Source organism: Zea mays, chromosome 1 (genome assembly GCF_902167145.1).
Source record: "Zea mays cultivar B73 chromosome 1, Zm-B73-REFERENCE-NAM-5.0, whole genome shotgun sequence".
NCBI classification, from domain to species: Eukaryota; Viridiplantae; Streptophyta; class Magnoliopsida; order Poales; family Poaceae; genus Zea; species Zea mays.
Window position 1 is genome coordinate 291,835,469 of NC_050096.1, and position 109,929 is coordinate 291,945,397.

The 109,929-nt window shown below is 44.1% G+C and overlaps 8 protein-coding genes, 1 long non-coding RNA gene, 3 other non-coding genes and 1 pseudogene across 16 annotated transcripts; 2 read left to right on the top strand and 11 right to left on the bottom strand.

Annotated features, from left to right (window-relative positions):
- Positions 1-12,430: 12,430 nt before the first annotated feature.
- Positions 12,431-13,757, bottom strand: LOC103644131 (uncharacterized). Its single transcript, XR_561492.2, has 2 exons — positions 13,554-13,757; positions 12,431-12,657 (listed from the first exon to the last, which is right to left on the bottom strand). It is a non-coding gene; the product is annotated as an uncharacterized lncRNA (long non-coding RNA).
- A 4,125-nt stretch (positions 13,758-17,882) lies between these two features.
- On the bottom strand, positions 17,883-20,458 carry LOC100281970 (AP-1 complex subunit sigma-2). The gene is made up of 8 exons (NM_001154887.2): positions 20,330-20,458; positions 20,165-20,206; positions 19,922-20,008; positions 19,094-19,185; positions 18,875-18,983; positions 18,754-18,789; positions 18,537-18,623; positions 17,883-18,151 (listed from the first exon to the last, which is right to left on the bottom strand). The coding sequence occupies exons 2-8, from the start codon at positions 20,165-20,167 to the stop codon at positions 18,080-18,082; spliced, it is 486 nt and encodes a 161-aa protein (NP_001148359.2). The 5' UTR covers positions 20,168-20,206; positions 20,330-20,458; the 3' UTR covers positions 17,883-18,079.
- Positions 20,459-25,130: 4,672 nt separating this feature from the next.
- LOC100283467 (deoxyribodipyrimidine photolyase) lies at positions 25,131-28,161 on the top strand. 2 transcript variants are annotated; one of them, NM_001375356.1, is made up of 9 exons: positions 25,135-25,267; positions 25,394-25,493; positions 25,577-25,757; positions 26,047-26,119; positions 26,219-26,398; positions 26,806-26,903; positions 27,345-27,442; positions 27,531-27,704; positions 27,824-28,156. In NM_001375356.1, exons 1-9 carry the CDS (start codon positions 25,219-25,221, stop codon positions 28,002-28,004), a joined length of 1,134 nt encoding a protein of 377 aa, NP_001362285.1. In that variant the 5' UTR covers positions 25,135-25,218; the 3' UTR covers positions 28,005-28,156. The 2 variants fall into 2 exon arrangements, with proteins under 2 accessions (XP_008677434.1, NP_001362285.1); XM_008679212.4 differs by lacking the exon at positions 25,394-25,493 and having other exon boundaries at positions 25,131-25,267; positions 27,824-28,161.
- A 4,623-nt stretch (positions 28,162-32,784) lies between these two features.
- On the bottom strand, positions 32,785-33,658 carry LOC103644132 (protein phosphatase 1 regulatory subunit INH3). Its single transcript, XM_020546988.3, has one exon. The coding sequence runs from the start codon at positions 33,424-33,426 to the stop codon at positions 33,040-33,042; it is 387 nt and encodes a 128-aa protein (XP_020402577.1). The 5' UTR covers positions 33,427-33,658; the 3' UTR covers positions 32,785-33,039.
- Positions 33,659-49,805: 16,147 nt separating this feature from the next.
- On the bottom strand, positions 49,806-51,836 carry LOC100384455 (patatin-like protein 3). The gene is made up of 2 exons (XR_004855657.1): positions 50,678-51,836; positions 49,806-50,551 (listed from the first exon to the last, which is right to left on the bottom strand). It is a non-coding gene; the product is annotated as a patatin-like protein 3 (transcript).
- Positions 51,837-65,201: 13,365 nt separating this feature from the next.
- LOC100277009 (uncharacterized) lies at positions 65,202-69,013 on the bottom strand. Its single transcript, NM_001150683.1, is given in 9 exon segments — positions 65,202-65,663; positions 66,625-66,700; positions 66,782-66,848; positions 67,064-67,158; positions 67,240-67,322; positions 67,413-67,458; positions 68,223-68,312; positions 68,433-68,480; positions 68,610-69,013. Coding segments are annotated over 9 exon segments (714 nt in total). The 5' UTR covers positions 68,721-69,013; the 3' UTR covers positions 65,202-65,565.
- A 3,913-nt stretch (positions 69,014-72,926) lies between these two features.
- LOC103644133 (cyclin-B1-1-like) lies at positions 72,927-74,897 on the top strand (annotated as a pseudogene).
- A 6,182-nt stretch (positions 74,898-81,079) lies between these two features.
- LOC100284964 (uncharacterized) lies at positions 81,080-85,786 on the bottom strand. 3 transcript variants are annotated; one of them, XM_008681176.4, is made up of 15 exons: positions 85,339-85,786; positions 84,472-84,566; positions 84,288-84,400; positions 84,142-84,194; positions 83,989-84,061; positions 83,515-83,616; positions 83,320-83,421; positions 83,158-83,229; positions 83,016-83,078; positions 82,907-82,948; positions 82,531-82,590; positions 82,314-82,424; positions 81,963-82,133; positions 81,723-81,813; positions 81,080-81,603 (listed from the first exon to the last, which is right to left on the bottom strand). In XM_008681176.4, the coding sequence occupies exons 3-15, from the start codon at positions 84,378-84,380 to the stop codon at positions 81,329-81,331; spliced, it is 1,308 nt and encodes a 435-aa protein (XP_008679398.1). In that variant the 5' UTR covers positions 84,381-84,400; positions 84,472-84,566; positions 85,339-85,786; the 3' UTR covers positions 81,080-81,328. The 3 variants fall into 3 exon arrangements, with proteins under 3 accessions (XP_008679398.1, XP_020408632.1, NP_001159131.1); XM_020553043.3 differs by having other exon boundaries at positions 84,472-84,605; positions 85,339-85,745; NM_001165659.1 differs by having other exon boundaries at positions 81,127-81,603; positions 84,472-84,594; positions 85,339-85,731.
- A 2,459-nt stretch (positions 85,787-88,245) lies between these two features.
- On the bottom strand, positions 88,246-92,669 carry LOC100191491 (WPP domain-associated protein). 2 transcript variants are annotated; one of them, XM_008668916.3, is made up of 5 exons: positions 92,095-92,669; positions 89,294-91,281; positions 89,061-89,187; positions 88,857-88,958; positions 88,246-88,736 (listed from the first exon to the last, which is right to left on the bottom strand). In XM_008668916.3, the coding sequence occupies exons 1-5, from the start codon at positions 92,110-92,112 to the stop codon at positions 88,659-88,661; spliced, it is 2,313 nt and encodes a 770-aa protein (XP_008667138.1). In that variant the 5' UTR covers positions 92,113-92,669; the 3' UTR covers positions 88,246-88,658. The 2 variants fall into 2 exon arrangements, with proteins under 2 accessions (XP_008667138.1, NP_001130395.1); NM_001136923.1 differs by lacking the exon at positions 92,095-92,669 and having other exon boundaries at positions 88,251-88,736; positions 89,294-90,919.
- Positions 92,670-93,393: 724 nt separating this feature from the next.
- Positions 93,394-96,876, bottom strand: LOC542713 (ferredoxin NADP reductase 1). Its single transcript, NM_001308480.1, has 6 exons — positions 96,612-96,876; positions 96,453-96,512; positions 95,671-96,009; positions 95,051-95,270; positions 94,141-94,381; positions 93,394-93,956 (listed from the first exon to the last, which is right to left on the bottom strand). The coding sequence occupies exons 1-6, from the start codon at positions 96,636-96,638 to the stop codon at positions 93,698-93,700; spliced, it is 1,146 nt and encodes a 381-aa protein (NP_001295409.1). The 5' UTR covers positions 96,639-96,876; the 3' UTR covers positions 93,394-93,697.
- A 3,526-nt stretch (positions 96,877-100,402) lies between these two features.
- LOC100275982 (uncharacterized) lies at positions 100,403-103,424 on the bottom strand. The gene is made up of 4 exons (NM_001149886.2): positions 103,090-103,424; positions 101,344-101,516; positions 101,031-101,176; positions 100,403-100,699 (listed from the first exon to the last, which is right to left on the bottom strand). The coding sequence occupies exons 1-4, from the start codon at positions 103,282-103,284 to the stop codon at positions 100,593-100,595; spliced, it is 621 nt and encodes a 206-aa protein (NP_001143358.2). The 5' UTR covers positions 103,285-103,424; the 3' UTR covers positions 100,403-100,592.
- A 733-nt stretch (positions 103,425-104,157) lies between these two features.
- Positions 104,158-104,246, bottom strand: LOC111590763 (small nucleolar RNA U31b). Its single transcript, XR_004855800.1, has one exon. It is a non-coding gene; the product is annotated as a small nucleolar RNA U31b (small nucleolar RNA).
- Positions 104,247-104,354: 108 nt separating this feature from the next.
- On the bottom strand, positions 104,355-104,441 carry LOC111590764 (small nucleolar RNA U31b). The gene has a single exon (XR_004855801.1). It is a non-coding gene; the product is annotated as a small nucleolar RNA U31b (small nucleolar RNA).
- Positions 104,442-109,929: the final 5,488 nt, after the last annotated feature.

Genomic DNA, 109,929 nt, shown 5'->3' on the forward strand with positions numbered 1-109,929 from the left:
GTCGATGATCCAACTTGAGCCCCCGGATGCATAAACCTACAAAACAAATTTAGGCCTTGTTCTTAGGTACCCAAACGGTCTTGGGTCCTTTTACATTAGAAACAAGCACCTTGGGTACCCAAACACAAGTCTTGGAGCCCTTGTGTTTGCTCCCAACATATTTGGCAACTACTTTGCCTGATTTGTTAGTAAGCACATATGAAGCATCAAAAGTCTTAAATGAAATGTTATGATCATTTGATGCAATAGGAGATTTCTTCTTAGGCATTTTAACATGGGTAGAACGCCTAGAGCTAGAAGCCTCATTCTTATAAATAAAAGCATGGTGAGAATGAGTCTTCTTTGCATGAATTCTCCTAATCTTATCCTCAGGATAACCAGCAGGATATAAAATATAGCCCTCGTTATCCTGAGGCATGGGAGCCTTGCCCTTAACAAAATTGGACAATCTTTTAGGAGGGGCATTAAGATTGACATTGTCTCCCTATTGGAAGCCAATGCCATCCTTAATGTCAGGGCGTCTCCCACTATAAAGCATACTACGAGCAAATTTAAATTTTTCATTCTCTAGTTCATGCTCGGCAATTTTAGCATCTAGTTTAGCTATATGATCATTTTGTTGTTTAATCATAGCAAGGTGATCATGAATAGCATCTACATTAACATCTCTACATCTAGTGCAAATAGAAACATGATCAACCTTAGATGTAGAGGGTTTGCAATCATTTAATTCAACAATCTTAGCATGTAAAATAGCATTCTCATCTCTAAGATTGGAAATCGAAACATTGCAAACATCTAATTCCTTAGCCTTAGCAATTAATTTATCATTCTCAAACTTAAGGCTAGCAAGAGATTCATTCAACATGTCAATCTTAGCAATTAAACTAGCATTATCATTTCTAAGATTAACAATTGAATCATTACAAACATTTGATTTCTCAACCTTAGCAATTAATTTGGCATTTTCATTTCTAAGGCTAGAAATAGTGTCATGGCAAGTGCTAAGCTTACTAGTTAATTTTTCATTTTTCTCTATCTCCTGAGCATAAGCATTTTTAGTCTTAACATGATTTTTGTTTTCCTTAATAAGGAAGTCCTCTTGGCTATCCAAGAGTTCATCCTTCTCATGAATAGCACTAATCAATTCATTCAATTTCTCTTTTTGTTGCATGTTAAGATTGGCAAAAAGGGTAAGCAAGTTATCCTCATCATCACTAGAATTATCCTCATCACTAGAAGTTGCATACTTAGTGGAGGATCTTGATTTTACCTTCTTCTTCTTGTCGTCCTTTGCCATAAGGCACTTGTGGCCGACGTTGGGGAAGAGAAGACCTTTGTTGATGGCGATGTTGGCGGCGTCCTCGTCGGAGGAGGAGTCGGTGGAGCTCTCGTCGGAGTCCCATTCCTGGCAAACATGGGCATCGCCGCCCTTCTTCTTGTAGTACTTCTTCTTCTCCTTCTTCTTCCCCCTCTTGTTGTCGCCCCTATCACTGTCACTAGAAATAGGACATTTTTCTATGAAGTGACCGGGCTTACCACACTTGTAGCAAACCTTCTTGGAACGGGGCTTGTAATCTTTCCCCTTCCTTTGCTTGAGGATTTAGTGAAAGCTCTTGATGATGAGCGCCATTTCCTCGTTGTCGAGCTTGGAGGCGTCAATGGGGACCCTACTTGGTGTAGAGTCTTCTTTCTTCTCCTCCGTTGCCTTGAATGCAACGGGTTGTGCCTCGGGTACGGAGGAGGCGCCTTGCTCGATGATCTTCTTGGAGCCTTTGATCATTAATTCAAACCTCACAAATTTTCCTATCACTTCCTCGGGAGACATTAGTTTGTATCTAGGATCACCACGAATTAATTGTACTTGAGTAGGATTAAGAAAAACTAGTGATCTTAGAATAACCTTGACCATTTCATGGTCATCCCATTTGGTGCTCCCGAGGTTGCGCACTTGATTTACCAAGGTCTTTAGCCGGTTGTACATGGCTTGCGGGTCTTCTCCTTGGTTGAGCATAAAATGACCGAGCTCCCCCTCGATCGTTTCCCTCTTGGTGATCTTGGTCACCTCGTCTCCTTCGTGCGCGGTTTTGAGCACATCCCAAATCTCTTTGGCGCTCTTCAACCCTTGTACCTTGTTATACTCTTCTCAACTTAGAGAGGCGAGGAGTATAGTGGTAGCTTGGGAGTTGAAGTGCCAGATTTGGGCAACTTCGTCCGAGTCATAGTCTTCATCCCCCGGCGATGGTACCTGTACTCCAATCTCAACAACATCTCAAATGCTAGTGTGGAGTGAGGTTAGATGATGCCTCATTTTGTCACTCCACATATTATAATCTTCACCATCAAACATGGGTGGTTTGCCTAATGGGACGGAAAGTAAAAGAGTATGTTTGGAAATGCGAGGATAGCGTAGGGGAATCTTACTAAACTTCTTGCGCTCATGGCGCTTAGAAGTTACGGACGGCGCGTCGGAGCCGGAAGTGGATGGCGACGAAGAATCGGTCTCGTAGTAGACCACCTTCTTCATCTTCTTTTTCTTTTCGCCACTCCGATGCGACTTGTGAGGAGGTGATTCCTCCTTCTTGTTGCGGGACTCTCTTGATGGAGCTTTCCCATGGCTTGTGGCGGGCTTCTCGCCGGTCACCATCTCCTTCTTGGCGTGTTCTCCCGACATCACTTCGAGCGGTTAGGCTCTAATGAAGCACTGGCTCTGATACCAATTGAAAGTCGCCTAGAGGGGGGTGAATAGGCGGAATCTGAAATTTACAAACTTTAAGCACAACTACAAACCGGAGTTAGCGTTAGAAATATAAACGAGTCCGAAAGAGAGGGTGAAAACAAATCACAAGCAAATAAGGTGGATGACACAGTGATTTGTTTTACCGAGGTTCGGTTCTTGCAAACCTACTCCCCGTTGAGGTGGTCACAAAGACTGGGTCTCTTTCAACCCTTTCCCTCTCTCAAACGGTCACCTAGACTGAGTGAGCTTCTCTTCTCAATCAATCGGGACACTAAGTCCCCACAAGGACCACCACACAATTGGTGTCTCTTGCCTTGATTACAATTGAGTTGGGAACAAGAAAGAAAGAAGAAGAAAAGCGATCCAAGCGCAAGAACTCAAATGAACACAAATGTTACTCTCTCTAGTCACTATTTGATTGGAATGAACTTTGGACTTGGGAGAGGATTTGATCTCTTGTTTGTGTCTTGGAATGAAGTCTAGAGCTCTTGTATTGAATGCAATGGCTGAAAACTTGGATACCTTAAAGTGTTGGTGGTTGGGGGTATTTATAGCCCCAACCACCAAAGTGGTCGTTGGGGAAGGCTGCTGTCGTATGGCGCACCGGACAGTCCGGTGCGCCAGCGACGTCACCCAACCGTTAGGGTTCGACCGTTGGAGCTCTGACATGTGGGGCCACCGAACAGTCCGGTGGTGCACCGGACAGGTCCTGTTCACTGTCCGGTGCGCCTTCTAGCACCTGCTCTGACTTCTGCGCGTGCAGGCGCGCTCTGTTCACTTTCACTGTTCCTTTGCAGACGACCGTTGGCGCGAAGTAGTCGTTGCTCCGCTGGCACACCGGACAGTCTGGTGTTACACCGGACAGTCCGGTGAATTATAGCGGAGCGGCTTCCCCAAATTCCTGAAGCTGAGCAGTTCGAGTTGATCCACCCTGGTGCACCGGACATAGTCCGGTGGTGCAGACCAGGGCAGCCTTCGGTTGTCTTTTGCTCTTTTTATTTGGACCCTTTCTTTGACTTTGTATTGGTTTGTGTTGAACCTTTGGCACCTGTAGAACTCATAATTTAGAGCAAACTAGTTAGTCCAATTATTTGTGTTGGGCAATTCAACCACTAAATTTCATATAGGAAACGGTTTGACCCTATTTCCCTTTCACTAAGCCTACTGAACAGAAATGCGAACATGTGAACGGCGTTTGTACCTCGATTAACAGGTTGAAGTCCCCTGCCCGCGACGCGTGGCAGAAGCAGAGATACGATGAGAAATTCCGGCGAGGCTAGCGATGGATTCCGAGTGGTCCCGCCACGACCACCTTCCTTCAGGCCAGATGAAGCCTAGGGACACCCCACCGAGGACTGGGTCGACGGCTTGCAGAGGATCTCTCGCGGCGGCTCACGGCGCTCGGTTTCTCTCAGTTTCTCTGCGCGGCTCAACTGGTGAAACGAGGAGAGGAGGAGGACACCGCGTAGCATAAGTATCCAGGGCTCGGTCGAGAGGTGAAGCGGGTTACACGGCTGCACGTTGGGCGACGGTGAATTTGCCGCGCGTGGCCCCGAGGAAGTCACGCGGATGGTTGAGGTGGCGGCTGGGCGAGGTCTCTTTGCGTTGGGCGCACTGGCTGACCAGGTGGGTCCACCACGTCGGCCACCAAGCGAACGACCTGCGCGGCGCTGAGATTGGTCGATGTGTCCCACCGCGCAGACCCACAAGTGATTCCCCCCACGCTAACTGTGTGGTGGGCCTCGCCTGGTAGTGCCAGTGGCCGCACATGGCGCGGTGTGGCGGGGTGGGCCGCACAGGAAGACAACGCGACATGGGCCGAGATCTAAGAATAAGGCCCATGCGCAGACTGGTAAGTCTTTTTCCTTTTTTGTTTTTATTTTCTGTTTTCTTTTATGATTAATTCTTTTGAATCTAAATTTTGAATTCAACTTAAGTGCAAGTTTAAATTCACATTAACTATGCAATTTGGTCATACCATCTTGTGGTGAAGTTATTTAATTATAATATTATTTTATATTGAACAATATTTCTTTCTCTCCTCTATTTTTATGGTTTTGTTAAACTCCATGGGTCCATTACTATATTGTTAATGACACATTTATTTTATTATCCACAAATGCACAATCAAGTAAAACTCAGCATGATGTATAATTTTGTGGCATGTCTTTTATTAATTATTTGTTTTTAAATGTGGTGTTCACATGCTCTATTAAATAGAGACAAAATATTCAAGGAAATATTCTTTCATCATATGGTTTACCAATTTGGGTATTACAAATCCTACCCCTCTTAACAAGAATCTCGTCCCCGAGATTTAGGAAGGACTAGAGAAAAGATGTGGAAATTCTATGCGAAGCTCTTCTTCTCTCTTCTAAGTATTGTAAAGGCTAGACTCGCCATCAAATGTGCAGCGTCTAGCTTCCTTTGTCTATCAAGCATCGCCGATCTTGCAGACACCAATGTCGTTGCTGGTCTTTAAGGCTAGCAATTGCTCGGAAGGACGTAGTCCTCAATGTTGTCGTATTGCATTGTATCTATAGTTCAACCAGAACATTTTGTTACCTAGAATGTCAGATTCTTCCGATGCCTCCCATTCCCAAAAGGAGTGGTGCGTCTAGCTTTGTGTTATTTCTGTTTTTAGTCTGTTGCGCTCTCTGACACACTACTATCATAGCCTAGAACTCTTAGACTATCAAGGAGTATAGAGACAGAAGCAGCAAGATGAGTATATATGCATGTAAGGGAAGGAGAGGGAGCAAACTTTTTATACATCGCATAGAAAAAATACAAAGAAAAAAAACAGAAATTATTAAGGCTAGCAGCAGGTGAGGACGAAGTGAATGCTATGCAATATATAAATGACATGGTTACGAGTATGACGAGTCAAAATTTTCCCCAAATTCCATTAGGGCTTGTTCGTTTCTACCCCAATCCGTATGGATTGAGGGGGATTGAGGGGGTTTCAATCCCTAGTAATTCAAAATCCCTTCCAATCCGTATCAATCCCCTTCAATCCATATGGATTGAAAATAACCGAACAAGCCCTTAGTGTGTATCTGCATAGTTTCCATAGGCTAGGATTTGTTGTGCGTTTGTGCAAGTTTGTCCTCCAATAATTATTTATCTCTTTGCTATGTTCTTTCAATTGCGGATGAAGATGTCTACAAACCTATACACACGCAGCACCTCAAAAAACAATTGAGCCGACAGATCTCATGATTGACTAGTTATTCACCGTGTATAGCCTGCTATACAGCACTAAAACAATAGTTGTACCATTAGATATAACGAATCAAGGAAATGTGATCATCCGTATCGAGTTAAGAAATTTTGAATGTGTTGGTTCTCCCAAGTCACGCACTGCTATCTTGAACTGAATTTCATTTCATGCATCTTACTTGCTTGTGAGTTATTTACATTCCTAAATTTTGTTTTTCTTATCACCCTAAGTTGCAAACCTTGACATAGTACCCAGAGAGTAGAAATATGAGCTTTCTTGTTGTAGTAATTAAATTTGCCTAGTGTTCTAAATTTTAGTTGAACACATCTATTCAAGCCCCATGTGGATATCTTTTGATTCTATCGTCTTTAATAGTAAATCAGTTTTATGTCACTAATGTGTGCAACTTTTTTTTTTTTTTGTCTGGCCATAGTCCAGTTTGGTTGCTCATTTGCTAAGGTGCATCTCCTAGTAGCTGTAACTCAATCCGTCAAGAGTGTGTTTGAATATTTATTGAGCCATTATATTACCCTTATCTTCCTCTCTACAAAATAAGGTTAAAATGCTCAACGATCGAGTAGCCACAGCAGCGAAGCTCTAAAGTTTCATTAATTATCTTAGCAATGAAGGCAACTTTGTAAGCTTCGATTTGTTGATCGCCACAGATATAAGCCGGCCGGTACCATCTGATCTGTGTTTGATGTCGGATGTTATGGCATGCCAACGTCGTCGGTTGTAAGGATGAGATAATAATGGAGCTCCAAGCAGCGATCAGAGGCCACGAACAGGATAGACCCCAAAGCTCCTAGTGCGGGCCCGAATGCTATGTATCCTGCAAAACATACTTACAGCACAAATCCATGATCTGTGTTCGTTTTTGTGCATCACAATTTAGTTTTTTTTTATTAGAATTGTATGGTAGTCGCTGGCTAGCAGCAATGCAGAAACTTCCCCAGTTCTACTTCTTACACGGCGCGTGGCGTGGCGTGGCGTGACGTTGCGTCCCCTCCGCTTCACTCTGATCGTCTGTCGCGGCCATGGCGGGAGCCAACCAGTCTCGCTGATGCAACCTTCCGACGTTTCTCGACACAATCTTGGCCGCCGCTCTGCTTCTGTTTTTCCCTCAATTCTCGCCGACGGCGACTACGATGGAGTACAAGAGGAGTAACAGATCGTTGTTGCTCGGGGAGCCGAGACAGTGTAGGCCATGGGCAAGGAGTCAAGGACGAGGTGACCCAACCGCGCTTGCACTAACGTCAGCGGATCCGCATCCGGGGACGAGGGGCGCAAGTTCACCTCGATCGACATCGTGGGATGGGCTCGTCAAACTGGAGCTGAAACGGCGTGCCGTAGACGACGCCTATTCGATCTGCTCCTTCGCCATTTTCCGCGTCCGGCGAGGGCCGTGCAGACAGGAGAGATTTTTTTTTTTTTGACAAAATCACTCACGCCCCGTTTGATAGTTAGAATTGAATTCCATTCTAATAATAGTAATTTTGGTATATATCAATTAAGCTAATTTGAATTTATACAAAATATATTTATATACTATTATTAGCAAAATATCGGAAATATTTATGTGCTACGTTTTTACTATAAAGAGTAAGACGAAGAGTGACATGTAAGTTACAAAGTAGAAACAAATTCTACTAATGTATAAAATTATTTCTCATCCTCCACCCCATGAATTTGAGATAGTCATATATCTGAACTTTGGAAAATTGTGGAATGTCAAATTCCAAACTAAATAAGTTGCTTTATTGAGTGAATTCCAATTCCTACAAAATGAATGGGTCTAAATGGCCCGTCAAAAGAAATCATTTGTTTCCCCCACGTTAAAAATCATTTATCTCAAAGAAAAAGTAAGCGACATTGTTGCATTAGACGATCTGATCATGGTATAGAAAAAAGTAAACGACGTTGCAGGAGAAGTATCGATCTCATCATTATCTAAAAAAAAGTATCGAGCTCATGCAGTAAATGAACACTGCATTAGAAGATATGATTATTTGGTATATGATCTGATTATTTGGCAGCATATGACGCATAGCCTTTTGAGTTAAAAGAAGATATCCTTGAAGATCCCTGCAAGTTTCTGTAATTCTATCCAATCTAAAAGTTCCAAAGGATTCAGATTCAACGGATCCAATAAAAGATCAAATAGAGGAGACTAGGAAAAAATCTAAATGGATAACATCAAGAACACAGTGTGTGCATGCCATGTGTCTATACGTTGCTACATGTCGTGCTGTCATCGTAAGTGAGCATAAACAACAACTAGCTAGTAATTAATCTACGGCCAAACCTTAACATACTGCAATGATAATATGTTTTATTTCACCCTTTTAAGATATAGCTAGTAATTATGATATCATAGATCAAACCAAAGGAGTTTGAGATCATAATATGAAAATAAAATTTGTTGTGAAAACAGGATTTCCACATTTGACGGTAGATCAAACATCCTCTCAAGATATTAATCATAGAGAAAGACAAATTGAGTGTAGAATGGTTGGTTTGGTACTTAGGTTCCTTATGGTATGGTGCATTTTCTTGATTCTTTCAAGGACTTTAGTGGCACCATTGTTTTATTCAGTGCTAGATGACAGGCATGTCAACAATAAAGTTTCTATGATGACTATTAATCTTAGTATCTTATGGATTTTTTGAGGTGTTTATAAAAGATATATCGTGTAAATGCCTCTTCATCTTCCATTCAGAAGTAAAATAGATGACATGGTGGGTGCCTATGTACATAATGTCATTTATACTATACTATACAATGTATTGTAGCATTAACTTATGCGTAAAATATACTAACGGTCCCTAAACTTATAGAGGTATGTAATCTCGGTCTCTAAACTCCCAAAGTTCACATCTAGGTCCCTAAACTTGTGAAATTGTATCGTCCTGGTCCTTAAATTCTCAATATACACATTTTGGTCCCTATACTTCTATGGTTGTGTCATTTGGGTCCGTAAACTTGTTTTTGGTGTCATCACAGATCCAAATGGTTTGAGATCCGTTTGGACCTTTAATGACATCAAAAACAAGTTTGGAGACTCATATGACACAACCATACAACTATAAGGACTTAAATGTGCACGTTGAAAGTGTAGAGATCAGAATGATACAACTTTACAATTTTATGGACCTGGATGTGCATTTCGAGAGTTTAGGGACCGGGATGGCACAACGCTACAAGTTTAGGGACTGATAGTATATTTTACTCTTAATAGCGTATCATCCTCGCCTGCAGCCATTCTAGCCTTAATAATAAGTGTTTCTTACCTCTATACTTTTTCTATATAATGGAAAATGGTTTGCTTCCTCCTCCTTATATTACTTCCACATATTGGAAGCTTCGATAGTCTATGTGTTCTAGCTTGTGATGTGTGAGGGAGGGAGGGAGAGAGCGATGCAAGAGAAAAAAAAGAAAAACAAAAATAACACTGTTTTTGGGAACGGGAGGAATCAGGAGGCTTCATTGAAGAACATTGACACTGAGTGCGTAGACAGGGCCGAGTGAAAGGGTCTCTCTAGTAGGACCGACATGTCCAAACTCGAGATGAATGTGACAAATTCAGGGCCTAGTAGCTATAACGTATGGAGAAAGTAAAGAAGATGCTCGTAGACTATTGTTCTGTTGTGGTTTAGACCAATCTTGTCCAAGGATCATGGCTGTCGTGGTTGTCTGCCTTGGTTTCAACCAGCAGGACTGTCGGGTGCACAAGCATAATTCTCATTAAATTTGAAGTAGGCTCACCTCCCATTTTTGTTTCTTGCCAATAAAATCATCTGGATTTTGTTTTAATTTGGCTCATTATCATTTTAATTTATGTTGATAGTTTGATGCACACCCAGCAAAATATAATGTTCATATACTCTTGTCAACAGACTTATTGTCGTTGGATCTTCATATATGCCATTTAATTATTGTCTTATTATTATATTTACACTAAATTCTATGGTCTCAACATAAATAGGGATACATGTACGCAATTTATTTTTGTTGTTATTTATGCTTGTTCTATATCTCCACACACCACCAGCACCACCACATGTGTGGGGGTTATTTTATTATATTTATGTTTGTCCTGTATCTTCAGCTTACCTCTACTTTATTTTGGGCTTGATTTGGTAATTCTTAATGCAGCGGGTGGAACCAGATTAAGGACATCAAGATGGCATTATTAATATGGGCTTGTGTATGCTAACGACAAATCAGAGATCCCACTTTGAACTTCCCTTACACCATTGACTCAAAGCACCACAACTCCACAATGATATCAGCTTTCAATCCTTGGCGTCGCCCTCCCTCCTAAGGCTGCAAATGGTGTGCGCGGCTATATGTAGCTGCTGCGCAAGGACAGATTGGTAGCAACCTAGCAGATGCCCGGTGTCTTCACCATTTTCATCTAACATGAGCATCCCCCTGTGATCTCTTCTTGATCCTTTTTTCCCATCTCTTACCCTCACAAGTCTGCACTACCGTACGTTCGCTGAATATATAAAATCAGGAGGAGCAAGAAGAGACCATAGGTACAGAGTTGTCATCAATCCAGCTGATCGAGCCACTAACAAGTAGTGTAAAGGAGTAAAATGTTCTCAGAACTAGGATCCTGTGGCATGGATTCATGGTGCATCACTCACGTTGATAGCTAGTGCAGAGAAACTGCTTCCATGTTAAATACGGGTAGAGGGATTCACCAGGAGTGAGGGATGCAATAGTAGCAAGTAAATTAAGCAAGGACAAAATGGGACTCCCCTGCTTTACTTGAAAAAAAATATGAGGACTACTAGTTAATGCGAGAATGCGTTGAGTTCCACGTCCATGACACTAGCGTTCCATTGACATCTCATAAAGTAGCTTCTCTGTTAAGTCGATCCGCTGTCCAATGAAGATACCAGCACAACACTTCTAGTGCTTTATTCTTCCATTATTGCTGGAGCATTTGGAACGAGAGGTTTTGAAATTGACACCCAACTCATAAGCCTTTCAATGACACCATGTGTGACAGACCTCCTAAGTTATCGGGCCCACATGCACCAACATTTCTCATATTGGTCTCAGATGTCTATACATGTGCACGGTGGTAACTTAACAAGGCTATCGAGTTCATCAGCTCGAACTCATCATTCCCAAGGATCTCCTATAAACGTGTATATTACAGTAATCAATATTTGATAAACTTACGCCGGAGATAGAGCGGAAGACTTTTACGAAACATAATTTTCATTCCCAAAACTCTAGTTTTACGATATAGAAAGTGTTGTATTTATTACAAGTCCTGATAATACTCAAAGTGCATAACTTAATACAACACTTAGAAAGGTAAAGCTTTTCCTAAAGAGTGCTTACATATAAGCATTAAAATCTCCAAGGCCTCCACAAAAAACAACTAGTAAAGCTAAGATATTCAGAATTTTTCCTGCAACAACATAGGGAATAAAACCCTGAGTAGACAATTACTTAGTAAAACTTACCCAACTAAAGAAAAGACTCTCAATGATATGCTATATTTTGGGAAGCAAGATAAAGCTCATCAATTTTCAAGGACTTTTTTTGTAGAAAAGCTTACTAATAATTGATCCTTAAGCCAAGTTTTACTTCACAAGTAGGTCATTACCTGAATCTAGATTCCACTAATCTAGATCATTCACTTGGCCTATACTAGATTACTTTTATCAGATCTTAGTTATAATTGTTACTACGATGATGGTCATCGGGATGAGTCAACCATTCCCACGGATCATGCACTACATGAACTGGTTCGCGCTACCGGGAGTACATTACCCTACCAGCAAGGGTGGACCTAGGATAAAATGAGAGTATGGGCATACTTGCAAAGATAGGCACCAAAATACTAGAGCAGGGGCATCTAAACGACGCTGAGCATGGGACTTAATGGTGAAAATTTAGACTCTACTACTTGCAAAGGAGAAATGAGTGGGGGCATAGGCCCTCACTCGGACCTATGTAGGTCCGCCCCTGCTACCATCCAGCCTCTTGCTAGGATGATACCTGCTACTCCCACCATCTCCCACGCCCAGTGCGCGATTATCTTGGTTATCTTTTTATGTAAGGAATAGCCGTGTTCAGGCTTACCGAAGCATGTGGGTAGTTGCACAGTCTCAACCACAACAGGCCAGTCAACGGTACGGTCCTTAACCGACTCAAACGGAGACACTATACAGAGACTCCTTACTCGTGTAAGTCAACCGCCTGGCCTCAAGTTTAATTATACTATTTCTCAAAACTTGGTACCTGATAGAGGTACCATGCCTGAATGATGAATTCATCATCGCAAATTGATGCCTTCATCATCCCAAGCTCATTTTCTTTATAAAAACATGATTCAGAGAGCAAAATTCATTTTTCCTTAATCTATAAGGAGGGCTAAGCATCACTAGTTTTGATAAAACGGGTAACAAGGTATGGTGACGTATGGTAACCAATTTTTCAAGGAATGATAATGCATCAACGGTTGATCACATAACTCCTATCACCTAATGCATCATATAAGGTGATAAAAATTTTAAAACAATGAGGGGCAAATGCACCGGGGCTTGCCTTATTACAGGAGGAGATTCCAGATCTTCTATCACGATAACCAGTTAGATGGAACCAACTACTGGATCAACAGCACTGGAGAGCAGGCTCCTTCTTCAAAGACCATTTCTTCTTGGTGTTCTACATGAAATCATGTGAAAAATGAATGCTTATACTTATGCAATTTGCAAAGAAAATACTATAAAGCAATACAAGACTACACCTCTCTAAAGGTGTACACAAGAACTAACAAAACCACAAGAGAGCTAAACACTCTAATACCACAACCAAGATCCCAACCCCACTAAGGAACCTTGCCTCAAAAACCAAGCACTCCATTTATGACTTAATTAAGGATTTATCTTTCTTATAATGAACCATACAAGGCTTCCTAAGCAATTTGCTTCCAATCAGCCTCAAAACTTTAACCAAGGACTGATATTCTAGTAACAAGTCTCTCCAAAAAAATTCATAATTTTTGGTGCGCAACTTTTATTACTAAAATTCAAATAAGCCTTCTACGAGCACTCTTAAATCACTTTAAAATGGTTAACTGCCCTAAAAATTCTAAAACTATTTTTACCAGAGAGCTTATGATTTTAGACATCTAATAAAATTTGTCCCACTATTTTAGAATTTTTCTACAATTTTAGCTTAATTTATAAGCTATCGCACGGCGGCCCAGTACCAGGCAGATCTAGCCCACGACCGAGAGCCCTCGCCCGTACTGGCGCTTTTGCGCAGAGGACCTCCGCGTCCTGAACAATCCAACACCGGATCGATCCACTGTTGGCTCCTCACGCTCACATATGACATAACGACTAAGCCCTACATCTTCCCTTCTTTCACAAACTCCGGTCCACGACACGGCCGCACGGGAACACCGGCGAGCCGGCGCCGGATCGGCCAAGGCGGTGCAACGCAGACAACGGTGATGGCACCAAAGTGACCCCCGAACTACAGCAAGCAGCGTGACCACGTTCTGAGCAACCAACAACGGTAGAAATAGAACGGACAACTCGAAGAGCTTCACTGACCTAAAGAGAGTAGGGAACAAGCATCACACGAGCAAGCAACTCCTTGAGACGCCCTGGCCACGGTGAGGGTGAAAACTAGCCGACGCGGTCACCAAACAAGGGAGATGGCACGCACAGCACAAGGGCAGAGCAAAGTTGGTGGCTGGGAGAGGGTTAACATCGACTTGAAGACCAACTTACCCACGTGGCTTACAAGCACTCACACCTCGCTGGCACACAAGCACAGGACACAAATATCACTTTGTCCAATTCTGAATTTAACTGAATCAGCCATTTCTGTCCCAACTGCACACCTCCCTGTTGAAGCTCTTGTATCTCACAATTTCCCTCAACAACAGACCCACCTTCCTTAACCAAAGTTACTCTCTAAATATATATCTATCACTTTGGTATAGAACCCCTAGGCTGAAACCACACAGAACAATTGTTATGGTGCACCAAAGTAGAGTAAAAATACTAAAACAGCCAGTTTCAGCTTAACTGAAACAGCCCCACACTCAACCTGACATGGAGTTTTGCAACACACTTTTCTCCCAATTATATACAGTAGCAATACCAACTCTTCACATAAAACTTGTTCACCATACTGTGGTCTTACACTTTTCTATATAATTCCTATCCCAAAACCTTATGCGTTGACCACAGGAGAGCTCCAAACTGAGCAACCTGCTGCAATTCAGTTTTCAGACCTGAATAAAAATTCAGTCACTAATCAACCTGACAGTTGATTTTGGAACCAACTTTACTCCACTTTTTATACAGAACCAAGCCAACATACTTAAGAAGAGTTGTTCACCATCATATAGTCTTAAATTCCTCTATAGAGACCACAGCTCAAAACTTCATGGATTAGCCACAATTAAGCTCCAAAACTGCACTCATAACACTGAAACTCAGTTTCAGTTACTGTTCCTGGTCTGAAACTTTAGAAATCAGTCAGCTCCATTTTGGGACCTCTTTTTATCCTAGTTTCATATAGTTTCAGGGATATTACACTTACTAAAAGTTGTTCTACTATAGTTATTCTACAAGTTTTCTATAGCAACCTTTTTCAAAATGTCCGTGGATTAAAAGTTACAGGAGTCCAAAAACAGGTAAACAAAACTGTTTTTAGCTGAATCCAAACTGTCCCAAATATGAACTTTTGCAAATTACTCCAAACTTTTCTACACAACATGTAAATCTCAACACATGAAAGTTGTTCAATTTTCCAAGCTATATAACTTTGGTATTTTGACTTTTGACAAACTCTTTTTAGAACTTGAATTTCACTTTTGGGGCTAGTTTATGGCTTCAAGTGTGGTCCTTTTCTTAAATGATCTCACCAATTTGATTCATCACTTAAAAGCAAAGTTGCTCCTCACTCTAAGACCCAACTTTGGTATTTAGGTCTCATGGCCAAAAAAATCTTTAGCTTAGGAGTGGCTTGCTTCTACTTGATTTCACACTAAACTCTCAAACTTCTCTTGCTCACAACAACACAACACACCACATTTAGTTTGAATTTTGACCTAGTGAATGCATTCTAGGTATATCAAGCAAGTTAATACAAATGCATATGATGACATGCCAAGATTTTAGTTGTCGTAACACCAGAGGTGTTACACCCTGGACCACACGTCAATTACTGCAAGTTACTATGAATCATTGACGTGTGGGCCAAGATGTCAAATCTTAATAGACTTACAAATTGGTGGCAATAGTAGCAGATGTTGCCTCAAGTCTGTGCCTTTTTCATCTTCCTTCTTTGTACAACATGAACATCTCATTCCCTCGTCCCTCCCCACGTTGACACACTCAAGAAGGAGAAAAGAGTAGGCTTAAGGGCTTTACTGAAACAAACCCACTACAACGCTTGTTTAGACACAATGAGAGACATCAGGCATACAAGATGATCGTGTGGTAAGAACAAAGATGGACATAGATCTTGACGTGCGCGCTGGTTAGTCTTTGAGTGTGGAGTCTAATGTCGAAACCAAGATTTTGATAGGTTACAAGGTTTTGTAGGGTTCAAATGTTAATAAAAGCTATAAATGTCCCTGTATCTGCGTTTCACATATCCGATACGTAGCGTCAGGTGGTTCTTTTCAGCCTTCAAGTTGATCAAAAAGAAGCCCATAAGCACGACAGACAGTACCCAATCAAGACCATCTTAGAATTACCCGATGAAAAGATAATCCATATCATGGCTTCGAAGACTAAGTTCGTTCATCCATTGTTGTGCAACCACGTCGCTGATCCTGCAAAATGCAAATGCTAGTTTAGAGTTTAGACCCATATGCACATCGATGAAAGAACCTGAAGACTAGTGCTACACTATTGTGTCCCCATTTCTTTTCTATGAAACACCAATTTTTTGCATATTGATGCGACCCCCTCTGGAGGGTCTCTTTGGTGACCGTAGAGGTGAGAGGAGGAGGAGGCTAGAACCAGGAACAGATCTGAGAGGGTAAGAACTGTGGCTAGGTAGGCGGACGTCGTCACCGCGGCTGGTAGCTTGCCGAGCCACGATGACCGAGATAGTCCCGCCCAACTGCAGGGAGACTTTATTCCTCGATGATCTTAATACAACTACGGGTCTGCCTTTATAGTATGAGGCGACCTCTTTAAAAGGAACTAAATAACTGAATCTGGAAGTGAACTAATGCATATCCTTTATTCTGGAAACAAACTAATGCATATCTCCCTGCAATAAAAGCTTGCCTACTAACCCAATTGCTAGCCACTTTTTTGATCACTTTCCTTGCTTGCTTCTGCTGCTCCTTTTGCTGGATCCTGGCGCCTGCGCCTCTGGTACTAGCAGCCTACAAATGCATCAGTAACACATATCGGTTTTTCTCATACAATCTTTCCTCTTTTTTGCACTTCAGCCACATTGCCGTATGCTACATGATGTAAGTTCACACCACCCAGAGTAATGAATTCAATCACTGCATAGATAGGTTACCTATCTCATGAAAGTTATCCTGATGCCTTCCATTACAAAATTCTTTTGCAATTCCCTTGAGCAAATACATCACTTTGTTTTCATGTTAGATGAGTAGACAGTCAAAAAAATGTAAGATGAGTAGCTTTGGTCAGGCACATGTGTGATATATATTAGAACCCAAATAGGAGCAAGACGAGATGCATGCATATATACACAGAGAAAGCTGAGTTCGTTTTAAATGATATTTTTTTTGAAAGATTTGGTTGCCCGACTTTGATTTATCATAATGAGAGTTCACCAAACAACTTTTATATGTGCTTGTTCCTTTGCTTCCATAAACACCAAAGGATCATAATTGCCAGGCTATGACTATGACCCACCTTGCATCGCCCACCGATTGCTTGGACAGACCAGGATTCCAGTTCAGCTTCCTCCTTCCATTTAGACGCATGTAGCTTCTGACAACCACTCCAAAGTGCGACAAAACCACAAACCTTGTGACAGTAGGAATGCGGTGTTGCTCTGTCTAACATTTGTTTCACACAAAGCACAACAGTGATTATTTTCCAGGCAACGTATCATGTGCTTACAATGGCTAGATATTCATGTGAGCACTTCAAATCCAGTGCCTCCTTTCATGATCCAACGATGCTCCCGGCTCCACATCCTACGAACTCAGCCCCAGCCACAGATCGGTTGCAGAGCACCTGGCGATGGACAAGGGAAGGTGTCGATCTTTTTTTTCTCTCGAAAGCGCAGGAAACTGCGCCTTTAATTATATTAAGAAGAGAAATATAATACATAGTACACTAGCTCTCCTTACGGAGGCCAGAAACAAGCATAAAGAAACAAATTCATTAGGAATTCAGGCTACCGACAAAGGGAAGGTGTCAATCTTCGTCGACCATGAGCAGGACGTCGATGGCAGCAGCCATGGCCTCAGTCTAATCGTCCCTAGTATGGTGGAAGGTGGCTTTGCACTGGTCACGCAGGAGGGGATCGCCAACGCATGTGCAATGTGACGATCTGATACACAGCCAAGCCGCTCCTGCTAAACATGTTGATCCTCTCCGCCTCATTCGTTTCCATGGCGCTTATTGTGCAAGACTACATAGGGTGATGTTGATTCAAGCCGATGGTAAACTACAGGACAGAATGGGATCCTGTATGTAGACCAGACTGATAGAGCAAACGACAATAGAAAGAATCAGTCCAGTTGTTAATTGTACATGACAGGAATCAACAATGTTTTTCATTGCCAGAGAAGATAATAACAAAAATGACAAGGGAAGAAAAAGAACAGAGTGATTCAACCCCAGATTTGCAAATAAGTAGGACTGTAGGAGGGCATCACAACACTGACAACTTGCAGCGATTTTCAGAGATTGGAGAACACAACAGACAATCAACGAGGTCATGATTTTACTTGCAACGGGAACACATGCAATGTAGTTTACACATCACGCTCATTCTAAATAACCTGGAGTCTTGAAATCCATAAACATGAGCAGAGCAAATGGACTCACAGTCCAGTGCATTACAGTTGCTTTTACAACAATAACAAGATAGAGGGAAGGGGGGGCAGGCATGAAGAACTTCATTTTGTAGCCTGAGCAATGATGTTACTTATGGAGCTGGCTTCCTCTTTAGCAGCCTCGACCAATGAATCCTGCACAATTCATATTTCAGAAAGAATTTTGTTCGGATAAAAAAAAGATCATGCACTTCACGGTTAATTCATAAAGTACAACATTCTATCCAGAGTACATATAGGGAATGACGCAGGTTTTCTGCCTTAAATCCAAGCACAGGTTTTACTTCAATAGGTAACAGGAAATGGGAAGTTAGTAGGCACAGCAAAGGTGTTTGAATACTACTTAAGAATACTCTACTGTATCACAGGGTAATAAAAGAACTAAACCACAGCAACACACAACAAGCAAACAAAATCTCATGCTACACGTTGTACAGTCCTGATTAATTGTGAAAATTATTGAATTTCAATAAAATGTAATAATACAGGTTAGCCAAATGTGAGGATTGCATTTGCATACCTGTGCAGCAATAAGTCTTGCAACATTCTTCTTGCTAGATTCTTGAAGTTCACCAGCGATGAGAATCTCATCCAGTATGTAGTAGGCCTGCATAAATGGAAAACTGGGACCCATGAACATGGCTACACACCCATAAGCATGATCAGAAGCTAGCACAAAGTTTCCAATGACTAAGTCCAATCCCACATGTCCAAAGAGTTGGTTAGCATGAGTTTACCTTATGAAAATTGAATATCAAATCCAACTCACATACCTAAAGAATTTGTAGAGAAAACAGTCAAAACGATGACATGAAAGCATGAATCTTTAATTATGAAATTGAATACTAAAACACTCACACTGCCAAAATAGCGGTCCAGTATCTCGACGAAATGATGGATGATCTCAAGGACTTCAAGCTCATTGTCCTCGGCATCAATGCACATGCAGAAATACAGGCTAGCATACCTAACCACCATATGTTGTTATAAAGACGCATCGATAGTTAGCAAGAAGATATTGTAAAAGCAGCAGAAAATACAAACCGAACAGTAGAACTCAACAGCACTGAGCCATACCTCCGGTATACGACCTTGTAACCTCTCCACTCAACAAAATTGCAGAGTTTGGGCCCTCGTGTAAGAATGAGTCCACTGAGTTCGCGAATGACCTTTTTGAACATGAGTAGCAAACTTAATAAACAAGCATGCGGCAATACGCCTCACAAAGAAAGGTTATTTAATAGATACCGCTAGAAAACTTGTTTTTTGGGAATTATATGAAGCTATTAAAGTTTGAAAGAAACAAAACATCCATGGGTACTTTTAACCAGGTACCCCAGTAAAAAGCATAATATTTGATGGAAGACAGGAACTCCCTTCCAACAGTCTATTGTACTAAAGTAAGTTCTGTACGAATTCATCAAATTGATGAGAAAATACATGGGGCCGCACTCACTTGTTACCCAGCAAGGCAGCAACACATTAGAGGAATAAACAAGGAAGGGGGCAACGAGTAGGAGAAATGGGAATTTGTTCAGATGAATGTATACCAAATACAACAAGAGGGAAAACAACAAGAATTAACACATATTCAAGTTTACATAACAAAAAAAAACATTCATCACAATCTATACAGAAACATGTATGCTGGATCAAGATATAGCTTTGGAAGTTGGCAACCGTGTACGTCAAACTTGTTACAAAACGGCAACTATTCATTCACTTCTAATGTTCATCGATTTGTTGGGAACAAAAGTCATGACTGCAAAGTCCTGACACAAACTAGCATGCATAGCCTTAACTACTGCAGAAATTAGCACCCACTGCCACTCTGCCACTGATGAATAAAGCAACCCCGGAACTGAATTACACGAGTTATCACACAGAGCAGTGTAGGGTACTGACCTTGGTCCTCTCTTTCTGGGTGTAAGGAGAATACCACTTGGTGAGCCTCACCTTGCCCTGGCGGCTGATCAGGAGCACGAAATTAATCTACAAAATCGCGCAGAAAAGGCTTCAGATTTCAATCAAGATGCAGCGAAGTGCTAGATCGTGACCGCCATCCACAGGAACCCGCACGAACAGCCGCGCCTGGCGCAAACACAAGGGCTCAGACCATAAGATCACGGGGGAGAAGGGGGAACTTACCATGGTGAATGGATAGGCCCTCTCGCAGCACAAACCTGGATCCTGCGTGGGCGTAACACATGCGTGCGTGATAATTGGGTCAGATCCAGATGCAAATAGCTTACCTTAGGGTTTGCGGTGGTCGGTTCCGCTTCCGCACAGCGGGAATGAAAGGCAAGTGCGTACCTGGTGGGCGGGTGCTCGTTGCCGGCGAATGGCACCACGTGGAGGTCGCCGCCGGCCGCTGGGAATGAAGTCACGCGAGACGGAGGCAAACGGTTGGGGAGGTGAGTCCTGGAGATCTAGCTCGATCGGTCGACTCCACCAGGGACGAGAGTGGCTTTTCATCTTTGCTTAAAAATATTCGAAAATTTAAAACTATACGTTGGAACTGAAAAATTGCAAAAATAGGAACCTACGGTTTGACCAATGAGTTTCTAAGATCTAGTCGTAAAAGTTAAATATGTGAGTACCGATGCGTCGCAACGGCAACATATAATAGCATGATAACTTATATATAAAATGTGTGTTATAATGTTATGATAAAATGTTTCATAATTTATTTGTGATTTTGGTCATACATAAATTTTGTTATTTTAATCTAGTTGTTTCATCACTAAATTGCAACTATCAGTATCATACAGGCTTCGATATATGCCATAATTTGCATGGTCTCATCATTGTAGAGTATGTCACACGGTTTGGTTCAGGTGGACGATGAGCTGGACGGCGTGATGACGCCGTCGTCGGATGCAGTGTCCAGAACAATCCAAGAGTCGCTGACGTTGGCGACGACCATGAGATCCCCTGCTTGACGATGGACAGCACGGTGCAGCCACTCTCGGACCGTATGGAAACTATTGGTAACATGCAAGACTGCTTGATACATTAACGGCAAGGGATAGAACTTTACAACTATGAAAATGTAAACAACTTAACAAAAAAATAATTGTTGGAGCAAAAACTCTAATTAATTACTATCAGGCTAACACGTGATAAAATAATTATATTCAGGCACTAAGAAAAACATTTACATCTTTCGGGGTGAAGCCATGAACCACTTCACGCACAAAAACTATGGTCTGTCACTTTTAGAAGCACGGTACCTTTCAGTGTGAAGCAATGAACTGATTTACTTATAAACAATGATTTGTCTTTTTTTTTTACAAATACGTTGTGGGCACACCAGATTAATACTACAAATAGTGGATATACATATTTTTCTAAGTAGGAGATAAGAGATATTGAAGACCGATTAGTAGCTGTTTAATTACAAAAAAAAAGATAGATTAGTAGGCACGCTTGGACTATTGTTCACATTTCTCTCAGGAGTATTCATCAACTACAGATGATAAACTCAGGTCTTACTGTCTTAGTTGGATATCACATTAGCATATCGCATTAGAAAAAGATAGTATCACCTTATCAGGAGATGGAAGCAAGCGCGTGTCATGGACGGGATGACTGTCTATATGCTTGGGCCTTCGTCTTGCACATTTCAATTGAAGTGTGAGAAAGAACTATAAATTTGTAGCGGTAGCCTCTATCCTACTCCTACTAGACAGTACAACTGATTTATAAACCGTGTACTGAGGTTCACTTTGACCATATAAGGTCTATATAAAACTAGCTACTTCTAGCCTTCATGATGCCACGATTATGCCCATTCCTCCACACTTGCTCACCACATTTCTTTATTTCTAACTACCCAAACATTTCGGTTGTTCGCTCTTTGAATGTGGCACGCGTGCGACATCTACAATTCATCTAGGAAAGTGGGGCATCGGGAGAGTGGATACAAGATGTACCATGGTGATCGGTTAGCTGCACCGTCCCGTCCCGCATCACCACGTGCGTTGATTTTATCTGAGTTTGTGTTTGGTTGCATGCACGTGTGAAGCGCGGGTTGTATGGACAGACGCAAAAAAAAAGTTATGTTGGTTGCATCCACACGTACGCCTAAAACGATCGTACGCGGTCGGTCAGGCTCACGTGAGATTGTACACGTGGGTGCGGTCATCCAATCTGGCGGTTAGAGATCTCTTTTGTTGCTACATTTTATCAAGAACACGGCTGCTCAAGACTAGGAACGTATATGGAGCATGTTGGTGGCTATGACCTTCGAGTAAGGCCCCAATTGCCCTAAAGAAAGTAATAGCTTAGAATTTGATTCAATTCATTTTTTTTGTTTGGATGTTAATGGAATTCTTTTCCATGAATCAAATTCAATATCTTGTTTCGATAATTATATATGGAATTTACATATTTAGAGGGAAGTAACCACATCATCATCAAGATTAGAGAGAACTGCTACCAATACGCAACCAACCAATCCATGTCTCTAGTTTATCATCAACTTCCAGATTAATTTCGGTATATAGCAGCCAAAATTGTGATCAGTTCGATGTCAGTCCTAGCTTCTTTCTAGGCCTACCACCTGATTTCAGCTAGCTAGCTTGCCAGCGCACCTACTCCATCCCGAAGAGATAGCTTCTTCCTAGGCCTACCACCTGATTTCAGATAGCTGCCGCTGCTGGTGCCCATCGTGAAGTCCACGTTCACGCCACCGGAGCCGTAAGCCTCGTAAGCAGAAGCAGGGAACTGCCGCTCCTGCTGCTGCTGGTAGTGCAGGGCGGGCAGAGACCAGTAGTCCTTCTCGGACGGTGGCATAGTGGCCTGCGAAGCGGCAGCAGCCCCAGCGAGCATCATCGCGGCAGCGCTCCCCGGCTGCAGCGAGTCCAACGGGAACTTGGCGGCGCGCCCGGTGGCTCCGCCCACAACGGGGAGGTCGCTGCTGAGGATGCTCTCCACGTCGTAGCGGCTCATGTCGAAGTTGGTGACGGCGTTGAGCTCGCGGAACTTGATCGCAGCGATGTCGTACACCTCCGCTGCCTCTTCTGAAGGGGTGCAGAACCAGTCAGGACAGACGGACGAGGCGTCAGGTGGAGGAGAGGAATCATTTTCCGTCTTCAGGAGGTAGGAATCTCTCGTGAGCTTCAGATTCAGGTTAGGAAAGTGAGTGGAATGTTGATTTCCAATTTCAGATGCAGCCAAACAGGTTTGTCCTAGAATCAAATTCTAATTCAGACCAATTCAGACCAAACAAACAGGCCCTAATGTGAATACAAATGCATACATACTCCGGCATAGCTAAAAGCTACATCGTAGAGCGATGGGAATGGATGTATCATCGCCTGGAGACCGACAAACCGTGAAAATTGACATGCCCGTCTTGGTTCCGTGTCACATCAAAGGTCGAAAGAAACGGCCTACGATCTGAACTCAATAGGGGTATAGATTGACCACGTGTAAAATTAAAAAAAAAAGAAAGAAATAATCATCGTGTGTTTATATGTATATGTGCATGATCAAAAAGCCTAAAAAACTAAAAATCAAAATATGCAATCGACCTCATCGTTTGAACAACCTTATCCAGCTAGAATGTGCATGCCCATCTCTTCTCTTGTTCTTGATTCTATTCCTAAAGCTCCTTCGCCTCTATAACTTGCCGATTTGTTTATCTCTAACTACCAAGCAAGCACTTAAGCCATGTTTTGATTTTACAGCCATGAAAGAGTAGCATCAGGAGAGAGGACGAATGAGCTGGCTACATCTCATCAAGGTCTCGGCTGCTCAGATTCATGGGGTTTGGTGGAAGCGCTACTATTGAAACAATTTTTCACGGTGTTGTTAATTTTCTTCACAACGGTTTATATAAAGAACACTTATCACTAGTGGCCTGAGCTAAAAAAGCGTCAGTACATTTACACTTGCAAATATATGCTGTCTGAGCAAAGAACCGCCCGTCTATTCACACTGGCGATTTTACTATGAAAACCGTTATTGCTAATAGTATATTTACACAGTAGTTTGGTAACAACGGCCTAGTTTGGATATTCTTAGATTAAAATGGTTTGGAGGGATTAGAGATTGTTTAAATCCTCAATATATCAAAAACTCTCACAGTACATCTCGATCCACTCCAATCTCTCTCATTCCTAGAGTATCTAAACTAAGGTATTTTTTTTTTCAAATTTTAACCACTCGTCTTATTCAAAATATTTATTAAAAATATAAAATTTTAAGTTAAAAAAAACTACCTTTAATGATAAACAAATCATAAAACGAATAAATGATAATTTGTTATTTTTTGAATACGACGAGTGGTTAATTTTTTTAAAAAAAATCAACAATATCATATATTTATGAACGTAGGGAATACTTCACTGTCGAAGCACTGTTATATTTAGGGCCCCTTTGGTAGGGCTTATTTTTTCAGCTTCGGCTCTGACTCATGCAAAAGTTGTGCCAAACACCTCTTTTTCAAATGGCTTCACCAGTGAAGTGCTTTTCCAAAATGAACTAGAGGGCATGAGCCAAAAAAAAGTGGCTCACCCGGCTTCAGCTCACGTCATTTTTGCACAATAGTCCTCCCACCAGTCCAAATTAATTTTTTTTGGTCCTGCCCTCAATCCCTAGCCACGTACAGGAGAGATTTTTCAGAAAAACTATACAAGGGTCTTTCTAAAAAACAACCTATAAGCCGTTTTGCCAAATGATTTTTCAGAATGACTTTGGCTCATCTAAAGAAGTGGCTTCACCTCGTGAGCCAGAGCAAAAGCCGTTTTTGGAGAAGCGAGAGCCCTGCCAAAGGAGCCCTTATTCTACACTGGTCCACATAATGAACTTTCCGTATCATACATTAAAGATCTACATCGTTCCCCTCACCCACGACCAAGATATTCACTGTTACCTTCACGTCACCGACCACCTATCATTGTTGTCGTGCTTATAAATTTGGTATGCAAAGCCTCTCCATGACGACTCGTGTTTGTTTAACAAGAGATAACTACTTTCGTGTATGATATAAATTTGAAAGGTCCGCGCGGCACCACGTCGAGACAAAAGAAGCGCAATCCGCAGTCCATCCAGTCTTGGCCGCGCGCCTGGGGGATAAAAAGGGAACATCCCGATAAAAAGCCGCCAGCCTCCCGGCCTCGGCTGCACCGCTCTGTATACTCTCCGGTGAATCGCTCCCAGTCCCAAGTCCGGATCGCACCGCGAAGCGTTCAGCCATGAGCTCCGCTGCAGCCGCCGCCAATGTCGCCGTCATCGGAGGCGGAAGTAAGCATCCTCAACTCTCAACCTCATCTCTCTTCCCCTTACCGCACCTCTGATAACTGAACGATCCGATCCACCCCGTTCGGGCTGCCGCCTGCAGTCTCACTTTACTCTTCCCGACGATCGCAGTATCCGGCTCCGTGTGCGCGTCGCTCCTCGCCGCGCGGGGCGTGGCCGTGACGCTCTTCGACTCCGGCCGCGGCGCCGGCGGCCGCATGGCGCAGCGGAGGTGCTCGGCCGATTCACCCGCTGCCCCCTGCGCGCGCGTCGCTCCGGCTCTGACTGCTCGGTGCTTGGCTTGGCTGAGCGCAGGGAGGTGATGGAGGATGGCTCGGAGCTGCGGTTCGACCACGGTGCGCCCTACTTCACCGTCACCAACGGCGAGGTTGCCCGGGTCGTTGGTGGGTGGGAGGCGCGGGGGATCGTCGCCGAGTGGAAGGCAACGTTCGCGTGCTTCGATCTGGCCACCGGAAAATTTACGGACTTCGAGAAGGTTCGAGCTTTGAATCCCAGTCCCAGCCCTTGCCGTAGGGTTATCCATTTCTTTAAAAAAAAGCCTGAAATGATGTGGCGGTTGGTACATTTACCATGAAGGCCCCACATAGATAATCAGTTGCTCAGATAATCTAACATTGGTGTGTTAGAGTACTTTCAAGAAGCATGATTTACATAGTTTAGCTGGAGCCAATGTTGAAATTATACCGCAAGGTTTAATTTGACGTTTTTGTAATACTCCGTATAATACAATTTGTTTCCTTGGGATGTGTTCATACCTCTTACAGGAGGGAACAGCTAAAAAGTATGTGGGAGTGCCAGCCATGAACTCGATATGCAAATCACTCTGTCTAGAGGATGGTTAGACTTCCAACTTTCTGAGCGCCATAATGTTCCAGAGACCGAGATGCCTGTACAGATGCTTAATGTACATGCATACTCTGCTTCTGCTTCTGGTAGGTGTGGTGGCCAAATTTGGTGTCACTGTGGGCAAGATGGATTGGCTTCAAGATCGGAGTTCGTGGTCACTAGCTAGCCTGGATGGGAAAGATCTAGGCTATTTTGATTATGTTGTGGCGACAGATAAGAACATAGCGTCACCAGCATTTTCTGGGTTGACTGGAAGACCGCCACCTCTTGGTTTGTTCTTTAGTTTCCTTAATACCATTCAAAACAACGGTTCATGTCCCCGGTTCAGATTTATGTATATGTTTTTGTAAATTGTGGAAATTCGAACAGTCATAGTAGCAGGACACCTTGAGAGCCAATGGCCAATGCCTGCTTTTCTCCTGTTCATTTCTTAGCTTCGTTTCTGCTTGGTCTGTATTTGTTAGTAAGGGCAAAACAACGGTTAGCATAGAGACAAGAAGCATGTTTGAATTGAACGTAAGACCACTTAAAATGGCGATGCTAACTACTTGCACTCGTGACTCGTGTGTTAGTTACTTATCACTATTGGTACTAATTACTGAGCATCAGCATCTTGCATACAAGTGCAGCGCATGAGATTTACTTGCTTTGACCAATGCTTGGTAATGTTTCCTCAGATTTGTCGTCATTTCCACGCCTGCCTACAGCACTTCAAGATATCCCAGTTCGTCCATGTTTTGCTCTTATGGTAGCATTCTCGGAGCCATTGGCTACGGTATGTGCAATCTTCAATAATATCCGTTCACACAGTTCCTCGCTTTCCCAATTGCTTTAGACTAAAGACTTCGTTGCTGTAGTCAGTTCATACTTATTTACTACGCACATGGGCCCACCATTTTTCATTGTGCGTAGAACTAGAACCTCAGCGCACACCAAAATGCATGCACATGGAGTAATGGACCATAAGCTAGAACCTCAGAGACTCTGTAGTCACCAAACCAAAGTGCTACTACAATGCAGCATTGTAGGAAATATTTGTTTCCCAGAATCCTCAAGTTAGCAAGCTGTATATTAGCTACCATTATGATAATTATGAGCATGAGGCTGCTCCTTAGCCTAATGATATTATAAGCAACTTTCATTTACCGGTTTCTGAATTTATTCGTCTGCCTCCTGCAAAAATGTCTATTTGTCTTCCTAATGGCGTTATAACCAGGTACCTGTTCATGGTTTCTCTTTCAACAATTCCAATTCTCTGAGCTGGGCCTTCTGTAACAGCAGTAAGCCAGGGCGTGCTTGCGTACCTCCAAACAGGTGCATGCCTTTTGTTCTTTTGTGTGTACACATTAGTAATGTTATCCGCTGTCACAATCTCACCTGATGTATTTTCGTTTGTGTTCAGACAATCTTGGGTGCTGCATTCGACAACTGAGTACGCTTCCAAGGTAATAAATAATATTGGTCCACGCAAACCTTCGGCGGAGGCGCTTGCTAAGGTGGCAGAGGAATTGTTCAGAGAATTCCAGGCGACTGGATTAAGCATTCCACGACCAATTTTTTTGAAAGCTCACAGATGGTCAGTCAGTCTTTCCAACCATATCTTGTAGGGTTGTCGTCTTTAATTGTATTGAAAAAACTAACTAGCATCCTCCCCTCCCTTGCTGTTGGTATTTGATAAAATATGTAAAATTGCAGGGGTGCTGCCTTCCCAGCCATTGCAATTAGTGGAGATGATAAGTGCGTTTGGGACAAGAGCACGAACTTGGCAATTTGTGGAGATTTCTGTACAAGCCCAAGTGTCGAAGGAGCAGTCCTTAGTGCTACGAGAGGAGTTTCCGAAATCCTTGAATGTTTAAGGTGCCCGTCAAGTATCTAACGTTATTGTTACCATCCCCAGGGCCCCTCTCTGTGATTGGTTGTATTTATGCCTGCATTCTCTTACACAAATAAACAATTCAAGCCTTATTTGGAGGCACATATTGTTCGTTTATGCTAAATAAGAAATAAAGTAACAGCAGAAGTTGCAACCTTTTTTTTTTGTTAAAGACGGGATCATTTGCCATTATTGGAGGGGTGGTTGGCTTTTGCTTTGCCACTGATGAGATCTTCTTCTCCAAAAAGCTACCCTTAAGTGATAATCTATGCGTATGGCACAGCTTAGGGTATGCATTTGGCATTGACGTGCACGATGGGCGTCGTATCATGCAGAATCTAGGTCAAAAGAGGACACAAATTCAGCAATATAGCAGCCAATTACAATTGTTCAAGAGTTCCTTTAGTCCTTATTCGGTTAATCCTGTTACCCATGAATTGGATAAGTTTGGAAAAAAATTAAGAAGTTTAACTTGCTTAGGATTTAAAACCATCCAATCCCACTCAATCCACATGGATTGAGAACTAACCGAACAAGTCCTTAAGCGATTCAAGTGAGAAGAGCATAGCTCTTCACAAGTGTGCAGAAGTTGCTAGGAAGATAGATTTTGCATGAAACATATTTACAAATGATCGTCACAGTAACTCAATTTGCTGAGCATATATTGCACATAGCAACTACCAGTCAGAGGCCGTCAAATTGGGAACAAAAAAAATGCAGAAAATAGCTGGTCGGCCTATAACCTTGTTAATTAAAATTGACTAGGCAAAATCAGCTTCAGCTCGTGACTGTAGCTTTGTAGTTTAATTTAACTGGGTAATCCCAGGGCACAACACAGACTGATGTAGTTACATGCGGAGATGCAAGTCTGTCCCAATTCTCTCTTTGTTCAGTTGCCCTCTTGTACTTCCTCAGAGACAGAGAGCAATGCTTATTCGGTACATAGGGCTTCCAAGAATTTTATCAAATATGTATAAGCATTTTTGTACCCGTATATAAAGTGGGCAAGGCCAACTGCTGGGAGCATTGGCACTACACGACAGTGAAGGAACTACTTCAGATGAAGTGCTGAAACTAATAAAGCTAAGCATACGAACAATTGTTTCATTAGATGAAAATGGTAGTTCACAAATCAGGATGGTGCCATTGTATAGTGCAGATAACTTTCATACAGGAACTACAGCAAACACAAAGGACTAGGGCAATTAACCTTTATAAGGTCGACATGCAGAGAGGGAGAGGAGCAAGAGGGCAACCTCATTATTTTCATCGTCTGATCACTGTGTAAAAATTCTGAATCTGTGGACTAAACTTGAATTCTAGTTTAGAATTCAAAGTTCCCAATCTGTTACATAACTATGGTAGTATGACTGTACAAACAGTATGAGAGGGAAACTACAGGCTCCTGAGCAGGTAGGTGGGAAAACAGGTGAATCTGAAGCCAATGAGTCATCATTGCTAAACCTAGGCTCATACCGCGTGATTGGTAGACTGCATGACCATAGAAGTTGCGCCCGCGGATACGTAAAGTTGTATTTGTTTGGTTCGCTTCTTTATACATCCAAGCTCCACACATGCAAGAAAACGGGCGCAGCCAGGCCCGCGAGGAACGCTCCAAGCGAGCGTACGCCGGCATGCAGGCTCATGGTATGCAACGACACAGTTCACGAGAAACCGTTTTAAGTAGTTTTTTTGTTATATCTTGCAATTTAAAAATATGATCACCCAACCGATTTTATATTTATGTTTTTGAGATTTTTAGGAACAAAACTAGACCACTCATGCTACATAATATTTGAAGGTTTTTTATATACTCTTCTCTAATAAGACATGTTTCAGTGCAACCAACCAAACAAAGTCTGTATCTGTTCTGCATGAGTCGATACAAATAACCAAACAAAAGCATCTGTATAAATTTATCCTGGTTCCACTAATACTAGCTAGACTCATACCGTCCTGGCTCCGCTTATACGATATCCAAACACACGGATAGTGAACAACTGAGCCTGAAAGGCAAGCCTGTTCGCTTGGCTTTAATCTGTACCGACTTCTACTGTTTTTACAGTGTTTTGTCTCTATAGATTACAGCTGCAGCAGTCCGAACGGCTTTAATCCGAAGCGCGGCTACTTTTCACAGCTACAACATACACCGTTCTCCCATGGGTATGACACCAGCCATGGCATAGAAATCACACCATATGACTCTAATGATGTTCGAGGCAGAAGGATGGCATAGGTTGTGACTAGAGCTAGATATTGAGCCAGCTCGGCTCGGCTCAGTCAAGCTAGCTCGTTAAGGTAACGAGCTGGTTCGACTCGACTCGTTAAGGAACCGAGCTAGAGAATCAGCTCGGCTCAACTCGTTTGCGAGCTCGAGCTGGTTCATTTAGCTCGCGAGCTAGAACAAAAGCTAATATACAAATATATATACAACAATATAATTAATTATTAGTTAATTATACACTAATTTGACACTAGAAAAGAGTAATTATGCTCACAATATCACAGACCACATCAATTTAACATCAAACTAACACAGTTCATCACTTGTTAGTTCATCAAGTAGAAGTGCAGACTTTGAGTTTTGCTGACAAATGGTAGCTCATTCAAGCTAACAAGCTGGCTCGTTAACAAACCGAGCTGAGATGCTAGCTCAGCTCGTCACAAAATTGAAACGAACCGAGTCGAGCTGACCACGGGTATTTTGTCCAGCCCTAGTTGTAACTGTGAGTAGTAGTTGCCCATGGATGAACAAAATTGCCCTCCATTTTGCATGATTTGTGCAACCATTTCTCTGCCAAGTGCATAGAGGATGGTTATAAGGCATTGAATCAACAAAGTTTTGTAGGCAAAATTGTCTTAGTATGTTAATATTAAAGCGAAAATAGACGACTCTATAGCATAAATGGAAACGGTACTTTTAACAACTTGCCCACTCCAAGGTTTTAAAGTCGTCTGACTAATCGCGATTAGTCACGATTAGTCGGACTTATCGCTAGAGGGAGCTCGATTGGGGTCTCCGACTCGACTAGAGCGACTAGGAAGCGATTAGTCGTCCTAGCCGCTGACTAATCGCGATTAGTCGTCCGACTAGGTATAGTGGTCGACTAGTTTTGCCTGTTTTTGGGCCACTGATCCGGTCTCTGTTACATGGGCCAGTCCACCATCTGTACAACACAAACACTGTTTTGCCCTACTTGTAACAATATGGTACACTCATTACGCAGTGCACAGTCGCGCGTGCACCCTTCTCCAGCGCCACCGCACCTTCTCCATCGCTGCTGCCCTCCTCTCCAGTCACCCTGCTGTGCTCCAGCGGCCCTCTGCTCGAGCGTCAGTTGCGCCCCCTCCATCACGCAACAATTGTAGTCTATAGAGCCCCCCCCTTCCAACATTGTTTTGCAGAATATAAATAGCATATAGTATATATATGTATGCAACACTATCTTTACTCTTCAAAACTTCCTCTACGATCTTATCAGACCCATTAGTTTCTGCCTTCCGCAACTATCCTCCCGACCCACTAGGCCACTAAGGCAATGTCCCTAGGACATCTCTTGATCTTACATACCCAGTCAAGAAATCTTGGGTCCCACTGAATCAGTGTACTGCTGTCCTGCTACAGCTAGTTATTGTTGTATTGCAGTCCTACTATAACTTCATATATTGATATATATACATATGGTCTTGTTATAGGTGGACGACTAGGAGTCGACTAGACTCGACTAATTGAGCAAATCGATGACTAATCGCGATTAGTCACCTTATCGGTGCTCAGGCGACTAGAGTCGACTTTAAAACCTTGGTCCACTCCCGAACTGCGGTACTTACTCCTATCAGCCCTCTAGAATCATAGACCATCCACAAACCAACACGAGTCTTTTGTGCGCACTATGAGAGGACTTCACAGTCGGTCATCCATCACAAGATTGTTCTAGGTCAAACACACTACACGCTTAACCCAGAGGTTCTTTCAAGATAAGCTTTCGGAATAGAAGATACACCATGTTGGTATAAGTATTTTATTAATCCTATTAAGCCTTGGTCCAGGATATCACAGTACTGCTGCTAACCAACTAAAAGTGACTGGAGTACTAGACCAAAAAAAGTACTAGAAATAGAATAGCAAGCATATCATAGCCATCTAATGTTCTATAATTAATTAGTTCCAATATCAAATACCCACTCCGTTCCAAATTATAAGTTTTTGGCTTTTCTAAATATATTGTTTTTCTACGTATCTAGACATAGTGTAACCTAAAAAAAGTATGTATCTAAAAAACTAAAACGTCTTATAATTTAGAATTGAGGGAGCCGATAGTAACCTGTGCACATTGTTGTGCCTTATTGATCAATAATTAGAACCTAAATAATCCACATCACAGGTGTTTCAGTCTGTGTGGTGAACGAACCCTTCTGCCGGTATGGCAAAGGGACCAAGCTGGGCATGGAAGGCAGTGGCAGAACCAGGCTTTTGCCTAGGGGTATGCTGGACCAATGTTCTTACATGCAATTCAGAAAAATCCATTGAACAACTCGGTAAACAATCGTAGAAATTGCGCTCCCCACCTCCAGTAAACAGGTACTAAGTAATATAATGCCTAAAATTCAGCAATTAAGTCTGAAAACTGCATAAATTACAAAACGACATAACACGGGTATTAAACATGCATAAAAAGAAGCTTACACGATAAGAAGTTAGCATCAGAAACTACGGAAATATTGAATCTCCGATCTACAGCAAAAAAATTGTCTGCACAATGACTGGCAGCAATAACAACCAGGCTTCAAAGTTCAAATCGTATTAAGCAAAACATAGGTGTCAACATTGAATTCAGCAAAACGATTGCCATGTTTGGTCGCCAAGCACCAATACAACAATTGTACCCATAAAAAACATGCGTCTCCCAACCATAGAGCACGAATTTGGTGTTTTCACTCAACTAATTACATGATGCCAGATTAATTAAACATATAAGCATCTATTGTGGTCCGATACCTAAGGAGGATAGAGAAGAACGAGTAACACGCACGGAGATCAGTGGTGGCCATGGTCGTGGGAAGAAGACGAGCATCCGCTGGTCCCCTCGCCGGCGTCACCATGAGGGCGAGGGCACCGGTGGCCGCCGCCGCCGCCGGGGGCCTCGTCGTCGCTGCAGTCCTCGTCGAAGGGGACCTCCTTGTGGAATATGCAGCACTTCTTAGAGCTCTTGCGGCCGAGGCCCTCGTTGTCCACCGTCCCCTCCTTCCACGACACCTTCTTCTTGGCCCGGCGCTTGAGGCGCAGCACCACCGACTCAGGAGCCGGGGCCGGGGCCGGCGCCGACGCGGGCGGGGCGGAGGAGGACGACGACGAGGGGGACGGGTCGATCGTCACCGTCACGGATCCGGTCGAAGAAGACTGCGGCGGCGCGCGCGTTGCCATTGGGGGGGTGGGAAAATATGGGGTTCTCCTCCTCTGTAGCAGCCTAGCAGGGCAGGGGCGGCGCGGCGTCGCGCTCGGGAACAGCGGCAAGGCAAGGCGACCTCGGCAAGGCAAATCGCTGGGAGGAGATTGGGGAACGGCCGAAATGCGTACGGAGCGGAACGCGGTGCGGGAATCGGAGAGGAGCGATACGGACCTACGGTGGCCTGAGAGTGGATTCGTCGTTCTACTTCCCGCAAAAGCCCAAAAAGCATGCCGCGGCCTGCTTTTGTTGCTTGTGTGGGCTTTGTTTTGTCGCAGTAAAAAGTGAGGAGGCGTGTCGGCTTTTCAAAAGCCCAGATGGGAAGCCCAAACAAACTGGGCCTTAAGGAGTTCCCGGGCCATCTAGTATATATTTTTTATATTATCATGTAACCGCGCGTGTCTGTCAACACAACAAGCTAGGCGGAGTGTAGTAGGACAACGGAAGAGCCAGAAGTAAACAGTTCCGGACGTGATCGCGCGAGATCTTTATAGCGTTTTTTTTCAGAGCGACGCAGAAAAGCAGAACAGGATTCCTGGACAAGCACTGCAGGTCTAACTGCTTGTCTCTACAAGTCTACATCACCCCCCTAGCTAAAAAATAAGAGAAAAAAAAACGCAGGTAAAGCTGCAGAGCAGAGGTTAGTACAATAGTACTAGTAGGAGGGGAGGGAAATTAAAACTAGTGCTATAGAAGCCTATAGTACTGACTACTGTAGTGAACATGTGATGAAAGATCCTAGCTAGATCCCTAAACAATTATTAATCCCTGACAATCCACGGTAAAACAAAACGATGGCAGCCAAAGGCCAGAGGCGGCCAAACGGGCAACTGCTCGAGCAACAGAGCTCTCACACTGATCACCTTTTGCGATTGCGAAGAAGCAAACGAACAGAGAGCCTTTGGTTTGCTGACCACAACGACCACTGCATATATGCTGCATGCTTTGCTTTGCTCTGGTCTGGTCTGGTCTGCTTTACAAAGGTGGGTGATCGACTAGACTAGCTGCTAGAGATACTACTGGTGCATGCTACAGGAAGGTGAGATCGATCGAGCTCCCGGCCCGGCCGCCGGCGGGTGCGTGCGTGCGTGCAGAGATTCTCGGCTACATCTACATGCATGCATGATTCGATTCCTGGTTGCTGCGGACAGCCGTACAGCGTAATCGTATAGCATGCGCGCAGCATAATTAACTCTGCGTAATAAAGGTGAGACTAGAGTGATGGTGCGGTAAATTTTTTTTTTCTATTCTTCCGTGGGCAGTGGCGCGCACAGGCGCTGCTGCTGGAGACTGCATGCTACGACCCCTCGCATGCAATGCACATGCACCGGCATATATATACTATATAGCTAGCTCATTAGTAATAAGCAGTAGTAGCTTTTAAGTTGTAAAACCTAGCTAGCTAGCTACCTCATGAAGCCATGCATGATGCTGTGCCTATTTACCTACAAGTAGCATGGTTTGCCTCGGTGCGCGGTTTAACATGATGAGATTCGGTGTTGCTGCATGCTTGACCAATGACCACCACCATTGTTCATACCTACCCACAACCGGAATTTGGCTCTTCGCCAAGTGTCAAATGATTTTACGGGTGTTTTTTTCAGCACTCGACAAAGACCTGGGTAAAAAAACACTCGGCAAAGAAACTCTTTGCCGAATGTTTTATTTTTTACACTTGGCAAAGAGTTTCTTTGCCGAGTGTTTTTTTTTCAACACTCGGCAAAGACCTGGGTAAAAAACACTCGGCAAAAAAACTCTTTGCCGAATGTTTTATTTTTTACACTTGGCAAAGAGTTTCTTTTTTTACACTTGGCAAAGAGTTTCTTTGCCGAGTGTTTTATTTTGGATACTAGGCAAAGAGCTTTTCTGCCGAGTGTTTTTGTCAACACTAGACAAAGATAATTTAAAAATCACATTTTAAAACAGTAAATTAATTCAAATAAAAAAGTTTTCAACTACAAATTTGAATTAATCTACAAGAGAGGTGTACAAGATTTTATGAATAATATTAGAACCATCACGTGAGATAAACGAATGATCAAACAACCAAAATAAACTTTGTAGATCTTGAAAAGTTATAGCTTTTTATAGTTGACAACTTTTTCATAGAAATAAAGTTGTAGGTCTGAAAATGTAATAAAACTTTGTAATTGACAATTTTTTTATTTGAAATCATCTTATCATAGAAAATTTCGTATAAAGTTTTCAAAATTTTGTAAACGATTTGGGATGTAGAAACCATCAAAATAGAACTTTTAGATCTTGAGAAGTTATGCAACTTTATAATTGGTCACATTTTCAAATGAATTCATTTAGTGTCTCAAATAATCAAATTACTCTCGGTTTGTTATAGTACATGAGGAATGAAAACGTAATATAGACACCATTGATGTAGCAATGTAGTGGTAGAGGATGGTATGCGCGAGAGAGAGGTTGCGAGTTCGAATCTCACCATTGATAAAACATGTAAATTTGATTGATCCAAAATAATGGTGAAAATGATAGGGCTATACCATTGATAAAACATGTAAATTTGATTGATTCAAAATAATGGTGAAAATGATAGGGCTATGAGTATGGTAATAGATAATGATTCACGAGTTGTTACCATAATTTAAAAAATATTTTACTAGGTACCGTACGTCCAAAATAAGGACGAGAGATGCATGTGTAGATATAGATGAGTCCAATTTCTGTGCAAATACACAATAGATTATGTGCTGGGTTAATGAATCTAACCCTAACATAAAAAAGATGCATTAGTTAACATGTACTGTACTGGACTAACAATATAATAGTAGAGAGGGTGTAGCATGCATGCATGCATGCTCGAAAGCACTAACCACTGTAACTTGCACTAGACGACGGTTCACGGTTGGTCTTTAGCGACCGCAGCGACTATCTTTATGGGCAAACCGTCACTGCCGGGAAAAAAATATGCTGCTAGTAGTGATGGCATCTAATGAAATTGTATATACGCGGGGGGGGAAACAGTCGCAATGCAACAAAGCACCGACGACGACAGGCCAGCCGGGTGAAGCCACACCACAGAGCAGATGCCCAGATGAGCATCTGCGTTGACGCCTCCACGTATTGGCGTCGTCGCCAGCGCAACTTGCTTCCGTTGGATGAGATCGATCGAGGAGATGCAGAAAACCAGCATCGTCGCCGCCGCCGCCTAGGATTCCTATGCTGAATCCGCCCTGCTGCATGCTGCTGCCTGCTCCATGGGCCATGCATGGCCCCTCCATGCATCTCCATATGCCACCCCCACACGTACGTAGTACACGCGCTGATGTCCGTGTCTGGTGCTCACATGATCATATATGGACTTTTTTTTTTCCTTCACGCTTAAATTAGTAGCGCATGCATGCCACAGGTCTTGCTAGCTACTTCTCTTCACCCTGTACCGTACGTTAGTTAATAACAAAACAAACGCACGGCACGATGTGAGCACACGCATCACCAAATGCCACTGCTGCTATCTGTTCCTCTCGTCGATCGGTCGTCGCCCAAAATATAGCAGGCAGGCTATAGGTATTTAGGGGTGTTTGTTTGAGATTATAATCTATCTAGATTATATAATCTAACAATTTTTGAACTAAGGATTAGTTCAAAAATTGTTGGATTATATAATCTAGGTGGATTATAATCCCAAACAAACCCCCCCTTAGTGGCAGTGTGGTAGTGATAAAACTAGGCTGCAGCTGAGCTAAAAATTCAACGCGAATACAGATAGCTGTTCAGTGTTTAAGACAGCTACTCCGATCCTACATAAAGCCGTCTATTTAATTGTTACATACCTACTTCCCCACTTGGTCTGTGCATGTGCCGAATCAATTCTCTGCATGCTGTTTTCTGTTCTGAAGCACTTGGGACTCGGAGCAGCGAAGCTGCCTGCCTCACGGGAGCGGTGTACAGTATCTATCTGAACTGATCTCAAGTCTACAACAGTTGAAGTGGACGCACACAGCACTATACATGCCTATATATACACATGCTTTTTCGCGGTGATCCGGATTCGTCTCCCTATCTAAGAACTGTTGTCTTTCACCAACGGATGGACGACACACAACGATGAAGAGTACGACCGTGACAATAAGGGGAGGCCGGAGAGAGACAACACAAGTCTGGGGAACGGATCACGGACAAGGCATTTTGCACTCCCGGATACAGAGTCTCCTGGAAGACGAATAGTGTCGCTTGAGCATGAAAAATACGGATGTGGAGGTAGATACCAAGTCTGATGGAGTTGGTCTTAGGCCGCACATGCTCTTAGGGCTGAAAACGAGTCGAGCTAAGCTCAGCTCGACTTGGTGCGGTTTGTTGGCTGACCGAGCTCGGCTCGATTCGATTCGTCTACTCAACAAGTTGAAGAAGGAGACTCGGCTCGTGAGTTAAATAATATTGTATTATATAGTGACTTAATAGTATATAATAATATTATAAATACTCTAAATCATAAATTGTTATATATCCACCGCAAATGCTAAAGGACGAGTCGGATATATCTATAAAATTATCCAATGCTTATTGTTATTCTATAGGTTGATTAATTTTGTGTAGCTCACTAGCTAGCTCGGCTCGGCTTGTTACACCAACAAGCTCAAAACCCTCGCTCGCTTGGAGCCTCTCCGAGCTAAGTCAAACCACGTCGAGCTCGAGCATGCTCTTGCTGGTCTCAGCACGTGTAAGTAGGTCTAGTGACGTATTTTGAACGTGCATATAGTTCATAGACGACGTTATATGACCCACGTAATTAAGTAGTCAGGCCCCCCTCAATTGCACGTCTATCTTGTTGTGCTTGTGTCCGTCTAGAGACTAACTCTTTGATCAATTAATAAATTATGTTTAAAAATAATAAACTTTCAAATACACTATAAGATTATATATATATATATATATATATATATATATATATATATATAAGAGATCACAATTAGATCAAAGTTTTTTTATTGAGTTTCAAACACAAAATAAATAAAGCCAGATAAAACATATGACAGCAGATCACAAAGACACAAACCAACCACAAAAACATGAAACAACCATCAACTCTCAAATATGGTTGAATTGTTTGTGTGCAGTGCTATCTCATTAAAAACATGTCTAGATAGAAAATCACACCTCATAAGAAATAGTAGTTCTAAAAGCATATTTATGAGAACGTACACACGTAGTAACATAGTAACTTTTCTAAGCAGCAATGCAATGATTACAAGAGTTCAAGAATGAAATAGTAGTTCTAACAGCCTCTATGTAAGGCTTAAGCCTCTTCAAACTAGACAACAATGAGACTAATGACATGACAAGCATAGTGCCCATGCAACAACAAAGGCCCAACATAAGTTGACAATTTAGGTGTGAGGTTGTCTATTGCTTTAGTGTTAGAAGATGCATTGTCAAGTGTGATAGATAAAATATTACGAGTTAAAGAAAACTCCTCTACCACAAAAACAATACGATAGGTAATATTCTGACTAGAATGTAAAACATCAACTAGCCTAAGGCCAATGATCCTCTTCTCTAACGACCAATCAGCATTAATATATTGAACAACCACACTAAGGTGGTCTTCCTTATCATTTTTAGACCATATACCGGATGTAAGAGAAAAACATGAAACATTAGACCCTAAGCAATCGACAATCTCACCACGACACTCACTAAATACTTAATAATGTCTCTAGTTGTGGTTTGCGTAGAGATAGAAGAGAATCTAGGATTATGAGCCTCCCTGATATACTCCTCAAATGCATCAATTTCACCAATACACACACGAAGATCAAGTTTAGCAATCAATTTGCACAATGCAACACGACCAACTTTAGGTTTTTACTCCCATTAGCAAACAAAACCATCAAAATTATATTTAAGTGTAGAGAATGAAGATGCCTCAGGGCGTGTGAATTAGGCAATTTAATTTCTCTTTAAGATATGGCCTCTATTTTCCTTCTATTCAAAGCCTATGAAATAAAAGCAAGCTATCTTATGTGCAACCACAGTTTTCACTAAGTGTTGCTATGCCTACCTGAAAGGGAAATGTGCCCTTGGGCCATTTCTAAGTATTTTGGTGATTGAGTGCCAACACAAGTGCTTAGATGTGAATCTATGCCCATGGATGAACAAAGTGCAAATCAAGAGTAAAGGTATGTTTCTAAGCCTTAGTACATTGGTTTTGTGCACTAATATTTTTGTCTAAGTGTTAGAAACAGAAAGAAGAAGAAAAGAGAAGAGTTGGTTGTGTACAGCCAAGAGGCTGTTTCGGTCTGGGGCACCGGACTGTCCGGTGCACCAGGTTGCCTCGAGCGAAGTGGCCGCTCTCGGGAATTCGCCGACGGCGTACGGCTAAAATTCACCGGACTGTCCGGTGTGCACCAGACTGTCCGGTGAGCCAACGGTCGGCCGGGCCAACGGTCGGCCGCGGAATCTGCGCGCGACACGAGGCCGGGCCAACGGTCGGAAGGGGGCACCGGACTGTCCGGTGTGCACCGGACATGTCCGGTGCGCCAACGGCTCCCAGATCTGCAACGGTCGGCTGCGCCATTTTAGGAAGGAGATCGGGCACCGGACAGTGTCCGGTGTGCACCGGACTGTCCGGTGCCCCCAATGACAGAAGGCAAGAATGGCCTTCCAGATTTGCTCTCAACGACTCCTAGCTGCCTTGGGGCTATAAAAGGGACCCCTAGGCGCATGGAGGAGAACACCAAGCAACCTTAGAACATTCTTGATCATCCACACTCAGTCTTTGCGCATTCGTTTGTCATTCTCAGTGATTCGAGCTCCGTTCTAGTGAGAACTTTGAGATAGTCTTTTGAGCTCGATTCTTGGCCGTGTGTGTGCGTATTTTGCTGTGGATTTGTGTGTGTTGCTTCCCTCCCTTACTCCGTATTTCTTTGTGAATCTCAAGTGTAAGGGCGAGAGGCTCCAAGTTGTGGAGATTCCTCGCAAACGGGATATTGAAAGGCAAAGCAAAACACCGTGGTATTCAAGTTGGTCTTTGGACCGCTTGAGAGGGGTTGATTGCAACCCTCGTCCGTTGGGACGCCACAACGTGGAGTAGGCAAGCGTTGGTCTTGGCCGAACCACGGGATAACCACTGTGTCATCTCTGTGTTTGATCTCTTGTGGTATTGTGTCTTGTTAAGACTCCTCTCTAGCCACTTGGCAATTATTGTGCTAACACTTAACAAATTTTTGTGGCTATAAGTTTAAGTTTCACAGGATCACCTATTCACCCCCCCCTCTAGGTGCTCTCAATTGGTATCAGAGTCGTTCTCTTCACAAAGGGACTAACCGCCCGAAGAGATGGATCCTAAAGGGAAGGGAATCGTGATCAACGACAAAGAGAAGGAGTCCTTCGTCAACGAGCCCAGGGATGACAAGTCCAACGACTCGGGCTCGGGCCACAGACGCAAAGATGGGAAGAAGAAGAAGACAAGACGCATCAAGGAGATCGTCTACTACGACAGCGATGAGTCTACTTCCTCCCAAAAGGACGACGACCACAACGAATACGAGAGAAAGAAACCGGTCAATTCGAACTTTTCTTTTGATTACTCTCGTATTCCTCAAAGTACTAATGCTCATTTATTATCTATTCCACTTGGTAAACCTCCTCATTTTGATGGAGAGGACTACGGATTTTGGAGTCACAAAATGCGTAGTCACTTGTTCTCTCTCCATCCTAGCATATGGGAGATTGTAGAAAGTGGAATGCACTTTGATAGTACGGATAGTCCCATGTTTATTAATGAACAGATTCATAAAAATGCACAAGCTACTACTGTGTTGCTAGCCTCCTTGTGCAGGGACGAGTACCATAAGGTGAGCGGCTTGGACAATGCCAAGCAGATCTGGAACACCCTCAAGATTTCTCATGAGGGGAATGATGTCACATTGCTCACCAAAATGGAGTTGGTGGAGGGCGAGCTTGGACGGTTCACGATGATAAGGGGCGAGGAGCCGACACAAACATACAACCGTCTCAAGACCCTTATCAACAAAATAAGGAGCTACGGAACCACACGATGGACGGACCACGACGTCGTTCGCCTAATGCTAAGGTGATTTACCGTTCTTGATCCTCATTTGGTGAACAATATTCGTGAAAATCCTAGGTACACCAAAATGTCGCCCGAAGAAGTTCTGGGGAAGTTCGTAAGCGGGCGAATGATGATCAAGGAGGCAAGATATGTGGACGACGCGTTGAACGGTCCTATTCATGAGCCTCAGCCCATTGCTCTCAAGGCAACGAGGAGCAAGGAGGCGCTACCGAGCAAGGTGGCGCAAATTGAGGCGGCCGGGCTAAATAATGAGGAGATGGCCCTCATCATTAAGCGCTTCAAGACGGCGCTTAAAGGTCGCAAGGGACAGCCAAGCAAGACCAAGACAAAGGAGAAGCGCTCGTGCTTCAAATGTGGTAAGATTGGTCATTTCATTGCTAACTGTCCCGATAATGAAAGTGACCAGGAAAAGGGGAACAAAAGGGAGAAGAAGAAGCATTACAAGAAGGCCAAGGGCGAGGCACATATCGGAAAGGAGTGGGATTCGGATTGCTCCTCCTCCGACTCCGACAATGAAGGACTCGCCGCCACCGCCTTCAACAAGTCATCCCTCTTCCCCAACGAGTGTCACACATGCCTTATGGCAAGGGAGAAGAAGGTAAGTAATCAAAACAGTGTCACTTATGATTCTTCTAGTGATGATGAGTCTAGTGATGAAGAAATAGATTACTCTAGTTTGTTCAAGGGATTGGATAGAACTAAAGTAGATAAGATTAATGAATTGATTGATGCCTTGAATGAAAAGGATAGACTCTTAGAAAAACAAGAGGATCTTTTATATGAAGAACATGACAAATTTGTAGAAGCACAAAAATCTTATGCTTTAGAAGTTAAAAGAAATGAAGTGCTTTCTAGTGAATTATATTCTTGTCATGAAACCATTGCTACTTTAAAAGGTGTTAATAATGATTTAAATGCTAAACTAGAAGTGGCAAGTAAATCTAACTCTTGTGTAGAACATGTTTGCACTAGGTGTAAAGATTTTAATGTTGATACTTGTAGTGAACACCTAGTTTCAATTTCTAAATTGAATGATGAAGTGGCTAGTCTTAATGCCCAACTTAAGACTAGCAAAAGCGAATTTGATAAATTAAAATTTACAAGGGATGCCTATACGATTGGCAGACATCCCTCAATTACGGATGGACTTGGCTTCAAGAGGGAAGCCAAGAACTTAACAAGCCATAAGGCTCCCATTCCCGCCAAGGAGAAAGGGAAGGCCCCTATGGCTAGTAGTGCTACAAAGAACCATGCTTTTATGTATCATGATAGGAGACATACTAGAAATACAAATAGAAGTTATAATGTTTTTGATTCTCATGACATGTTTGCTTCTAGTTCTTTCTATGTGCATGATAGGAATGTTGGTAGGAGAAATGTTGTTCATAACATGCCTAGGAGAAATGTCGTTAATATTCCTAGAAAAGTCAATGAACCTTCTACAATATATCATGCTTTGAATGCTTCCTTTGCAATTTGTAGAAAGGATAGAAAGGTGATTGCTAGAAAATTAGGGGCAAGATGCAAGGGAGACAAAACTTGCATTTGGGTCCCTAAGGATATTTGTGCTAACCTTGCAGGACCCAACATGAGTTGGGTACCTAAGACCCAAGCCTAAATTTGCCTTGCAGGTTTATGCATCCGGGGGTTCAAGCTGGATTATTGACAGCGGATGCACAAACCATATGACGGGGGAGAAGAAGATGTTCACCTCCTACGTCAAGAATAAAGATTCCCAGGATTCAATAATATTCGGTGATGGGAATCAAGGCAAGGTAAAAGGATTAGGTAAAATTGCAATCTCAAATGAGCACTCTATCTCTAATGTGTTTTTAGTAGAGTCTCTTGGATATAATTTGCTATCTGTTAGTCAATTATGCAATATGGGATATAACTGTCTATTTACAAATGTAGATGTGTCTGTCTTTAGAAGATGTGATGGTTCACTAGCTTTTAAGGGTATTCTAGACGGCAAGCTTTACTTAGTTGATTTTGCAAAAGAAGAGGCCGGTCTAGATGCATGCTTAATGGATAAGACTTGCATGGGCTGGCTGTGGCATCGCCGCTTAGCACATGTGGGGATGAAGAACCTCCACAAGCTTCTAAAGGGAGAACACGTGATAGGTCTAACCAATGTTCATTTCGAAAAAGATAGACCTTGTGCAGCTTGTCAAGCAGGGAAACAGGTGGGAGGCTCTCATCACACCAAAAATGTGATGACAACATCAAGACCCCTGGAGCTGCTACATATGGACCTCTTCGGACCCGTCGCCTATCTAAGCATAGGAGGAAGTAAGTATGGTTTAGTTATTGTTGATGACTTTTCCCTGCTTCACTTGGGTGTTCTTTTTGCAGGATAAGTCTGAAACCCAAGGAACCCTCAAGCGCTTCCTCAGGAGAGCTCAAAATGAGTTTGAGCTCAGGGTGAAGAAGATAAGGAGCGACAACGGGTCCAAGTTCAAGAACCTTCAAGTGGAGGAGTTCCTTGAGGAGGAAGGGATCAAGCATGAGTTCTCCGCTCCCTACACACCACAGCAAAATGGTGTGGTAGAGAGGAAGAACAGGACGCTAATCGATATGGCGAGGACGATGCTTGGAGAATTCAAGACCCCCGAGTGCTTTTGGTCGGAAGCCATGAACACGGCTTGCCACGCCATCAACAGGGTCTACCTTCACCGCCTCCTCAAGAAGACGTCGTATGAGCTACTAACCGGTAACAAACCCAATGTATCTTACTTTCGTGTATTTGGGAGCAGGTGCTACATTCTAGTGAAGAAGGGTAGAAATTCTAAATTTGCTCCCAAAGCTGTAGAAGGGTTCTTGTTAGGTTATGACTCAAATACAAAGGCATATAGAGTCTTCAACAAATCATCGGGTTTGGTTGAAGTCTCTAGCGACGTTGTATTTGATGAGACTAATGGCTCTCCAAGAGAGCAAGTTGTTGATTGTGATGATGTAGATGAAGAAGATGTTCCGACGGCTGCTATACGAACCATGGCGATTGGAGAAGTGCGGCCACAGGAACAAGATGAACAAGATCAACCTTCTTCCTCAACAATGGTGCATCCCCCAACTCAAGACGATGAACAGGTTCATCAAAAGGAGGCGTGTGATCAAGGGGGAGCACAAGATGATCACGTGATGGAGGAAGAAGCGCAACCGGCACCTCCAACCCAAGTTCGAGCAATGATTCAAAGGGATCATCCCGTCGACCAAATTCTGGGTGACATTAGCAAGAGAGTAACTACTCGATCTCGATTAGTTAATTTTTGTGAGCATTACTCCTTTGTCTCTTCTATTGAGCCTTTCAGGGTAGAGGAGGCCTTGCTAGATCCGGACTGGGTATTGGCCATGCAGGAGGAGCTCAACAACTTCAAGAGAAATGAAGTTTGGACTCTGGTGCCTCGTCCCAAGCAAAATGTTGTGGGAACCAAGTGGGTGTTCCGCAACAAACAGGACGAGCACGGGGTGGTGACGAGGAACAAGGCTCGACTTGTGGCAAAAGGTTATGCCCAAGTCGCAGGTTTGGACTTTGAGGAGACGTTTGCTCCTGTGGCTAGACTAGAATCAATTCGTATCTTGCTAGCATATGCCGCTCACCATTCTTTCAGGTTGTTCCAAATGGATGTGAAGAGCGCTTTCCTCAACGGGCCAATCAAGGAGGAGGTGTACGTGGAGCAACCCCCTGGCTTCGAGGATGAACGGTACCCCGACCACGTGTGTAAGCTCTCTAAGGCGCTCTATGGACTTAAGCAAGCCCCAAGAGCATGGTATGAATGCCTTAGAGACTTTCTAATTGTTAATGCTTTCAAGGTTGGGAAAGCCGATCCAACTCTTTTTACTAAGACATGTGATGGTGATTTGTTTGTGTGCCAAATTTATGTCGATGACATAATATTTGGTTCTACTAACCAAAAGTCTTGTGAAGAGTTTAGCAGGGTGATGACGCAGAAATTCGAGATGTCGATGATGGGCGAGTTGACCTACTTCCTTGGGTTTCAAGTGAAGCAACTCAAGGACGGCACCTTCATCTCCCAAACGAAGTACACGCAAGATCTGCTAAAGCGGTTTGGGATGAAGGACGCCAAGCCCGCAAAGACTCCGATGGGGACCGACGGACACACCGACCTCAACAAAGGAGGTAAGTCCGTTGATCAAAAAGCATACCGGTCCATGATAGGTTCTTTGCTTTATTTATGTGCTAGTAGACCGGATATTATGCTTAGCGTATGCATGTGTGCTAGATTTCAATCCGATCCTAAGGAATATCACTTAGTGGCGGTGAAGCGAATTCTTAGATATTTGGTTGCTACGCCCTGCTTCGGGCTCTGGTATCCAAAGGGGTCTACCTTTGACTTGGTTGGATACTCAGATTCCGACTATGCTGGATGTAAGGTCGATAGGAAGAGTACATCAGGGACGTGCCAATTCTTAGGAAGGTCCCTGGTGTCGTGGAACTCTAAGAAACAAACCTCCGTTGCCCTATCCACCGCTGAGGCCGAGTACGTTACCGCAGGACAGTGTTGCGCGCAACTACTTTGGATGAGGCAAACCCTCAGGGACTTTGGCTACAATCTGAGCAAAGTCCCACTCCTATGTGACAATGAGAGTGCTATCCGCATGGCGGAAAATCCTGTTGAACACAGCCGCACAAAGCACATTGACATCCGGCATCACTTTTTGAGAGACCACCAACAAAAGGGGGATATCGAAGTGTTTCATGTTAGCACCGAGAACCAGCTAGCCGATATCTTTACCAAGCCTCTAGATGAGAAGACCTTTTGCAGGTTGCGTAGTGAGCTAAATGTCTTAGATTCGCGGAACTTGGATTGAATTGTAGCATACATGTATTTATGCTTTTGATCATGTTCCTTTTTGCATTTTGTTGCTTATTATGGTGCTCAAGTTGTACAAACACTCCCTGGACCTCACAAGTCCGTTGCAAAGTGATGCACATGTTTAGGGGGAGATGTGTTACAACTTGACCCTTTGAGACTAACCATGTGCTTGAGTTCGATGATTTAGTCTCGAAAGAGGATTGAAAGGGAAAAAGGTGGACTTGGACCATGAAAGACTTCCACTGCACTCCGATGAAAAGAGTAACTCTACCAAGTTCATCTTTAAACTCTTATTGCCTATTTGCTCTTAATTGGAGATTTTGGTGAGGCAATGGGGTTAAAGGGCCGAGATTGATTCCGTTTTGGTGCTTGATGCCAAAGGGGGAGAAAATAAAGGCCAAAGCAATAAATGGATCAGCTACCACTTGAGAAACTTTGAAAATAGTAGGATAGAGCTTTTGGTTTGTCAAAACTCGTGTATTGTCTCTTTTGTCAAAAGTTGGTCTCTTGTGGGGAGAAGTGTTGATTATGGGAAAAGGGGGAGTTTTTGGAATCTTGAATCAATTTTCTTTGGAAAACCTCTCTTTATGTCTCTACAAGTGGATTTGACTTAGAGATAGGATTTTGAGTTTTATTTGCAAAAACAAACCAAGTGGTGGCAAAGGATGATCCATATATGCCAAATTGAATCAAAATAAATTTGAGTTTTTATTTGAAGTGATATTGCACTTGTTCTAGTTGCTTTATGTTGTGTTGGCATAAATCACCAAAAAGGGGAGATTGAAAGGGAAATGTGCCCTTGGGCCATTTCTAAGTATTTTGGTGATTGAGTGCCAACACAAGTGCTTAGATGTGAATCTATGCCCATGGATGAACAAAGTGCAAATCAAGAGTAAAGGTATGTTTCTAAGCCTTAGTACATTGGTTTTGTGCACTAATATTTTTGTCTAAGTGTTAGAAACAGAAAGAAGAAGAAAAGAGAAGAGTTGGCTGTGTACAGCCAAGAGGCTGTTTCGGTCTGGGGCACCGGACTGTCCGGTGCGCCAACGGCTCCCAGATCTGCAACGGTCGGCTGCGCCATTTTAGGAAGGAGATCGGGCACCGGACAGTGTCCGGTGTGCACCGGACTGTCCGGTGCCCCCGATGACAGAAGGCAAGAATGGCCTTCCAGATTTGCTCTCAACGGCTCCTAGCTCCCTTGGGGCTATAAAAGGGACCCCTAGGCGCATGGAGGAGAACACCAAGCAACCTTAGAACATTCTTGATCATCCACACTCAGTCTTTGCGCATTCGTTTGTCATTCTCAGTGATTCGAGCTCCGTTCTAGTGAGAACTTTGAGATAGTCTTTTGAGCTCGATTCTTGGCCGTGTGTGTGCGCATTTTGCTGTGGATTTGTGTGTGTTGCTTCCCTCCCTTACTCCGTATTTCTTTGTGAATCTCAAGTGTAAGGGCGAGAGGCTCCAAGTTGTGGAGATTCCTCGCAAACGGGATATTGAAAGGCAAAGCAAAACACCGTGGTATTCAAGTTGGTCTTTGGACCACTTGAGAGGGGTTGATTGCAACCCTCGTCCGTTGGGACGCCACAACGTGGAGTAGGCAAGCGTTGGTCTTGGCCGAACCACGGGATAACCACTGTGTCATCTCTGTGTTTGATCTCTTGTGGTATTGTGTCTTGTTAAGACTCCTCTCTAGCCACTTGGCAATTATTGTGCTAACACTTAACAAATTTTTGTGGCTATAAGTTTAAGTTTCACAGGATCACCTATTCACCCCCCCTCTAGGTGCTCTCACTACCACAAATGAAATATGTATTTGACAGGCTCTCTAAGTGGCTTGTCCGGTGGATCATCTGCTGCCTCATCGGATACGTCCCATGCTCATAGGACATCAATGTGCTCGGTTGAAAACTATGCATCGTGTACAAGCTGACTTCACATTTGGTGCCATGTCTTGTGCTCCCATTTGATATGTCTGGTGGGATCTAAAAATCTGCTCTAGAAGTATTTTGCTCATCTCTTCTCAATCGTGCTAACTCTCAAATGTGTGCCAAACATAAATAGAGCATAATTAACATTTCCTAAAGTGCTTTTAATTAGCATTTTTGCTTGTTATCATATGTGTCACTTATGTCTACATGCAATGCATATGATTCCAACAATTAGTGCAATTAAATGATCGAGTTGTCTAATTAGACTCACCTTTTAGTAGTACGACCATCTATCTTAATGGGTCCTTTGGCTCCTCAATGGGTGTAGTGCAGGATCAACCGAAGACCTGCACAAACCAAGTAAGAAGAAACCAAATCAAAGGTTAAAAGAAATCAAACTAGATGAGTTAGGGTCATGGTTTGGGCTTACCTACCACCCAAAGCACTGGAGTTGCTAGCAATACATAGATTGACTATCAAATCTATGTGAGGATGAGACTACCAGAGCATCCTAAAAGCCAGAGAGTGGAGGAGCGAAGATGTACATAGAGAAGTTGAGGGTAGTGGAATAGATGGCCAAATAGGCACAACGGGGGTAGAGATCTCAGATCCTCCTCCAGTTCTCGTTGTTGATTCGTTGGACAATAGGCGAGGGCCATTGGAGGCAATGCGGTGGCAGTGAGAGTCGAGAGAGGGAATGACAAAGGAGATGAGAAAACAAAGAGCGGCTAGGTTTTGGAGCGACGAGAGAGGAAGGAGCCAAGGCTCTGGTTTTGTGGTGGTGTCTCTGACGCTCGTGGGGTCTTCAAGGAGCGAGGGTGGGGTCCCTCGTAGCCGTTGGGCTGTCTGCATACTAGTCGGTGAGGCCTATGGGGTGAGAAAGAACGTCTGGTGAGGGTGCAGATTTTAACGAAAGTTTAGGGCCTGTTTGGTTTAGCTGTAGATTCCTAGAAAAAACTGATTCTAATTATAGGATGTGAGAAAGATGATGCGAGATTAGGGTTATGGAACAACTAAAATATAATTGGTTGAGACAATTGTCAGCTATATATTCTGTCGGGGTATGATAAATTGGTGACATTGATGACAAGAATCTAAAAAATATGAGGAATGAGGTGATTCTGAAGTAAACTAGAGTAGGACAATGTAGATTTTTTAAGAGTCTATTCTACTGTTGTATTTGTTTGATTGAGAATTTTTGAGATTCCAGTTTATCAGCAAATTGGGTTCAGATTGTTGAACTAAACACACCCATGACCGGGTGATGCTCGAAGCTAGCGCTACAAACCGAGAGTGCGGTCTAGGCAGGCAGGGCCCTAAATATTGAGTCCGGTCGATTAGAGTCCGTCAGAAATCGAGTCGTGACGTGCTTAAATGGACTGTGCTTCATCGTGCCCGCCCACAATGCCCCGCTCACTGGTCACGAGTTCGAAAATGGGAGGCACGTTCATCCGTAGGAGTCGGCATGTCTGACAAGAACCCGCAGGCGTCGAGAACACAGAAGCCTCTGCGAACACTCGAATTTCTTTCACAAAAAACTGTAAGCACAATGTTAATTAAGTACTTATGCTTCGCATCAGCTATCATTGCAATGTTTACCTGCCTTCAAGTTAAAGACAACAGAGACAGTCACTCCTCTCCTGATTATATAGGATACCAGCTACTTGGTGGCCTGTATATGTATAGTTCTCCAGATCCAGGGTTGGTTGGTTTGTTGGTTGGTTTGTCCAGAGCAAAGAGGCTCAGAGCTCTGCTGCTCAAACTCACAAGCCGTTTTTCTTTCTCGAGATACATACAAACATACAGCCGAGCTGAGGATACGCCGGATTACGCTACACTACACAACATGCCCTGCGGTTTTAGTACGTATACAAAACTGAAGAATGCACATGGCGCAGTAGCAGGCTAGACACCTGGTCTCTCACAGTTGGGCCCATTCCGTTGGCTGCTGGCGGCCGGCTGTGGGTCGGCTCTCGGCCTACATGATGCTCGCGAGGGTGTGGCTGACGAGGCTCGAGTACGACGGCGCCGCCGACGGCCGGTGGTGCTTGACGAGCGCAGGCGCCGCCGCGGCGGGGCTCGCGCTGGCGCTGGCCCTGCGCCGGTCGCGCTCCTTGACCAGCTCGTGCGCCAGCCGCTCCAGCTTCTCCGCGTTGGTCTGCTCCGCCACCACCTTCCCGCGGAACAGCACCGACTCCACGTTCCTCTGCGCCAGCATCTCCTCCGCCTCCGCGGCGGCGCCACGGCTCGCCCCTCGCGGCGTCCCTGTCGCCTGCATGCAAAAGCAGGGGGGTTAGTGTGTTGTGTGAACCAAGATTACTCACGAGTCACGACCAGAGCAGATCATGAGCAGCACTGGACAGTGAAAAAAAAGCAGAGGACAGGTGCACTGTCTGACCTGTATGCGGATGTAGTTGGTTGTCCTGTTATGCCCGAACGCCATGGCCACGGCCTGGTCCACCGTGTCGGCGACGCCCTCGGCGGCGATCCTGACGATCTGGGACGCGGAGGAGGCGGCGCCCCGCTGGTCGGCCTCGCCGCTGCCGATGGAGACGACGAGCAGGTCGTCGACGCCGGCGGCGAGCGGGAAGTCGCGCCGGTTGTTGAGCACGTGCGTGATGGCGGCCGCCGTGGGGTTGGCGAGCGCCACGCCGCCGCCGACCGCGGCGATGCGCGTGGACCCGTCGCAGGAGCGCGCCTCCACCGAGTCCCCCGCGCACGTGGCGGCGCACACGTCGCGGAGGCGGAAGTCGTACGCGCGCGTCTCCACGGCGTCGGCGCGCGAGAAGAGGAAGGGCGCGGCCGTGCCCAGGTCGTAGCACGGCACCAGAACCGGCCGCACCGTGTCCCGCAGCGTCAGGTCGCCGAACACCCCGCGGAACGCCGCCGCGGCGCCGCCGCCCGGGCGGCGGAGGGACTTGAACAGCGCGCGCAGGCCCAGGCCCAGGCCCAGGCCGCCCGAGCCGCGGCGGAGGCTGCGCAGGAGGAACGCGAGCGCGTCGTCCGCGGAGAAGCGCGGGCGGCCGTCGGCGCCCCGCGCGACGAGCATGGCCGCCAGCACGCCGCCGGCGCCGGACCCCGCGGCCACGTCGAAGAAGTCGGCCAGCCTGGCGCCGTCGTCCCCCGTGCGCCGCCGCAGCGACGCCTCCAGCCGCACCAGCGCGGCGCCGGCCAGCAGCCCGTCGGCGGCCCGCCCGCCGCCGCCGCCGCCGTCGATCGACAGTATGCAGACCTTGGACGACGCGGCGGCCGCCGCCGCCGCTCCCGGCGACGGCGAGGCCCCCGCGGAGGCCGGCGAGAAGAGCTTGGGGTCGTCGTAGCCGAACAGGAACTTGCTCTCGAGGATGGAGAAGATCTCGTATGTCAGCTTGTCCACGTCCAGACCCGCCGCCTGGTCCGCCGCAGCCCTGGCCGATTCCATCTGTCGTTCGTGCTCCACCTGAGGTTCCTGAGCTAGCTTTCTCGCAGCTGGTCTGTCTTGCCGCGGGTGCGCGGGCGTGCGTGCGTTCGGGCGTGGAGAGCACTCGGCGGCAGTTGCCTGCAGGGGGCGGAGACTGGAGACGTTTTATATAGGCGGCCGCGCGCGCGGGAGCGGAATGGGAGCGCGTGGGTTCGTGGCGTTGACCAGGGCCACGGCCGTGCGAGACGACGGCCAGCACGGTAATTACGTGCACGGTTAATCATTCATCGGAGAATATGAGCAGCAGTAGTTACGGCGGCGCCGTGGCAGTGCAGCGCAGCGCAGGCTCGAGAATTAATTGACGGGCTGGTTCGTTCCCGTGGAGTGAAAGAGTGGGGGGGGTGAGGCAGGCAGGCGTGCAGTAACTCCATAGCCATAGCAAGTGCGGCAGTGCGCGGTTCGTGCCGTGTTCGTCGCTGCACTGCATTATTCTTATTCAGCAGCGTTCTGTTCACTGTTCAGTGACTGGCCCAGCCAAGCCAAGTGGTTCTAGTGCAGGCAGAGAGAGGCGGCATCTCTATCTTCTGCTGCGGGGCTGCGCGGCTGCGGACCTGCGGTTGATGTTCCGATCCGTGGTGGCGATGGTTGAACGTACGAACCCTAGCTTAGCTAGTAGGAGGAGGAGCAGACAGTGAGGCTGCAGGTACGTACGAGATGCATGCGAACCAGACAGGATGCGGTCTGCCGATGCCGAGCAGGGCCGCTGCTGCGCATGAGTGGTGGGGGGGGGGGGGGGGGGGGGGGGGGGTCGACGGGATGATGCGTCGTACGTACGGGGGCCGGCGGGATGCGCGCCGGGCGCTGCACCTGCACACGGCCGTCGACGTCGACGTCGCATATGCATGTCACCGCCCGGCCGTACCGGCGGCACAGGCGCAAAGCCGATCGTGCATGCTGGTGGTACCGTACCACTAGACAATATACTACTCCACTCCGTAGTAGCCACTCCTGTTCCTGTATAGAAGCACTCCTCCTAGTCTCCTACACTACTTGATGGCGCGACCGTCCGGTATCCTATGAAGGCTAGGCTAGGCTAGGCTGGAATGGGATGCCTGGATCTGGATGTGGCGGTTTTTTACTTTACTCGTCGGATCTGGATGGGTGGACCCCGCGTATCCTATGCACGACTACCATGGTGCGTATGCATACGCACAAAATCAATTTTAACCCTTTCATTTAATAAACTTTGGCTGGAAAACACCTTTTCACGCTATACTCTTCTAGATCCAGCTACATATTTGTAAAAAGAAAAAAGAAAAATACACATACTCATCTAAAGATATGGCTGGACTAAGAATAATCCAAATTAACTTTATACATACTTACATGAGGGTGATAGTCTTGTACATAATAAAATCGTTATCATGCGTGTCTATTTGTTAATATCTTATGCTCTCTCTCTCTCTCTCTTCAATAAAAGGTATCTGATATAAAATCGTTTCCATGCGTGTCTATTTATGCTAATAGTTCTCTTTAATTATGGAAGAGAAAGTGAAGCGGTTTAGATCCTACGGCGCTAAAATATATAATCACGCCGATTCAAAGTATCAGACGTTTTGATTTTTCTAAATCTATTATCCTGCGTTATGTAAATTAGTTAGATTTTAGACCTTCTGTTTAAAGTTTAAACTTTCAGGAGCTAAAATAATCTAAAATTCGTGAAGCGCTTTCTCCCTCTACTAAAGATGCTGCAACTGTACTAGCTATACTGGGCCGCATGTACCCTTCTTTCAGATCTTTGCAGTCCACACGTGTTTACTATTTCTTCCGTCAATCCTTAATTATCCTCACCCAAACGTGTTTACTATTTCTTCCGTCCTTAATAAATCAATTTTTATAATTATCCTAACTTAATTTTAACCAAATAACATTATAAACATATGAAATATAGTTTCATGTTTTGTTTATCTAGTGTTAATGATATTGCTATTTTTTAATTTTTGTGAGAAATCCTGATTTAAGACAATTTTAGAAATTAATTTATCTAGGGAATAGGGATGGAAGAAGTATTACTGGCTAAAGCCTGACCTGTGTAGAATAAGGGCCTCACAAGAATATAATATCCTACTTGCTCCGTTTCAAATCACAAGGTGTTTTAGCTTCTTTAGATACAATATATTGCTACGTGCTTAGATGTACATTATATCTAGATAAATAGTAAAAGAAATATATCTTGAAAAGCCAATACATCCTATAAGTAGAGTCGAGGGAGTAACATCTTGAATCCTATGCGCATAAAACTACAATTAAATATTTGTTTGATTCAACTATATATGAGCTGTGAAAAAATAAATAAATGTGAGATAAGTGCACTCTGGAAAAGTTGTAGTCTATTTAGTTAAAACAACTGTAAAAACTACCCTCTATTTCTTGATCTACCTTGAAACATTTCTAAAACAACTTTGTATTTCCATCTATTTTGGAAAAAACAAAATCTAAACACAAAAAAGGTCTAAGATGTTAAGAAAACTGCACTGCATTAAAGCAGATGCTTTTGGTATTATTAAGTTGATTGGTTTTATGGCTGTACAAGCACTCTTCAGAAGCTGAACCAAACACAGCCGGAATGTTTGAATGGACCGTGGAAAAAACAAAGAAATTAAGAGAAAGAGAGAATGGCATAAGGTATACTTCCATAAGGTCTAGTCTCTTAATTATTAGATATCCTTAGAATTCCCTATATAGCAAGGCAATCTATATGATTTATAGGACCCTAATCCTTTATTGAAAGGAGTTTATAGGAAACCTTTTCTATTTCCTATGATTTTCTATTCAAAATAAACTAAATTATGTGAAATTTCCGTGTTTCAAATCGGTGCTAGAATTTCTCTATTTTTTTTGTTTCAAGGCGTGTGTTTGTGTGGGGTTTTTTTCTCTCTAAAAAATACAATAGTCCAATTTCTTTTGTCCCAAAAGGGGAGAGGCAAAACAGGTGCTCTACAATATCGTTAGAGCATCAAAAATCCAAACCAGAAACCACTGTAACATGAGTACACGAAGACACCACACGCAAAGGTATCTTAATTGGTTGAGACATATACCGTGTGTTTGGTTTCTTAGATGTACGCGCCCAGGTCCGTTGCATCTGTTGACTGAGGAAGTGCACCTGTTTGGTTGGCTGTGTGATGGAGCTCTAAACTGCACACGTGGATACAAAGAAAGCCATTTTAGGGGACATGGGTTGCATCCGCGGAGATGTGGGTAAGGTCTCGTCCCGTATCCCACCACATGCAGGCTTGGATGGGGCTACACGTCTGCATCGGGAAAACCAAACACATAGATAGTCTCCCCTCTGGACATCACAAGTCCTATTAAAAATCTCTTTGCGTGGTTAAGCCGCTTTTTTAATCATACTTTAATTTGTTTTTTTGCTGGGCTCGACCTGATTAAGGATTTTGGAGGCGTCTGAACCATCGTAATAAACGGTTGGTGCAGCTGCAGCACACGCAACAAAAAGCGCCCACGCACGGGTGCCTTGGCTTTGACCACCGCCACTTCGCATGCATGCAGTTGCGCTGCCATGTTGCATGCATGTCAACGTCAAGAATATTGGGCATATATATGAGCTAACCTATGAATCCATTTAATGTCCGTTCCATATATTCCTCTTTGTCTCCACTACATTTGCTTTTGTTTTGTCAATAACTAACAACACCTCCAGCTATATGAATCCCACGGCGTATCCATGCATGCTACTCGTGACTTTTGGGAACTACTGAAAATACTAATACCATCCCTTTTCAGAAAAAAAATGATTCAGTGCGTTAGGCTATCTGCAAGGATACCCCTTATGGCTCCCCTAACTATATGTAGTGAAACTTGAGGGCTAGTTTAAAAACTCAAACCCCTTCTAAGATTGGAGGGGATTAAGAGAAAAAATAAACTAGTTTTTCCTCAATCCTCTCTTTTTAAAGGGAATTTGAGTTTCCAAACAAGCCACTAGGGGAAATCCTGTTGGATTAATGTGGGCTTGGCCCAAATTAATATTCAATAATAGTCAATGCTAATGGCCCACTTTAATGCTATGGTGTACTAATTATTTAGTACCATATTGGAAGTTCAAAAGACAAATCAATCAACTTAAATAGGTGGACTATTGGTGCATCTATTGAGAAGTTGAGAAAAGGATGAAGGACTGCCACACACGCGCGCGCGCCCCGCCGCCGCCGCCGGGCCGTGGCTCGTGGCTCGTGGCTCGTGGTAGATCGGACCTTGGTCCGAATATTCCTTTCAAACGGTTGCGCATTTTGCCTGGAGCGATGACCGTCATAATAACCGTCCGTTTCACGTCATTATGGCTAGTAACGGACGTCATAATAACCGTCCGTTTCACGTTATTATGGCTAGTAACGGACGTCGTTATGGCTAGTAACGGACGTCATTATGGCTAGTAACGGACGTCATTACTGTCGTCAGTTTCCAGTTCTAATGCGCGACCGTTTCTGTCCGTTGGTCTTCTCCCTCCTTCTGACCGCCTATAAGAATGGAGAGGGAGGGCTCTTCCAGGCACGCGAATTGCCTCACGCGAATTGCAAGCAACACATTCCCGTCCCACCTTCTGCGAGCACAGAGAGAGTGGGAGAGCAGGCCTCCGAAATCACCGACCGCAGAGATACACTTGCACGGGTGTGCGGGCGATCAGATTTTTGGGGAGCGTCTTCGCGACTGCTCGCGTGATCTGCTTCGTCTTCTTCCCGGCGACCGTTCGAGGGACTGCACTGCGTACACCTTCCTGCATCGACTTCGTACGTCTACATCGAACAAACACACGAGATGACTCGTGTGAATGGAGCCACTGATGCCTTGAGCATCGGTCCCTCCGCTGGGTACACTCTATTCTTCGTATTCGTGCATGTTTTATTGCTATTTACTGCTTATGCGAGTAGTTATACACACATGCACATACATGTCATCACATATATCGCACTGTTTTTCTGGATTAAATTAAAACTAAAAATGCCTAACTTTCTAACAATCCAAAAATCTGATATTAGGCATTTTTCTGTTAGTGGTTTTGCTGCTGCGTTAAAACCAAGTGAACCTTTTGATGGGACATTTTACAAGAGATGGCGTAGTAAGATGATACTGTGGTTGACCGCAATGAACTGCTATCACGCCGCACAGGGGAAACCCGAACAGTTCACTCCTGAAGAGGAGAGAATGTTCGACGTTGCCGATAACCTGTTTCGAGGCGCCGTGATTGGCGCTCTTGCCAACAAGTATGTTGATTCTTATCTAACGTGCACATCTGCAAAAGAGTTATGGGATGCATTAGATGAGAAGTTTGGTGTTTCTGATGCTGGTAGCGAGCTGTACATCATGGAGCAGCTGTTTGACTATAAGATGGTGGAAAACCGTCCTGTAGTTGAACAGGCTCATGAAATACAGGCACTGGCTAAAGAACTCGAACAATTCCCATGTGTCTTACCTGACAAGTTCGTGGCCGGCGGTATTATCGCTAAACTGCCACCTTCTTGGACGGATTTTGCTACCACTCTAAAACATAAGAGACAAGAGTTTAGCGTGGCTGAGCTTATTGGTTCTCTTGATGTTGAGGAGAGGGCGAGAGCAAAAGACACTCGTGGAAAAGGAGTTGAGACTTCTAGTGCCAATATGGTACAAAAGAAGAACTCCAATGCATCACATAATAATAAAAAGAAAAACAAGCAACAGAATGCCACGAAGCCCAAGCAGGCAGCCTCGTTCAAAAAGAAGAACAAAGGAGCTGGTTGCTTTGTTTGCGGAAGTACTGATCATTGGGCAAGCGCTTGTCCAGACCGCAAATTTAAGCAAGAGAAAAAACCAGCTCAAGAGAAGAAAACAGTAAACATGGTTGTTAGCGAGACTGCAGAAGGAACATCGGGGTATGGTAATCTTTTACCTACTGTTCTTTCAGTGTGTCAATCCCCTGAGTGGTGGGCTGATACCGGTGCTAATATTCATGTGTGTGCTGATATTTCTTTATTTTCTTCTTATCAGTGCAAAGGGACTGGAGCCTTGCTGATGGGGAACGGATCACATGCGCGTGTTCTTGGTGTTGGTACAGTCATTCTGAAGTTTACTTCGGGAAAGACGGTGCTATTGAAGAACGTGCAGCATGTCCCCTCCATCAAAAAGAATCTAGTTAGTGGCTCTCAATTGTGCCGAGATGGCTACAAAATTGTCTTTGAGTCTAATAAATGTATACTGTCTAAGTATGGAACGTTTGTTGGAAAAGGCTATGACAGCGGAGGCTTGTTCCGCTTATCTTTGCATGATGCGTGTAATAAGTCTGTGAACAATGTTGTTTCGAATGAGTCGTATATTTGGCATTCACGACTTTGTCATATCAATTTTGGTTGTGTCTCGCGGTTAGCAGATTTAAATTTAATCCCGAAATTTGATTTAGTCAAAGGTTCTAAGTGCCAGGTGTGCGTGCAATCTAAGCAACCTCGCAAGCCTCACAAGGCTGCGGAGGCGAGGAATTTGGCACCACTGGACTTAATACATTCCGATTTATGTGAGATGAACGGAATATTGACTAAAGGAGGCAAGCGATATTTTATTACTTTTATCGATGACTCTACTAGATTTTGTTATGTGTATCTCTTAAAATCAAAAGATGAAGCTTTGCATTATTTTAAGACCTACAAAGCTGAAGTTGAAAATCAACTCGAGAGGAAAATTAAACGGTTAAGGTCTGATCGTGGTGGAGAATATTTTTCGGGTGATTTTTCTGATTTCTGTGTGGAACATGGTATTATTCATGAGAGGACACCGCCATACTCACCACAATCCAATGGGGTTGCTGAAAGAAAGAACCGTACTCTAACTGATTTGGTTAACGCCATGTTAGAGACTTCAGGGCTATCTAAGGAATGGTGGGGTGAGGCGATCTTGACGGCGTGTCATGTCCTGAATAAAGTTCCCACAAAGAACAAAGAAATCACACCATTCGAGGAATGGGAAAAGAAGAAATTAAATATCTCCTATTTGCGCACCTGGGGTTGTTTGGCTAAAGTGAATGTGCCAATTAACAAGAAGCGCAAATTAGGACCGAAAACTATTGATTGTGTTTTCCTTGGGTATGCTTTCCACAGCATTGGATATAGGTTTTTAATTATAAACTCTGGAGTACCGGACATGTTGGTTGGTACAATTATGGAGTCCAGAGATGCTACGTTTTTTGAGGACGAATTTCCCATGAAAGCTACACATGATATGTCTAATGATGAACCAACGATACCCCATGAGCATTTTATTCCGGTAGAACACACTGAGGAATCCCATATACATAATCATGTGGAAAATGACAATGTATCAACTCGAAAGAGTAAGAGACCAAGGATTGTAAAGTCCTTTGGTGATGATTACATTGTATATCTTGTGGATGACACACCAAGTACCATTGAAGAGGCATATTCCTCTCCTGATGCTGACTTTTGGAAGGAAGCAATAAGGAGTGAGATGGATTCTATTATGTCTAATGCAACTTGGGAGGTAGTTGAGCGTCCATATGGGTGTAAGCCCATTGGAAGTAAATGGGTGTTCAAGAAAAAACTTAGGCCTGATGGTACTATTGAAAGGTACAAGGCGAGGCTTGTAATTAAAGGCTATTCACAGAAGGAAGGTGAGGATTTCTTTGATACTTATTCACCTGTGGCTCGATTGACCACAATTCGTGTGCTACTTTCTTTGGCTGCCTCTCATGGTCTACTCGTCCATCAAATGGATGTTAAGACAGCATTCCTAAATGGAGAGCTAGATGAGGAAATTTACATGGAGCAGCCAGCTGGGTTTGTAGCAAACGGTCAAGAAGGCATGGTGTGTAAATTATTGAAATCTTTATATGGCCTAAAACAAGCACCTAAGCAATGGCATGAAAAGTTCGATAGAACTTTGACATCTGCCGGTTTTGTTGTGAACGAAGCAGACAAGTGTGTATACTATCGGTATGGTGGGGGCGAGGGAGTAATTTTATGCCTATATGTTGATGACATTCTAATCTTGGGGACGAGTCTTGATGTGATTAAAGAGACAAAAGACTTTCTATCTAATAATTTTGAAATGAAAGATTTGGGAGAAGCTGATGTTATTCTTAACATTAAGCTACTGAGAGAAGGCATTGGTGGGATCACACTTGTGCAATCCCATTATGTGGAAAAGGTTTTGAGTCGCTTTGGTTTTAGCGAATGTGAACCTGCTCCAACGCCTTATGATCCTAGTAAGCTATTAAAGAAAAATCGAAGGATAGCTAGGGATCAATTGAGATATTCCCAAATAATTGGTTCACTCATGTACTTAGCTAGCGCTACGAGACCTGACATCTCATTTGCTGTGAGCAAACTTAGTCGATTTGTTTCAAATCCGGGAGATGATCACTGGCGTGCTCTTGAGAGAGTTTTGCGCTATCTAAAGGGTACTATGAGTTTAGGCATCCATTATACCGGGTACCCAACAGTACTGGAGGGTTATTGTGATGCAAACTGGATATCTGATGCTGATGAGATATATGCCACAAGTGGATATGTGTTTTCACTTGGAGGTGGTGCTGTTTCATGGAAGTCTTGCAAGCAGACCATCTTAACGAGGTCGACTATGGAAGCAGAACTCACAGCATTAGATACCGCTTCAGTTGAGGCTGAGTGGCTTCGTGAACTCCTTATGGATTTACCGGTGGTTGAAAAACCTGTGCCGGCTATTTCCATGAACTGTGATAATCAGACTGTGATAATTAAGATAAACAGTTCTAAGGATAATATGAAGTCGACAAGGCACATAAAGAGGCGTTTGAAATCTGTCAGGAAATTGAGAAACTCCGGAGTAATAGCGTTGGATTATGTCCATACGTCTAAAAATCTGGCAGATCAATTTACTAAGGGGCTATCACGTAGTGTGATAGATAGTGCATCAAGTGAGATGGGCATGAGACCCACCTAAAGTTTATCATAGTGGTAACCTGTTCTATGTGATCGGAGATCCCGTGAATTAGAATGGTGAAACAAGCTAGTGGTAGACTGAGAGGAAAGACCCTTAATAAGGCTCATTTCAGATGCATATCTTTCCTTACTGTAAGGTAGGTTGGTGTTTACACCTTAATATGTTCCAAGTGGCTTTGTGAAGCAAAGATGTTGTCCTACAGAACATCTTTAGAGGAACATACCTATATGGGTTAACTGCTAGTCACAGTTTATGAGATCTGGGTGGTTTCTAGATACCCATGAAAGGCTATGGAGTTTGACTTATATGCTCCAACCAGAGGGAATGCGTTCAGCAATCTAGTACTGGTAAAGAGTTTAGATGAAACTCATTCCACGCAAAACTGCCAATTCAAGGCCTAGTCCATTGTGCAGTTGTGGTCAAGTGTAGTCTAAGTTCTAGGTGGATGTTCAACTTAACAGTCTCCATCGAAACACCAGTATATCAAACGTTTGAGGTGATGAGAGCTTTTTAGTGTGACTTAGCATTTGGTGGGGATTGTTGGATTAATGTGGGCTTGGCCCAAATTAATATTCAATAATAGTCAATGCTAATGGCCCACTTTAATGCTATGGTGTACTAATTATTTAGTACCATATTGGAAGTTCAAAAGACAAATCAATCAACTTAAATAGGTGGACTATTGGTGCATCTATTGAGAAGTTGAGAAAAGGATGAAGGACTGCCACACGCGCGCGCGCGCGCCGCCGCCGCCGCCGCCGGCCGGGCCGTGGCTCGTGGCTCGTGGCTCGTGGTAGATCGGACCTTGGTCCGAATATTCCTTTCAAACGGTTGCGCATTTTGCCTGGAGCGATGACCGTCATAATAACCGTCCGTTTCACGTCATTATGGCTAGTAACGGACGTCATAATAACCGTCCGTTTCACGTTATTATGGCTAGTAACGGACGTCGTTATGGCTAGTAACGGACGTCATTATGGCTAGTAACGGACGTCATTACTGTCGTCAGTTTCCAGTTCTAATGCGCGACCGTTTCTGTCCGTTGGTCTTCTCCCTCCTTCTGACCGCCTATAAGAATGGAGAGGGAGGGCTCTTCCAGGCACGCGAATTGCCTCACGCGAATTGCAAGCAACACATTCCCGTCCCACCTTCTGCGAGCACAGAGAGAGTGGGAGAGCAGGCCTCCGAAATCACCGACCGTAGAGATACACTTGCACGGGTGTGCGGGCGATCAGATTTTTGGGGAGCGTCTTCGCGACTGCTCGCGTGATCTGCTTCGTCTTCTTCCCGGCGACCGTTCGAGGGACTGCACTGCGTACACCTTCCTGCATCGACTTCGTACGGCTACATCGAACAAACACACGAGATGACTCGTGTGAATGGAGCCACCGATGCCTTGAGCATCGGTCCCTCCGCTGGGTACACTCTATTCTTCGTATTCGTGCATGTTTTATTGCTATTTACTGCTTATGCGAGTAGTTATACACACATGCACATACATGTCATCACATATATCGCACTGTTTTTCTGGATTAAATTAAAACTAAAAATGCCTAACTTTCTAACAAATCCTTCTCCCATCTTTCTCTCTACAGCTCCCCTACGTACGGAGAGAGATAAATTTCTCTGTATATACTATACTATAATTACGTTGTTTTAACCCTAACTAAGCTCCATAACATGGTAATAATGTTTGTTTCGGTACTACAAATATTATATTTTAAAAAATAAAATTTAAAATAATAACAAATACATATTAATTAACTGAGTTACAATGTATAAAAGAAGCTGCATATATAGGGAGAATGGTTTGAGACAAACTGTACGCGTAGACAAATAATCTTTTAGACGGGATTATTAAAATATAATGAAAATACATATAAGGGGAGATTTATAAGGGGAAAGGTTGAAGGATAGTCTTGTGTGTATTAAGGGTGTGTTTAGTTTGACTTTTGGCTTTATTTTTGCCCCCTAAAAACTAAAAGCCAAACCAAAGGGGGCCGGATTCAAGAAGCAGTTTTTTTTTAAAAGCCGACTTTCTCACAACATAAAACTGAAAGAACTTTGTACCTGTTTTTAGTGGTTTTCACCAAACAATTTTTAGCTTTTTAACAACTCACAACACACAACAGCTTTTTTCACAGCTCACAACTCACAACAGCTTTTTTCATAGCCACAGCTACAACCCAACCAAACAGACTCTAACACAGTGGTGTACTCCGATCCTACTTTACTATTGTTCTTGTTACCCATTATTGGATGAGTACCTCTTGTGCACTGATGTAGGTACGTGAATAACTGTAATTAGTTGGTTCGTGGCGAATCTGCATTACGTGTCCCATCAAAGAAATCGAGTAGGTCACCATGATGCCCTCCACAATCTACAAGCCCAGATTAATGGCCGTTGATCATGGAGTTTGAATTCGACGAGTATATATATAGTACTGTACGTACTAATTAAAGATAGTTGATTTAAGAACTATATGGTCAGTGAGTTTTTAGATGCATTTCGGCGTTCCCTTTCCTATATAAAAAACGGTTTAGCCAAAATTAGCTCCTTGATATATATAAAATGTCAGTATAATAAAGACTTAGCTTTGCCTTTGTGAAAAGCACGGTAGTCCGTAGAGAGAGAAAACAAAAGCACTGAGAGCCACGTACGTACGGTACCTGTTGTTGCAACACATGTCACGTCAGTGATGAAGCTGGAGGTGACACCAGTCCACGCACTACAGCACGCGCCAATATAGTGTGGAGTACAAAAAACTTTCAAGAAAAAAAGTCGTCTTTGGAGTAGGTTCTTTTCCTTTTCCCCATACCTCCGCTATGGTTGAGAACGAGTCATGCATGGCTGTCTGGCTGCTCGCCGCAACTCCGCTGAAGCGTGCGTGCATGTCTGTCCAGGAGGAAAAACACACAACGACGTGATCGATCACTGAGAGCAGTAGCCCGCCAAAACTGCATGACCTACACGGTCTCTCTCTCTCTCTCTCTCTCTACCTTTTCTTTTCGTTTTGAGAAAGGAAACTACAATACTGATTTGACCGTTTGGGAAACGATTGGTGTGACTAGCTGTTCCTAAGATACAGATACGGAACCCACATTCAATTCAGTTTACTTGTCACGCATCATTCATCAGTCTAGGCAAAAGCAAAGCTCCGTCATCTCAAAAAAAAAAAGGGTACTACCATACGTGGTGGTTGATGGGCCATGATTCAGAGTGGAGCTAGCTGCCACGAGAGGACGGAGCACTAGCTACATGAGTGTGTATATGATGACGGTGAGGAGGTATTGTAGTTGTAGCTATCTGCTCCTCGATAAAGCTAGCTAGAAGCGCTAGCTAGTAGAAGCAACAAACGAACAAGAAGTTGAAGTGCGCACGCACGCACGTACGTACTCCACCTGCCAATGAAGTGGGCGACGACGACGCGCAACAGCAAGGCAGCCGGCAATGACCGGGGACGTGGGCTTCAATTTGCACGCGCGCGCGCGGATTATACGTTCCAAAAGCGCGTGGGTAATCAGCTTCATTAGGTCTAGTTTGGGTACTCTTGGATTGAAGTGGTTTGGAGAGATTGAAGAGTGTTTAAATCCCCGATAGATCAAAAACTCCCCCAATACATCTCAATCCACTCCAATCCGTCTCATTCCTAGAGTACCCAAACCAAGCCTTAAGCAGCTCCTGTCCCCTGCCTACCGGAAACCAACCTGATCATCATCGTCTTCTTCATGCATGGCCAAGGAAAACAAACCAAAAGAAATCAAGGAGCATGGGACAGGAGGCAAAATAGTAGGCTTTAGCGCCCCCCTCCCTAAAGACCATGCATGCTGCCAAAACCATGAGAGCTAGCTTGTTTAGGAGGAAAGGGATATTGTAGGAGATTAGGCTAAATCTTTTTTTTTCTATTCAAAATTGATAGAGAGAGAGAGAGAGAGAGCCAGAGAGGATATTATCCTTCTCGATCTGCTCGCTCTCAAACAAGCCCTTGACGGTTGGTTCTAGTTTTCTAGGTGAGTGTCCGGTGGTCCATATGCTCAACGCACGTCGTCAAACCAAAATTTAATTAGTCAGACACACGCAAATTCGTCTCAGATTAGTTTTAGCGTCCTCCAATCCTCAATTGGTGCACTTGAGCTCACGTATAAACCGAGCGTCAGGCTACAAGCTGCTTCCGAGCAAAATGGTCGCGCGGTACACACAAGCACAACACAGCACAAGATCGTGATCACTAGACTGAAAACGCTGCCCTCATGCGGTGCGTGCGTGCACGGCGTGCTGTTCCCTCTGCTGTGTGCCAGTCGTTCAGGCTGGTCAAGGTTATATTATATTATATATGTATATAAAATAAATAGAGCAAACCAGAACACACCTGGCCAGATTCGGAGAGGCTGGATCTGACTAGTATGAGATGAGACTATCTGTGCCCGTGACTGTGCATGTGCATTGCAGTTCAAGTGTCCAACACAAAGTGGTAGCGCGTAGCGGTAGGCTCCACTGGAGCACATCTGCAGCTGCAGCCAGGAAACGAGAGTTCACAGGTAATGTTGACAGAACCGCCAAAGAAGAACACGATGGTAATAGCCTAGTAGGTCTTTCCTTTGCTGCATTCTTTCGTGAACAGGAGACGCCGCAGATGCTACGTAGTAGTAGGCCGGTGGTTGGGTCAAGGGACCAAGTACCAACCACACAACACTCAACAGCTACTGCCTATGAGTAAAGATGCCATATCCGTCTTCGCCGCAAGTACATTGAAGATAGTACTCACAGTCACAGGGAGAGGGGGTGGAGGAGACAAGGCAACACAGTCAAAGAACTCGATAGAAACCAGAGCTCATCATCAGGCCACAGTATACCTATAGACGTCGCTGGAAGCACCAGGATGATTGATCTGTACGAGTTCAGGCTCTCATGGCGTTCCAAGGATCCATCGCTGGGTCAAGTATTTTGCTGCGTGCGCTAGTAAGCAGACCGCGAAACAGTGGGCTCTTGGAAACTGCGAGACAACTGCAAAGAAATGGTATGCTCAGTTCACACAAAACTGAACAGCAAAGAAACATGGATTACATGTAAATAAAATGAGATACAAGTAGAACTGTCACGGTTTCAGTAAAAAAGAAAAGAAAAAGGAAACCATCAATCGCCCCAAGTAGTAATTAGTAGCACACTACATAAAGCTCTAGAAGACGTGTACTTGTAGATGCTTCGAACAATTATACAGGATATAAGGACCTCTGTCTGATCCCATCAACAGCGATCTTTATCACAGAAAGGCACATTCCATCTAACCATGGCATATACTCACTCCGTCCCATAAAAAGAGTCGCTATGGGGTCCGTGCTGCTCAAACTTTATTAAGTTTTACAAGGTTTGTGTAAAATATAAGCAATATCTGTATCTCCAAATAAGTTTATTACGAAAATATATTCAACGATCTATCTAATGATGTTAATTAGAAGCGCAGGCTTGGTGCGGTGATGAGAGCTATCTCACCGAGTCACCAGATCACGGGTTTTATCTTGGTTTTTTCCTTTTTATCTAATGATACTAATCATTATTTACCAAAATGTTAATATTTCTTATATATCTGTTAAATTTTTAAAAATATTTGACTTCTTGGAAAGTAAGAATGACACTTCGTATAAATGGATGGAGTATGATCGTATGGGAAAATGGCAGGATTAACAGAAAAACTCTGACCATGTGTCAGTTGATGCTACACAGAACCCTAACATAATTATGTATATGTTATAAACGGCCTATGCTCCATGAATGTTATTGATGTGTAAGCATCCTTACAGCAAGAAAACGTCTAGCAAATGCTCACATAAATGTTTCAATTATGTTATGCGAGAAGCGTGCGGTACTTACCAAGACTGCTGTTAATGTATATATATGCATCCTACTGACTACAAAACATTTGGAGAATGAATATATCCATGGGGAAAATGTGCAATGCTGTGTGTACCTCTCAGGGCTACAACGTTTGATGAGAGAACAAACATCTCAACAATGAATATAACAGATGACGGAAACTCCCAAACCTGCAAATCATACTCAAATCAGAAAGTAAAACGGCAGATATGCTTAGAAGAGAATCAATTAATACTAAAAATCTTTTATACCATCATTGTGAAAAGAAACAACTTGAAGTAGCTTGAAATGATGACAGCGAACAGAATATCCCTATACCTGACTAACAAAAAACTGTTATTACAAATAAATTTCACGGAGAAACAAACCAAATCATAAATAAAAATAATAAATCTAAAAAAATAAATAGAACATAAATGAACTATGGGACTATTACTTGATCTCTACTACCTGCATAAATCCCATCAAGAACACTCAGGGACACGTTCGTAGCAACAATTGTTTTATTCTAACAACAGGAAAACTTGGCGTACCTTATAATATCGAAAGATAATTTGAGAAAAAATCGCACTCCCAGGAGTAACATGAATATAAATACGATGTTTCCCAATAATGCATCGCCAACAACCTGGAGAGCAACAAAATGTTGGGCACACTGTTAATACAATGTGCAATAAAAAATATATTAGGTTGCAACAACTGTAATAACCTCAGTGCAATTGGAAACTGTTGAGAAAATGCTCCTGGAAGAAGCCCCACCAGCTCTGTTTCCTTTCGAAAAAGATATTCTGACTTACATTACATAGTCATGGACTGCTTAAGTTGGGCAGACAGTTTATAGTAAACCAAATCAAAGAAAAAAATTATGAATTCTAAGGATACATGTGTCAAGAGCAATGTGTATCAAAGTAGACCGGTAAAGTATTCCCTGCAAACCAGAACACAACAGACATTTTAGAAAAGGAATCAAATTATATATGGTCATGAAGACATACCCACCAAATATGTTCTTGAGGGAAGGTATGAAATCACTACAATATGAGATCAGATTGCAACAAGATTGCCAAACTGTTCATTTAGAACCTATACGGATAGAAAACTTTTTTGTGCCAAATTGGTTCTTGTATGTTGTTGTCAAATTGGTTCTTGTATGCTGTTGTGAAGGGTCGAAAAATCACAAAAGGCCGAAGGTTCGGTGAAACAGGAATGCTATCGTTAGCAAAAGGCAGAAAGAAAAGTTCCAGTTTTTCAAGCAGAAGCATGGGAATTATTGAGTAAAATTGAATGCCATCCATACCTTCCTGATTGCTTGTGTTACTCCACGAGATAAAATTGAAACAGAAAAGATACCGAAGAAGTAAATGCTTTGCTTTAATGCAGAAAGGAGAGCACACCTGGGTCCAGGCAATTTAGCATGGATAACGATGACAAAGCCATATTTAGCTTCATCCATACATTAACTACTCGACAAGTGGGCATCTCCAGTAACAATTGTTTCATACTGATTAGGTAAGGCAAGTCAAAGTGAAATGCATAAATGATTAGAGATTTAGAGCATTACTACTATGAGACCAGCCAAAAGAAAGGTGGTACTCGATGTTTGCAGTATGAGCCAAGCACCAATTTGATGTTTCCAGGAATGTGATACAGCAACCAGAGTCGGCCTAGAAAGCATAGATTCATATTTCATACCTTGTCAACGGATGATCCCATGCTCAGCTTATTAAACAGAACATGGCGGTACGCCCTTGTCTTGTGCAGGACGAGATCAATCAAGATGATCTAGAAAGGAACAAGCATATGGCAACCGCTTCAGTCAACCACTCAAGCGTACTACAACAAGTGCAGCTAACACATCCCAAACTGCGAAGGGGCAAAGACAAGGTTCACTGATCACCGTACCATGAACTCGCACTCGATGTAGGGATCAGCAACAGCCTTGCACTTATCCTGGTAAGCACAACAAAGGTAGTAGTATTCACTATCCAGAGAGTTTGACGTCTCACAAGCAGGAGTCAAAACGGATTACACGAACGGTGCAGAGACTCGTGAGGCCAGGGGCACTCGCGCGTGGCTTACGCATTTCATCAAGCGGATGTTGCCCGGGGAGTACTGCACGAAGAGCGTCTTCACGCGCCCGCCGCAGCCAACGCAGCGCGGACCATCCCCTGTCGCCTGCGCATCGCTCATCGGTGATTCCTTCCGCCACCGCACAGCCTACCTCGTGCAGCCCAGGTCCAGTCTCCCCCTCAGGCCTCAGCGCCTCCGCCCTATCCCACCGGGCTCCGCCGTTGAGCTTCGGATAGGCACGACGGAGTGGTTGAGACAGTGTCGGATTCCGGTGCAGGCGTCGTGGTGGTGGCAGGCTGGCGGCGGGGCGTCGCCCAGACGCCGGCAGGTGCGCAGTGGCGGACGGTCAGGTCGCGGTCGCCGGCCGAAAAGCTACACGAGAAGGAAAGGAAATAGGAAACAAAACAAAAGGCCCAGCGTGCGATGCGCACCGGCCCATTTAAAAACGACCCAAGCCCACCCCGCAGTCCCGCACCGGAAGACGAAACGCACGAGACCGAAACCGTACCCGCTCAGCTACCCACCCGTAGATATCTCTACAACTATTAAGCGTCATCTGTAGATTGCCCCCGCTCTCCCCTGCCTCCCGCGGATCCCGCACGCGCACAGCAGACAACTGCCGCCCGCCCGCCCCCACCCAGCCGCGATTCCCTCGCCTCTAGCAGCCCGCCCGCTCGCCGCACGATCGCCCGCCGCGAATCCCCTCCCGCAACGCCCGCGGCGAATCCCCCGCGCGAACCGGCCGCCAGCAGCCGCCTCGAGCAGCTCGCACGCCCACCGCAAATTCCGCCGCACGACCGCCGCGAATCCCCTCCCGCAACCCGCAACGCCCGCGATGAATCCCCCGTGTGAACCGGTCGCACGAGACCGCCAGCAGCCGCCTCCGCCTCGAGCAGCCCGTACGCCCGCCGCGAATCCCCTCCCTCAACCCGCAACGCCCGCGGCGAATCCCTCCGCGCCGCCGGCCCCGTCCTTGGTGCCTCCTTCGCCTTCGGTATGGATCACGCTCCTCTTACGACGTCCCTCTCCTTCACTGTCGCTCTCAAACCCTAAACCCGTCCGCTCGTGCCTCCTTCCTTTGGCTGCTTGGTTGGTTGGCTCCGCAGACCACGTCTTCGACGGTGCGGCGAACAACGAGCGGATCTATGGCACGGTCGTCCGGGAACTCGTTGGCGCCATCGGCGGCGGATTCAACGGCACCGCCTTCACCTACGGCCAGACCAGCTGCGGGAAGACATTCACCATGAACGGCTCCGATGCCGACCCGGGCATCATTCGCCGTGCGGTCCGCGACGTCTTCGACACTGTGCGCCAGGTGTGTTGATTGCTTGATTATCTGCTCCCCGAACAAGACATTGTTAGATTGGTTGATGCGATTGTTTCTGCTGCGCGTGAGTGATTTGTTGGATTTGGGTCTGTCTGGGTCAGGCTGACGACCGCGAGTTCCTCACCCGGGTGTCCTACATGGAGATCTACAACGAGGAAATCAACAGCCTCTTGACACTTGAAGGCCAGAAGCTGAGGATTCATGAGAGCTTAGATGTAAGTACTCCTTTGGATATTTTTCTCTGATTTATCAACATATTTTTGTTCTGTGGATCTGTCCCTAATAAGAGTTTACAACTACATTAAGGTTGTAAAATATTGTTTTTTCTTATTTAACTGAGAGGAAGAAGTATTTTAAAAGCTCAGGTGTCTGCAATGAGAAAAATTCGTGTTATATATGTCATGTGTGCCCACTAAATCACGAGAAAGAAACCAAGCAAGACTTGTGGTCTTACAAGTGGTATTTCACGCAAATTTGTTCAGTCGGTGTGTTCCATTATCCGATGATACTGATAGTGAAACTGATCAGCACAGTGTAGTGTGGTACTACCATTTTGCAAACTGTTGAATTTTTAGTTCCCTTGGTACCCTTAACTAAGAACTTGTTTACTTCTCAAGATGATTTTTAGTGTATTTATTAGTGCAAACTGTTGATGTCTCTATTTAGGATTTTATTTGATGTGGTAGGTTACGTGGACAATTGTTTTCAGAAAGTTGTATAGTTAAATGCCTCATGTGCTATTAGTAGCTGGAGTTGGAAGGCATCGAGAGAATCAAGGAACATGAGCAGGTTTCGTGAGGTGATAGAGGGGCTGGCCAAGGATCTGTCAGAAGGACTAACTGGATTCTTCTAGGTAAGCATGTTCATGTCTCACAATGATTCCTTTGTATATGATGAGTTCTGTTTTTTAGTATTGCTGTTTTCAACTTCTGAAATGCTCTTATTATTAATGTCTACCATAATTGCTTATTTCCATTAGCTAAGAACAAAAAATCAATTGGTAAAAACAACAGTTGCAAAAGTGTATTAGCAGAAATACATAATATTCAAAGGATCACACAAGACTAAAATAATGGATCACACAAGATTAAAATACTTTGATCATTCTATTGTATAGCGCACTGTTGTTCACAAATCAATCACTTGTAGACACCGAGGTCAACCTACCCTTGTTTCCTTGCCTCTTCTTCTACTAGATCTTTTGTCTCCTCATAACAAACTACTGAATCTTCAAGTATAACATCAGTTTTCAGTTAACATGTTACCATTGGTGTTTTATCTTTCACAGAAGCTACAAATGAGGTAGGACTCAAATTATCTGGCTGCAAATCATATCTATAGTGTAAATGGCCTAGGACTCGAACTATCTTTTAGTTCTTTTTTGTCTCTTCTGCACGAAGATGTAGCTGAAGTTTTGTTTTAATCTCTACTACACCATATGTTGGTACCGTGGGCGTCCACCACTTGGCTTCACCATGCCTTCGCCCTCGCCCTCCCGCCAATCTCGTAGCAGCGCCCGCCCCATCCCCGCAGCCGTCACCAGCGCGGTAAACCCTAAGCCCACAGGTGTACGCCATGCCCCCGCTTCGCGCCCCCTCCCCATGCACGTCGGCCCGTGTCGCCCATCCTCGCCCTCCGTCCCTTTCTCGCGGTTGCGACACCTACAGGCCAGAGCTATCACCAAACCTCCTGTCGTCGGCGCCGCCGGCCTGTTCCAAACCTAGAAGGATGCAAGTTCCGCCCACCACAGGAAGGCTCCCCCGCCAGGCTCCATCTCCGGATCCGATCGCCCACCGAGTGGGTTCAATTCGGTACGTTCCCTTGCGAGTTTTCATCCGCTCGATGCTTTCTTTACGATGAATCTACCATGTTAGGGGTTGTTGGTGATGGATTGCTTGCCGTCGACTTTTTTATTTCTTCCTTCTGATCCCTGCTTCGAGTTTGTCTGGGACTTAGTATCTCAGGCCTTGGTGATTAGCAACCTGGTGTGCTGGCTGGGCTGCGTGTGTGGCATTTTGAACCGTGTTAGGAGAGATCTGGTGTCAATAGTTCGCAGATGCTTGTGGTGCGTCGTGATTGCTACTTCTGTGACCAAGCACGTCGTTCCCTGTGCCTAGATGAACTAACAATAGTAGATGTGTTGTCGTTCTGTTGGCTTGTTGTGATATACTGTAGTTGCATTTTTTGTCCACATAACCAGTTGAATATATTAATCATCAACATTAGCACATGTCCTGTATATACCTGATAGTACGTAGAAGCTGAACACCGGCAACGTGTTCGCGGCGCTCGAGTCCCTCAAGAAGAAGAAGAAGGGCGGCAAAGGCAAGGCGGCCGGGAGGAGGACGGCGAGGGGGCCGCGCAGCGGCAAGAGCCACCGCAGAAGAAGCAGTTCTGGGCTCCCGCGCCACTTACCACCAAGTCCTGGGCGGACGTCGAGGACGACGACCACTACTTCGCCACCACCGCGTCGCCACGCCCCGTCTGGGGCACTGCCGGTGAGCCCGCCAAGGAAGAGGACGACGTCGATGATGTTGTGCGCGCCGCCCTTCAGGAGGTATATTCTTCCACCTTCTCTATGTGCCTTGTGATTTGTTTGTGAAATGTGCCTATGAAATGTTCTTATACCTTAAGACTGTTCGTTGCTGTTTAATCTTCGTACTGGTTAGTTGACAGTTGGCGCGGCCGCGGGATCCTTGGAGTAAGACCAATTATGTTGTTTTTTGGCGATTTGCGTCGGTAACATAAAGTGAACACATTACTAAATTACTCTTTTAATGAACTTATTTCGAAGCCAAAATTAGAAATTCAATCTTCCATCACTTGAGTATGTGTGTCCTTAGATGACAAAGTGAAGCTCCATCCAGTCAGTTGACCAGCTCGACTGCTCTATGTTCCCGGTGCTATTTTTAAAGTTTCTCTAAACTCATTCATGTGTGTTTTTAGGTGAATGATTTCATTCTTATATCAGTGCATACAGTAGGGAGCAGATTCTTTCGATGGAGAAGAGAATTCTGAATAGGCTGGAGTGGGACTTAACTGTTCCTATAGTATACATGTTCTTTGTTCATTTTCTGAAGGTAGCAACCTTGGGCAACAAAGTTGAGAAAGAGGTAAATAAATTTCTTCTTTTATGGTTGTCGTAAACCAATCATAATTCATCAGGCTTTTGCGAGCTTACATTTTCTCTGGTCTTGTGGAATGAAGATGGAGGACATGGCCTTCTTCTTTGCTGAATTGGCGCTGATGCAATACGGATACGGCTTGGTGACACGTCTGCCTTCTCTGGTTGCTGCTTCTGCTGTCTACGCGGTCAGGCTCACTGTCAAGAGAGCTCCCTCTGGACCGACGCCCTCAAGCACCACACTGTTGTGTACCAGGTGCTCGGAGGAGCGACCCGCGAAGGGCAGCGGCAGCTGGTCTTCACCTGTTGGTTCAGTGCCGGCTGGAGGGCAGCCAAGAGCAGGTTAGTATAGCACTATAGCCTACCGTGTAGTTTAATGACACATATTTCTATCTGCCGCTTGAAACATTTTCATCAATTTGATTGCTCTATTCAGTTATCCTTGTCTTCGCACTGTCAGTATTTTGTTTGATAGTTCATCATTTGAATCTGATTTCATAACTACGAAGTGCATGTGTAGTTCATAGTTACAGACATGCACTAGGCCAAGAATGCTAGCTAGCCAGACATTAGCGGGCAATGGTGGAGCATTAACTGTTGGTCCAAATGAACAGATGGTTAAAATTAAGTGGCTTAAGTGACTGATATACAAATCCAATGGTCAAAATTTTAGAACTCAACGATAAACTGATAACTCTAAAATAGCAAAAATGTGCAAACACAATAAGTTTACAATAATGGAGTTTGGTCATCAGATATTGGGTGGACATTTATAAATAAGCCAGCGACAGTTAACGCGAGATAATCAAATGAAGTGTATATATCTAGCTGTAACTAATTTGCATAATTCTATTATGTATTTTAAAAGCTCCCTTTCTTTTCTATTTTGCTTTTACTTTATTTCTTCACTCCTTCCAATAATAGGATGCTAGCTCTTTGATACTTTGTTGGTTACTATAGGAATACTACATGCATTACATATATTGGCGATGTCACTTGATAATTGCATATTGCTACCTACACTTGTAACTGAGCCTAATTTATTTATTCGCCATGAAAGCTAGCATCGGTGGGATCAAAATGAATTGATGAACACATCGCTGCCTAGAGTTTAACTATTAGGATTGCAAAAAACGTAAAATTAAACTAGATCGACCAAATTCTCATTAGCCCTGTAGTTTAACTATTTGAGGAGTCAAGTTGGTTCTCTAGAGAAACCTTCAGTGTCAGTGCTGTTCAGATCCCCATGCATCTAGCCAGCTTAAGATACCAGAAAAAATACTTATACCTAACATTGATATATTAAACATGAACACATCTGTCGTGCTTAGATAGAGTACACACACCAACGGTGCATAGTTATCTTTTGGAACTGTGCCCTTTTTCTCATGTTGGGCTTCTCGAGTCTATTATTCAGACAATGGATCCACTACAATTGAAATTGCTCTGAAGATTGCATTTCGTAAATTTTCTCTTGATCATGGAATTATGGCCAGTAGTGAAAATAGTACAAGAAATGAAAGAAACATTAAGTTGAAGGTATGTTATGGCCATACTAAACATCCTTTGTCTTCGTTGCTTAATCATTGACTGAACTACTAAACAATTCATAGTCAGAGAATGTTTTATGTTTATTCTTCACCACCATCAACCTTGGTTGATCACCATAGCCCTGTGTTTATCTCATTTATTATATTTCATATGTAATTTAGTATTTACAGGGGATAAATTAATATAAATATTGTGTAATTAACTGTAAATGCTCATTTTGTGCATCCTAATATATTCTTAATGATTCCTTTCTAGGTACTTGTTCTAAATGGTTCCTATCATGGTGATACTCTGGGTGCTATGGAAGCTCAAGCTCCATCGTCTTATACATCTTTTTCTTCAGTAGCCATGGTAATGAATTTGAATACTGTAGTTACTATAATCAATTTTTTTTGACTTCTCTACTCTTTTAGTCATCTTTTCTATTACTTCATTGTGTTGATTGTGTTGGTGTTTATACTCTTCTTCAGTGGTTCTCTGTGCCAACTGCGGTCTTTTTTGTACCAGCCTTCTCTTTGGTAGCCTAATAGGATTTTCTTTCTACTTTTTGTGGAGAATTTAGTAAGACTTGGCTGCACTCCTTTTTACAACCACCTATCTTAGTCTGGGTTATCATATCAGTAAGTAAAGTTGAGATCAATATCATGAGGTTTCTTTTATAGATATTCAGGTTAGGTACTTTTTAGATCCTCCAAGCTCCAACTGTGTATATTAAAGGTGACGTCTACAATATTTGTTTGTCCCTATTCCCGAAGAAGAAGCCTATGTCGTCGCACCACGCCCCAATCTTCGCTCCGGCCATGGCCCTCACCATGCCTGCACACGACCCCGAAGACGAGAGGTACATATTATTTATAAGACTTTATCTAATTAAATGGTGTAGTTGTGTGGTTGAAATGCCCAGCAATCTTTTTAGAGATAATTTTATTGATTTGTCTGCGTTCATCAAAATCATACTGTCTGACTATTTTACCATTTCGTCTTGTGCTAATTGGCATTGGTATCTTAAGACATTGCTTTGTTATTGACTTTCTATCAACATGCCATTTTCTCCTCACAGCTAAGATTCAAGCCACAGATGAATCCAGCAAGCAAGTATGGAGTGCACTTAGAATCAAGAACATCAACAATTCCCAACCTTTAAGGTTACAACCAATTGTCTCTATAAAATTCTAGAGGCACCATAATGTTGATTAACAACACAACACATGGTCATACATATGTAATTATTGCACTATTTTTTCCCGTTGCAACGCACGGGTATTTACCTAGTAAATAATTTGATGAGGCTATTTTTTTTGTCGTGAACATAGGTATGAGACAGGAATATATGGATATGTTTGGTTCCTGGCCCAGTGCACGGCCAGGCCTATTTGAATCAACAGCGCCATGTTTGATTGCCTGGTCCAGCTTGAGGGCCTGGCTAAGATGAGCCCAACGCAATATTGTGGCCAGGCCCGATTAGAACGCAGATAAACCACTTCGCGATTGAGCCTGGCCGCCGCGGTCTAGGGTTCGCAGTCTCCTCTCGTGACTCGCCGCCGCCGCGGCTCTCACTCTCGCTCTCGCTCTCTCCTCTCGGGTTCACTCGCTCTCGCCTCTCGGGTTCACTCGCAGTCGCCGTGCTCCCTCGCCGCCGTCATCTCTCTCGACCCGTGGTGACGACACCGCGCCCGCGGACGAGCTCGATCTGCTTCTCAGTCGATCTGCTTCGCTCTCGCCTCTCGGGTTCACTCGCAGTCGCCGTGCTTCCTCGCCGTCGTCATCTCTCTCGACCCGTGGTGACGACACCGCGCCTACGGACGAGCTCGATCTGCTTCTCCGTCGATCTGCTTCGCTCTCGCCTCTCGGGTTCATCTGCTTCGCTGTCAGCGACGAGAGGTTAGCCCCTTTCTTGGCTGCTCATCTACTTTCATCTACTTTTTTGGCTGCTCATCTACTTTCATTTGCTTCGCAAGGATCGCTCTCCTACGACCTCGATCGGTTCTCAGCTGCGAGTGAACCCTAGCTGTGTGGTCTCCCTCTTCTCAGGTTTGATCGCTCTCCTACGACCTCGATCTGTTCTCAGCTGCGAGTGAACCCTAGCTGATCTGTTCTCGATCTGTTCTCAGGTTTAGGGTTTAGGTCTGATTGTTAACTGATTCTAGATCTGCTTTTCAATACTGATCTGATTAGTTTTTCATCTGCTTTGTCTTCTCATTCTAGATCTGATTAGTTTCATATTAGCAATGATCTGTTTTCAGCTGCTTTGCTTTGTTTATGTTAATCAGATCTGGTCTAGAAAGCAGCTGTTTCTAGCAAACTGATTGTTGTATTAATCTGATTAGGGTTTGATTAATATAACTGATTAGTTTTATTAATCAGTTTGCTTTGCTTCATTGTTGTATTAATTAGTTCTATTCTCGATCTGCTTTGCTTTGATTAATATAACTGAAAACAAAGCAGCTGATTCTAGCAAAGCAGCTGATTAGTTTCATATTAGCTGATCTAGGCAAAATGTTCTCATTCTAGATCTGATTAATATAACTGATTGTTGGTGGATATCTGATTGGTCCATGTTTTTGATGAAAAACTTGCATCTTTTCATTACTGATCTGCTTAACTGAACTTAACTGACCTGAACTTAACTAAACTTAACTGAAAAACCTGCATAGTTTTTCAGTGATGTACTTTCATATTAGTATATAACTGATTTTTGGTGGATATCTGATTGGTCCATGTTTTGGATGAAAAACTTGCATCTTTTCATTACTGATCTGCTTAACTGAACTTAACTGACCTGAACTTAACTGAATATTACTTGGATCTTTTCATATCTTTTCATTACTTTCATATTAGTTAAGCCATCTTTCAATATTACTATCTGTTTGGTCCATGTTTTGCCATGTTTATTTATTGACTTAACTAAATTTAACATGTTTGTCATGCTTGTCTTGTTTAATTTAATGGATTATGCAACTAGCATAATCTGTCTATTATATTAAGTAGCTAGTTGTTCCTCTTTTCTTCTCCCCCTCTTACCTTCATCTATTCCTGTTTCCTCTTCCCTTACAACAATCTTACCTTTGTTCATCCTTTCTTCTCCCCCTCTGTAGCTTCTTGTCTTGTTTAATTTAATGGATTAATGCATTATATTATGCAGCTACCTCCATAACTATCTTCTTTTTATACTATGCAGGTAGTTAATGCATTATATTATGCTGCTACCTCCATAACTCTCTTCTTTTATTCTGATCATTTTTCAGTGATGAAAATATTTAAAGTCTGAGCTTATGACTAGATTTCAGTGATGTTTTTTTTCAATCTGAGTAGACCACAATTTTTCAGTGACGTTTTTTTTCAATCTGAGCAGACCACAATTTTTCAGTGATGTTTTTTTTCAATCTGAGCAGACCACAATTTTTCAGTGATGTTTTTTTTTCAATCTGAGCAGACCACAATTTTTCAGTGATGTTTTTTTTTCAATCTGAGACGACCACAATTTTTCAGTGATGTTTTTTTTCAATCTGAGCAGACCACAATTTTTCAGTGATGTTTTTTCAATCTGAGCAGACCACAATTTTTCAGTGATGTTTTTTGGTTCAATCTGAGCAGATCTCAATTTCTCAGTGATGTTTTTTTAATCTGAGCAGAGTACAATTTTTCAGTGATGTTACCAAGCCAGTTTGGAGGAACATCATTAGATGTGGCAACCCTGGCTTGTTTTTTTCAGTCTGAGCAGAGTACAATTGTTTCTCATTCAACAAATTTTCTCTTTATTCAGATATGTTGGGTCCAAATCGTCATTTGCTGAAGTTGAGAGCATCGACATTGGTTGTTGCTATATCTTGTTGGTTGTTTGCATGCCTTAGGCGTAGAATCTTTCATCCTCGTGTCACATATGGTCCAATGTTTCAAAGGGACATTGAGAGGCAGGCAAATCTTAGATTTATCTATGAATCTGATGATATCCAATGTGTGGAGCTGCTTAGAATGTCTAAGGTCCCTTTCTTTGAGCTCTGTGGTTTGTTTCGGTCTCGACACTTGCTAAGGGATAGTATTCACAGTTCTGTAGAAGAACAAGTTGCAATGTTTCTACATGTTGTTGGTCATAATCAAAGGTTTAGGGTTCTCAAATTCACCTTCCAAAGATCTACTGAGACTATTAGTAGATATTTTCACGAGGTGTTAAGTGCAATTGGTGAGCTACGCACTGAGATGATCACCCCTCCTTCCACCTCTGTCCATCCCAAAATTCATGTTAGTAGAAGATGGTACCCGTACTTCAAGGTACTTTCCATTCCATTTAGGATTGTACATTAACCATTTAATTGAAATATGTTAGTATTATCTTTGTTTTAATCATTTTAACTTAAACATTTAGGATTGCGTTGGTGCCATTGATGGCACACATGTATTGGTAGGGTTTCTAGTTCAATGAGAGCAGCCTTCATGGGTAGAAAGCACACAACGACACAAAATGTTCTAGCAGCTGTTGATTTTGATTTGAGATTTACCTATATTCTTGCTGGCTGGGAAGGTTCAGCTCATGATGCCTTGATTCTATCGGATGCATTGGAAAGATCTGATGGCCTCATTGTGCCACCAGGTAATTCCATAACATGTTTGAATATGCTTTTAAATTACTTCACAATTAAACTAACTAGAATTCTTTGAACTAGGAAAATTCTATTTAGTTGACGCTGGTTATGCTGTTAGACCTGGATTTCTACCTCCATACCGTAGCACAAGATATCATCTAAGAGAATTTGGTGGAGGAAATCATCCACTCAATCCAAGAGAACTCTTCAATCTAAGGCATTCTTTCCTCCGAGTAACAATTGAGAGAGCTTTCGGTGCCTTGAAGAATAGATTCAAGATTCTATACAACAAGCCTTTTCATCCATATCCGACATAAGTTAAGCTTGTGTTAGCATGCACCATCCTTCACAACTGGATTCTTAGATATGGGCTGGATTCACATTTTCCTTCGGAAAACACTTGGACTCCAAACATTGCCAATGTGGAAGGTGCCATTGATGCAGTTCATGATAACCAAACTTGGACCCAACAAAGAGATGCTATATCAACTCAATTGTTTTCTGTAGTGGTGGGTTATTTACAGAAAACAGCCATGCCATCTCTACTAGTTGCCCGTTTGCTTTGTGGGCGCCCCAATCTCCCTGCAGGTGTCGGGGCCGGTTCGCTGGAGGAGCTGTTGTTCCGCGCGCGGAATGTCCCCGCCCCGCGCCGTTTGAGAGGCCCGGGCTGGGCGTGTGGGGTTTGATCGGGAGGACCATTTGTTGCTCGGAACGGATCTCTCTTGTTGCTCTACTTAGGCCTTGTTCGTTTACATCGGATTGCACCCGGTATCGTTCCGGCTAATCAAAGTTTATATAAATTAGAGAAGCAATCCGGTTCGGAATCGTTCCGACCCACCAATCCGACACAAACGAACAAGGCCTTAAGCAGCATGGGACTCTGATCGTGTTTGTTAGAAGGGGATTGGAGAACTCATTTTCCCACAATCCCCTTTAACCAAACAAGCCCTAATGTATCTGTTGCGAACTTCATCCTAGACGTGCTTGCTTGTGGCACTGTTAGCTTGTTACTGATGCTTATCGTGTGGTCGGCTGTTTATTCGAAGCATTTTTGGGTCATGGACTTGTTCCGAGTTGCATGTGCTCCTTCGTGGCCATCATCACTAGTGTGTTGTTTGACTTTGCGGTTTATTGGTTACCTTCTCCATTACAGCCATGGCAGGATTGGCACCAGAAGGGTCCCAGTTTGACGACAAGCAGTATGACAAGAAAACGCAGGAGCTTTTGTAAGTCCTTGCATGGATTTGTTACTTAATCACTTTGATGCTTTCTCCATCTGTCCTATATAGAGTTGTTTTTACCGATTTAAGTTAACTTTTGTACCGTGCTTCCAATGTACAGGACTGAAGACTTGTTCACTTCATATGATGAAGTTTGTGGAAGTTTTGACAACATGGGGCTACAAGAGAGAACCTTCTGGGCTATGGTTCGCGTCGCTGTGTATGTTCTGTCCGGGCTTTGGACTTTGGAGCCTTGTCCAACTGGCAAGCTTCTTGTTGTCTGTTTGCTGAAGATGTGTTGCTAGCAGAACCTGCATGGACGCTGCTGCGTAATTCCATCTTGTTGTATGGCTGTTTGCTGTTTTGCACTGACTGTTTGTAGAGTGAATTTTAAAATAGAAGATGAGATATAAAATGAGATACAAAAACTGCTGGAGATAGTCTAAGTAAAGTTAATTTGATCTCTTTAATCTATCCGTCATCACGGACTAAAACCGACCTTTTCTTACTGCATTGCTGCTCTGGCTTCATCCACTGATGGGTCATGGCATCCGAATGAGCATGTGCTTCCAATGAAAATCTCATTGCTCGATGCCATTTTTTTTATTTTCCATCAAAACCTCACACATACATGTCACGAAGCACATTAGATGCATATGCGCAATCCAAAAAATCGGTACAGAAGCAACTAGGGAAATAACTAATACGAGAACACTGCATATATACACAGTAAGTTCTGCTCAAGTTTATTCGTGAAACAAATCAGGGTCCAATGAACATTATTAGCTGCACCAGTTGAAACGCCTCTTTCTAACATTCCAGAGCCTGTTTGGAAGACATCAATAGTCCAGTTCCCCTAGGTTCCTAGGGAAGAACTCCAGCATCCCACATCGAGTCTGAACGTTGCAATAGACCATGGACAGCGGCTAGACAGTTACATTGGCCTCAACCTCTTGCAGCCTAAGGGTAACGGCTCTCTTGTGCGCCTCTAGCCCCTCCACTTCGGCCATCTTCGCGACGTACGGCCCCAGCTTTCTCAGCCCTTCCTCTGTTAGGGATTGGACAGTGATGTATTTGAGGAAAGAGTTCAGCGATACACCGCTGTACATCCTTGCGTAACCATAGGTCGGAAGGACATGGTTCGTCCCGCTCGCATAATCGCCCACGCTCTCTGGGGTCCATTGGCCCAAGAAAACTGACCCTGAGGTAAAGAAACCAAATATTTCGATCAAGAATTCAAGATTGATGCCCCAAGGGGAACCATCTGCTTGAAGAACAATGTGACCACACCAAAGCTAATGACAAAAAAAATATGCCTACCTGCGTTTTCGATGAACTCCTCCCACTGCTCAGCATCCTTTACGTTGATGATCAAATGCTCAGGGGCATACAGATTTGAGAATGATATCGCCTGCAAAAAGTAGAAACAGATGTCGAAGTTCCTCGGAAATGTCCAGCATAATTGGAAGGCACTGAGGTCACAGTAGAATGGTGGTGCACTTAAAACACAAATGGGCAGCATAGATGCATCCGTTGCAGGAATCAGGAGTGAAAAACTACCTCAACCATATCTTTCGCGAACACAGTGAAGCTGTGGCTAAGTGCTTTTGAAGCGAATTCACCTCTTGGAAGCGCGTTGCACTGCTTGCTAACTTCTGCCTCAATGGCACCCAGATCAACACCATCTCCAGCAACAACTAGAACAACCTGACTATCTGGGCCATGTTCTGCCTACAAAAGATATAACTAGCTAACTGTAATGCCACGCTTAACGAACATGTAGGGAGTTTAGCATCATAAAAACAACCTCTACATAAATGAAGGATTCTCAAAATTCAGTTTTTTAAATAGCAAACGTGAACAGCATTTAGCAATGCAGATAAGACTTGGGCAACAGATAGAATGTAGTACCTGGGATAGCAGATCAGCAGCAACATGAACTGGGTTCGCGTATTTATCAGCAATGACTAAAACTTCAGAAGGGCCAGCAGGCATGTCTATAGATACCATAGCTTCACTGTTCTGCAGTAAAATAAAAATTAGAACCGCAAAAACAATTTACCATAGAAAAGATGTATTGGCAAAGAAGGTAATGGTAAAGTTTTACAATGGAAGAACAAGAACAAACCTGAAGAATCATTTTGGCAGCTGTTACATACTGGTTACCAGGTCCAAAAATCTTCTCAGCCTGTATGGACATTGTAATGAAGTTAGCAAAAGTTATGTGGTTGAATGAGAGTGCACAGCCAATACAGGAAATCATAAAAAAATGCTGTAGAACTTGGTGAGTCAACATCTCCATATTTTAACAGTTGTTTTAGGCAGAGTTTAAAGTGATAAGAACAGGGCATGCCTGTACACAAAACTGCAGTTTATTAAGTTCTATGAGAATAATTTAACAACCAAGCAATGAAGCAACACGTTAGATAGAGGCCAGTATATAGACACAAAAGATCACTACTGATTTTAGACATGATATCGATATGTTTTTATACTTCAAATACCTTTGGGCAAGATGCAGTTCCCCATGCCATTGCTGAGATTGCCTGAAAGTAAACATCATTAAGAGTACTGAACTATATAATGAAGGACAATCTCAAAATATCTTAGTACCTGAGCTCCTCCAGCTTTCAATATGTGTGTCACACCAGCTTTCTTTGCACAGTAAAGAACCTCCTGCAGGAAACAAGTATATAATGCTCCATCAACCAATTGTTTAAAAAAGAATCCCGGTGCAGTTCCATATCAAGTGTACCTTGCATATGCTACCATCACGGCTAGGTGGTGTGGCAAGAACAATAGTTTTGCATCCAGCAATCTGTGCAGGCTGGCAGAAAGAGAAACTATATGAAAAGCTTCAAACAGTGAATTAATAATCTTAATTCAGTTGAGAGGATTTGAGTAGAGGCAAGCATACCACAGCAAGCATCAATGCAGTTGAAGGCAAGACTGCAGTGCCACCTGGGACATACAGCCCAACAGAACCAATGCATCTAGTTATTCTCTTACATCTTACGCCCTTCACATATTAACGAAAAGAGCATACACAATCAACATTGAGCCTATAGAAAAGGTGAAACTTTATAAATGGGAACTTTGAGGCACCTCTTACTTTCATATTTTCAACTGTCTTCTCAGGTATTTTTTGTGAAACATGGAAGGCATATATATTGTCATATGCAACATCAAAGGCTTCCTTCACAGCTGGATCAAGCTACAGTATTTAAGTAGGTAAGACAACCAAACTCATGTAGAAAATAGGGGAAATAACATATACATAAGCACCATTTGCAGTTAACAAATAAACTTATTATCATCAGTTGCACATATTTGTAAGGATTAGCAAGCTCTGATCACAAGAAACTAAAGGCTAGAGTTGCAAGATTCTATTGAAGAAATAAGCAACCAACAATTTTATAACATGTCGTCCTAGACAAACATGTTCAACACTACTTGGATATGTAACACATCAGACCAGAAGTCCAAAGAAAAGGAACGGCATGATGTGTGGAGCAACATCAAATTTTTACCTATTACATGATTTGAACTGATGAAACCGCAGAACTAAGTTGCAGAGGACAATTACCTCTGCATCTGGAAGATCGCTAACACAGACGACAACATCATCAAGCATGACCTTGTCAAACTTTTCTGTGTAGCTGAAAAAAACAAACCCAGAAAATTAAACACAATCTCCCAGTCCTCCAAGAAAAGGGCCATCTATAACAACAACACTTACTGCTTAACTGCTGCATCACCTCTCACACGGACATCTTCAACGATTGGATTCACCTAATTGCACAGGACAGAATCCCATGGTTATCAGGCTATGAAATGAAACAATACTGGACTTCAACACCATGGGTAATCTCAGTGTCATCTCACCGTGCCAAAAATAGATGAGAAATCGATGCGGGGACGAGCTTTGAGGCCGCTAACTTCGGTGTCGCTGAGCTCCGATAGCCTATACGACTTCATCGCGCCAATGGGAGTTAACCCTGAAAATCAGGAAGCAATGTGTGATTCCATGAAACAGAGTCCAACAAACCTTAGAAAGCAAAAGATATACCTCTGAGGACTCTGTTGGAGCAAAAGCGGAGCCCCGAACTGAAGCCAATCCTAGTGCTCCCAACGAGCGGCGTCGGCGCCCGCAGAGCATGCAAGCTGCCCATCAACAGAGTGCGATTCAATTCTGGAATGTCACTAGTGTCAGATGCGAGGAGGGAGTGCGAAAATTGATCAGAAACCGTGAAGGATAAAATCGTTTAATAACATTACATGGTATGGTTCTACTTTTAAAGTTTTAACTGTGAAAAATCTGTCACTTTTAGGTCCATGACTCTACTTTTACTATTGAGTCCAATTAATAAACAGAAACAGGCCTACTAAACCCGATTCTACCAATAGATTGAAGAATAGAAAGATTGAGAGGGAGAGCCAAAGGGAAACTAGGGATGGAAATGGGGCGGGTGCCGGGTGGAGCGTTCGCAGACCCACACCTAAAACCCAAGAAAAATACTCGAACCTGACTCAAACCCCGTTTGGGCTAAATTCCGCCCTGCCCCTGAACCCGCATGGAACCCGAAACCCGAACAGCAGCAGTAGAAGGAACTCAAACTACAAGATTATAATTAGGATATAAATGGTGTCCATATTTGAATTCGATCTGTCTAAGAGGGTTGCGATTCGATCCGTATCCGAGTCCTGATATTTAGTATCTGTTCTATATCCGTATCAATATACTCAAAACTGGATATTTAAAATGTCAATATCCATTTAAATCTTATCTGACATAACTCAATAATATCCGTATGCCATCCGAATCAGAAAAGAAAATATGAAAACAAATACTAAAGGAGTAATATCCCTAATTATAATGATGACACATCGAAGCTTGGTTCTGCAGAGCGCTTTCTCAAATCTGTGCTTGATATACCTTTTGCCTTCAAGAGAGTTGAAGCTGCAGCTCTGCCAGCCAGGGGGGGAGCTGCAGCTGTGCAGCTCGCAGGCGGCGCCGGCAGGGGGAGGACCGGAGGAGCTGCAATCGCCAGTTGGGGTGGGAGCTGCAGGCTGCAGCAGCGGGCGCGTGCCGCGGGGGAGGACCTGCAGCGGGCGAGCGGGGGGAGGAGGAGCGGGCGCCGCCGCGCCGGGAGCCGGGGCAAGAAGAAGCCGAGTGCCGGATGCCAGGGGAAGAACCTGCCGAGTGCCGGCTGCGGGGGTAGCGGGTAGCGGCGGCGGCGCCTATGCGGGAGTGGGACCGGGCGAGCGGCTAGGGCAGGCAGGCGCGAGAGCCGAGAGCAGCTGAGCAGTGTTTAGTTCTGCAGTATTGTGGGCCTAGCCTACAAAATTTTTTAAAAAAAGGCTAAAACAAACAGAACTATTGTACAGAGTGGCTCTTAAAAAAATTAATGTTAAATCATCTGACTTAAAAAAAATCGACGGAGCCAATCTCTAGTACGGAGCCACTCTATCGTAATTAGCTTTGTAACTTGGCTTCATAGCTAATACTGGGCAAAAAAATTGTATCTCGATACCCGAACATAAAAGACCCAAAACCCAAATTCGAGAAAATTGAGTGACCACTTATAAAACCCAAATTTATTTTGTATAATTTGTGTACATTTCGGTAGCCAAATTACTCTAAGTATCTGAACTTTTATATATCATGTACTCATATAATTATTTAATATTAATTAACGGTTATGTATAGTAAATATTAATATTTTCTAACACATAAATTGATAGAAAAAAGGTAGAAAGAGGGTACGGCTGAAAACAGCAACGCACCGTAAGGCCCTGTTTGGAATCATAGTATTTTTGCAGTTTTGAAACAATACTATGGTATTTGATGATACTATAGTATTGGAGCTCAAAAAGTGTTTGGTTTGTATAGTCAAAACTCAGTTTTAAATACCATGGTTTATCCAAAACTGTGGTATTTTTGGAGTTTTTGAAACTCCACTCATAATCTCGGTTTTCTTCTCTTCTCTCTACATATACTTTGTTTTTCCAATAGAACCAAACAGATCTCGGTTTTGAGCAATTCTATAGTTTTACTGTGGTAAAGCAATACCGTAGTATTTTTATCATGTACAATTGTAAACTATGGTAACTCAAAACTAAAGTATTTCAAAACTGTATTCTCAAACAGGCCCTAAGGCTCATCATGCTTCAGTTCAGCCTCCCTCGCTATAGGATTTGTAGCTCGTGATAGCTCCTCCAATTAAACTGGCCGGTAGATGAGTCAGTCATGCATGTTCGCTCTTTATTGGCCTACTGGCCTAAATTCTACATGTTGCAACATGTGTGTACCGCTAGAACTATATGACATGTGCATATATATTATGGGCATGTACATATATCATTATTCACGCTTATGATTTTATACTCAGTTGGTAGGGTGTAGGTGTTTTTAAAAAGTTGGAAATACCCGATACCTGAACTCGAATTTTTGGTACCCAAAATTTCGGGGAATATAAAACCCAATGAAATTTCAGGTAACGGTTTTGGAAACCCCAAAATTAAAATTACTCGAATTATTTGATCTGAATTTTTTGGGAAACCAAAATGTCCACTCATGTTCGTAACCAAACACTACCTTAAGGTCTCCATGTGAGAAATGTAGGAAATGGGAAAATCCCGTATTCCAAATGGGCCTAATTGGATGTTTGGTTCCCAAACTAAAGCCTCCTTTTATAATAATCAGTTCATTTTTACAGAAAAAACATATGAACCGAAAAAATACCGTATTTCGAAGGGGTTCTAAAGTTTAGTTCATGTCACGTTGAATGTTTGAATATCAATTATAAGTATTAGAATAGACTTAATTAGGTTTAATAATTTTATCTCGTCATTTAGTCTTCGTATGTAGTAAGTTTTATAATTAGATTATGTCCATATTTGAATGCTAGTGCTAATAGTAAGCTGCTATCTAGCTATTTGTTAGCTAGCTAATTCACTAGAAATTTTTTAGCCAACTAACTATTAACTCTAGTATATTTAAATAAGGACTAAACTTTAGTTGGATGAAACCAAGCATCCCCTAAGGCCCTGTTTGGTTTCCCCGACTAAATTTAAGTTCATATCATATTGGATGTTTGATGCTTGTTAGAAGTATTATATATAGTCTAATTATAAAACTAATTACATATACGAGAACTTTTTTTATCGAATACGCAGGAGGCTACGTATCATTATATTAAGAAAAAAATAGTCAAAGCCGAAGCAGACATTAAAAAAATTAATCCTCATGGAGGGCCCGTACAAACATACACAAAGAGATCTATAATTCTAAACTATGATAAGATCAACTATGGCCAAATCTTTGGGAGGCCCGAAGCACCAGCCAAACACCAGAGCTTAACATCATCCTTGATGTCCTGCAAAATTTTGGATTTGTTGGGTGATGCACCATCGAAGACATAAGCATTTCGGTGCTTCACAGTAGAACTGAAACCCTTTTGTTTGAGAGGAGGAACCCGCAGCTCGGCCACGCTCCACCAATCCTGGAAACTGGAGGAATCCGGGTCAGGAGCTAAGGCCTGCAGGTCGACCATAGAGAGAACCTCAAACCAAATTTCTCTGGCAACGACATGTTGGATCAGAATATGCTGGATTGTTTCATCGACATGGTCACAAAGTAGACAGCTCTCTGGATGCTCAAGGCCACGACGAGCAAGGCGGTCAGGCGTCCAGGTACAGTTCAAAGCGGCCAGACAAAGGAAATACTTGCGTTTCGGTGGAGCCCAGCTCTATTTTTTGTCTCCAGCATTCGACTTTCGATATGCTCATTTCACTGTGGGTGGACCATGATCGCGTCCAATGAGTAGCAATATGATCAATCTAGATGGAGGAAAGATATTCATCAACACAGAGTGGGGATAATAAATTTTATGCTTACAATGTAGTTAACACCTTCTCTATTCCATGGCCTAGGCTGCTAACTAAGCAAATAACAACCCTATTCTCTAACCAACAAGCACGTGACGACGTGAGCACAATGCCATCTGTACATAGTTTCAGATTTCTAGTCATCATTGCAGATAGAAACAGCTACCACTTGCATCGCATAAGATCAGCAAGGCAGCTATTGGTTCACTTGGCACTAAGATATACTGCAGATCAGGATCTGAAAATTCTAAAACCTCAGTTCAATAGGATCCTTCACTTGGTCTGCAGCGGCAGGCGTGGAACACGGATAAGCACATGAGAAACATTAGCTATACCAAGGGAGATCCCACCATACCGCCTCCTCGTTCATGTTGCATCGCCTTCGTTCTGTTTACTTCTCAGATCTGCAACAAGCTTGCACGTCTTCATGAAAGCGTCTAGCAGCTGCATACAAAGGAAACCATACTAACTTTTGTGATGTTCTAAACATTAATTATACTGGACCATTGCAAAATGCATGGATGGACGCAAAGCATGCAGGGTATCTCCAGCTGCAATACTTACACCAGGATGCTGATGCAAGGTAGGAGAGTAATGATCGAGAGCTAAATATATCTTTCGGAGAAGGCTCAACTGTGCGGTGATCTTGTCGCCTAATACCATAACCTGGTCACAAAGAAAAAAATTCAGAGTTCCTGCATGATCAATTTATATAATCATATATCACGTGCTCTTGCAGTCAAAACAGAAATTCAATTCTAGAACTACCTTGGCTTCAGCCTTTTGGAGCTCAGAACGCCTCGCTTCAATCATTTGTTTATACCAAAGCCCTATCTTTGTTAGTACCATGGCTTGTCTGACCATGTGGTTGCAGTGATCGCTCAGTTCCTCTGACCTGAAACGGCCAATGCACGACATCGACATCGGAATCGTGTTTTTGAAAAAAAAGGAAATAAAAATGCCTGGGAAGCAAAATGTAATGAAGATGAACACAAACAAACCTGTTCTCGGTTCTTTCCGCTGACATCTTTTTCTCGATCTCTACAAAATCTTTTGATAGTTTCATGATAGATACTAAAATGCACTCCAGCTGCTTCTCTTGCTCATTCCTACTGAGGCTACTACTGCGATCCATATTTTTGTTGTTCATTTCCTTGAGGACACATGACGTTTGCTCTAAGCTTGAGTCAAGTTTCACAAGTTCGTCATACCTTGAATTGTTCACATTTGATCTTCTCGGTGACGTGCAAGGCTCAACCTCAATGTCACGCAGAACAATTTCTGTGCTATCTTGTTTTATGGCTTCTGGAACTTCCTGGTCACCGTGGATCAAGCGTTCCTTTTCTAACTCAGCTAACTTCTCCTTTAACCTGTGATTTTCTTCGTTATATATGCATAATGCCTTATCCTTTTCAGAGACTGCAGATTCAAGTGAAGACAATTTTGCACTAAGATTTAGAGCAGCACCATCCATACTGTCCTTATAGTCATCAAGCAAATGTTTTGTAACAGTTTGGTACATTCCTTCTCTAACATCACATTCAATTCGGAGGTCCTCACAGTCTTCTCTAACTTTATCAATTTGTCTCAGGAGCTCTTCTTCCGACAGCATCTGCATTGACAGTTCTGTACTGGCTTCAGATAGCTGGGATGATAATGCCTTAACGTCCTTCATCCTGTCTGCAAGCAACCCTCGAAAATGCTGATTTTCATAGAACAAAGCATCGATTCTGCTCATCAATCTGCATCTTTCATCGAGTTCATCATGGGTCATGCAGATTGCAGGTACCTTTATATTCTTGGAAATGATTTGGTCCATTCTCAATACAAGCTCTGGAATTTTCTTTCTCAAAGGTTCAAATTCTATGTCATTCTTGAGAGAATGTGACCCCTTCTCCCGTTTGAGCCTGAACAGTTCTTCGGTCTTCTCTTGCAAAGCTGATTCGTGCATCCTTTTCATTTTGCTGATCTCAGACTTAAAATAGGTTATCACTTGCTCTCTAGTCATACCATTGAGATGGTGAAAGTCAGACTTTTCTGAGATGACATCCTTTGCACCAAATGATTTTTGCTTCCTGAAACTCTTGCTGTCCTCAGCGCGCGGAGAACGATCCTCTCTGGATTTCTTTCCAAAGAAATTGTACTTCCATCTGTTACTCTTGCTGCCTGGACTTTCATTCTTGCCATTAGAAATATGAGCTTCTGGTGCTAAAGGCAGTAGTAGCTTACAAAGAGCGCCAAGGTCTTCGCGCATGGCGGCAAACTGAGTTATGGCTTCCTTCCAGTTCCTGCCCATGGTGTTTGTGATGCTAATCTGCTCGTACAGCTTCCTCTCTAGCTCCTCCTGCAGGCCACTGACGCACTCTCCGATGATGGCACCGAACACTTCCAGCTGCAGCTCATTCTCCGACTGCAGATCAGACACCGACGAGTTGACCGAACCAAGCATCTCCTTGGCCTGCCGGAACACGGAGCCCATGAGCAGCTTCAGGGTGTTGAACCTCTCATCAATCTCAATCAGCATGACATCAAGCGACATGCCCAGGTGCGCACCTCCGATCGCACGGCCGTTGCCCGGCAAAGCGTAGCTCTCCAGGCCAGTGACACCGCCCCTGAGCCTGCCCAGCTGCGCATCCACCTCCAGCCTCATCAGGTCCAGGTACCCCGCGCACCGGGCCTGTGCGTTCGCGTCGAAGAGGTACCGATTGGAGCGCGACGCCGCCGCTCGGTCGGGCCATTCTGAGGAGGAGGAGCAGTTGTCGGGGCTGGAGCTGGACATCAAGGACAGCAGCCTGGGCGTCACCGCCGGCGAGTCGTCGGATGTCACTGACCCGCTGCTGAACCGGGTAGCGCAGGCCTTGGTGGTGTCGAGGAAAGAGTAGGCCCCGTCATAGAAGCCCGCGCCGTTGCCGGCGTCAGGTTGAAGCCGAGTGACGACGGATGGACCGGATGACCTGTTGAGCAGCGGGTTCGTTCTCTCACTCAGTGCCTGCAGCAAGTTTTTGGATTCAGAATTCAAATTTTCTTTTCTTTTTCAGTGCGGTTCAACATCTGATGATATTCAGAAATCAGAATTTTCAGTGTAATTCAACATCTGATGATAAGAAGGGTGATGGAAACATTGGAGGAGCGAGCAAAATGGGAACTTGATCAGAATGGTAGTAAGCACAAGTGTTTGGCTTCAGTGCTGGGAATTCCGTGCAATGAAACCGTCACAAGTTGGCGCAAACCATGGGATCAGACTCGCTGATACAAAGGGAGTCTGATCGAAATGAAACAATGGGCATGAAAGTGAGAACAGGGTGGTAGGTTTAGAACCCACTGGAACTGAATCCCCGAAACAGAGTCATCTGGTTTCAAGCACAAACTGCCCACATATGAGGGGCGAGAACTCTCTGACGAATAAATTTTCTTATGAACAAATATACAGCAGTTCCAGTAACATTAGCTCAGATGAATCAGCAAGTGAACGCTGCTGCGGTCGCAACTGGATTGGTGATTGTGTGAGAGAATTCAGAAAACCGCAGACAGTTCTTGATAAAGTAAGCCTTGGAGGAATCGAACCGCCAATAAGCAAACAGAACAACGCGTACAAACAGCGGATGAAACAATCAAACCAGGGCGCGAGTAAGAGCGAGCGGATGAACAGCCCGATTCAGACCGAGCCAAACAAAACCTGATGACAGTTGACAGGCAGGCAGAAACACGGCACGCGATGGCTGGCTAGACACGTACGTACACGCGCGCGTGGGGCGAAGGCGAAGGGAGAAGAGACGCGGAAAAAGCGGATCAGATCGCGTACCGTCTGCACTGCCTCCATGGCTGCTTCCGCCGTGGCCCGCCGCCGGCACCACGTCCACTGCAGCAGGTCCTGGCCACTGGAGCGAGTCAGCGGCAGGTAAGGTAACTGCCAGCGAACCGGCCCGTGCGAGAGACAGGGCCGTAGAGGATAAGAGGCGGAGGAGGAGGCAACGGGCAGGGCGGGCGGCAAGTGGTAGTGGGAGAGGGAGACCCGGGCGGCGGACAGCGACGTGCGACGGGGACGGGAACGGAACGGAAAGGAGTGAAGCGGAGCCCGGGCGGAGTAATGCGCGCGACAGGGACGCGCGCGCGTGTGATCAGCAGAGTGGCGTGGCGGCCGGGTGGGCCAAGAGGCAGGGGCCAGGGGCCGGTGGGAGAAGTTGGGGGAGGCGGGCGTGGCGGCAGAGGAGAGGGCCGAGCCGCCGAGGCAGGCCGTGAGACAGCGCCCGCCCGTGCGGACGTCGGCCGGCCAGCAGGGACGCGGCGGTTCAGGGAGAGGGCGTCATCATCGATCGTACGCCGCCAGTGCCGCCTGCCGTGGCGGCGGGCGGGCCGTGAGCCTGTGCGTGCTGGACCGCAAACCGTTTCACGGTTTCAGGTTGGGGCCTGGAGGTAGGTGCGGGGGAGGGTGCGGTGACCTCACCCTCATGCGTGCCAGTGCCATGGCTCTCTTTGTTTTTTTGTGCTGGAACTTCACATGCACCGATACATTGTTTATCGATAAACTCTATATTAATTTAGTAGTAGTGTCAAAAGAATACAATTCTATATTTCTACCATATTATTTTTTTCTCGAGTTTGATTAAAATTTTAAAAATATCACCACCATTGACGTCTCTAAATAGGGTTGTTATAAAAATATGTTTCATTACGCAACTCAATAGCCTTCATGGCTGTTTGTAACTGTTGCATGTGGTATTTTTTTTCTTCTTTAAATAAATTGGGACAATTCTCTTGCCGCCCTTTCGAAAAAAAAATAAAAAAAATTAATAATGTTTATTCGGTACGATAGGTTTAATCAAACTTAAAATTAGTTAACTGTTAAAAAAACAAGACTTCTATTCTTTTAAAGATTGTTGAGGGAGTATGCAGAATGTGACGGAGTTGGCTGAGGATGTATATAAATAAATGACGATTCCAGGGGAGAACATGTCCAAGCATGGGTGGAGAAAAGAAGGGGAAGTGTGACAGAGGTAGCAGATGCCCATGATTTGAAGCTCAGAAGAATGAAGATCGCCGCTCGCCCGTTGACAGAGTGGCCAACGAATGTGGGGCACAAGGGGCAAGCATTGAACGGCAATTATGCAAAGTCATCAGGGTTCATATGCGTACGAACTGGACAGAGACCTATTGTTAGACACTAGACAGACTGCCAAAAGCAACTGCACTGCAAATGTAAACGGCTGAAAGTTACACGGTCCGTTCCACGGATAACCGTGGCGCGGAAGCTTTTATGAATTACAAAAGGCGATTTTTCTCACAAAGGGAACTTTTGTGACTTTACACCGCCCCGAGAACCATCCATCGATTCAATTTCAATCATGTGTTTGTCTCCTGACGCTGCCCCGGCAGCATCAAGGGTCGCAACCACAGCAATCCGAGCCCTAGTAGACCTCGACGTGCCATTGCTTGTTCTTCTTGAGCTGGGCCAGCTTCTGGTCCCAGCTCTCGCCTCTCCGCTCCGCCACCTTCTTAAGGGTGTCCTGGATTCCAGGCATCATCCCCTTCAAACCGCAGAAGTAGATGTGCGCGCCGCCGTCCAGGAGCTTGAAGATCTCGTCGCTGTACTCCTCGATCTTGTCCTGGACGTACATCTTGCCGCCGCTCCTGTTCTTCTGCTCCCTGCTGAGGGCTTTGTCGTACCTGCATGTTTCAGAAAGACTGGGTTATACTACATTGCAATTATACGAATTAGCTGGACCAAGTACTTCACTGATGCAGACTGACAAGCACCTAAGCCAACAAACGAAGCACAGCTGTTGGCAGGGATAGCTTCAGCACGTGAAAAGAGGTGTTGCTACGGATGACAGGATGAGGCTATTCTAACCTGAAATTGTCTGGATACTGCTTAAGATAGCTGGTGAATTCTTCGTCATACAGAAGGCTGTCTGAATTGGCAACGCCGAGGAAGAGCCAGGCCAAGCCACCAAATCTGTAGTTCGGGACATCTTCCATGAACATGCGGCGCAGGTACCCACGGAAGGGGGCAACACCGGTGCCCGTGGCAATCATGATATGGGTTGCGTTTGGATCCTCCTCAGGCAGAAGCATTATTTTGCCGGAGGGACCTGAGGTCATGAAATCGTATGAGAAGCTTCCGGCTTAAAAGATCCATCATCTTCCATAAACTAATATGAAAGAACAACCATACTAGCAGAGCAGGCAAATATAAATGCCCAGACAAGCAGTGGCATATCTGAGAAATACTTGGGGAAGAAAACTTTTTAAAAAAATAAAAGAAAATCTGCAGTTGTTGCATGTCGTATGGGCATTCCAGAAGTCTTCACAACATATCATATATCATACAAGTAAAATAAACGTGGAACAAAACAAGACAAACATATAAAGTGCAGGGTCATAGTCATATTTACTGATAAAATTTGCTTCTTGGTAGCAAAAAAATATATATTACATGTCGCCATTTGTTGCAGTAGTTAGTGTTTCAACATGTTCTGCACATGGTTAAATCAGAATGCTGCAAATCTGTGACACCGATAACTACCTCTTGTTTCTTAATGTGTTGGAAGCATGGTTTTTTTTCCTGCTATGTCTTAATTTCATCTCTAGTGTTCCATTGTATAGATTCTAAGAAATGACAAATGGATCATCTACCAGGTGAATTTCAGGGACTACATTAAGAAAAAGAACTAAAGAAGTAGCATTGCGGTTAGGACTAAGAGGCTGTCATAAAACATTATAAACAAACAGGAGTGCCTTTTCATCCATCAGGAAGTTACCTGTTAATTGAATCTTGTCCCCAGGTTTTGAGTTGCACAGGAAATTACTGCAGACACCATTCTTTGAGGGGTCCTCCTTGCCAGTCTCAGGATCATAATAAACTGCACGGCGGACACACAAGCTTCCGGTTCGCCCATCAAAGTTATCTCCATACCTAGTCGATGCAATTGAATAAAGCCGGACATTTTGTGGGGCTCCAGGCTTTTTAGGATTTTCTCCCTAACAGATGAAAGTGCACACAAGGTTCAGAGATCAATGAGCGTGAAGAGAAAATATGATGAGTAATAAAAGGAAATGAATAAAAAAAATAGTAATTTAAGATTAATCGAAACAATTTTTGATGTAAAGATGCCATGTTGTGAATCATAGACCATAACATTTTTTCCCTTTAGCCTGGTCGTCTAACATTATGCCACATGGTATATTGAAAACAATATCTACATATTCGAAAAGGACATCAGTATGCCTATATTTATCTGTAGAGAATAATACATTTAGCAGTTTAGCACCATGCAAAGGTAAAGTTGATTGTTCTTTATACGATAATGACACCAAGTGTGAAGAAAACTAATGTTATGTTCTCAGACAAAGGAAATGACAGAGAGAAGGGAATACTTACAGGAGGAATGACGCCGTAGCTCTGGCCCTCCCAGTACGGCACATTGCCACCATGGTCGATAACGATGTGGCAAGTCTCCCCCGGAGCTTTGGGGCCGACCAGACTCTCCACCGAGACAATGGTGGCCGTGAAGGGCTCCTTGGGCTTGTACGTGTTGAGAGGTGGCTCCTTGGCGCTCTCGAGATGGAGCGGCGCGACGGAGACCTTACTCCTGCTCGCCTGCTGGACGGACATGCAGAGCACCTTGCTGGCGCGCCTGGGCCGCACCGAGCAGCTGCTCTCCCAGGCCAATGTGCCGCCGACCCATGATTTGCTGCCGAAGCTAACATTGTTGTTGCCCTGGAGCACAACGAAAGGCCAAGCTTAGAAGTTAGTGCGCCGTCTATAGCCTTCATCGCCGCGAGTTCAGAATCATCGGCATAGAAATATAGAATAGAATGGCTGACAGGTACACCGCCGAGTTTCAGCAGCGAGCGCTCTGAATTACTGAAGATGTGCATGCAGGGTTACGGATGGCCTATACAAGCCATTCATCAAACCGATCCGCGCAGAACAGCGCCTAGCCTCGATCTAGCAACGGCATCTAACATTCGAGCTCTGACTCCCTGTTGTTACCAATCTAGTACTACGGGAACTACCCATTAGTCAAACTATTCAGTCATCTACCAACCCAGCGCCGCCGCCGCCGCCGCCGCCGCCGACCGAATCGCAGAAGATTCCCTCGTAGGGAGAGAAAAAAAAAAGCAGCAGACGGGGCGAGATTCCGGCGCCGCGGCACGCACCTTGATCCCGGAGCTCCTGGCGCCGCCGTCCGAACCGAAGACCGGCGCCGAGACAGCCACCTGCAGGGCAGGTCAACAGAGAGAGAGAGGGAGGGACGGAGACCGAGTCAGCGGCGCACGAAGCGGAAGCGGGTGCACGGACGGGAGGAGCGCGCGTACCCGGGACGCAGCAGCAGCGGTCGCCATGGCTGGTCAGGAGGGGGGGGGCGAGGGGCGTCGGGCCGGGGAGGGGAGGGTTGATCTGAAGGAGGAGAGGAGTCTCGCCGAAGGGACAAGGGTTTAATAGAGGCGGAGCCGCGGAGGGGACTGGAGGAGGGCCGAGGGCCTCAGTCAGGGCCAGCAGTGAGCTCTTGAGGTGGCGGAAGGGACGACCCGCTCGCTCCCGCTGGTTGGAGAGGCAGTCAGGCAGGGCTGGCTGGTTGGTTGGTTGATTAGCAGCCGCTAACACATTTTTTTATATAAAAAAACAGTCGTTGTCCAAGTTGTGTGCTTTGATGGGGGTCGTATTTGATCTGGGCGTGCTGTGTTGGTGAGCCAGCCCAGCCGTAAGCAGGCACCGAGAGGTGATTGGGCGCTGGGGTCGGCCGAGAGCGGCCGCTCGGGAGCTTCGGGTCCGGTGGCTGCTGGAACGGCCTTGTGGAGGTGTCAAGGGCCACCTTTTGTCTCCGATCACACCGGTCAAAAGAGCACAGAGCGCAAGCCTAACCCAGATGCATGCACGACCTGCAGTGTAGCGCATAGAGATGGCAACGGGTACAAACCCGCTGGGTTTTGCCGTCCCAAACCCGTACCCGTGAAAAATATCCATGCCCGTTAAAAAACCCGTACCCATGACGGGTTTGAGATTTTGCCCAAACCCGTACCCGTCGGGTTAGCGGGTACCCATGGGTTACCCGCGGGTTTCATCTCCAATATACTTGTTCTTCTCATAATCAATAAGTATCGTAATGATTAATGAGATCATGATCCAAAATCTATGTAATGAACAACGAGTTCATGATTTGGTATAAAAATTATTAGTAGAGAGAATGAAATACAAATAATAAGTTGTATAATTAAGTGACCTTGCACTAAGTTATCCATCCACCACATATATAACGCTAGTAAAAACTATAATAGCAAGCAAGCAACACTCTCACCGACTACTGATGCATTCACCAATTGATAAAAATTATGAAGTAAATAAGGAATAACAAGTTTGTTGGTCGTTTATAAAATAAAATGACAATATGCACTAGGTTTGGTCGGGTTTAAAAAACCCACGGGTTCACGGGTTTGGGTACTATAGGAACAAACCCGTACCCATAAACCCGCCGGGTATAGATTTATGCCCATTAACAAACCCATGGGTATGAAAATTGACCCAAACCCGTACCCTAATGGGGTAAAAACCCATCGGGTTTTGGGTTTCGGGTACCCATTGCCATCTCTAGTAGCGCATCACGCCAACGAGAAATGAATAATGCTAATACACACGCCTGGACTTCCCTCACAAGAAGATGCTTTGCTGGCGAGGTTGTGGCTCTTTTTCCATGACGGTTAAATTAAGCTGGGCCTTTTTTTTACAGCCGCTACTAAACACTAAACTAAGCTCCAAAGATTAATAGTGTGTTTGGTTTGAGGAATAAAGTGATTCATCTTCTTCTCATTCACTTTTTTTATTTGGTTTGTGTAATAGAATGAGATGATCCATCACCACCCTATTCCTCATAAACTAATAATTAGTATATAGATGAAGAGTGGGTTGATTCCACCAAAATTGATGGAATGAACTTAAGATACATCACCTCATGAAGTATAGAGTGACTCCACGAACCAAATACACTATAAGGGCTTGTTCGGTTAGCTCTCAATCCATGTGGATTGAGTGGAATTGGATGTGTTTGAATCCCAAACAAGTCAAAGTTTTTCTCAATTTTTTCCAATCTCATTCAATCCATGTGTATTGGGAATAACCGAACAAGCCCTAAATGTATTTTCAGTAATGGTCTGGTACGTTGGTAAATACCGCTTTCCAAAGCTCGCTGCCCACATCAATAGCACGCATACAGAAAGGAACTTTCACAAGTCAGCAGAAACGCAACGGCTCTATGATCATCTAACTGCACATATTCCTAGGGAAAAAAGTTGAGGTTTATTTTTCTAAAAATATATATTTTTTTGAAAAGGAGAGACAAAAGATTTGGCACTCCAATATATTAGAAGGAGTAAAACTAATAGGAAATTATAGGGAACCGAAACGACTTACAAGACTACAAGCAAACTATACTGAACAAACCTACTGAGCAGACCTACTAGCCAGCCGAACCCTGGAAACAACCAACTAACTCGTTGACCACTAACGCGACCTGCTCCACTGATCTAAGCTAACTATGGAAGATTCTATTGTTCCTTTCTAACCGAATGCTCCACCAAAAGTAAATCATAAGGCCATCAAAGGATCTTCTCGAATGCTTGTTGCACCTACTTCTCAGATTCCTCCACCAATCATACAAGGATTCAGAGCCATAGATCCCCTAAAGGACGAAAGGTTCGTCCAAGACAAGATTCTGTCCCACACCTCCCTGCTGAAGGGGCAGTCCTTGCATAAAAAATATCTGCTACAAAAGGAAAACGAATGAATTTCAAGCCTTCAGCAAAAATACATTATGCGTCACAGCCACCACTTCAAACAGTTATAAATGTTTACATAGGGATGCATAGGGAAAAAACCAATGCAAGGTGCATGAACTGACAATGGCACTTTGAAACAATCCCATAGCGCACTGAAATCGGCTGCCTTTTTCATATTATCATTGTTAAGGTAACATCATGTATCCCTGATAATACTACTGATAGCCTTTTATATCAAAATGAACTGGCAGATGATGCTTTGAAGCAATCCCATGCTTTTTTATTCTTTCGACGGGGTAGCAAACCCTCACCTGATATATTAGGCTCTAGCAGACTGTAGAAAAAACCCTAAGAGGCAAAAGGTTTACAAGCATGAGAGGGCGTGAGAGAGGCATCTATGGCAAGCAGACATCAGTGTGGTTCAACCGATAAGCCCACAGGCGGGCATCCACAATACATGCACGAAGAGTGACATCTAACGGTGAGGATTCAGTCGAAAGACAGTTGTTGCTTCGCTTCCACAAGTGCCACCAGCAAAGAGCAGCGAAGGTGGGAAGGTGGCTTGGTGTAGGGCAAGGGGTCAGAAAAGCTGATGTAGACTCTAAGTGTGTCCCAAAAAATATTAATGAAATGGACCATAACTCTCTAAAAAAAAGAAGAAAGTTTCTTATACAAAGGTTTAATTCTAGTTGCCAGCTTGCAAATTCGAGATACTGAGGCCAAGGACACCGTACTCCTGAAACTGCTCTACGTCCCGGCCGTTGACACGTTGTCACCTCAGAGCAAGGACAGTAGTTTCGCCTGCTGCCGGACCCTGGAGAGCAGTTAATAAGATAGCATGTGGCCATGTGAGCAAAACATACATGTAGCCTATGGGCACCGTGTTGCATCAACAGAGTGACGAATAAGAGAGCGTGTATTCGCCGCCTTCAAGCGGGTGCCTCACAAACCGCTGGCTTCATTCTCTCCCTCCACGTAAGATTAGGGGTGTTTGAATGCACTAGAGCTAATAGTTAGTAGCTAAAATTAGTTGAAACATCCAAACACCCTAGCTAATAGTTCAACTATTAGCTATTTTTAGTAAATTAGTTAATAGTTAGGTAGTTATTTATTAGCTAGCTAATTCCACTAACAAATTTTAGCCAACTAACTATTAGTTGTAGTGCATTCAAACACCCCTTATACTTGCTCAGCTTACGTGGAGCCAGCTTCCCGTCCATCATTATACTTGCTCTCAGTCCTCAGGACATGAAGCAGCATGTCTAGAAAATTTTCCAATCAGCCGACACGTATATTTTCTCATCGCCTAACTCCAGTATTATCAGGGATCGCTAAGTAGTTATATTTGTCGACACGTATATTTATACTGCGCAAACATCACAAATAACTCCAGAACGGGATCGCTAAGTAGTTATATTAGTTTACGACTTGGAAACACGGATCCAGAAAAAGGTTTTCTGAGCCCAGCTCACACAGCACACCATCTGACTGGATTAGTACATCAAACAAACGTATCCATATTTTTCTTCACCAATCTATGCCCAAATTCCTTGAGGTGAAAAGGTCATCAACATAGCAGATTACTGGAGCTGATGACCTGACAAAGTTCTGCATTTGAACCTTTGCTGATTCCTCTGCAAGTGAAAAGGAAATACGGTCAGCAACGCAGCAGGTCAGAGTTAAGTCATATCACCATAGAAAATCCCAGATATCCTAGTATGCCCTTGATAGATCTGTACCCGGCACTATCATTTTTATGAATCATGCACATCAGAGAATTCAGAATCGTAGGCATACAGGATTATTAGTTTGTCTCTCACAAACACTCAAGTGAGCAACTACATTAAAGCTTTATAAGGGACCCAGAGTACTGTTGTGATGTGATCATTTCAGCACAAAAAAACAGCCGCTTGCTATTTTGTTAGGGGCTGAAGCTTGAAGGGTCAAGAGATCTAAAGTACTCACCATCTTCATTCAATTTCTTCAACAGCTGGGACTTTGAGGGAAGGGCGTACATTCCAGCAGAAACTGCTTTCCTTATTGCCCATCCATGGTGAGGAGCAAAGACCTGAGCATAAGCCACCGATGCTGCATCCCTTAGTGAGTTGCCTCTGAAAAACAATGTTGATTGATCAAACTAACTGAGGGCCTGTTTGGTAATGCAGTTTTGAAATACTATAGTTTTGAAATAAAGTGCTTAACAGTTCACAAGGCCAACTTATAAGCAGCTACTGGTTGAGAGAAGTAAAGAGGTATTTAGTGTGCAGCTCGTGCTTACTCTGTGACAAGAATTTGCTCAAACAGGACTTTAACCATATCAATCCCGCGCTTCACTCTAAGCAGATTCCTTGTATGGCTCCCTGGTTTCCTGACAGTGTCGGTCTGAATGTCTCGCTCAACCATAGAAGGCAATGTTGAAATTGACTTGGACGCCTCCACCAAATCATCAACCTATAGATAATCCAATGAAGTGTTCAGGGAAGAACACAAAAAGAAAACATAGAAACGTCAGAATGATATATTGGCAACAAGGAAAGCAATTCAGCGCCGTCATCAAAAAATTGTTACAAGTTGTTATGCAATGTGTTTTTCCGTAGTATTAAATTTATCCATGTGTCTAGTCAAACTTAAAAGTGAAAGTACTTGTTACTGACACATGATAGACTTTGACAACAGATAACTAGCCAGGCAAAGATGAGAGCAAAGTCAGAAATCAAACCAGCACAGCATCCCAACTCAGAATAAACCAGTTGCACACGAAGTCTGCTATGTAATGAACTGTCCAGGTCTCCAGTAAAACTGACGAGACCTTTCAACTCTCTAGTAGCAAACTAGAAAGCAAGTGCGGTGGGTCATATTCTAACACTTTGAGCATCCGTTGAAACAAATTGGCACAGAAGATAGCCTCCGAATTATATGATCCGATTCAGATGTGAAAAGTCTACATTATTATTTTCGAGGTCAATTTTCCTAACCTCCAAGTCTTAGACAAAATCATCACATTTGATTACAACTAAGCAGAACACCTAGCAGAAACTGAATCTATTACTCGCCATCAAGAGCTCAAACTAAAATAGTTGTGCACTAAGTTTGCAGTGAATTATCCAAGTGCCTGCTCATAAAACAACATATATGAGTGATACTGGTTGGCATGTGCAGCAGATAGAACTCTAACCAGTATCCATCAAAACAAACAAGCACATAACAGTGAACGCGGCCGAAGTAGATTCACTGATTCTGTGCACCTAATTGATAAGAGACTAATCTGAGCTCAATCAAACACCACATACGAGCATGTTTAGTCATACTCAAAAGTGGCGATGTTTGCTACCAACACAAAACAGATTAATAACAGATAACTAAACAGACAACGATGAGAGACCAACACAGCACCATACCCAAACCGGAGTAGAACAGTTGCACATGAGGTGTTTAGTTTATCTGAACTCTCTAGTGGCAATCAACAAAGCCGTATATCATATTATCATCCTAAACACCGTAAGTATCCATTGAAACAAACTGGTACAGAACACAACCTTAGATTAGATGATCTTATTCATATGCAAAAACTCTTTATTTGAACTCTTTGTTGTCAATTCTCCCTAACCTCATAGTTTTGGTTACTAATCACAAGCCAAAATCCGTGCACCGAGAAAGAATTGAAGCTAATCATCACCACCATCGTTTTGAGCCCAAAGTACGACAGCTGCACACTAAGTTTGCAAATGAATTATCAGGTGTCTGCTAAGATATGTGCAGCAGATAACATTCTACTATCTCAAGCGTCACCAACTCACCATAACAGCAAACAAGGTCTCGAAAGTAGATGCTCTGATATCAGTGAGAGTGTGAGACCATCCAGTCCTTAAATACTGGTCTCAGACAACTCTAAATTCGATGGATCATCACATCCATCCAAGCACAAATAAGCAGCAGACGGATCTAAACACTGGACGAAACCACGCCAAACAGCGACAGTCGTACAGAGCCAGTGCGAGGAGACGGGGAGTAGGAGGATGCGTGCCTTGGCGACGTAGTCCATCTCCGCGAACTTGAAAGCGATGCCGAGGCAGCCGAAGAGGACGGAGACGTTGGAGCAGGCGCGCGAGAAGGCCCCAGCGTCCATGGGCACCGCGGGCTGCTGCTTAGCGACGGCGGCGAGCTCCTCGAACGACACCGCTATACGACGCAGTGGCTTATCGGCCTGGCTGGAACCCATCGCCGCCGCTTTCGGAGAGCTCGCCGACCTCGGGTGCTGGCAAGCACGGGGAAGAAGACGAGAATTTTTTCCCTCCCCTTTTTTGTTTTTTTGGAGGATTTTTAGGAGAAAAGTTTGGTGCTGCCGGCTTGCCTTTCGGTGTTTCAACGCGTTCATTTTTTTTCGTCATTTTTGATGAGGTAGGCAGGTGGCACGTATGGTCCTTGCCTTGGGAAGCTGGCCGTCGTTGTTCGATGCGTTGTGGGTTTAGCTCGCTGGGCGGAAGTTGGGCCATTTCGTTTCAGAGCCCACGCCCAAAAAGAACAGGATGCCCGTGGTTTTTCGATGTCGTGCTGGGCTTCACTGGGCAGCAGTTCACCATTTTCGTTTCAGAGCTTGCGCCCACAAAAAAACATGAGGCCCGCTGCCGTTCGATGCCGTGCTGGGCTTCGCTAGGCGGAAGTTGGGCCATTTCGTTTCAGAGCTTCCGCTCAGGAAAAAACAAGAGGAAGGAATACTTCCCTTTGGGATAAGTTAATTAAAAATACAGCGTACAAGCTTTGACAACACTCAACCTCTACTAGAGGTCATTAAAACTTTTAGTTCCATCAGTAAAGCAAATGTCCATAAATTTTAAGTACTTTTGAAGTATGTGATTTGTCAATATTATTACAGAATGCTTTGCTCATTATAAGGGCATACACCGTCATTTCGGAATGTAGTAATACTTTCGGCCTGCTCAGCATTGATGTAGTGATGAATCCCTGACAGTATCAAGAAACGAAATAGTGGTGAAGCCCACAACTGAGAGTATGATAAATAAAATAGCAAATGGCCCCAAGAAACAGACACCTGCTAAGTCTCCGAAACTGTCAGATTATGACAATCTGTAAAGAGTCAGATCCACTGTTATGTCAATCAGCAAAGAACCGTCATGTGAACGGATCCTAAGACTGGGGCGACAATTGCGCATCATCATCCTCTGAAGAATGGATACAGGCATGCAGCAAAGATGAGAAAAAAAAAAGAACACAAATGTAACACACTGCAACGGATGGGAGGAAGTGGTGAAGGCGAACTCATGAACAGTGGAGTCAGAAACGATAACATGTCAATCAGCAAAGGTCCGGAAGTCCGGATCCTAAGACTGGGGCGACAAAAACCATATCATCATCCTCCGACACGACCATCGACACTGATGAATTCAAAAGAAATCAAAATCAAAAGATGGGAAAACAACACTGTTTCGACCAAAAAACGCACCGAGCAGCGAGAAATCATGGGAGTCAAGAATGCTAGACGACCGTAGAAGAATTCGGCTACACGCGTTGTGTATTTATATTCAGCTACCGCCGGTGAGGTGTCTTCAGACTGCGAGCGGCGGCGCGCAGCGGCTGTATATTTTATATTGAACGAAGGCACGCAGCAGGTCAATTAGGGTTTCTAGTGGGCCTCGGGGTGATTGTGGGCCTTTTCTCGAATGCGTGAGAGACAAGCGTCTAGGTCCTATTCTGGGCCTAGAACTAAACCATTTCGAGTTCTTTCTAAAAAATATTCTTCAACGATACGTTATCTCAACTCTTAATCTTTTGACAGTTGCCCGTTCATTGTTTCTTTCTGTATATTACATAGATAGATTTGTTCTAATAAAATATAAAAATATGTGTTTTGATTAGGTAGGTATGTGTCGGGGTAAGAATCTCTAGCCCCAAGGAGCCTATCAGTCAGCAAGCACACTGAGGAAAGGTCTTTGGCAACAGAGGCCCGCTGGTTAGCTGGAGGAGATAGGTAACGACTACCCGAGAGCCACCCACCCTCAGACGAACCACGTGGCACTGAGCCTGGAGTCGAATATAACAGAACCTGACAGGGGTGGGCGCGCCAAAAGAAACCACTCGAGTGGATCACGTGCCTGTTCGAGACCGACCCATCGTAAGTGACTGGTCGCATTAAGTGCGCCTGGCGATGGTTAGAAGAAGTGTAATTAGGTATATCTCGTGTATGTACCTTCTTCTCCTTAGCCATGAGGCATGTGTGTCGTTCGTTAGGGAAGAGGGAAGACTTGTCGAAGGCAGATGCAGCAAGTCCTTCATCATCGGAGTCGGATGAATAACAGTCAGAGTCCCTTTCCTTTCCAATGTTCGCCTCGCCCTTCGCCTTCCTGTAGTTCTTCTTTCTTTCCTTCTTCCCTTTCTTCTCTTGTGTCTGGTCATTGTCATTATCGGAACATTGTGCTATAAAATGACCCGACTTACCACACTTGAAGCAAGAGCGTTTTCCCCTTGATTTGTTCTTGTTGGGATACTCTTTGCGTCCCTTCAAGGCGGTCTTGAAACGCTTAATGATGAGCGTCGTTTCGTCTTCATTGAGCCCGACAGCCTTCACTTGTGCTACCTTGCTAGGTAGCGCCTCCTTGCTGCTGGTTGCTTTGAGGGCAACGGGTTGCGACTCATGGAGAGGAAGTGGTCTGTTTAAGGCATCGTCCACATATCTTGCCTTTTTCACCATCATGCGCCCGCTTACGAATCTTTCGAGAATTTCCTCGAGTGTCATTTTGGTGTACCTGGGGTTCTCACGAATAATATTTACAAGATGGGGGTCAATAACAGTAAATAACCTTAGTATGAGTCGGACGACGTCATGATCCGTCCATCTTGTGCTTCCGTAGCTTTGAATTTTGTTGATAAAGGGTCTTTATCCGGTTGTACGTTAGAGTTAGCTCTTCTCTCCTTATCATTGTGAATCTCCCCATCTCGCCTTCCACCAGTTCCATTTTGGTAATCACGGTGGCGTCATTACCCTCGTGGGAGATCTTGAGGGTATCCCATATTTGCTTGGCATTGTTTAAGCCGCTTACTTTCTTGTATTTATCCCTGCATAGAGATGTTAGCAAAACAGTAGTGGCTTGGGCATTTTTATGTATTTGTTAATTGATAAATACAGGATTATATGTGCTATCAAAATGCATTCCATTTTTAACAATTTCCCAAATACTAGGATGGAGGGAAAATATGTGACTACGCATTTTATGACTCCAAAATGAATAGTCCTCTCCATCAAAGTGTGGGGGGTTTTCGAGTGGAATAGAAAGTAAATGGGCATTCGAAATATAAGGGATGCGAGAATAATCAAAAGAATAGTTTTGATTAACCGTTTTCTTTTTTGATGAAGAGTCTTCGTCGTCGTCATCCCTTGGTGAAGAGGAGGAGGCGTCGCTGTCATAGTAAATGATCTTCTTTATGCGCCTCTTCTTCTTCTCGTCCCTCTTTTTGTGACTTGAGCCTGAGTCGGAGGGCTTGTCACCTTTTGGATCATCAACATAGAGGGCCTCCTTCTCCTTGTCATTGATCGCCATCCCCTTGCCTTTAGGATCCACCTATTCGGGCGATTAGTCCCTAAATGAAGAGTATGACTCTGATACCAATTGAGAGCACCTAGAGGGGGGTAAATAGGTGATCCTATAAAATTCAACACTAATTAGTCCAAACTTGGTTATGAAATGTTAGTGAGATTAAAACCAAGTTGCTCAAAAGAGAACTCTTCACTTGATTGTTCCTTTAGGATGAGTATTGAAGTTTGGAACAATAGCACAAGTGATTAAGCGAGAACTCTAGAAGAAAACCAATCATAATGAAAAGAGACACGAGACACAGTGATTTTATCTCGTGGTTCGGCCAATGCCTACTCCACGTTGTGGTGACCTCCTTCGGTCAAGGATTGCACGCAATACCTCTCAAGTGATCCAATGATCAACCTTGAGTACCACCGTTTTCATCCTTAGTAGTCTTTTCCCGTTTGTGAGGAATCTCCACAAGTTGGAGCCTCTCACCCTTACAATGTTTATCACAACAAAAGCCACAAGAGTAAGGGAGGGAAAGAAACACACGCAAGAACTAGAATCACAGCAATCACACGCACACAAGTCAAGAGATGAGCACATAAACACAGTGCAGGGAGTTCACGACTCAAGAAGTGCTCAAATCTCAAACACGATGATCCGAATGCGTGTTTGCGGAGTCTATATGTCTTAGAATGTTCAATGGAGGCTTGGTGTACTGCTCCATGCGCCTAGGGGTCCCTTTTATAGCCCCAAGGTAGCTAGGAGACGTTGGAGCTCCATTTGGTAGGCAATTATTGCCTTCTGTTCGTAGGTGCACCAGACCGTCCAGTGCACACCGAACAGTGAATAGTACGAGCACAGGACGCGATAGAGAATCCCCTGATTGGCTGGTTTCCTTTTCTATGGGGCACCGGACCGTCCGATGCGCCATATGACCGTTGGCTCTTATCGACGTGGCAGGTAGCCATTGCACGGCTGGAGCACCGTACTGTCCGGCGCCTCGCGCGGACTGTCCAGTGATTTATAGCCGACGTAGCCAGCAAAAAACCTGAGAGCGACGAGTTGCGTAGACCGTGCAACGGACTGTCCGGTGCACATCGAACTGTCCGGTGAATGGCGACGGACCGTCCGGTGCTGCGAAGTCAGCACCTTTTCTTCGATCCTTTGTTTGTCTTCCTTTGACTCTTTTGGCCTTTATTTAGCTGATTCCCTGGCACTTAGACAAGAGTGTTTAGCATATAAAACAATTCACTAAGCGTCAAGATCTTACCTTTATTCTTTATTTGCATCTCTTTAATACTTGGCACACATCACCTTACAACAATATGTGTTGGACATCTAATCACCAAAATATTTATAGAAATTGCCCAAGGGCATATTTCCCTTTTAGAACCCTCGGAGTGCAACGCATTTATGGCCCGCGCACCCCCAGCCAGCGGCACACTCATGACCTATCAGGATTAGATATAAGTGCGCAGACCGCTGGCAGTGCGCAACACGACGAGCCGCACCGAGCCCCAGGCTACGAAGTCCAGGGGTCGGCAAAGCCTAAATGATGGTGCTCGAGCCCCATGATGTCCAAACCATCCGCCATAAAGAATACGAGATAGCCAGGCGACTCGGGGCCCATGAGCATGCGTGGCTTCACCCTATGGTAGAACGCTTGGTTTATCGCCGCCTGGTGACTCCTTCATATGGAAGCCACTACTGGCCGACCCCTTCCTCGCCCTATATGGAAGAGGTTGGCCCCCGAACCACAAATGAAGAAAAGAGGAGAGGACGCTCGGATCCCCGAACGGGCAGACAGACGCACACACAAGGACGAAACGATACGAGAAGACGCCCTCAAGGACCGACGATCAGGAGGACGCATCAACGAGGACCCAGAGGTCGGAGCCCCGCTGCTAAGCTAAGGCTTAACTAGGACTCCAATCTGTAAACCTTAGCTCCACCTCCACCACGATAAGAGATTTGGAAGCCTCTCCTCCCTCCCTCGCCTGCTTGTAACCCATACAACGAGCTTTGATCATCAATGATGCCAGTAGTGCAAGCCGTCGATGACTAGTAGGGACGTATCCGGAACACGTACAATAAATTTACTTGTCGGAGCGAGGTTCGAAACACCGATAGTGCGAATGTTGCGGCAACAATCAAGGTTTAAATCCCCACCTGTACACAATTTTTATTTATTTTTGCATTAAGCGGAAAAGAGAACAGTGACGAGGGACGACGTTGAAAACTGATGTTTTATATAGTAGAGACTAGTATAATACTCATGCATTGCGATGACACATAAATATTCAATAAAATTTTAAGGCATAACAATTATATAAAAACGAATAGAACATATATTATCATAGATTTTAACATCTCACAAATTATTTGCAAACAACCAATACACAACCAAACTAAACTTGGATCTAGAGGAGGAGGAAACGTTCATAGTGTTTGTTTTGTTGGTTACACATGCAAGCAAGATATAATTATTATCTTATTTGGTTTGTTAGACAGAAAATAGTGACGCGGTTGAAACTGTGGTGATATAGAAGAGCAGAGATGTATATGGAAAGATCAAACAATACACATAAAAATATGTTATGAGGCCGACTTCCAATCTGTGTTAACACGAGTTCTCCTAAAGTTTGTTCTTTCCTTCACGCGTCAAAGAAAAAGGTCATGGCTGCCTCTTCTATAGGAGCTAAGGCGGTTTTTAATGGATCGTGTAAAACAATAGTGTCGGGTACCGTAATTAGGGGTACCCCCAATACTCTTTAACCTGGCTGGAAAACATCCTCAAAACAGACCGTAAAGACCGGTAAGCGCAGTTCAAAGTTGAAGCCTCAGGGACGCGATCTCGTCTCGCCCGAGCCCGACCTCGGGTAAGAACAGTAGTGCCAGACGGATTCACGCCTCGCCCGAGGGCCTCCTCAGGCAGTGGGCGCACCCTCGGCTCTCCCAAAGCCAAGCTCGGGCAAACTTTGTCGTGCAGCGACCTCGGCCAAATCGCCTTACCAACCGACCGTATCGCATGTGCATTTAATGCGGGGATCGCCTGACACCTTATCCTGACACGCGCGTCTCAGTCGGCAAGGTCGAAGTGACCGCAGTCACTTCGCCCCTTTACTGATCGTTCTGACAGGAAAATAACACTATTCACCCTGTTCCGACTACCGTGCCAACCACCAGGATAAAACTAACGACAATAAGTCACGACCTCCCCCGAGTTCAGCCTCGGGCGCAACAGGGAGCTCTACCTCGTCCGACCTCAGGCCTCGGCCTCAGCCTCGGCCTCGGGAGAAGGTCTCCGCCTCGCCCGACCCCAGGCC

Bases quoted from the DNA above. Each gene is read 5' to 3' on its own strand.
- LOC103644132 (XM_020546988.3), bottom strand. From the start codon at position 33,426: ATGGCAACGCGCGCGCCGCCGCAGTCTTCTTCGACCGGATCCGTGACG.
- LOC100275982 (NM_001149886.2), bottom strand. From the start codon at position 103,284: ATGGGTTCCAGCCAGGCCGATAAGCCACTGCGTCGTATAGCGGTGTCG. The intron at 101,177-101,343 runs GTAAGCACGAGC...ATTGTTTTTCAG, and splicing joins GAGCAAATTCTTGTCACAGA to AGGCAACTCACTAAGGGATG. The intron at 100,700-101,030 runs GTGAGTACTTTA...TTTCACTTGCAG, and splicing joins GAAGAAATTGAATGAAGATG to AGGAATCAGCAAAGGTTCAA.
- LOC100281970 (NM_001154887.2), bottom strand. The intron at 19,186-19,921 runs GTCAGTACCCTA...ATGTTCAAAAAG, and splicing joins CCCAGAAAGAGAGGACCAAG to GTCATTCGCGAACTCAGTGG. The intron at 18,984-19,093 runs GTATGGCTCAGT...TATGGTGGTTAG, and splicing joins TACAAGGTCGTATACCGGAG to GTATGCTAGCCTGTATTTCT.
- LOC100284964 (XM_020553043.3), bottom strand. From the start codon at position 84,574: ATGGGCAGCTTGCATGCTCTGCGGGCGCCGACGCCGCTCGTTGGGAGC. The intron at 84,401-84,471 runs GTATATCTTTTG...CCTGATTTTCAG, and splicing joins CTCCAACAGAGTCCTCAGAG to GGTTAACTCCCATTGGCGCG. The intron at 81,604-81,722 runs GTAGGCATATTT...TCTTTACCTCAG, and splicing joins GGAGTTCATCGAAAACGCAG to GGTCAGTTTTCTTGGGCCAA.
- LOC100191491 (XM_008668916.3), bottom strand. The intron at 88,959-89,060 runs GTAGTTCTAGAA...CTTTGTGACCAG, and splicing joins TCCAAAAGGCTGAAGCCAAG to GTTATGGTATTAGGCGACAA. The intron at 88,737-88,856 runs GTAAGTATTGCA...CTTTGTATGCAG, and splicing joins CCTTGCATCAGCATCCTGGT to CTGCTAGACGCTTTCATGAA.
- LOC542713 (NM_001308480.1), bottom strand. From the start codon at position 96,638: ATGGCGACCGCTGCTGCTGCGTCCCGG. The intron at 96,513-96,611 runs GTACGCGCGCTC...CCTGCCCTGCAG, and splicing joins CCGCTGCTGCTGCGTCCCGG to GTGGCTGTCTCGGCGCCGGT. The intron at 93,957-94,140 runs GTTAGAATAGCC...TGAAACATGCAG, and splicing joins CAGTATCCAGACAATTTCAG to GTACGACAAAGCCCTCAGCA.
- LOC100283467 (NM_001375356.1), top strand. From the start codon at position 25,219: ATGAGCTCCGCTGCAGCCGCCGCCAATGTCGCCGTCATCGGAGGCGGA. The intron at 26,904-27,344 runs GTATGTGCAATC...CGTTATAACCAG, and splicing joins TCTCGGAGCCATTGGCTACG to GTACCTGTTCATGGTTTCTC. The intron at 27,443-27,530 runs GTGCATGCCTTT...GTTTGTGTTCAG, and splicing joins GCTTGCGTACCTCCAAACAG to ACAATCTTGGGTGCTGCATT.